Raw genomic sequence first — 144,179 nt, forward strand, 5'->3', positions numbered from 1 at the left:
CTCTGTGACGTCATGTAGCCGAGCAGGGAGGGCACTGAGCCCCCAGGATGGCTATATACCGAGCCTGGCACCAGGAGAGGGCAACGACCCCACAGGATGGACGTATACTGAGCCTGGCACCAGGGGAGGGCACCGACCCCGGTGGCCGTGTACACAGCCTGGCACCAGGGGAGGGCACCGCCCCACAGAATGGGCATATACCGAGCCTGGCAATCTGAGCGTCAATATCAGGGCAACTTATTCCCGGGACATTCATTCATCGTGGGCCACCCCAACATGTGAGAGGTCACCACCGCAGGTTGAGAGGATAAAAGAGCAGTGTGGGTCCTGGGACATCGTGTGCCACCCTGACCTGTGAGAGGACATATTCTCATCCATTCCATGTACTGCTTTCATCTGTTTAGTGCTACATGTAACGAGATTCGTGATCGGTATTGAAATGTATCCTGGAATGTAATGTAAACCTGTTATTATCTGCTCCATGTAATACCCTTATTTGCACAGTACTACATGTAACGTGATTTACGGATTGTACTAAACTGTACCTTGAAATGAAATGCACGCTAGTGCATCGTATGGAACTGCTGTCAGCATCCAAACGAATTGTATGGAATTGCTGACCGCAAGGTACTGAAATATTTTCCAATGTATTGTGAAAATTTTATATGAATAAAGTATATTTTTGAAGAAAAAAAAGCCATTGTGGGTCGGGAGGATAAAAGAGCATACCACTGCAGCTTCCAGAGTGAGCTGCTACAAGTGTGCGACGGCTTTGAGGTGGGCGACTGGATGACATCATCAAAACCCAGGTCACAGTTTGGAGCGTGGGCAGGAACATCGGCGGGGTCCAGGTACAGCCAAGGAGCGGGAAGGTCGGGGCGGATGAGCGGTGAAAGATCGTGGCGGAGAAATGGTGAGAGATCGTGGCGGAGGTGTGGCGAATGTTTTTGTGGCGGAGGAACGGTGAGAGATCGTGGCGGAGGTGCGGTGAATGAGGGTACGGGGCCCAGAAGAGCCGAGAGCCCAGGGGTAGCACGGGCCTGCCCACACTGCGATATGTGTGCGCACTAGGTCCTTGCATCAGAGCAGGTCTCCTGCCGTCCTGGTTAACCCTTGCCGCTGGATAAAGGCCGAACTCATGTTAAAACAATCCAGGCACAGGCATCTTCCACCTTCAATTGGAGTTCAGGACTGGAATATCGGCTCCTTCATTGAAACATTTGCGAACCCCTGTGGAAGCAAATCATCCTGGTTCCAGGGACCACCAATGATGATGATGATGAAGACCATTCTCGGGGAGATTGCAGGTATTCCTGGGATTCTGTAGATATTGTGGGAGGCAGATTAGTTTGGTGACAATCGCAGATCCGCCTCGGAATAGACAAAACAATCTGTGACTCTCCTGTGAAGCGCCTGGAGACCTTTTACTGCGGTAAAGGCGCTATATAAACACAAGTTGTTGTTGTTGTCCTGCCAATCCCACTTTTTCATCGGCAGTCCCTCGGAATCAAGGAAGACTTGCTTCCACTCCTAAAATATGAGTTCTTTAGTGGTTGAACAGTCCAATACGAGAGCCAGAGACCCTGTCACGGGTGGGACAGATATTTGTCGGAGGAAGGGGTGGGTGGCACTGATTTATCACACGCTCCTTCCGCTCCGCTGAGATTCGAAGAGCTCAACAACCTCCCGGATCCACTTCCTCCACTTAGGGCGGTCTTTGGCCAGGGACTCCCAGGTGTAAGTGGGGATGTCGCACTTTACCAGGGAGGCTTTGAGGGTGTCCTTGTAACATTTACTCTGCCCACCTTTGGCTCGATTGCCGTGATGGAGCTCCGCGTAGAGTGCTTGCTTTGGGAGTCCCGTGTCTGGCATGTGGACAATGTGGCCTGCCCAGCGGAGCTGGTCGAGTGTGGTCAGTGCTTCAATGCTGGGGATGTTGGCCTGGTCGAGGACGCTAACGTTGGTGCATCTGTCCTCCCAGGGGATTTGCAGGATCTTGCGGAGACATCGTTGGTGGTATTTCTCCAGCGACTTGAGCTGTCTGCTGTACATGGTCCATGTCTTTGAGCCATACAGGAGGGCGGCTATTACTACAGCCCTGTAGACCATGAGCTCGGTGGTAGGTTTGAGGGCCTGGTCTTCAAACACTCTTTTCCTCAGGCGGCCGAAGGCTGCACTGGCGCACTGGAGGCGGTGTTGGATCTGGTGGTCAATGCCTGCCCTTGTTGATAAGAGACTCCCGAGGTTTGGGGAATGGTCTCCGGTGTCCAGGGCCGCGCCGTGGACCTTGCTGACTGGGGGGCAGTGCTGTGCGGCGGGGACAGGCTGCTGGAGGACCTTTGTCTTACGGATGTTTAGTGTAAGGCCCGAGCTCTCGGCCGCCTCAGTAAATACGTCACAATGTCCTGGAGTGGAACACAGGGGCAAAGGTCACCGCCCGTTAAACATTCAAATATTTCAATCCAACCGCCAAGCTCCGAGCGCGAGCCTCGCTCAACCCAAATCATGGCCGCAAACCCCGCCTCCTGGCGGCGCTGATTGGCCAGGGGCGGCCCGGTGAGGAGATCCCGGGGGAAGCGGATTTGCCGGAGTGCCTGTCACTCAGAGTGAGGGAGGCGGGGCTGTGCCGGGGAAGCGGATTGGCCGGAGCACCTGTCACTCAGAACGAGGGAGGCGGGTTTCCGGGCCCGGAGCTCGGGCAGTGTGTTTGGGCAGGGTGCCAGTGACGCGGTGCTGGGCCCTTGTGTCGGTGAGTTGGAGCCGGTGGCCGCCTGGTTTTATACCCGGGGGCGTGGCGGATGAGGAGGAGGAGGACCGAGGGGCTGAGGAGAAGTGGGGGGTTGGGGGCTGAGGAGTGAGGAGAAGGGGTAATGGGGGGTGTTGCAGAAGTGGGTGACAGGGGGTGGGAGGATGAGGAGGGGTCACCGTGGCTCTCTTGTCAGCACCTAGAATCATCGACGCACACAGCACAGGAGGAGGCCATTCGGCCCATCGTGCCTGTGAAAGAGCTGTCCCATTAGTCTCACTCCCTGCTCTTACCCCAGAGCCCTGCGAATGTCTCCTATTCAATAATTTATCTAATTCCCTTTTGAAAGTTACTATTGAATCTGCTTCCACCGCCCTTTCAGGCAGGGCACTCCAGATCACCATAACTCGCTGTGTAAAAATGTATCCCCTCATTTACCCCCTGGATTTTTTTTTGCCATTTGCCAATTATCTTCAGATCTCGGAGTTTCAATCCCAGGAGAAAATGAAGACAATCCTACATTCTCCGAGGCAGAAGAAAACCTCTTTTGACGATTTTGAGTTTGAGTAGCAAGAGAACATCTTGGAAATGACGGTGAATTCTCAGTGGGCCGATATGGGCTGTGCCTGTACAGTTAGCTTGTTATGTATCCCATGCTGGCTAACAACTCTATCCCTGCGCATTTTCAGCAGCGTGGCTTGGCGTTTATTAAGCATTGTGATCAATGTGCTGGTGAGCTGCGATAGTTTTGTTTCCTTCTTCAACAAACTCTCTCTGTCTTCACAGGAACAGTCGAGTCAATCGCAGAACCTCATCGACTCTGAATTTTGTACATTGCGCAATATTTTGGATGAAAAGGAACCGAATTTGGTCAAAGAACTGAATGAGGAAAAGGATGATATTTTATTCAGAATGGAGACAAATCTGAGAGAAATCTGAGACAATTCATGATAAGCTTTCCTTGCTGTAGATAAAGAACCTTAACTTGGGGATAGAAAGTACAATTTTGAAGTTTGCAGATGAGTCAAAACTTGGCAACGTAGTGAATAGTGAGCAGGATAGAATCAGACTTCAGGAAGACAAAGACAGACTGGAGAAATGGGCAGACACATGGCAGGTACAGTTTAATGCGGATGAGTGTGTAGTGATGCACTTTGGGAAGAACAACATGGAGAGGCAGTATAATCTAAATGGTGCTATTTTGAGGGTTGTGCAAAAACAGAATGAACTGGGGTAAATGTTCACAAATCTTTGAAGGTGGCAGGGCAAGTTGATAAGACAGTCAAGAAAGCTTGTGGGATACTTGGCTTTGTAAACGGGGGCATTGAATTCAATACAAGGAAGTCATGCTGAACATTTACAAATCACTGGTTAGGCTGCAGCTGGAGTATTGTGTAGAATTCTGGGAACCAGACTTGAGGAAGGATGTCAAAGTCTTGGAGAGAGTAAGGAGGAGGTTTATTGGGATGAGAGTAGGAATGAGGGACTTCAGTAAAGTGGAGAGATAGCAGAAGCTGGGATTGTTCTCCTTGGAGCAGCAAAGGTCAAGGGGACACCTAATGGAGGTAATCAAAATTCTGAGGGGGTTTTGATTGAGCAAACGGGAGAAACTGTTTCTTCTGACAACCGGATCGGTAGCCCGAGGTCACAGATCTAAAATAATTGGCAAGAGAACTAGAGGGAAATGTGGAGATATGTTTTCAGATTTGGAACTTGAAAAGGCGGTAGAAGCAGATTCCATCGGGACGTTCAAAGGGCAATGGGACATGGAGCTGGAGAGAACTAATTTGCAGGGTTATGGGGAAAGGATTGGGTGTGGGAATAAATTGGACAGCTCTTTCACAGGATCAACAGCTTTAATCTCCTCGGTGTCTTTGACATCCAGGCCCACATCACATCCTTGCTGTCTACTCTGCTGTGCCTGAATACTCTTACAAAAATTATTCATTCACAGAGTTGTGGAAATCTGGAACTCTCTCCCTCAAAAGACTGAATGCGAGAATCAAACAATTCACCATTTTCCAGACTGAGATAGGTAGATTGTTGTTGGTTAAGGGCATCAATTGATATGGAGCAGAAGTGGGTAAATGCAGTTGAGGTACATATCAGCCATGATCTAACTGGTGGAACAGGCTCCTCCTGTCCCTGTGCACCATCCTCTGCAGTCAGCCATGTTTATAATATTCCCACAACACTGGAGTTCCCGAGTGCTGCAGTAACCTCGTGTTTTGGAATTGCTTATTCTGAATGCATTCAGCATTCACGTCTATATAGCTTACTGTAGATGTTCCATTTTTTAGCCCCTAGTTTACCCTTGTTAATGTTGCCTGGTTCTTGTATATCACCCACCTGCTGTCTAGATTCCACTCTGTAATCAATGTCATGTGGATCACCTTTCCTCCTGGCCTTCTCCCTCCTCCAATGTAAATGCTTCTTGCAGCTACTTCAACGTTCCTGACCAGTTCCATGGTTTTTATTTGGTCATCTCTCCCATTTTTTGTCACAAGAACAGCGCCATTTACGCTTCAACGTCCCAGTATTATTTTCACAGCAGATTTACATAATTTGCGATTTTCTTTGCAAACATCTTTGTCACCAAAAACTGGAAGTATAACACAGGGAATTGCCTTGATTTTCTCGGCCATCCTTGCATGGGAGGGTTCAGAGCCCTTACAGGATTTCATACATTGTCATTTAGTCCCCCCTGCTCCTCCAGTACCTTTTGTCATGTATCTTCAATGTGCACAGACCTATCTCTGGGTAACCAACTCATCATCATTACCACACTCATCACCACCCACCTCCCTACAGCCAGAATCTCCCTGCACATTAACAGACTGCAGGAAGATATCCGTGAATGGTCACGTGGGCAGAACAGTGGCAAATAGAATTCAATCCGCAGAATTGTGAGGTCATGCATTTGGGGAGGGCTAACAAGGCAAGGGAATACACATTAAATGGTGGGACATTGTGCAGTGTACAGGAGCTGACACTGAGAGGCAAGGGCTCTACAGTACCAGGCGGGAGTGAATCGTTCCCCTTTATCCGCTGTGTGCAGGAGCTGACACTGAGACATGCACGAACTTTACAGAAGCAGCCGGGAGTGAATTGTTCCTTTACCCGCTGTGTACAGGAGCTGGCACTGAGACACACGCGGGCTCTACAGTACCAGAGGGGAGTGAATCGTTCCCCTTTACCCACTGTCTACTGTACATGTACAGGAGCTGGCACTGAGAGGCACACGAGCCATACAGTACCAGGCGGGAGTGAATCATTCCCCTTTACCCGCTGTGTACACAAGCTGAAACTGAGACACAAACGGGCTTCACAGAAGCAGCCGGGAGTGAATCATTCCCCTTTACCCGCTGTGTACTGTACATGTACAGGAGCTGGTACTGAGACACACATGGACTTTACAGTAGCAGACGGGATTTATGAGGATGTTGCCTGGACTGGAGAATTTTAGCTTTGAGGAAAGACTGGATAGGCTGAGATTGTTTATTCTTTGGCAAAGAGGAGGCTGAGGAGAGAGCTGAGTGAATAGGAAGGACCTATTTCCCTTAGCAGTGGGGTCAACAAGCAGGGGGCATAGATTTAAAGTAATTGGTAGGAGGTTTAGCGGGTATTTGAGGGGAAATGTTTTCACCCAGAGGGTGGTTGGGGTATGGAACTCACTTACCGAAAGGTTGGTAGAGGCAGAAAACCTCACCACTACTAAAACGTACTTGAATGTGCACTTGAAGTGCCATAACCTACAGGGCTAGGACCGAGAGCTGGAAAGTGGGATTAGGCCGGATAACTCTTCGTCGGCCGGCATGGACACAATGGGCCGAAATGGCCTCCTACCCTGCTGTAAATTTCTATGATTCTATGAACTGCATCTTTGTCCTAACTATGTTCTCTAGCTTCTGAACTACTTGTTCCTCCATTACTTGGTCTTCTGCATTCGGAGTTAGTGCTTGATCGAATTAAATGGTGGAACAGTCTCGAGGTGCTGAATGACCTACTCCTGTTCCTATGTTCCTATATCTGCACATTGTTGCAAGAACATAAGAACATAAGAATTAGGAACAGGAGTAGGCCGTCTAGCCCCTCGAGCTTGCTCCGCCATTCAACAAGATCATGGCTGATCTGGCCGTGGACTCAGCTCCACTTACCCACCCGCTCCCCATAACCCTTAATTCCTTTATTGGTTAAAAATTTATCTATCTGTGATTTGAATACATTAAATGAGCTAGCCTCAACTGCTTCCTTGGGCAGAGAATTCCACAGATTCACAACCCTCTGGGAGAAGAAATTCCTTCTCAACTCGGTTTTAAATTGGCTCCCCCATATTTTGAGGCTGTGCCCCCTAGTTCTAGTCTCCCCGATCAGAGGAAACAACCTCTCTGCCTCTATCTTGTCTATCCCTTTCATTATTTTAAATGTTTCGATAAGATCACCCCTCATCCTTCTGAACTCCAACGAGAAAAGACGCAGTCTAGTCAATCTATCATCATAAGGTAACCCCCTCATCTCCGGAGTCAGCCTAGTGAATCGTCTCTGTACCCCCTCCAAAGCTAGTATATCCTTCCTTAAGAAAGGTGACTTTCTCAGTGTCTTTACAAGCATTCTTCCTGCCGTCAGTACATCCTCTATTATCTTATGTGCTCAGTTTCCAACAGCAGTTATTTCTGTTTCTTGCTGCCCCTGTACCTGTTTGCAAAAATCCCTGTCCCAGCTCCCCAGTGACTCGCCCTCATTATTGAGTACCAGCCCATGCACTTCACTAAACTGACTCAATTTGTCCAATACTATCCACTGGTCTTTGCTTATTAGCTTTCCAACCGTTTCCTTCCATTAGTTCCCATCTGCTCCTCTCAAAGGCCCAAACATAGAAACATAAAAAATAGGTGCAGGAGTCGGTCATTCGGCCCTTCGAACCTGCACCGCCATTCAATGAGTTCATGGCTGAACATGCAACTTCAGTAACCCATTTCTGTTTTCTCGCCATACCCCTTGATTCCCCCTAGGAGTAAGGACTACATCTAACTCCTTTTTGAATATATTTAGTGAATTGGCCTCAACAACTTTCTGTGGTAGAGAATTCCACAGGTTCACCACTCTCTGGGTGAAAAAGTTTCTCCTCATTTCGGTCCTAAATGGCTTACCCCTTATCCTTAGACTGTCACCCCTGGTTCTGGACTTCCCCAACATTGGGAACATTCTTCCTGCATCTAACCTGTCTAAACCCGTCAGAATTTTAAACGTTTCTATGAGATCCCCTCTCATTCTTCTGAACTCCAGTGAATACAAGCCCAGTTGATCCAGTCTTTCTTGATATGTCACTCCCGCCATCACGGGAATCAGTCTGGTGAACCTTCGCTGCACTCCTTCAATAGCAAGAATGTCCTTCCTCAAATTAGGAGACCAAAACTGTATACAATACTCCAGGTGTGGCCTCAACAAGGCCCTGTACAACTGTAGTAATAGCTCCCTGCCCCTGTACTCAAATCCCCTCGCTATGAAGGCCAACATGCCATTTGCTTTCTTAACTGCCTGCTGTACCTGCATGCCAACCTTCAATGACTGATGTACCATGACACCCAGGTCTCGTTGCACCTCCCCTTTTCCTAATCTGTCACCATTCAGATAATAGTCTGTCTCTCTGTTTTTACAACCAAAGTGGACAACCTCACATTTATCCACATTATACTTCATCTGCCATGCATTTTCCGACTCACCTAACCTATCCAAGTCACTCTGCAGCCTCATAGCATCCTCCTCGCAGCTCACACTGCCACCCAACTTAGTGTCATCTGTAAATTTGGAGATACTACATTTAATCCCCTCGTCTAAATCATTAATGTACAATGTAAACAGCTGGGGCCCCAGCACAGAACCTTGCGTTACCTCACTAGTCACTGCCTGCCATTCTGAAAAGTACCCATTTACTCCTACTCTTTGCTTCCTGTCTGCCAACCAGTTCTCAATCCACGTCAGCACACTACCCGCAATCCCATGTGCTTTAACTTTGCACATTAATCTCTTGTGTGGGACCTTGTCAAAAGCCTTCTGAAAGTCCAAATACACCACATCAACTGGTTCTCCCTTATCCACTCTACTGGAAACATCCTCAAAAAATTCCAGAAGATTTATCAAGCATGATTTCCCTTTCACAAATACATGCTGACTTGGACCTATCATGTCACCTCTTTCCAAATGCGCTGCTATGACATCCTTAATAATTGATTCCATCATTTTACCCACTAACGATGTCAGGCTGACCGGTCTATAATTCCCTGTTTTCTCTCTCCCTCCTTTTTTAAAAAGTGAGGTTACATTGGCTACCCTCCACTCCATAGGAACTGATCCAGAGTCTGTGGAATGTTGGAAAATGACTATCAATGCATCCGCGATTTCCAAGGCCACCTCCTTAAGTACTCTGGGATGCAGACCATCAGGCCCTGGGGATTTTTCGGCCTTCAATCCCATCAATTTCCCCAACACAATTTCCCGACTAATAAGGATTTCCCTCAGTTCCTCCTTCTTACTAGACCCTCTGACCCCTTTTATATCCGGAAGGTTGTTTGTGTCCTCCTTAGTGAATACCGAACCAAAGTACTTGTTCAATTGGTCTGCCATTTATTTGTTCCCAGTTGTGACTTCCCCTCATTCTGACTGCAGGGGACCTACGTTTGTCTTTACTAACCTTTTTCTCTTTACATATCTGTAGAAGCTTTTGCAGTCCATTTTAATGTTCCCTGCAAGCTTCCTCTCGTACTCTATTTTCCCTGCCCTAATCAAACGCTTTTTCCTCCTCTGCTGAGTTCTAAATTTCTCCCAGTCCCCTGGTTCGCTGCTATTTCTGGCCAATTTGTATGCCACTTCCTTGGCTTTAATACCATCCCTGATTTCCCTTGATAGCCACGGTTGAGCCACCTTCCCTTTTTTATTTTTCTGCTAGACAGGGATGTACAATTGTTGTAGTTCATCCATGCGGTCTGTAAATGTCTGCCATTGCCCATCCACTGTCAACCCCTTAAGTATCATTCACCAATCTATCCTAGCCAATTCACGCCTCATACCTTCAAAGTTACCCTTCTTTAAGTTCTGGACCATGGTCTCTGAATTAACTGTTTCCTTCTCCATCCTAATGTAGAATTCCACCATATTATGGTCACTCTTCCCCAAGGGCCTCGCACAACGAGATTGTTAATTAATCCTCTCTCATTACACAACACCCAGTCTAAGATGGCCTCCCCCCTAGTTGGTTCCTTGACATATTGGTCGAGAAAACCATGCGTTATGCACTCCAGGAAATCCTCCTCCACCGCATTGTTTCCAGTTTGGTTAGCCCAATCTATATGCATATTAAAGTCACCCATGATAACTGCTGCACCTTTATTGCATGCACCCCTAATTTCCTGTTTGATGCCCTCCCCAACATCACCACTACTGTTTGGAGGTCTGGACACAACTTCCACTAGCGTTTTCTGCCCCTTGGTATTCCGTAGCTCCACACATACTGATTCCACATCATCCAAGCTAATGTCCTTTCATACAATTGCATTAATTTCCTCATTAACCAGCAATGCCACCCCGTCTCCTTTTCCTTTCTGTCCATCTTTCCTAAATGTTGAATATCCTTGGATGTTGAGTTCCCAGCCTTGGTCACCCTGGAGCCATGTCTCCGTGATGCTAACCACGTAGTATCCGTTATCTGCTTTCTGCACAGTTTATTCGTCCACCTTATTCCGAATACTCCTCGCATTGAGACACAGAGCTTTCAGGCTTGCCTTTTTATTACACTTTGACCCTTTAGAATTTTGCTGTAAAGTGGTCCTTTTTGTTTTTTGCCTTGGGTTTCTCTGCCCTCCACTTTTACTCATCTCCTTTCTGTCTTTTGCTTCTGTCTCCATTTTGTTTCCCTCTGTCTCCCTGCATTGGTTCCCATCCCCCTGCCATATTAGTTTAACTCATCTCCAACAGCACTAGCAAACACTCCCCCTAGGACATTGGTTCCGGTCCTGCCCAGGTGCAGACCGTCCGTTTTGTACTGGTCCCACCTCCCCCAGAACTGGTTCCAATGCCCCAGGAATTTGAATCCCTCCATGCTGCACCACTGCTCAAGCCACGTATTCATCTGAGCTATCCTGTGATTCCGACTCTGACTAGCACATGGCACTGGTAGCAATCCCGAGATTACTACTTTTGAGGTCCTACTTTTTAATTTAGCTCCTAGCTCCTTAAATTCGTCTCATAGTACCTCATCCCGTTTTTTACCTGTATCGTTGGTACCAATGTGCACCACGACAACTGGCTGTTCACCCTCCCTTTTCAGAATGTCCTGCACCCGCTCCAAGACATCCTTGACCCTTGCACCAGGGAGGCAACATACCATCCTGGAGTCTCGGTTGTGGCCGCAGAAACGCCTATCTATTCCCCTTACAATTGAATCCCCTATCACTATCGCTCTCCCACTCTTTTTCCTGCCCTCCTGTACATCAGAGCCAGCCATGGTGCCTTGAACTTGGCTGCTGCTGCCTTCCCCTGGTAAGTCATCGCCCACAACAGTACTCAAAGTGGTGTATCTGTTTTGCAGGGGGATGACCGCAGGGGACCCCTGCACTACCTTCCTTGCACTGCTCTTCCTGTTGGTCTTCCATTCCCTATCTGGCTGTGGACCCTTCACCTGCGGTAAGACCAACTCGCTACACGTGCTACTCACGTCATTCTCAGCATCACGGATGCTCCAGAGTGAATTCACCCTCAGCTCCAATTCCGCAACGCGGTCCGTCAGGAGCTGGAGGTGGATACACTTCCCGCACACGTAGTTGTCAGGGACACTTCCAGTGTCCCTGAGTTCCTACATTATTAGTGAAGCGTACTATCAGCCAAACATAGCAGGAGGCAGCCTGTCTCTGGGAGCATTTAAGGGACCCACCCAGTATAGAGTGTGGAGACATGTAATGGATATTCTCAACCCTGGTATGGAGGGCTTTTCCTGGCTTCTCACTTAACCCGTAAAACCCTCAATAAGTGGGCACATCTTAAGAATACCAGACACGAGTAAAAGAATGTAAATATTATCCATACCCCTTCAAATAAGAAAATAGATGAAATGGCAGCATTTGATGTCTGATTCATGATTTATAATGCAACGATCTAATAATCACAACTATTTTAGAAGCAATCGGCCATTAGAATTCATTCATTAGTAAACAAAAGCAGTGATCTAAATCATTAACCTGTTACACTGGGTTCTCTCATGGTTTAAAACTGGAGAATTAATGCACCAGTATATTCACAACTGATTTGGTCAAATCACTTTCAATCACCTTCTGACTCCCCAAAGCCTTTCCCCCATCTCAAAGGCATAAGTCAGGAGTGTGATGGAATACTCTCCACTTTCCTGGATGAGTGTAGCTCCAACAAAGTTCAAGAAGCTCGACACCATCCAGGACAAAGCATCCCGCTTGATTGGCACCCCATCCACCACCTTCAACATTCACTCCCTCTACCACCGGCGTACCATGGCTGCAGTGTGTAGCATCTACACGTTGCACTGCAGCAACTCCCAAACCCGCGACCTCTACCACCCAGAGGGACAAGGGCAGCAGTTGCAGGGGAACACCCTCACCTACAAGTTCCCCTTCACGTTACACACCATCCTCACTTGGAAATATATCAGCTGTTCCTTCATCGCTGGGTCAAAATCCTGGAACTCCCTCCCTAGCATCCCTGTGGGAGCACCTTCACCACACGGACTGCAATGGTTCAAGAAGGTGCCTCACCACCCCCTTCTCGAGGGCAATTAGGGATGGTCAATAAATGCTGGCCTTGCACCACCATATCCCAGCAACGAATGAAAAAAATACAGAAGAGACTTTCAACATGAAATGTTCACACTTTCATGGACAAAGATGAAGGAACGGCCTTGAAGGGAGTGGAACACGAGGAAGGTTGAAAATATTTGTGAACAAAATGAAGTAAATCAGAAATATAATGGTTGCGATTTCAGGAATGTGTTTGTTTTTAGGAAAGAGATCTGTTTTATAAAAAGTATTTCTGAGCGGCCTCCAGCGAGTGTTTGAAGAGCAGCTGGTTCGGCCGCTCAACGTGCCCTCACTCCGCCCATTTGTACCTCAGAATTGCAGTCAGGGTCCTCTGTACATCACGGGACTCCGGTTTGATGAGGTTTCCCCCCCTGAAACAGGCAGGCGTTCCCGCTGCCCATCTCAGGACCCCACCCAGATCTGTGACCTGTCTCCATAAACCCGCCTTTGGCCCATATCCCACAATCCCTTTGGTTAACGAAAATCCATCAACCTCCGGTTTAAAATTAACAACTGAAGCTGCATCAATTGTGGTTTGCAGAAGAAAATTCCAAACTTCTCCCACCCTTTGTGTGTCGAAGTATTTTCTAACTTCACTCCTGAAAGGCCTGGCTATAATTTTTAGACGATGCCCCTAGTCCTCGACAACCCACGCAGCGGAAAGGCTTACTCTTGGTTCTTAATGTCTAGAAAACTTCGATCAAATCACGTCTTAAACTTTTAAATTCCAGGGATGGGTAAGGTGCAAATTTAAAATAAAAACGTTTAGTACATGACTCTGGGATGTCGTTAAGCCCCCAATTCACTTAAAAAAAATCAATGTCGCTTGTGTTGTGTAGTTTAATAACAGGCTTGCCAGAAGAGGTGTTGCACCAATTCATCTCAAACACCACCATGTAGTGTCACCTTCTGCCTGTGGAGCAACATTACAGGCAGGAAGATCACCGGATTCTTATGTTACACAGCTCATTCCACCCAGTAACTCCCCGTCTACAATTCACCATCGATTTGTTTCTTCTCTTTTCCCCCTCTGTGCATGCGCTGTCTCTCCCTCGCTCCCTCGCTCCCCAGCTCCCTCCCCACACCACCTGTGACTGAATCTTTCGTCATAGCTAAAATTCTCCAATCCAGGCAACATCCTTGTAAATCTCCTCTGCACCCTCTCTAGTGCAATCACATATTTCCTGTAATGTGGTGACCAGAACTGTACGCAGTACTCCAGCTGCAACCTAACTCATGTTTTATACAGTTCAAGCATAATCTCCCTGTTCTTGCATTCAATGCCTCGGTGAATGAAGGCAAGTCTTCCATATGCCTTCTTAACAACCTTATCTACCTGTCCTGATACCTTCGGGGATCTGTGGACATGTACTCCAAAGTCCCTCTGTTGGGTGTCTGTTGGCTCACAGACGTGGACCATGTACAGTCGACACCTCAAGTCGCTGGAGAAATACTACCAACGATGCCTCCGCAAGATCCTGCAAATCCACCATCATCAGTGTCTTCATCCAGGCAATCCCCAGCATTGAAGCACTGACCACACTTGATCAGCTCTGCTGGGCAGGCCGCATTGTCTGCATGCCAGACACAAGACTCTGAAAGCAAGCGCTCTACTCAGAACTCCTTCATGGCAAATGAGCCAAAGGTGGGCAGAGGAAACATTACAAGGACACCTTCAAAGCCTCCCTGATAAAGTGCAACATCCCCACTGACATCTGGGAGTCCCTGGCCAAAGACTGCCCTAAGTGGAGGAAGTGCATCCGGGAGGGCGCGGAGTGCCTCGAGTCTCATCGCCGAGTGCATGCAGAAGACAAGCGCAGGCAGCGGAAAGAACGTGCGACAAACCAGTCCCACCCTCCATTACCCTCAACAACTGTCTGGCCCACCTGCGACAGGCACTGTGGTTCTCATATTGGACTGTTCAGCCAACTCAGGACTCATTCTAAGAGTGGAAGCAAGTCTTGCTCGATTCCGAGGGACTGCCTATGATGATGATGATGATGATCCACAATGACTTGTGATGATCAGGAATGCACTGAATGACAGTGTGGAGCAAGCAGATTCCATAATAATTTTAAAAAGGGAATTGGAAATACACTTGAAAAGGAAATAAATTCAGGACTATGGGGAATGAGGAGTGGGACTAATTGGAAAACTCTTTCAAAGAGCTGCACAGACATGATGAGCCATTTGTGCTGTAGGATTCTATGATTGTAAGTAGTTGAACATTCCGATTTGTGTGTCAGATACTGGAACTATACATCGGTGCCACTCACACACACAGTGACTGTCACACCCACCGTACCAGACACACCCACACACTCAAATGGAACTGTAACTGGATTGCAATGTGAGTTCCGGCAGATATTAAACAATGGGGCAGCACAGAAATAATTATAAGCAAATTTCTATGATCACGGCAATTCATTCCCATGATTCTACAGACAGTGTGGGAGTGGGATCAATCCATGTTGATAGCAGAACCGCCCACGAATAGACAAAACAATGGGTTTAAATCAGTTTAGAAATGTTCAGCAAATGCTGCATTTATTTCAGTTATCGTCGGTTATTTTGTGACTGGAAAGTTTCACTGAACTGACCCGCAATATAATCCTCACCTTCAGAAATATCAGTCCGTCTTTTTGCTCCATCTGTTTCTGCAATGGTAAAAGCTCCTCCTGAATAGAATTTAAAGTCTCTTGAATTTCTCAAAGGTTTTTCTCCATTGTTTCTAGAATCTGCCCCTCTTGTTCCCTGAGATCTCGGATTAAACGTGGAAGAGCTAGGGGAGAGGTGTTTAAGAAGATGGTTGGCAGTGGAAAATAGAAGCTGGGGTTTATCTTTGTATTCTAGAATGACTCTGGGAGAGTTTTCCTGGAATTAACCACAACACAGACAGAGACAGGGTCCCTTTAAATGTCCAGCTCACCTGCTCAGCACCGCGCATGCTCAGGAGTCCCACAAACCGGCCTCTCCTGCGCCTGCGCACCTGGCTCGGTGTCATTTCAAACATTCGTCAGATTTGCCGAAGGGTCATCGACCTGAAACGTTAACTCTGTTTCTCTCTCCACAGACTGAGATTTCCAGCATCTGCAGTATTTTACTTTATTAGTGTCTTGGGAAAGGTCGGCCGTTGAGGCCGAATCACCGACAGAAAATGCGTTTTCTGAACCGATTTAACTCGAGGTGGGTGCGGGGAGAGGGAATATAGTAACATCCAAACCCGAGAGTCGGTCGAGAGCTCCCCGGACACCGAATGGAGCGGATTCAGCCGCCTGTCACCTGGTGTTGCGAGGGGGTGGAGTAAACTAGAGCACGTGACACCGGGGCCCGGCCTGACTGACGGGAGCACTGATCAATGGGAAGAGTCCGGCGGAGGTGGGAGGAGCGAACTGGCGGCGGGTCCTCCAATTAGTGGTGGTGCAACTAGGGGGCAGGGCTTGGTGTCCAGCTCAGCTGTGCTGGGGACGATTGTGTGGCGCTGGCCACGGGTGAGAGCAGCTGAGAGAGCACAGAGCTTGAATCTGGAAGAGGGACCACAGTGTGAGCACAGAGCTGGAAGCTGGGAGAGGGGCCACAGTGAGCACAGAGCTGGGGCTGGAATGTGGGAGAGGGGCCACAGTGAGCACAGAGCTGGAATCTGGGAATGGGGCCACAGTGAGCACAGAGCTGGGGCTGGAATCTGGGAGAGGGGCCACAGTGAGCACAGAGCTGGAATCTGGGAATGGGGCCACAGTGAGCACAGAGCTGGGGCTGGAATCTGGGAGAGGGGCCACAAGAGCAACCTTTCGAAGGGCCAGAGGGACAGCAGCTTCACCACACAAGCGTATTTAAATACAATTTCATGCTCATCACCTTCTCGAGTGCAATAAACGCCAGCGATGCCCGCATCCCATAAACAAATTTAAAAAAGCTATTCCACTTGTCTCACAAGCTTCTATTCCTTTTTTCCCTCGTGTGTTTTCCTCAGAGCTTTCCCTTACATGTATCCATTCCACTCAGGAGTTCACGCATAAACTCAGAAGAGCGCTCTCTGCTGAATTATTCTTGTCTGTGCAGTGGAAGTCCCGCCCCTCGAACCTCCCGATTGGTTGGAGGGCCCGCCGCCACCTCCGCCCTCCAAGCCCCGCCCGCTCTCTCCCTATTGGTGGGAGCTCACGTCAGTCACGGCCGTGGAGTTGATCACATGGCCTAGTCTGGTACCCTGCAGGAAACCCCGTGCTGCGGCCGTTCAGTCCGCTCCACTCAGTGCCGGGGGGCGCTCGGACTCTGCAGTTTGTATTTTATTTATTTCCCCGCCCACGCTTCACTCCGTTATTTATTTAAAAAACCCTCATAAAACTAACTTTCCGCCGGTGATCCGGGCCCTCGGGTGATGTTTGTGCCGAGCATGCGCGGTACGGGCCGGGCGCTTGTGTGTGTGGTTTGTCGGGGGTGCAGGGGGCGCTTGCGCGGTGTCAGCCACAACTCAGCGCGGGGGCCGGAGCACTTTCTGCAGCGCGGGGATTTGTGGGTATCGTAGCCACCATTACTGTTCGTCATTTCAACCAACCTGGGCAGCAGCTGGGCCTGAAAATCAGTTTCACTACCCCAGTGCTGGGAAAGGGCGATAAGAGACAACATTTTTAAAGTTTCTGTTGATGGGTTGTTTGGGCATTTCCACCCGCCCCCCCCCCCCCCCCCCCACCGAAAAAAATTTTATCTTTTTTTTGAATAAAAATAGAGTAACTTTTGAGAAAGCAACATTATATTGAGTGGGAGGATAGAAACAGTCAAGAAAGCCCTCTGGTTTCTTGAGCATCTCTTTGTCCCAACTCACTATTCACCAACTGAGAGGATATCGACATGATTCAGTTGGTGGGTCCCACAGGCTAGCTTTGGTTCAAATATAGGAATATGTGTTGGTCTTTTCCTCTTTCCTCCCCTACTGTGTGTGTGCGAGCCAGCCGTGGCTCAGTGGGTAGCACTCTCACACCTGAGTCAGAAGGTTGTGGGTTGAAGTCACACTCCAGAGACTTGAACACAAAATCTAGGCTGACACTCCAGTGCAGTGCTGAGGGAGTGCTGCTGTGTCGGAGATGCTGTCTTTTGGATGAGACGTTAAACCGAGGTCCTTTCTGCTCTCTTAGGTGGACGTAAAAGATTCCATGACACAATTTTGAAGATGAGCAGGGGAGTTATCCCTGGTTCCCTCGCCAATATTCATCGCTCAATCAACATAATTAAAACAGATTATCTGGTCATTGTTATATTGTAGATATTGGCTGCCGCATTTCCCACTTTACATCAGTGACTGCACTTGAAAATTGGGTGCAAGCACTTTGGAACGTCCAGTATCGTGAAAGGTGCTATATAAATGCAAGTTTTTTCTGTCTCAATCGATTTTTAAAAAGGCCATTAATGGCCCTTTAGAATTATAGAATCGTTACAGCACAGAAGAAGGTCATTTAGCTCATCAAGCCCATGCCGACTCTCAGCTCAGCCCATTCCCCTGTCCTTTCCCCATAGCCCATATCTTTCCCACTATCTGGTGGTCTATAGAATACACCAAGTAGTGTAATGGATGAGGTAAAAAGAATGAGGAGAGGACATATAAACTAAATGGTGCAATCCTGAAAAGGGTGCACAAAGAGAGAGATCTGTGGGTATATGTGCATAAATTGCTGATAATGGCAAGGCAGGTTGAGAAAGCAATTAAAAAGGCTTACAGGATCCTGAACATGAGTGTGGAAATTATGATGAACCTGTATAAAACACTGGTTCGGCCCCCAACTGGAGTTTTGTGTCCAATTCTGGGCACCACACTTTAGGAAGGCTATGACGGCCTTAGAGAAGGTGCAGAAAAGATTTATGAGGATGATTCCAGGAATGAGGGCCTTCAGTTACGTGGATAGACTGGAGAATCTGGGATTGTTCTCATTGAAGCAGAGACGATGGAGAGGAGATTTGATCGAGGTTTTCAAAATCATGAGGGGTCTGGACATGCAGCTAGAGGGAAACTGTTCCCATTGGCAGAAGGGTTGAGAACCAGAAGACATATAGAGTAAGGTGATTAACAAAAGAACCAAAGGTGACCTAAAAAGAAACTTTTTTTATGCAGTGAGTGGTTCAGATCGGGAATGCAGAGCCTGAAAGGGTGGTGGAGGCAGACTCAATCTTATCTTTCAAAAGGGAGTTGGATAAATATCTGATGAAAAATAATTTGCAGTCGGGGAAGTGGGACTAATTGAGAGTCGGCATGGGCTCGACGGGCCGAACGGCTGCCTTTGTGCTGTAATCATTCTATGGTTCTAATTTGTTGTTTCTCTGCTGGTCACTGGGACCCTGAAACCCAAGAGATGTCAGGGAAGATGAGATTGGGCGATGAGGACAAAAGACATAGGAGCAGGAGTCGGCCATTTGGCCCCTCGAGTCTGCTCTGCCTTTCAATAAGATCATCCAGAGTCGATAGACTGTTGGAAAATGATCACCAATGCATCCACTATTTCTAGGGCCACTTCCTTAAGTACTCTGGGATGCAGAGTATCAGGCCATGGGGATTTATCGGCCTTCAATCCCATCAATTTCCCTAACACAATTTCCTGACCAATAAGGATTTCCTTCAGTTCCTCCTTCTCACTAGACCCTCGGTCCCCTAGTGTTTCCGGAAGGTTATATGTGTCTTTCGCGAAGACAGAACCAAAGTATTTGTTCAATTGGTCTGCCATTTCCTTGTTCCCCATTATAAGTTCATCTGAAGGCTCGCCAGACTGATTCCTGGGATGGGGGGATTTATCTATGAGGAGCGATTGAGTAGACTTGGCCTATATTCTTACAGGGCTTGATAGGGTAGATGCAGGGAGGATGTTTCCCCTGGCTGGGGAGTCTAGAACCAGGGGTCACAGTCTCAGAATAAAGGGTCAGCCATTTAGGACTGAGATGAGGAGAAATTTCTTCACTCAGAGGGTGGTGAATCTTTGGAATTCTCTACCCCAGAGAGCTTTGGAACCTCAGTTGTTGAGTATATTGAAGACAGAGATCAATAGATTTTTGGATATTAAGTGAATCAATGGATATGGCGATAGTGCAGGAAAGTAGAGTTGAGTTGGAAGATCAGCCAGTTCCTATGGACTGGAGGGTAGCTAATGTAAGACCACTTTTGAAAAAGGAGGGAGAGAGAAAACTGGGAATTATACAGTGGTTAGCCTACATCAGTAGTGGGAAAAATGTTGGAATCAATTATCAAAGATGAAATAGCAGCGCATTTGGAAAGCATTGACAGGATTGGTCCAAGTCAGCATGGATTTATGAAAGGGAACTCATGCTTGACAAATCTTCTGGAATTGTTTGAGGATGTAACTAGTAGAGTGGACAAGGGAGAACCAGTGGATGTGGTGTATTTGGACTTTCAAAAGGCTTTTGACAAGGTCCCACACAAGAGATTAGTGTGCAAAATTAAAGCACATGGTATTGGGGGTAATGTATTGACGTGGATTGAGAACTGGTTGGCAGACAGGAAGCAGAGAGTAGGAATAAACAGGTCCTTCTCAGAATGGCAGGCAGTGACTAGTGGGGTGCCACAGGGCTCAGTGCTGGGACCCCAGCTATTTACAATATACATCAATGATTTAGATGAAGGAATTGAGTGTAATATCTCCACGTTTGCAGGCGACACGAAGCTGGGTGGCCGTGTGAGTTGTGAGGATGATGCTACGAGGCTGCAGGGCAACTTGGACAGGTTAGGTGAGTGGGCAAATGCATGGCAGATGCAGTATAATGTGGATAAATGTGAGGTTATCCACTTTTGTGGCAAAAACATGAAGGCAGAATATTATCTGAATGGCAGCAGATTAGGAAAAGGGGAGGTACAACGAGACCTGGCTGTCATGGTACATCAGTCATTGAAAGTTGTCATGCAGGTACAGCAGGCGGTGAAGAATGCAAATGGCATGTTGGCCTTCATAGCTAGGGGATTTGAGTATAGGAGCAGGAAGGTCTTAATGCAGTTGTACAGGGCCTTGGTGAGGCCTCATCTGGAATATTGTGTTCAGCTTTGTTCTCCTAATCTGAGCAAGGACGTTCTTGCTATTGAGGGAGTGCAGCGAAGGTTCACCAGACTGAGTCCTGGGATGGCGGGACTGAAATATGAGGAGAGACTGGATCGACTGGGCATGCATTCACTGGAGTTTAGAAGAATGAGAGGGGATCTCACAGAAACATATAAAATTCTGACGGGACTGGACAGGTTAGATGCAGGAAGAATGTTCCCGATGTTGGGAAGTCCAGAACCAGGGGTCACAGTCTAAGGATAAGGGGTAATCCATTTAGGAACGAGATGAGGAGAAACTTCTTCACTCAGAGAGTTGTTAACCTCTGAAATTTTCTACTGCAGAGACTTGTTGATGCCAGTTCGTTAGATATATTCAAGAGGGATTTAGATATGACCCTGATGGCTAAAGGGATTAAGGGGTATGGAGAGAAAGCAGGAAAGGGGTACTGAGGTGAATGATCATCCATGATCTTATTGAATGGTGGTGCATTCCTATTTTCTATGTTTCTATGCTTCATTATATTCCGTCTATGGCAAGTGTATTCTTCCTTAGGTAAGGAGACCAAAACTGTACACAATTCTCCAGGTGCGGTCTTACCCAGGGCCCTATATAATTGCATTCGGATGGCTTTACTCTTGTACTCAAATCCTCTTGTATATAAATTGCTTTTCTAATTACTTGCTGTGCCTCCATGTTAGGTAGGTTTTAAAGAACACTTAAAAGGTGGAAAGTGAAGTTAAGTGGAGAGGTGAAACGATTTAGGGAGGGAATTCCAGAGCTTGGGACCAAGGCAGCCGAAGGCGCGATCGTCAATGGTGGAGCAATTAAAATCGGTGATGGTCAAAAGGCCAGAATAGGTGGAGTATTGAAATCTGGGGGATTATAGGGCAGGAGGAGATTCCAAAGCTTTGGAGGAGCAAGCCCATGGAGGGATTTGAAAACAAGGATGAGAAGTTTGAAATTGATGTGTTGCTTAACTGAGAGCCAATGTAGGTCAGAAAGCACAGGAGTGATGGGAGAACGGGACTTGGTGAGAGTTAGGACCACGGGCAACCGAGTTTTGAATGGCCTCAATTTTATAGAGGGTAGAACTAGGTAGGCCAGCCAGGAGTGCGTCGGAATAGTCAAGTCTAGAGCTGATGGATGAGGCTTTCGGCAGCAGATAAGTTGAGTTAGGGCAGAGACGGGCGATATTATGAAGGGTGGTATTAGTGATAGAATGGATATGAGACGGGAAGCACAATTTGTGATCAAATATCACACCAAGGTTGCTAACAGATTTGGTCAGCCTCAGACAGTTGCCAGCAAGATAGATCAAATCAGTGGAAAGGGACCGGAGGTTGTGGCATGAACCGAAGACAATGGCTTCAGTCTTCCCGATATTTAATTGGAGGAAATTTCTACCCATGCAGTGCTGGATGTTGGCCAAGCAGTCCGATAGTATATATAGTACATATTCACGTCGCAGAATGGATGGAAAGATTGCTACAAAACAGAAATCAGAGTGTAGAAGTATAAGGACATTTCTCAGACTGGTGGAAAGTGACAAGTGGTGTCCCACAGGGATCTATGCTGCTGGGACAAGTGCTGTTTACCATGGTTTAGACTCAGAACTTGGGAGTATGGTGTCAGAATTTGAAGATGACACCAAATTGGATGGTATTACTAATAGTGTGGGGGCTGCACCAAAATACAGGAAAACATAAACAGGCAGAGTGGCATAGAAATGGGGAATGAAATTCATTATTGTGAAATGTGAGCTGGTTCATTTTGTTAGAAGGAATAAGGAGACCACTTATTCCTTAGAAGGGAAGAAATTAAATAAACTAGAGATATAAAAAGACCTGGGAAAAAAGACAACAAATTAGCAATACAATTTGGACAGGCCATAAACAGTGCAAAGAAAATACTGGGGCTCATTTCTAGAACCGAATACAAATACAAAAGCATAATCTATGTCGGACCTTGGTTAGACACAGTTGGAGCACTATGGCAGTTTTGGGCTCCACACTGCAAAAGGATATTGACGCACTGGAGAAAATGCTGAAAAGATTTCCAAGAATGTTACCAGAATTGAGAGGATGTAACTCTCAGGGAAGATTGAGCGGGATGGGGCTTGGGCTTTCTCTGGAAAAGGGGAGACTAAGAAAAGACCAGAAAGATATGAAGGAGTTTGATAGGGTAGATGTGGATAAACTGTTTCCACTTATGGTTGAGTCAGAACAAGGAGATAGAAACATAAGATAGTCACTGACAGATCAAATAAAGAATTAGGAGCAATTTACTTACTCAGAGGGTGGTGAGAATGTGGAACTTGTTGCCACAAGAAGTGGTTGAAGCAGATAGCATTTAAGGGGAAGCTTGATGTATCCATGAGGGAGAAGGGAATCGAGGGATATGGGGACAGGATGGGATGAGATCATCAGAGTGAGAAGAGGTTCGTATGGAGTATAAACACTGGCACAGACCAGTTGGGCCGAATGGCCTGAATTTATGCTGTAAATTCTATATCTGTATGGCAGGGGTGGTTTAATACTCGGGCCTACGAGGTCCTGGGGTGAATGAATGCTCAGAACTATGGGGTGGCTGAATGCTCAGAACTATGTGGCCCTTGCCCATGGGGTGGTTTAATGCTTGGGCTGATTGGCCCTCCCCAGACTGGCTCACCAATTGGGGTTCTCAATGGCGGAATCTTTACCTATAGTCCCCGCACGGCAGAAAGTGCCCTATCAATGACAACAGGAGCCCAGTGCGCAGGCCCAGGACCGGACTGTGCTCTGAGCATGTGCAGTGCCAGTGGTGGAGATGGTCTCGGGCGGAAGAGACGGTTTCCCGAGGTGGTAGGAGCTTGTTGGTGCAGGGGAGGAATTGGACCCCTGGGTGGGCTGAGCAGCTTCATAAACTCTTGGTAAACATAGAAAACATAGAAACATAGAAAATAGGTGCAGGAGTAGGCCATTCGGCCCTTCTAGCCTGCACCGCCATTCAATGAGTTCATGGCTGAACATGCAACTTCAGTACCCCATTCCTGCTTTCTCACCATACCCCTTGATTCCCCTAGTAGTAAGGACTTCATCTAACTCCTTTTTGAATATATTAATGAATTGGCCTCAACAACTTTCTGTGGTAGAGAATTCCATAGGTTCACCACTCTCTGGGTGAAGAAATTCCTCCTCATCTCGGTCCTAAATGGCTTCCCCCTTATCCTTAGACTGTGTCCCCTGGTTCTGGACTTCCCCAACATTGGGAACATTCTTCCTGCATCTAACCTGTCTAACCCCGTCAGAATTTTAAACGTTTCTATGAGGTCCCCTCTCATTCTTCTGAACTCCAGTGAATACAAGCCCAGTTGATCCAGTCTTTCTTGATAGGTCAGTCCCGCCATCCCGGGAATCAGTCTGGTGAACCTTCGCTGCACTCCCTCAATAGCAAGAATGTCCTTCCTCAGGTTAGGAGACCAAAACTGTACACAATACTCCAGGTGTGGCCTCACCAAGGCCCTGTACAATTGTAGCAACACCTCCCTGCATTGTACTCAAATCCCCTCGCTATGAAGGCCAACATGCCATTTGCTTTCTTAACCGCCTGCTGTACCTGCATGCCAACCTTCAATGACTGATGTACCATGACACCCAGGTCTCTTTGCACCTGCCCTTTTCCTAATCTGTCACCATTCAGATAATAGTCTGTCTCTCTGTTTTTACCACCAAAGTGGATAACCTCACATTTATCCACATTATACTTCATCTGCCATGCATTTGCCCACTCACCTAACCTATCCAAGTCGCTCTGCAGCCTCATAGAATCCTCCTTGCAGCTCACACTGCCACCCAACTTAGTGTCATCCGCAAATTTGGAGATACTACATTTAATCCCCTCGTCTAAATCATTAATGTACAGTGTAAACAGCTGGAGCCCCAGCACAGAACCTTGCGGTACCCCACTTGTCACTGCCTGCCATTCTGAAAAGTCCCCATTTACTCCTACTCTTTGCTTCCTGTCTGACAACCAGTTCTCAATCCATGTCAGCACACTACCCCCAATCCCATGTGCTTTAACTTTGCACATTAATCTCTTGTGTGGGACATTGTCGAAAGCCTTCTGAAAGTCCAAATATACCACATCAACTGGTTCTCCCTTGTCCACCCTACTGGAAACATCCTCAAAAAATTTCAGAAGATTTGTCAAGCATGATTTCCCTTTCACAAATCCATGCTGACTTGGACCTATCATATTACCTCTTTTCAAATGCACTGCTATGACATCCTTAATAATTGATTCCATCATTTTACCCACTACCGATGTCAGGCTGACCGGTCTATAATTCCCTGTTTTCCCTCTCCCTCCTTTTTTAAAAAGTGGGGTTACATTGGCTACCCTCCACTCCATAGGAACTGATCCAGAATCAATGGTATGTTGGAAAATGACTGTCAATGCATCCACTATTTCCAAGGCCACCTCCTTAAGTACTCTGGGATGCAGTCCATCAGGCCCTGGGGATTTATCGGCCTTCAATCCCATCAATTTCCCCAACACAATTTCCCGACTAATAAGGATTTCCCTCAGTTCCTCCTCCTTACTAGACGCTCCGACCCCTTTTATATCCGGAAGGTTGTTTGTGTCCTCCTCAGTGAATACCGAACCAAAGTACTTGTTCAATTGGTCCGCCATTTCTTTGTTCCCCGTTATGACTTCCCCTGATTCTGACTGCAGGGGACCTACGTTTGTCTTTACTAACCTTTTTCTCTTTACATATCAATAGAAGCTTTTGCAGTCCATTTTAATGTTCCCTGCAAGCTTCTTCTCGTACTCCATTTTCCCTGCCCTAATCAAACCCTTTGTCCTCCTCTGCTGAGTTCTAAATTTCTCCCAGTCCCCGGGTTCTCTGCTATTTCTGGCCAATTTGTATGCCACTTCCTTGGCTTTAATGCTATCCCTGATTTCCCTTGATAGCCACGGTTGAGCCACCTTCCCTTTTTTATTTTTACGACAGACAGGAATGTACAATTGTTGTAGTTCATCCATGCGGTCTCTAAATGTCTGCCATTGCCCATCCACAGTCAACCCCTTCAGTATCATTCGCCAATCTATCCTAGCCAATTCACGCCTCATACCTTCAAAGTTACCCTTCTTTAAGTTCTGGACTATGGTCTCTGAATTAACTGTTTCATTCTCCATCCTAATGCAGAATTCCACCATATTATGGTCACTCTTCCCCAAGGGGCCTCGCACAACGAGATTGCTAATTAATCCTCTCTCATTACACAACACCCAGTCTAAGATGGCCTCCCCCCTAGTTGGTTCCTCGACATATTGGTCTAAAAAACCATCCCTTATGCACTCCAGGAAATCCTCCTCTACCGTATTGCTTCCAGTTTGGTTAACCCAATCTATGTGCATATTAAAGTCACCCATTATAACTGCTGCACCTTTATTGCACGCACCCCTAATTTCATGTTTGATGCCCTCCCCAACATCACTACTACTGTTTGGAGGTCTGTACACAACTCCCACTAACATTTTTTGTCCTTTGGCCTCAGGTCCTGAATAAAAGCCCACAGGCACGAATAAGAGTCCACTGGTCCCGGATTTGCAATGTAGTGATAGGCCCCGTCGCCCGGTGTAACTGGCCGCCATCTTGGACAGGGAGGGATTAGGGCTCCTGTGTGGCCATCTTGCTAGTGACTGTCAATGCATCCACTATTTCCAAGGCCACCTCCTTAAGTACTCTGGGATGCAGTCCATCAGGCCCTGGGGATTTATCGGCCTTCAATCCCATCAATTTCCCCAACACAATTTCCTGACTAATAAGGATTTCCCTCAGTTCCTCCTCCTTACTAGACCCTCCGACCCCTTTTATATCCGGAAGGTTGTTTGTGTCCTCCTCAGTGAATACCGAACCAAAGTACTTGTTCAATTGGTCCGCCATTTCTTTGTTCCCCGTTATGACTTCCCCTGATTCTGACTGCAGGGGACCTACATTTGTCTTTACTAACCTTTTTCTCTTTACATATCTATAGAAACTTTTGCAATCCGTCTTAATGTTCCCTGCAAGCTTCTTCTCGTACTCCATTTTCCCTGCCCTAATCAAACCCTTTGTACTCCTCTGCTGAGTTCTAAATTTCTCCCAGTCCCCGGGTTCTCTGCTATTTCTGGCCAATTTGTATGCCACTTCCTTGGCTTTAATGCTATCCCTGATTTCCCTTGATAGCCACGGTTGAGCCACCTTCCCTTTTTTATTTTTACGACAGACAGGAATGTACAATTGTTGTAGTTCATCCATGCGGTCTCTAAATGTCTGCCATTGCCCATCCACAGTCAACCCCTTCAGTATCATTCGCCAATCTATCCTAGCCAATTCACGCCTCATACCTTCAAAGTTACCCTTCTTTAAGTTCTGGACTATGGTCTCTGAATTAACTGTTTCATTCTCCATCCTAATGCAGAATTCCACCATATTATGGTCACTCTTCCCCAAGGGGCCTCGCACAACGAGATTGCTAATTAATCCTCTCTCATTACACAACACCCAGTCTAAGATGGCCTCCCCCCTAGTTGGTTCCTCGACATATTGGTCTAAAAAACCATCCCTTATGCACTCCAGGAAATCCTCCTCTACCGTATTGCTTCCAGTTTGGTTAACCCAATCTATGTGCATATTAAAGTCACCCATTATAACTGCTGCACCTTTATTGCACGCACCCCTAATTTCATGTTTGATGCCCTCCCCAACATCACTACTACTGTTTGGAGGTCTGTACACAACTCCCACTAACGTTTTTTGTCCTTTGGCCTCAGGTCCTGAATAAAAGCCCACAGGCACGAATAAGAGCCCACTGGTCCCGGATTTGCAATGCAGTGATAGGCCCCGTCGCCCGGTGTAACTGGCCGCCATCTTGGACAGGGAGGGATTAGGGCTCCTGTGTGGCCATCTTGCTAGTGACTTTCTCTGCGGAGACAGACCCAGGCTATAGTGCATGTGCGGCCATCTTGGTACAGGAGCAGAGAGTGGGCAGGGCTTCAGGGTCCCAGTGACCAGGAGAGAAAATCATTGCCTCATTGATTTTATTCTCACTCTGCACGCAGCGGGTGTGGAACTGAACCCAACCAGAGCAAAGGGAGGGAGAAAACGGGATGGAGGAATGAAATGATGGAGATGTTACGATTGGGTTTGGATTTCAGCACGAGCAGGGAGGGAGAGTGAGTGGGACAGGGATTTACAGCTTTGGGGGAACAAGAGAGGAAAGAATATTCCATAGAAACTAGGATTGTCTGTCAATTTCTATCCTGTGCTGACCTTTGTAAACTCCTTTTACAGGGTATTAGAAGGGCAGGATTTGCAGACGGGAAACGTGAACCAAACATCACATCAAGATCTGGCAGTCACTCGATTCATCAGGACCTGAATATCTGCAGCCTTTCAAAGCAGGAGAAATGTTTATCTGTTCTGTCTGTGGGAATAGATTTCAAACATCATTGTGATTGGAAAAGCACCGAGACACACACACCCGAGTGACAGTGTTCCAGTGCAATGACTGTGTAAAGAGCTTTAATCAGTTACACAGCCTGAAAAACATCGCACCATTCACAGTGGGGAGAAACTGTACACGTGCTCTGTGTGTGGTCGAGACTTCAACCGATCGTCCAACCTCCATAGACACAAGGACACCCGCACCATGGAGAAACCATGGTAATGTGGAGACTGTGGGAAGGGATTCAATTACCCGTCTGAGCTGGAAACTCATCGACGCAGTCACACCGGGGAGAGGCCGTTCATCTGCCCCGTGTGTGGGAATGGATTCACTCGGTCATCCGCCCTGCTGACACACCAGCGAGTTCACACTGGGGCGAGGCCGTTCACCTGCCCCATGTGTGGGAAGGGATTCACTCAGTCATCCGCTCTGCTGACACACCAGCGAGTTCACATTGGGGAGAGGCCATTCACCTGCTCAGTTTGTGGGAAGGGATTCACTCAGTCACCCAACCTGCTGGTACACCAGCGAGTGCACAAGTGACTGCAGGGTTTGGATTCCGCTGTTATTGCTGCTGTTATTCACATCCTAATGAATTGTTCATTCTGTTAGTTGGCGTTTGTTTCTGCTGATGTTAATAACCCTTCAACTAGGCTGGAGTTTAGTATTTTGATACTTCAAATAACAGTGTTGATATTTGATGTCTCTAAGATAAGAGGAGACTAATTGATGTCCTGTTTCTGATCGGGGCGCAGGAGCAGTGAGAGATCGGGGCCCAGGAATGAGGTTTTGGGGCCCGGAGAGGCGAGGGCCCAGGGGCAGCACGGGCCAGCCCACACTGCGATCCATGGATAGTAGGAGCATGCGTGCGCACTAGGTCCGTGCAGCAGAGCTTGGTCTCCAGTCATCTTGGTTAACCCTTGCCACTGGATCAACACCTAGCTCTGTCAAGCCCGTGTGGTGGCTGGTGTGCAACGGCCACCCCACGTTAAAAGAATCCATGCACAGGCATCTTCCACCCTTCAGTATGTAGTTCAGGACCTCGAATGTCAGGTCCCTCATTGAAACACCTGAGAACATCCCTTTTAGGTGTGGAAGTGGGACATCCTCGATACGAGGGACGGCCTAATACTATACGACCATTTTTGAGCCTTTTCTCCTTTCTGACTCTAGATTAGTTCAGTTCTCATACCTTCAGTTATTCAGGGACAAATCCCAGCTCCCCATACCTTCCAGAATACCTCTCCTAGCCTTGGTATCCAGGGAAGGTATCAGTAACACGCCCGGGATCACTAAACACAAAACCCAGTCTGTTAATCACTTTCAGCTACTGGACTTAGTGTGTGCCCCACAGCATCTCTCTCACCTTCGATGTGTGATTGGAGCATCACGCCTGCAAACCTGGGTTCAATTTAAATTTAAATCCACTCCGTGTATTTAAAAAAAATACATACAAGTATACAGATCACATCAAATAATTGGCAACGGCAATAAGATGAAGCTGTAGCCACACCAAGGCCCAATAAACCAGCTCTGTATTCACAGGAGAAAGTCTGTTATCTAACTCCTCGAGTGACAGAGAAAGATTGGGACTCTAAGAACATCTAGAATCTGTTGTAAATATGTTTCAAATCCTCACTGGGACAACCTGTCTATTTCTTTTCAATTGAAGTGAATGGAAGATGAGGAGATGTTGGAGAGTAGGGGTGGGAGAGGAATTGGGGTGGGTTGGAGAGTAGGGGTGAAGGGGGTTGGAGAGAGTAGGGGTGAAGGAGGAGTTAGGGTGAGGGGGGTTGGAGAGTTGGGGTGGGAGAGGAGTTAGAGTGGGGGGGGGGTTGGAGAGTTGGGGTGAAGGTGGATGGAGAGGAGTTGTAATGGAGGAAATGCAGCAGCCAATTTGTGCACAGCCAGATCCCACAAACAGCAATGTAATGATGACAAGATAATCCATTCTCAGTGATGTTAGTTGAGGGATACACATTGTGCAGGACACCGTGGAGAACTCCACCTGTTCTTCCTCAGAATCGTGGCCATGGGATCTTTTATGTCCAACTTATGGACTCGAGGGGACATCGATTAAATGTCTAATCTGAAAGACGGCACCTCTGATGTGCAGCACTCCATCTGTACTGGCACCTGGAGTTTCGGCCTAGATTATGTGCTCGGGTCTCTGGATTGGGAATTGAACCCTTGACCTCTGACTCAGGGCGAGAGTGCTACCACTGAGCTAAGGCTGACATGTTCCCAATGCACTAGACCGTGCCTGTGTTATTACACTAACCCCACCCATTCATACTGCAGTGGGCCTTGACTCTGTTATTAGACATTCGGCAAAGCATTTGTTACAACAACAAAACAACCAGAACTTACATTAATACAGCGCCTTTAACTCAGTGAAACATCTCACGGCGCTTAACAAGATCGATATCAATAAAAAAACATTTTTGACACAGCCACAGAGAAAGATATCAGGACAGATTCGCAAAAGGTTGATCGAAGAGGTATATTTTAAAAAGAACCTTGAAAGAGGAGGTGGAGGTTTCGGGGAATTCCCAAACTTGGAGCCTCGGCAGCTGAAGGCACGGCCACCAATGGTGGAGCGATTAAAATCGGGGATGCTCAAGAGGACAGATTTGGAGGAGTGCAGGGAACTCGGAGGGTTGTGGGACTGGAGGAGATTACAGAGATAGGGAGGGGTGAGGCCATGGAGAGTTTTGAAACCAAGGATTAGAATTTTTTAATTGAGGCGTTGCTTAACTGGGAGCCAATGTAGGTCAGTGAGCACAGGGGTGATGGGTGAATAAGATTATAGCAATAGGCCCTGACTTGCACACTATTAGATGAGACCCAATCTTTGTTTTGTTGCACTAGATACTGGCTGTGTGACCATCACACTAGATCCAGCATTGTGTTCAGTATAACACTCGAGTCTGCCTCTGTTATTATTGGATCAAACACTGTCTTTGTTAATCTCACAGTGGGCCATGCATTTGCTGTTATTACTCTGGACCCTGTCTCCACTCTTATTGTATGGGCCCCTGTCTCTGGAATTGTTACACTAGACCCGGCCTCTGCTATGATTGGAAAATAACCTGTCCCTGTTATTCCAGTTCTAGTGCACGCCTCTATTATAACCATAGATCTTGTCTCTGTTGTATTCAATAGAGTATGTTTCTGGTATTGTTTAAGTAGACCCGGCTTCTGTTAGTGTGACACTATCACCTCTTTCAGTTATTATTGCAAAAAAACTTTAAATTATTAAAGACTTGTTTCTAGTGTAAAACTAGGCCTTGTTTTAGTTATTAATGCAATACACCCTGTCTCTGTTTATATTACACTAGACCTGTCTCTGTTTATATTACACTGGGCCCTGTCTCTGTTTATATTACATCAGACCCTATCTCTGTTTATATTACACTAGACCCTGTCTCTGTTTATATTACACTAGACCCTGTCCCTGTTTATATTACACTAGACCCTGTCTCTGTTTATATTACACTGGGCCCTGTCTCTGTTTATATTACATTAGACCCTGTCTCTGTTTATATTACACTAGACCCTGCCTCTGTTTATATTACACTAGACCATGTCTCTGTTTCTATTACACGAGACCATGTCTCTGTTTATATTACATGAGACCCTGTCTCAGTTTATTGAACCTCGACCATGTTTTAGTTACTGCGGCACTAAACAACATCCACAAATATTGGAAGTGGTTGGGGAGGAAACAGTGAAAGTAACAGTTGCAACTGTTTCATTCCTTCCCAAACGAAGGACATAACCAGTGAGAGAATGAGAGATTTATTAACCTCACAGCAGTATAGATACAGCTTCACTTTTACCATCACTGGCACCAATCATCACACACTGGGGGTAAATCTCAGGAGCTTCTGTGTGATGGTGAGGTGATGACTGGACAATAAAGCTCAGAGACTGGTGAGGAGCTGCTCATTATCCTCGGTGTGATTTAATCCCCTTTCCCACTGAATACTGTGGACAGACATGGTCTCCTTGGTAACAGAATGGTCAGTGTGACATCACTTTCTAAACAAGAGCACACAAGACATTGGGTTATCAGTAAATGTTGAAGGTATTAAACACTCTGCAATTATATTTTACATAAAAGGAAATAAAATGCTGGAAAATAATTGGTGAAGATAATAATTTATCTCTGTGGAATTGACTAGCAAACATTACGAATGATGTGTTTTGCTTACACATACACAACACACAAATATAGCAAAGACCGTGTGTGTACTCTTTTCAGGTGTTCTGCTACACCCGGTGTTATTAATTTCTGTGGACTTTAGGACCCTGCGACAGCCCATCCGGCGGCACTTGCTGAGTCAGGATATAAAGAGACCGCGCCCTGTTCCTCCTCCCACTGCCTGGGGGAATGGGCAGATATTTAAAGGTCAAGAGACTCCCCTTTCTCTGCCTATTTATAGTTAAAGGGACAGTCCAATTTATCTTGCGGTGTTGGAGGACTTCACTAACAGAGCTCCCATTAACAGTCGCTCCCTTCTGTACTGTGCAGTGATTGTAAAGCTGTCTATTTCAGTGACTTGAGCCTTTCTAAAATGTCTCACTGTTTTTGATGATCCATTTAACTTGCTGCAGAATTTGGAAAGATTTCAGAATTGTGCAGTGTGACGAAGGTTTCGGTTGAAGGTGGAGTCAAATTTGTTTCAAAATATTCTGTTCTAACCCTCCCCGAACCCCCCAAATTTTAGAACACTGCAATACTGACTGAGAAGCTCCCAAGTTCGATCCGTGATCTGGGCTGTTAGTTGATCTCAGCCAAGGCAGCAGTTCAGGGATTATAATTGTCCTCAATACCACTGGGCTAAATATGAGTAAAAATCAGCCAGTGCCCCTGCTCTTCATACCGATCCATTAACCTCAACTGTGAAGTGTGTGGATGTCATTTGAGGACAGGATTTGAGGCTGTGATGCCTACCACAGTGGAAATCCTGCTGGCACTCAATGATTCGACTGTCAGTGAGGCACGAGAGGTTAACTAATGTGTGTGGAATTGCACCTCCCCGCACACACCCCCCCACACCCCCCCCCCCCACACACACACACAACACACACATCCCACACACATACACACTCCCCACATACCCCCCTCCACACCCCCCCCACACACACAACACCCCCATCCCCCACACACGCAACCCCCACACACACGCATACACCCCCCCCACACACACGAAGCCCACACACACACACAGCCACACACACCCCCCTCCACACACACCCCACACACACATAGATGCACCCCCCACATGCAAACCCCCCCCCACACACACATAGATGCACCCCCCACATGCAAACCCCCCCACACACACATAGATGCACCCCCCACATGCAACCCCCCCCACACACACACCCACAGACACACACCCTCCCCCACACACACACACCACCCCACACACACACCCCCACACACACACCCCCACACAAACACCCACACGCACACCTTCACACATATGCATACATACGCACACCCATACCCCCCACACACACACCCCACACACACAGATGCACACCCGCCCACACACACCCACAGCACCCACACCCCCCCCACACACACCCCCAACACACACACCCCCCGCACACACACATCCCACACACACAGAGATGGAACCCCCACATGCAACCCCCCTCCCCACACACCCACAAACACACACACATACACACACACACACCCACACAGACACACACAACCCCCCCATGTACACCCACACACATCCACACATACACACACCCCACACACACCTTCACACACATGCATACACACACACACACCCATACACCCCGCCCCACACACACTCACAGCCCCACCCCCCGCACACGCACACCCCACACACCCCCCTCCACACACACTCCCCCATACACACCCAACACACACACACAGATGCACCCCCACATGCAACCCCCCCACACACACACACCCACAAAGACACACACACAGACAACCCGCCCCACATACACCCACACACACACAAACCCCCCACACAACCCCCCCGCACACCCACACAAATACCCACCCCCCCCACGCACACCCCCCCACACACATCTTCACAGACATGCATACGCACACACAGCCCCACACTCCCACACACACAGATGCACTCCCCACATGCAACCCCCCACCCACACACACCCACATAGGCACATCCACACAGACACACAGACACACACACACACACCCACCATTATAGGACAAGATTTCAGGCTGTATTGCCTATCACAGTGAAAATCCTGCTGGTACTCACTGAGTCGACTGACGGTGAAGCACTAGAGGTTAACTAATGTCTGTGGAATTGTACCCAGCCAGATTCAACACTTTCTGCAGATAAAAAATCTCAGACACTGAAATAACTGTTGGTTTTAGACAGTGAAGTTTGAGGGAGAGTGTCTAGAATAAGGAATTTCTAGCTTAGGAGGGACAGGAGGGGGACAGAATGTTCTATCGAATCTAGAATTGTCTGTTCTGAATTTCTATCCTGTACTTAAAGTAACGATGTTTGTAACCACCATTTATTTTCAGGGTATTAGAAGGAGAGGATCTGCAGCAGGGAAACTCAATCCAAACATCGCATCAAGATTTGACAGATACCCGGATTATCATCAGCCTTTGTAAAAACACCAATCACAGCGGGGAGAAACAGGACACATGTTGTGTATATGAACACACCTTCAACCAATCGTTCAGCCTGTGAGACTCGTGCACCCACCTGACTCAACACTGTAAATGTGGGGACAGTGGGAATGGATGCTGTTGTACATGGAAAGTGATTCATCTCACCAACTGACATTCGAGGAGTTAGATAACAGACTTTCTCCTGTGAATATAGAGCTGGTTTATTGGGCTGTGATGTGTTTACTTATTCACCTTGCTAACTCTAAATCTTTGCCGATTATTTGATGTGATTGGTTTACATGTACGTATTTTTAAAAATATGTTTGCTGAGTGGATTAAAATTTAAATTGAAACCAGGTTTGCAGGCGTGATGCTCCATTCACACATCGAAGGTGAGAGAGATGCTGTGGGGCACACGCTAAGTCCAGTATCTGAATGTGATTAACAGACTGGGTTTTATGTTTAGTGATCCCGGGCATGTTACCGACACCTTCCCTGGATACCAAGGTGAGGAGAGGCACTCTGGAAGATATGGGAAACTGGGACTTGTCCCTGAGAGTAACCGAAGGTCTGAGAACTGAAATAATCCAGAGTTAGAAAAGAGAAAAGGCCAAAAATGGAACAGTCAGTAACAGGACATCAATTAGTCTCCACTTATTTTGGAGGCATCAAATATCGACACACTATATCAAATATTAAACTCCAGCCCAGTTATAGAGGTTATTAACATCAGCAGAAACAAACACCAACTGACAGAAAAAACACGATTCAGTCAGGATGCGATTAATAGCAGCAATAAGAATAGAGTCCAACCCCTGCAGTCACTTGTGAACTCGCTGCTGTCTCAGCAGGTCGGATGACTTGGTGAATCCCTTTTCACACTCAGAGCAGGTGAACAGCCTCTCCCCAGTGTGACTGTGACAATGCATTTCCAGTTTACAAGGTTGGGATCAGTTCTGCACCCGCTGTGCGCAGAGTGACAATAAAATCAATAAGCTGTTAATTTTCTTTGCTGGATAATTGGCCTTTTGTGCTGGCCCAATAGGGTGAACCCGTGCTGGCCCAATAGGGTGAACCCGTGCTGGCCCAATAGGGAGAGCCCGGACTGGCCCAATAGGGTGAGCCCGGGCTGGCCCAATAGGGTGAGCCCGGGTTGGCCCAATAGGGTGAGCCCGGCCTGGCCCAATAGGGTGAGCTCAGACTAGCCCAATAGGGTGAACCCAGGTTGGTCCAATAGGGTGAGCCCGGGCTGGCCCAATAGGGTGAGCTGGGTTGGTCCAATAGGGTGAGCCTGTGCTGGCCCAATAGGGTGAGCTGGGCTGGCCCAATAGGGTGAGCTGGGCTGGCCCAATAGGGTGAGCCCGGGTTGGCCAAATAGGGTGAGCCCGGCCTGGCCCAATAGGGTGAGCTGGGCTGGCCCAGGGTCACAAGACAAAAATTAGCACAACAAGGCTCCCTTTCAGGGGCCACTGACCTGGGCACAAATATGTGTCCAATCAAACTGACAGACATCCTGAAGCCCCGCCCACCCATTGTCCCTGCCGAGTCGAAGCTCCGAGTAGAGCGCTTGCTTTGGGAGTCTCCTATTGGGCAAATGGACAGCTGAATTTGTAGAGTACACTCCATAATCCCTCACGTTTAACAGTGTCAAAGGCCTTGGTCAGGTCAAAGAAGGTTGAACCAACCCCACAGTCACTGACACCAGTCTCCTCCCATGTGATATAAATCGACACTTGTCACTGACACCAAGTGGATTGGGAAAATATGTTCAAGGGTAAGACTGTAGAAACACAATGGCAAACATTTAAGGAGATATTACATAACTCTCAGCAAAGATTTATTCAAATGAGAAATAAAGATGCTAAGAAAAGGATGAACCATCCCTGGCTAACTAAGGAAGTAAAGGATGGTATCAAATTGAAAAAAGGCATACCATATTGCGAAGGACAGTGGAAGGCCAGAGGATTGGGAAATTTTTAGAAACCAGCAAAGGACGACTAAAAAATGATAAAAACAGAGAAGATAGCAGATGGAGCAAACTAACAAGAAATATAAAAACAGACAGTAAGAGCTTCTACAGGAATATAAAATGGAAACGAGTAGCTAAAGTAAACATTGGTCCCTTAGAAGATGAGACTGGAGAATTAATAATGGGAAACACGGAAATGGCAGAGACTTTGAACAAATATTTTGTATCGGTCTTCACGGTAGAGGATACCAAAAACATCCCAACAGTTGATAATCAAGGAGCTAATGCGGGGGAGGGGGGGGTAACTTAAAACAGTCACTGTCACTAGAGATTAAGTACTAATCAAACTAATGGGACTAAAGGTGGACAAGTCTCCTGGACATGATGACATGCATCCTAGGGTCTTTAAAGAAGTGGTTGCAGAGATAGTGGATGCATCGGTTGTAATCTACCAAAATTCCCTGAATTCTGGAGAGATCCCAGCGGACTGGAAAACTGCAAGTGTAACATCCCTAATTAAGAAACGAGGGAGACAGAAAGCAGGAAACTATAGACCAGTTAATCTACCATCTGTCATTCGGAAAATACTGGAGTCCATCATTAAGGAAGTAATAGCAGGACATTTAGCAAATTATATTGCAGTCAAGCAGAGTCAGCATGGTTTCATGAAAGGGAAATCATGTTTGACAAATTTCCTGGAATTATTTGAGGATGTAACAAGCAAAGTGGATAAAGGAGAACCAGTTGATGTTATATATTTGGATTTCCAGAAAGCATTCCATATGGTGCCACACAAAAGGTTACTTCACAAACTCAGAGTTCACAGGGTTGGGGGTAATATATCAGCATGGATAGATGATTGGCAAACTAACAGAAAACTAACAGAGAGTCAGGATAAATGGATCATTTTCAGCTTGGCAAACTGTAACTAGAGGGGTGCCGCAGGGATCAGTGCTGGGGACTCAACTATTTACAACTAATATAAATAACTTGGCTGAAGGGACTGAGTGTAACATAGTCAAATTTGTTGATGATACAAAGATAGGTTGTGAGAAGGACGCAAAGAATCTACAAGGTGACATAGATAGGCTCAGTGAGTGGGCAAAAATCTGGCAGATGGACTATAATGTGGTAAAATGTCAGGTTATCCCTTTTGGTTGGAAAAATAAAAAAGCAAATAATTATTTAAATGGGGACAATTACAAAATGCTGTAGTACAGAGGGATCTGGAGGTTCTTGTACATGAAACTCAAAAAGTTTGCATGCAGGTACAGCAAGTAATCAGGAAGGCAAATGGAATGCTGGCCTTTATTGCAAGGGGGATGGAGTATAAAAGTAGGGAAGTCCTGCTACAACTGTACAGGGCGTTGGTAAGACCACACCTGGAGTACTGCGCACAGTTTTGGTCTGGATTTGTCTCCATTCCCGTGCCAAGGGGATTGCTACACCAGACGGGAGGAGCAACATTTAGGGACATTGATTCCCCACTAATTCCCATTCCCCTTCTTGTGGATAATGGAGGGACCACTGTGTGTAATGTGCAAGTCAGTAAGAATTGTCAGCAAGATCTTTTTAATTGGAGATTTTATTCAGTGGAAACTTTGACACAATTGTAGATTTTGTACCAAAGATCAATTTAGAATTAAAGTAAAAGTTCATAATTTAATTGCAAACTAAATTTCTGTTGAGAGTTGCTGAATTAAGGGGAAAGATAACACACAGCATTTCTTAAATGGACACTGCAGTCCCGAGAACACAATCAGCAATATATCCAGAATATTAAAGTCCAGCCCAGTTATAGGGTTATTAACATCGGCAGAAACAAACCCCAAATGTCAGAATGAACATGGTTCAGTCGGGATGTGATTAACAGCAGTAATAACAGCAGATGCCAACCCCTGCAGTCATTTGTGAACTCGCTGGTGTGTCAGCAGGTGGGATGACCGAGTGAATCGCTTCCCACACTCAGAGCAGGTGAACGGCCTCTCCCCAGTGTGAACTCGCTGGTGTGTCAGCAGGGTGGATGACTGAGTGAATCCCTTCCCACACTCAGAGCAGGTGAATGGCCTCTCCCCAGTGTGAACTCGCTGGTGTTTCAGTAGGTTGGATTGCTCAGTGAATCGCTTCCCACACTGAGAGCAGGTGAACGGTCTCTCCCCAGTGTGAACACGTTGGTGTTTCAGCAGGTTGAATGATGCAGTGAATCCCTTCCCACACTCAGAGCAGGTGAATGGCCTCTCCCCGGTGTGAACTCGCCGGTGTGTCAGCAGGTTGGATGATGCAGTGAATCCCTTCCCACACTCAGAGCAGGTGAAAGGCCTCTCCCCAGTGTGACAGCGTCGATGCATTTCCAGCTCAGATGGTGATCTGAATACCTTCCCACAGACATCACATTTCCACGGTTTCTCCGTGGTGCAGGTATCCTTGTGACTATCCATGGTTCGACAATCAGTTGAAGCCTCGCCCACTCACACAACACGTTTACAGTTTCTCTGTGCTTTGAATGGTGCGATGTTTTTTCAGGCTGTGTAACTGGTTAGAGCTCTTTCCACAGTCAGTGCACTGGAACACTCACTCGGGTGTGTGTGTCTCGGTACCTTTCCAGTCAGGATGATAATTGAAATCTTTTCCCACAGACAGAACAGTCAAACATTTCTCCTTCCACTTTCAAAGACCGATGATATTCAGCTCCTGATGAATCAACTGCCCCTGTCAGATCTTGATGCGATGTTTGGTTTGTGTTTCCTGTCTGAAAATCTCACCACCTAATACGCTGTAAAAGGAGATAACAAAACTCATCACTGTCAGTACAAGACAGAAATTCAGAATAGACACATCTAGTTTCCATGGAAAATGTTTTCCTCTCTCGTTTTTACAAAGCTGTAAATCCCTGTCCCACACATTGTCCCTCCTGCTGTGCTGAAATCCAAACCATCGCAAATTTCTAGACAGTTTCTCCTCCACACCCAGTTTTCACCACCAATTCAGGCTGGGTTCAGTTCTACACTCACTGGTTCCCATCCCTCTCCTCCCCAGAATGTACTGATACTGGCTGGGTTCAGGTCTACACTCACTGGTACACTTCCTTCTCCAAAAGAAGTGGACTCTGGCTGAGTTCAGTTCTACACTCACTGGTTCCCCTCCACTGAGTGTGCTGATTCTGGCTGGGGTCAGTTCTACACTCACTGGTTCCCCTCTCCTCTCCTGAAGGTGCTGACTCTGGCTGGGTTCAGTTCTACACTCACTGGTTCCCCTCCCTCTCCTCCCCCGAAGGTGCTGACTCTGGCTGGGTTCTGTTCCACAGACATTGACATCACTCACTTTGTTCCTGCACCAAGATGGCTGCGCATGCGCCTTGCTACTCACTAAACCAAGATGCCAGAGCGCAGAACCGGCCTTCCTGTACAAACATGGCCGCCGTTAGCCTGGGCCTGTGACCGGGAGAAAGCCCCGAAACTACAACCGGCGATATTCTGGTTCTTATTCCGGGTTTGCGGCGGGCACCGGTTGTTTATGAAGTCGCCCCGGCTCCCCGCTGGTCCATTACTCCGCTCCGTCCCGCTGAAAAACACAACTCTGAGGCGCCTGTCCAAAACGTGTCTCCTCCGCCATTACAGGCACCGCGCATGCTCCAAACCCAGCCAGGACCAGCGCCTGCGCACTGAGCTCCTGTAGTCCAGGTGAGACACATTCTCCCCGCAGAGAATGCTGGGTAAAGATATCGCCATTCAAAGCCCATGTTATTGAATGGAACATGATTTATTGAGATTGCATTGGTCACTGAACCATGTTCATTCTGGCAGTAAGACTTTGTTTCTGATGCTCTCAATAACCCCTATATGTGGGCTGGAGATTAATATCCGGTATAAATATTGAATAAATCAGATTTGTTTCAAACACAGTGTGTCGAATATTTGATTTCTCTATAATCAGAGGAGACTAGTTGATGTTCTGTTACCCACTGTTCCATTTTAGGGCTTTTTCTTACTCTAACTTATATCACTTCTCACCTAGTTCGCCTTCTATCATATCAAACCTCAAAGTTGTTCCGTTTGAGTACATGACTTGTGGTTGTAGTAGACTTAACTGCAGTGTTTCACTTTAAACTCAGCTGCAATCCTTTGAACAACCTCTTTATTGAACTATCTTGCATAAGATTTGAAATCCGTTATTTCTGTATCAGTTAACCCGTTTTTGGAACCAATTTAATTTAAAGAACTCATCCGCACATTTTGCATTTGATAGCCTGTGAAATATTCTAATATTTGTAATTGTCATTGTCACAATCTCCGTTCCCTAGCCATTGACTCCATCCTCTCCCCAGCTTCTGTCTGATGCTGAACCAGACTGTTCGCAACCTTGGTGTTATACTTGACCTTGAAATAAGTTTGTGACCATATATCTGTAGCATAACTAAGATTGCTTATGTCCACCTCTAACACATCGCCCGTCTACACTATTGCCTTAGCTCATCCACTGCTGAAGCCCTCATCCATGCCTTTGTTACCTCTGGAATGACTATTCCAAAGTACTCCTCCCACATTCAACCCTACATAAACTAGTGTTGATCCAAAACTCGGCTGCCCATGCCCTAACTCGCAACAAGTCAAGCTCACCCGTCACCCCTGTTCTTGCTGAGCTGCATTGCCTTCTGGTTAAGCAGTCAGTGGGCGTGGTCTAGTCAGTGGTTGGGGATTGCTCTGTATCTGACCCGTGCTGTACGTGCCCTGGGAGTATTTGAGGCAGGGTAGAGGGAGCTTTATTCTGTATCTAACCCATGCTGTATGTGCCCTAGGATAATGTAGTCTGCGGTTTACTCTATCAACCCTGGTAGTGTTTGGGACAGGATGGAGTGAGATTTACTCTGTATCTAAGCCGTGCAGTACCGGTAGCCATGAAATCAGTGGTAGAGAAAATGCTAGAATCGATTATTAAGCACGTGGTAACAGGGCACTTCGGAAGTAATAACAGGACTGGGCAGAATCAACACGGATTTATGAAGGGGAAATTATACTTGACAAATCTGTTAGTGTTTTTTGAGCTTGTTGTTGGTGTTTCGGACAGTGGGGTAACGCCCCTTTGGAATTTTGCATTCCTTACTGCCACTTTTGATCGGCTCACGTTTTCTGGAGTTTACTACTCAGCCTTTCTTGCCCTTGTTCCTTCATTTATCCTCTTTAGTTATTTTCATTATTTTGAATTATTTTGATTAAGAGTATGATCCTTTAGGTTCTAGTTTCTTTTTTGGTAAATTGGATTCTCTGATGCCATCTGTTTATTGTGTCTGGACCACTGTGCTTTGTGTGTCGTCCTGGACACTGATGCAATGCTCTGTATATAGATTAAATCTAGGGTGGGGTTAATATGGGTAATATACATTCTGTTCTAGCTTTCTCGTTTTAGTTGTTTGGGTATTCTCCTGTCCATTACTTGCTGTATCAGAGTTGCTGTGGCTTTGTGTGTCATTCTGGACACTGACGCCTTGTTCTAATTTTATTCTGGATACTGGTGTACCATTCTATTTCTAGGGTTAGGGCCTTTGTTGTTTGGCACAGTGGGGTAATGTTCCTTTGGAACTTTTATGGAAGTGTTTTATTAATAATTAAATTGATGGTAAATTGAAATTAACCAAGAGATTACATTGATGAAGATTGGATTGTATTAATATACAGTCCCTCTTTGGGGGGTGTTGGTTTAGGAAGGGTTATTTTTGAGGGGAGGGGGTTGGGTTTGTCAGTTAAAATTAGTTATTGAGTGGAATGTTAGTTCCTTACTATGTATTCAATTGATATTTGTGGAGTTAGGGAACTTATTAATTATAAGTAAGCCAATTGTATTTTTTGGATTTATTAATAATATTATTACCAGTGTTTTAAGTTAGGGATATTAATTGGGGAATTATTGTTATATTTAAGCTGTTCAAAGATCCTGTGGAACCTGCCTATTGGAAACGGAGGCTTGTTGCTGCTGTTGGGCAGAATGCTGATTGGTCACAGCATGGAGCCGCGTGTCCCTGAGTCTGTGTCTTCCCATTTTATTCATTTAAACATTTGTGAATTTGTGGATTAAGTTTCGGTTACATGGGTGGGGAGGGCGGGAGGGATTTGGTGGGTGTGCTAACGTTTTTTGGTTGTGGAGAGTAGGTCCGTTGTTTATTTATTTGGAGCGAACAGTGGCTGAGGAAAAGAGTGTTCGAAGATCAGACCCTCAAATCTGCCACCAAACTCATGGTCTACAGGGTTGTAGTAATACCCACCCTCCTGTATGGCTCAGAGACATGGACCATGTACAGTAGACACCTCAAATCGCTGGAGAAATACCACCAAAGATGTCTCCGCAAGAACCTACAAATCCCCTGGGAGGACAGATGCACCAACATTAGCGTTGTCGACCAGGCCAACATTCACAACATTGAAGCACTGACCACACTCGATCGGCTCCACTGGGCAGGCCGCATAGTTCGCATGCCAGACACAAGACTCCCAAGGCAAGCACTCTATTCGGAACTCCTTCACGGCAAACGAGCCAAAGGTGGGCAGAGGAAACATTACAAGAACACCCTCAAGGTTTCCTTGATAAAATGCAACATCCCCTCTGACATCTGGGAGTCCCTGCCCAAAGAACGCCCCAAGTGGAGCAAGTGCATCCTGGAGAGCGCTGAGCACCTCGAGTCTCATCACTGAGAGCAAGCAGAAATCAATCGCAGGCAGTGGAAAGAGCGTGTGGCAAACCAGTCCCACCCACCCTTTCCCTCAACGACTCTCTGTCCCACCTGTGAGAGAGTCTGTGGTTCTCGTACTGGACTGTTCAGTCACCTGAGAAATCACTTTTAGAGTGGAATAAGTCTTCCTCGATTCTGAGGGACTGCCGATGATGATGATGATGACCTCCGTTTGTTTTGCTGGGATCTCCGATTTAATATTTTTGAAAAACAATTATTTTTGTTTTTCTGCAATTGTATCTTGCTGCAAGGTCTCGGTTAGGTTGTGTGTGTGGGGAAGGGTCATGGTTAGGTTGTGTGTGGGCGGTTCTCGGTTAGGTTGTGTGTGGGGGGTACGCGGTTAGGTTGTGAGGGGGGGGGTCTCGGTTAGGTTGTGTGTGGGGGGGTCTCGGTTAGGTTGAGTGTGGGGGAGTCTCGGTTAGGTTGTGTGTGGGGGAGTCTCGGTTAGGTTGTGTGTGGGGGGGTCTCGGTTAGGTTGTGTGTGGGGGAGTCTCGGTTAGGTTGTGAGGGGGGTCACAGTCAGGTTGTGTGATGAGGTCTCGGTTAGGTTGAGTAGAGGGTGGTCTCTGTTATGTTATGTGGGAGGGTCTCGGTTCGGTTGTGTGTATGAGGGTAGGTCTTGGTTAGTTTGTATGTGGGGGGGACAAGTTAGGTTGTGTGTGTGGGGGGGGTCTTGGTTAGATTGTGTGTGTGGGAGGGTCACGGTTACGTTGTGTGTATGGGGGGGTCACGGTTAGGTTGTGTGTGTGGGAGGGTCACGGTTACGTTGTGTGTATGGGGGGGTCACGGTTAGGTTGTGTGTATGAGGATATGTCTTGGTTAGTTTCTATGGGGGGGGACACAGGTGTGTGTGGGGGGGGTCTTGGTTAGGTTGTGTGTGTGGGGAGGGGTCTTGGTTAGGTTGTGTGTGTGGGGAGGGGTCTTGGTTAGATTGTGTGTGTGCGGGGAGGTCTCGGTTAGGTTGTGTGTGTGGGGTGGGTGGGGGGGGAGTCTCGTTTAGGTTGTGTGGAGGGGGTCTTGGTTAGGTTGTGTGGGGAGATCGCGATTACGCTGTGTGGGTGGGGGGGATCTTAGTTAGGTTGTGTGGGGGGGACTCACGGTTAGATTGTGTGTGGCGGTGTCTCGGTTAGGTTGTGCGTGGGAGGGGTTTCGATTTGGTTGTTTGTGTGGGGGGGACTCACGGTTAGATTGTGTGGGGGGGGGGCGGTTATCGGTTAGATTGAGTGTGGGGGGTGGTCACGGTTAGGTTGTGTTGGGAGGTCTCAGTTAGATTGTGTGTGTGGGGGGGGCGGGGGGTCAGGGTTAGGTGGTGTGGGTTGTGGTCTCTAATTTTTGTGGCTTTTAGGGATTGAGTAATCAGGTCAATTCGTTGTTGGTTATTTTTGGGCCTAGAGATGATTAAAAGCCTCGGATTGGATTTAAGCTGCGGCCAAGGGGGCGGGTTGGAGCAGAGGTCTTGTTGTTCCCGGGGAAGGGATTGGTCTCTGGATTTTGAAGGTGCTTGATTTTAAGTCGCTATTACCTTCTTTCAGGAAGATTGATTTATGTACTTTGATGTGCTGATTTTTATTTTTAAAATTTTAAATGTTAGTAGTTTTTTGTTATTTTTTTATTTATTTTAACTGTCTGTTTTTGGGTGAGGGTTGTTTTAATGAGTCATTCAGTTGCAGGATGGGGAAGGGGGGGTTATGTCCTTTTATGGTCTTAGCGGGTCGATCAGGGTCCTTGCCGAGTTGGAGGATCATGTGGGGGGAGGAGGAGGGAGAATTTAGGAAACACTCTTTCCTTTGATTGTTTTTTTAATTTATTTTCTTAAATCCTGTGTGTGTCATCATCAAAGTGAATTCTCAGTTGACTGAATAGTCGAGGATCTGCAAGATCCTACAAATCCTCTGGGAGGACAGACACATCAATGTTAGTGTCCTCGACCAGGCCAACATCCCCAGCATTGAAGCACTGACCACACTCGATCAGCTCCGCTGGGCAGGCCACATTGTCCGCATGCCCGACACGAGACTCCCAAAGCAAGCGCTCTACTCGGAAGTCCTTCACGGCAAACAAGCTAAAGGTGGGCAGGGGAAACATTACAAGGACACCCTCAAAGCCTCCCTGATAAAGTGCAACATCCCCACCGACACCTGGGAGTCCCTGGCCAAAGACCGCTCTAAGTGGAGGAAGTGCATCCGGGAGGGCACTGAGCACCTCGAGTCTCATCGCTGAGAGCGTGCAGACAGCGGAAAGAACGTGCGGCAAACCTGTCCCACCGACCCTTTCACTCAATGACTATCTCTCCCACCTGTGACAGGGACTGTGGTTCTCGTAATGGACTGTTCAGCCACCTAAGGACTCATTTTACGAGTGGAAGAAAGTCTTCCTCAATTCCAAGGGACTGCCTATGATGAACAGTCCAATAAGAGAATTACAGTCTCTGTCACAGGTGGGACTGGTTTTCCGCACGCTCCTTCTGCTGCCTGCGCTTGATTTCTGCATGCTCTCGGCAATGAGACTCTAGGTGTGTGTGCACGTAGTGGTTCGATGGCAATAGTGTTCTGTTGGGTAGGGTTGTGGGGGAGTGCGGGGAGGTGGGAGCAGAGAAAGCACTTATCCTACTAGTTCTAAATAGCAGTACAATTAGAGCTGGTACGGAGAACATTTTTTGTTAAGAACGAAGAGAAATGAGAGATCAGCTTTTTTAAAAAGAAAAAAACCAGCACCGTTGTTTGGGAGTGTGGAGAGAGTGAGGAAGAAGTCTCCCAAGGGCCGGGGGAGAAAAGTAAGGTGGGGTTTTTCGGGGGGGGCGCAGATTTATACTCACTTCATGATCCATCATCTTGGTGGTTGATTGTAGTTGATAGGCCTAATGTTTCACCCTTACTGAGGTTTCATCAGAGACCAGGAAAAGCAAATGGGTCAGGGGGGAGAGTTCAAGGGTCAGAGGGTATCAGATTGATAACCTTACAGTGAGAGGTTATGGAGGGTTTAGAGCTCCCTACCTTCCACCAGGTCAGTCGGAACGAGAAGGGCTGGGAAAGAAACTATTTAAACCTCCCCCCTCTCAGTGATGAGCTGTTAATTGTGTGCTTTGTCTGGTGTTATGGTTTGTGTTTATACTCCTGGTGTGTTGTCTGTGTGCTCAGTGGTCCTCCCTGTTTGTTAGGTACAAATGTGGAGCTCTGCTCCCTTTTTGTTCGTGTTTGTGTGTAATGTGATGACTCACCTGGTTGAATGTCTGTGGTTTGGGGTTTTTTGTGGGGGTCTAATGTTTTGATTTACTGACAGTTTGTTCATTTATTTTAAATTTTTTATCCCATTCTCCCCTTACTTCCTGTAAATTTTTGTTTTTTGATTTTAATAAATAATTTTTTTTTTAAATTAAAATGTTTTGTTTTGTACTTTTTTTTTTTAGTTTTGCTATAGTTTGGAGGATAGTTCTGCAATGTTTTTGTTATTACTGTCTTCGTTCAATCCAGTGTTTTGTTTTATTCCCGGTTTGGTTCCCTACGTCGTCTGTTGTCCCTGATTGTTGTACACCCTTCTGTTTCCTGGTCTGCCCAGGGGAGGGCGGTTTAGGCCTCTGTTTTACACACAGTTCTGTTTAGTTCCTGTTTCCTTGAGGAGGAGGAGGGAAGGGCTGGGAGTTGATTAAGGGGCATTTAGAGTTAGGTCTTGGGGTTAGGGTCTGCATTAATATGTTTTAGGTTAGGGTTCAGTCTTGGGGTCTATGGCCTGGGGTAGGATTGGGTTTGGGAGCTGTGGTGTGGGCTGTTCAGGTTTCGGTTTCTGGGGTTTAGGATCTAGAGTTAGGGTTGGGGTCTGAACTGTTATGTTTTATGTTGGGGTTAGATTTTAGTGGGGTTAGGGTCTTGGGTTAGGGTTTGGTTTTGGGGCTGGGGTTCTGTGTTTACAAGTTTTAGGTTTAGGTTTATGTGGGTTGGGGTTTGGAGTTAGGGTTAGGTTTTGGGGCTGGGCTAGATTTAAAGGTTACAAGGTTTAGGTTTATGAGAGTTAGGGTCTGGAGTTCGGTTTAGTTATTTTCGTTGTTTTAAATTATTCTAATTAAGAGTATGTTTTTTTCTATTCTGGTTTCTTCTTTTTGGTAAATTGGATTCTCTGTTAAGGTTTGGGATTAGTTTTAGTGTTTATTGTTAGTCTGGGAACTAGGATTGGGTTTAGGGGTTATGGCTAAGGCCTGGGAGTTTGGCTATTCTGTCATCTGGGCTTGGGTATATGGGGCACATGATCAAAAACTCCAGGGAATGCCAAAAAGGGCCCATAGCCAACTATGAAGAGGAATTTAAGTGCCTTCATTGTCAATACACAGGTTAGTAATTGGGGCAGGTAGATGTGAAATGAAATTTAATGCAGAGAAATGTGCTGCGATAGATTTTGGGAGGAAGAAAAAGGGAGGAAATGTACATTAAATGGTAAAACTTTCAATGGAGTAAAGGAGCAGAGAGATTTAGGGTTGTAAGATTCTAGCTAATTCCTTGTCTTGTTAAGGATCGAGAGTCTAGTGTTAGAACACAAGAAATAGGAGCAGGAGTAGGCCATCTGGCCCCTCGAGTCCGCTCTGCCATTCAATAAGATCATGGCTGATCTGATCCTGGCCTCAACTCCACTTCCCTGCCCGCTCCCCATAATCCTTCACTCCCTTATCTTTCAAAACTCTGTCTATCTCCACCTTAAATATATTCAATGATTATCAGCAACTTTAATATCTTAAGAACTATAATTTGACCAGATTCTCTGTGTTCTACCACATCAGAGTAAAGATACAAGCCCCGCGTGTCCACAGTAACTGACACCAGGTCAGCCCGCTGATGCCCTTAGCTTGATCTCCGGTGTCTCCAGTCCCGACTGCCCTCTTACATCAGTCTCCCCTCACTTTTATACCCTGCACTGATCCACCTCTGGCACCGGACTCTTCTTTGGCTTCGCTGTTGGGTTTGGGCAGGAAGCGACAAAAGACCGCTGGAACTTCTCTAATCTGTGATTTACAAGGACATTTTCCCTGGTTCCCAGCAGTTACTTTTCTTCACTAATTTTGTCATTATCCTTAAACTCCCCTGCACGATGTTAGTTGTTATTTTTTATAGTTTCACAATTATAGGTATAAACATCACACATTATAATCTAATCTATTGCGTTCCGCAGTCTGGTTTAAGCTTACATTGTGGTTACTAACAGACAAACCCTGTTCTTTCCCCTGATCTGATTACAGATTCCAACAGTGGGTTCAGTGAATGGAAAGTCTTATCAGTGTTGCCATGGCAACCTGTCTGCAGTGAATCGATTGTTTGAGTTTCTAACTCAGACTAAACTTCTCTCTCCCATGATGCACATTATATCAGCCAGTTTATGTCTGTGTTTTAGCCATGCTATGTTAATATGTTTAAAATCTACAAGGGTTTCAGTTGGACAAATCTTTAAAAGTCAGAGGACAAGTTGATAAAGTGGTTAAACAGCATATGGGATCCTAGGTTTTATAAATAGGGGTGTGGAGTACAAAAGGGCAGAGGTCATGTAAACCTGCACAAATCATTGGTTAGGCTGCAGTTCGAATATTGTGTCAGGTTTTGGGGATCTTACACCAGGAAGGATGTCGAGGCCATGGAGAGGGTGCAGAGAGATTCACTGAGATGATACCAGGGAAGAAAGGCTTTAGTTATCAGGGGAGATTGGAGAAACTGGGGCTCTTTTCATTCGAACAAAGGGGAATTGGAGATCTGAAGGAGCGGTTCAAAATTTGATCAGGTAAATGAGGATAAACTATTTCCACCAGTCGATGAGTCAGTAATTCGAGGGCATCAAATTCAAATCATCACCAAAAGGCTCAGACCCAGGGAGGAACTATTGAACACACTGTACAACAATGTTCGGGAAACTCACTGTCCCTCTGGATCTGTGTCCGGGGAGGAACTGATGGTTTTCTCTTATCTTTGGGTTAAATTTTGTTCTCATCGAGGTGATGGATGTCACTGCCATGAAATAGTGTATTCTGAGCACCAAGTGTCTGCCTGAAACACTCTCCAGTCAGGTACAACACGGGTTAGATACAGAGTAAAGCTCCCTGTACACTGTCCCATCAAATACTACCAGGGCAGGTACAGCATAGGATTGCTGCACTGTCAGTGTTGCCATCTTTCAGATGAGTTGTTCAACCAAGGCCCCATCAGCTCTCAACCAATATCATTCAAACAGATTATCTGGCCATTGCTGTTCATGGCAGCTTGCTGTGTGCAAATCATCTGCTGCATTTCCTATACTACAACAGTGAATGCACTTCAAATGTACTTTGGAGTTGTTAGCGCGAATGTACCTTCCAAGAATCACTCGTCACTCCGGGTCGGTCCATACATCACAACGGTTTATTACGCCGGCGGGGAGATGAAGCAACTGGTGGGTCCAGGTATCTCTCTCTGCCGAACAAAGGGTTTCATGGATTTTTATATGTTTTACAACAGTTTACTACAGTTACATCAGCCAATTTTGGCCCGACACTATCCAATCATATTCATTATAGATTACATATAGATTCAAATCGACCAATAGAAGTGGTCTCTAAACATTAGGTGACTGCGTGATTGCCTCATGTGTTGCTAAGGGTAACAGACCAATAGAAGTAGTCTCTAACCATTATGTGACTGCTAGTCTCTAACCATTATGTGACTGCGTGATTGTCTCATATGTTACTAAGGATTATTCATGGTCTTGTGACATGGTCTGGGCACCCCCCCCAACCCTTATCTTACTGTCCTTGGGTGCTGTCTTTGGGCAGTCTCCTTATCTTAGTCCTGTTACAGAGTCGTATTGTTCTAACATGGACCGGGACGTCTCATCTGTGGCCTATTAGCCCGTTGATTAGGGACATCTGCAGAGCTCATGTGTATCCCTGTGTGAGAAAACAGCCGTTATCAGTAACTAAGAATGCAGCCTCTTTATGCTGGCTGAAATCCCTTGGGGCTTTACTAAACCACAAGTAGCCATCTTTATACATTTTACACACGCATTTAATACTACAATTACATCTTTCGTTCTAACATCTATGCTACAAGTGCCTTTGCCCGAGGGGAGAATCTTTCTCTATAACAGTGTTGTTGTACTTCATTGGCTCTAAAGCACTTTGGGACATCCTGAGGTCATGTGAAGTGCTACATAAGGACAGGTCTTTGTTAAATGAAGGAGAAAAGTTCCAAAAAAGGAACAGTTGGAAACAGGACAACAATTATTCTCTTATATTGGAGAAATCAAGGAATGGACACACTGTGTGTTGGAACCAAAGCTGATTTATTTGTCAGATATCCAGAAAATTAAACTCCAGCCCAGTTACAGGGGAAACACAGCCCGATTGTCAGAATGAACACGGTTCAGTCCCAATGTGATTCACAGCAGATTACAAACCCTGCAGTCACTTGTGAACTCGCTGGTGTTTCAGCAGGTCGGATGATGTAGTGAATCCCTTCCCACAGTCAGAGCAGGTGAATGGCCTCTCCCCAGTGTGAACTCGCTGGTGTGTCAGCAGGGCGGATGAATCACTGAATCCCTTCCCACACACGGAGCAGGTGAACGGTCTCTCCCCGGTGTGGATACGTTGGTGCATCATCAAACTATTTCTGCTTTTAAAGCTCTGCTCACAGTCAGAACATTTAAAAGACCTCTTATTGGTGTGAATAAGGAGGTGCATAGTGAGCTGTGATGACACAGAGAATCCCTTCCCACACACGGAACAGGTGAACGGTCTCTCCCCTGTGTGAACTCGTTGATGTATCAGCAGCTCAGTTTTGGTTTTAAAGCTCTTCTCACAGTCAGAATATTTAAAAGTTTATGGCGTCCCAGGGGCCTGGAACTTTTAAAGCATTTCCCGCAGTCCGAACATTTAAAAGGTCTCTCCCCAGTGTGAACTCGCTGGTGTGTCTTCAGGTGGGATGAATTAATGAATCCCTTCCCACAATCAGAGCAGGTGAATGGCCTCTCTCCAGTGTGACTGCATCGATGAATTTCCAGCTCAGGCAGGTAACTGAATCCCTTCCCACAGTCCCCACATTCCCATGGTTTCTCCATTGTGTGGATGTCCTTGTGTCTCTCCAGGTTGAACGATCAATTGAAGCCTCGTCCACACACAGAACACGTGTACGGTTTCTCCCCACTGTGAATGGTGCGATGTTTTTTGAGGCTGTGTAACTGGTTAAAGCTCTTTCCACAGTCAGTGCACTGTAACACTCTCACTCGGGTGTGTGTGTCTCGATGCTTTTCCAGTCACACTGATGTTTGAAATCTATTCCCACAGACAGAACAGACAAACATTTCTCCATCCACATTCAAAGGCCGATGATATTTAGGTTCTGATGCATCGAGTGACTCTGTCAGATCTTGACGTGATGTTTGGTTCCAATTCCCCGTCTGTGAATCCTCCCCTTCTAACACCCTGTAAAAGGAGTTTACAAAACTCACTACTGTAAGGGCAGGATAGAAATTCAGAACAGACAATTCTAGTTTCTATGGAACATTCTTTCCTCTCTTGTTCCCCCAAAGCTGTAAATCCCCATCCCACACTCTCTCCCTCCTCCCGGAGCTGAAACCCAAACCCATCGCACCACCTCCATCATTTCTTTCTTCTCGCTGTTTTTTTCCTTCCCCGAAGGTGCTGACTCTGGCTGGATTCAGTTCTACACTCACTGCTTCCCCTCCCTCCCCTCCCCTGAAGGTGCTGACTCTGGCTGGGTTCACGTCGACACTGTATTCTTTGGGCATTCTGAACACCGAGTGTGTGTCTGAAACATGTTCTGGTCAGGTACAGAGTAAAGCTCCCTCTACACTGTCCCATCAAACATACCCAGACCAGGTACAGCACAGGTTAGATACAGAGTAAAGCTCCCTCTATACTGTCCCATCAAACAAGTAGAAAGTGAATTTGAAGTCAGAGGAAACAAGCAAGACAAAAGGGTAAAATAAATTGAAAAGCTCTTTGTCTAAATGCACGTAGTATTCGTAACAAAATAGATGAGTTGATGGCACAAATAGATCTGATAGCCATTACAGAGTCATGGTTGCAAGGTGACCAGGACTGGGAACAAAATATTCAGGGGTATTTGACAATTCGGGAGGACAGACAGAAAGGAAAAGGAGTTCTGGTTGCACTGTTAATAAAGGATGGGATCAGTGAGTTAGTGAGAAACGATATTGGCTCAGAGGATCAAGAGGTTGAATCAGTTTGGGTGGTGATAAGGAATAATAAAGGGAAAAAGTCACTGGTGGACGTAGTCTATAGGCCCCTAACAGTAGCTACACGATTGGATGGAGTATCAATCAAGAAATAATGGAGACTTGTAAAAAAGGAACGGCAATAATCATGGGTGATTTTAACCTTCATATGTTTTGGTCTCTGTATTTAAGGAAGGATATACTTGCTTTGGAGGCTGTTCAAAGAAGGTTCACCAGGTTGATTCCAGAGATTAGGGGGTTGACTTATGAGGATAGGTTGAGTAGGTTGGGCCTCAACTCACTGGAGTTCAGAAGAATGAGAGGTGATCTTATTGAAACTTATAAGATAATGAGGGGGCTCGACAAGGTAGATGCAGAGAGGATACTTCCATTCATTAGGGGAAACTAAAACTAGGAGACGTAGACTAAGAATAAGGGGCTGCCCTTTTAAAACTGAGATGAGGAGAAATTTCTTCTCTCAGAGGGTTATAAATCCATGGAATTCTCTGCCTCAGAGAGCTGTGGCAGCTGGGTCATTGAATATATTAAAGGCGGAAATAGACAGATTTTTGAGCGATAAGGGAATAAAGGGTTATGGGGAGCAGGCAGGGAAGTGGAGCTGAGTCCATGATCAGATCAGCCAAGATATTGAATGGCGGAGCAGGCTCAAAGGACCAAATGGCCTACTCCTGCTTCTATTTCTTATGTTCTAAATGACTTCCAGGGCAGGTACAGCACGGGTTAGATACGGAGTAAAGCTCCTTCTACACTGTCCCATCAAACACTCCCAGGGCTGGTACAGCACGGGTTAGATACAGAGTAAAGCTCCTTCTACACTGTCCCATCAAACGTTAAACCCAGCCCATAATGAGCAGGGCTCAGGGAAGTTGGTTGCTAAGCACTGCAGTGATGTCATAAAGCAGGGCCATTCAGCCAAGCTGGTCCTCACCTTGTCCCTTTAAAGGTGGAGAGCTGGGACATCCTGTCTCAACACACATCCCCCTGTTCATACCGAGAATCCCTGGGGAAGGCCCAAGGCACAGCGTGTGGAACATAACCAAGGGGGAAAGAGGAGGAGAGAAGGGGAGGTAAATCAAGGAGTCGGGACTGAGGGCCACCAAGCTTCAGTTTTAGAGCCTGTAGACTTCAGGAGGGGAAGAGTGAGTGCTGTAGTTTCAGGATCCAGGGAGAGAGCAAGGCACAAGGCACATTGCACAAATTCCTACTATTTTATCCTTCTCTCCTCTCCTACCCTGAAGGTGCTGACTCTGGCTGGGTTCAGTTCTACACTCACTGGTTCCCCTCCCTCTCCTCCCCTGAAGGTGCTGACTCTGACTGGGTTCAGTTCTACACTCACTGGTTCCCCTCCCTCTACTCCCCTGAAGGTGCTGACTCTGGCTGGGTTCAGTTCTACACTCACCAGTTTCTCTCCAATATGTGACCCATGTGCCCAATCTCCATGTATGAACATCGACAGTGAGTGTCGACAGGCTATTCCACTGTCCTCACCTGAGGCCTCACATAGGCATTTTCCAGCAGGGTCACTGGACCCTCCTCCCAATGGCTCAGTGGGTAAAGGTAACGTTCAGTGTGACTGAGTCATAGGAACAGGAGGGGCCCAGGTTTAATCCTGTCTGCATATCCTCCCCTTCTAATCCCCTGTAAAAGCTGTGTACAAAAGTCATCACTGTAAGTAGGAACATAGGAACAGGAATAGACCATTCAGCCCCTTGAGCCTGTCCTGCCATTCAATGAGATTGTGGCTGATCAGTATTTTAACTCTGTCTACCTGCCTTGGTTCCATCGCCATTAATACTGTTGCCTAAGGAGAATCTATCAATCTCAGTTTTAGAATTTTCAATTGGCCCCCAGCCTCCGTTTTATGGGGAACAGAGTTCCAGATTTTCACTAGACTTTAAGAGCATAAGAAATAGGAGCAGGAGTAGGTTAAACAGTCCCTCGAGCCTGCTGCATCATTCAATAAGATCATGGCTGATCTTCTACCTCAGCTCCACTTTCCCGCACTATCCCCGTATCCCTTGATTTCTTTAGTGTCCAAACATCTATCGATCTCAGCCCTGAATACACTCAATGACTGAGCATCCACAGCTCTTTGGGGCAGAGACTTCTAAAGACTCACAACCCTTTGAGTGAAGACATTTCTCCTCATCTCAGTCCTAAATGGCCGTCCGTTATCCTGAGACTGTGATCCCTAGTTCTAGACTCTCCAATCAACAGAAACAGCCAATCAGCATTTGTGTGAGGAAGTGCTTCCTGACCTCACCCTGAACGGCCTGGCTCTGATTTTAAGGTTGTGACCCCTTGTTGTGGACTCCTCCACCAGAGGAAATCATTTCTCTCCATCCACCCTATCAACTCCTTTAATCTTAAACACCTCAATTAGATCACCCTTTAATCTTCTATATTTCTCATAATTTACAACCGTCATCACTGTACGAACAGGATCATAGAACCACAGAAGTTTACAGAATTGAATGAAGCCATTCCAGCCCATCGTGTCCGTGCCGGCCGACAAAGAGCTATCAAGCCATATCCCACTTTTCAGCTCTTGGTCCATGGCCTTGTAGGTCACGGCACTTCAAATGCATATCCAAGTTCGTTTTAAATGCAACGAGGGTTTCTGCCTCTACCATCCTTTCAGGCAGTGGGTTCCAGACCCCCACCACCCTCTAAACCTGCTACCACTTTAAATCTACGCCCTCTGGTTGTTGACCCTCTGCTAAGGGGAATAGGTCCTTCCTATCCACTCCAACTAGGCCCCTCATAATTTTATACACCTCAATTAAGTCTCCCCTCAGCCTCCTCTGTTCCAAAGAAAACAACCCCAGCCTATCCAATCTTTCCTCATAGCTAAAATTCTCCAGTTCAGGCAACATCCTCGTAAATCTCCTCTGTACCCTCTCCAGTGCAATCACATCTTTCCTGTAATGTGGTGACCAGAACTGCACGCAGTACTCCAGCTGTGGCCAAACTAGTGTTTTATACAGTTCAAGCATAACCTTCCTGCTCTTGTATTCTATGCCGCGGCTAATAAAGGCAAGTATTCCGTATGCCTTCTTAACCACCTTATCTACCTGTCCTGCTACCTTGAGGGATTTGTGGACATGCCCTCCAAGGTCCCTTTGTTACTCTACACTTCTCAGTGTCCTACCATTTAATGTGTATTACCTTGCCTTGTTCGCCCTCCCCAAATGTATTACCTCACACTTCTCCAGTTTGAATTCCATTTGTCACTGTTCAGCCCACCTGATCAGTTCATTCATACCTTCCTGCAGCCGACAGCTTTCTTCTTCATTATCAACCACACAGCCGATTTTAGCATCATCTGCAGGGTTCTTAATCATATCCCCTACATTTAAGTCTAAATCATTGATATATACCACAAAAAGCAAGGAACCTAGTACTGAGCCCTGTGGAACCCCACTGAATACAGCCTTCCCGTTATAAAAACACCCATCGACCATTACCCTTTGCTTCCTGCCACTGAGTCAATTTTGGATCCAACTTGCCACTTTGTCCTGGATCCCATGGGCTTTTACTTTCGTGACCAGTCTGCCATGTGGGACCATCAAATGCCTTGCTAAAATCCATATGCACTACAACAAACGCACTACCCTCATCAACCCTCTTTGTTACCGCCACAAAAAATTCAATGAAGTGAGTCAGACCCGACCTTCCCTGAACAAATCCATGCTGACTGTCCTTGATTAATCCATGTTTTTCTAAATGAAGATGCATCCTGTCCCTTAATGCCAGGGTATACAGAGACCCAGCTAAGAGAGCCCTATACAGCCAGCGCCTCACAGCCAATCTGGCGTGCCTTGATGACCCTGACATGCTGAATGCCCACAGCGCTTGGTCTGTCCTCCAGGTCTCTATAACCAGTGCCTGTGAAGAGACACTTGGTCACTCAACTAGAAAACATCAGGACTGGTTTGATGAAAATGATCAGGAGATCGAAGAACTAATAGATTGCAAGCACAAAGCATTTCTGAGCCTCAAGCAACAAATAACTCGGGAGCTGCAAAACAACATTACAGATGGCTCAAGGCTCAGGTCCAACAAAAAACTCAGGACCTAAAGAACAGGTGGTGGATGGAGAAAGCACAGGAGATACAACAACTGGCCGATAGTCACGGTATGCGAGGATTCTTCACGGCAGTCAAGGCCACCTATGGTCCAAACTCCCAAGGCCCTACCCCACTCCTGGCCAAGAACGGGGAAACACTCATCAAGGACACCGAGGCTGTCAGGGCCCGATGGAAGGAGCACTTTGAAGATCTCCTCAATCAAGACTCTGCCCCTTGACTTGAGTATTCTCGACTCCATCCCGCAGCATGCGACCCGCCACCAACTCGGGGAAACTCCAACGTCGCACGAGGTAGGCAAAGCCATAAAACAGCTCAAGAACAACAAGGCTACGGGTGCGGATGGAATCCCTGCTGAGGCGCTAAAGTATGGCGGAGAGGCACTGTTGGCGCGGATACATGACCTCATTTCTCTCATCTGGAGGGAGAGCATGCTGGGAGATCTCAGAGATGCAGTGATTGTGACCATTCTTTTTTTTTTAAAAAGGGGACAAATCCGACTGGGGCAACTACAGGGGAATCTCCCTGCTATCAGCCACTGGGAAAGTTGTTGCTAGAGTTCTCCTCAATCTACTTCTCCCTGTGGCCGAGGAGCACCTCCCGGAATGACAATGTGGATTTCGTTCCCTACGGGGCACAACGGACATGATCTTTGCAGGAAAAATGCAGGGAGCAGCACCAGCCCTTATACATGGCCTTTCTCGATCTTACAAAGGCCTTTGACACTGTTAACCGTGAGGGTCGATGGAGCGTCCTCCCCCCCTTTCGGATGCCCCCAAAAGTTTGTCAACATCCTTCGCCTGCTTCACGATGACATGCAGGCCGTGATCCTTATCAACGAATCCATTACAGACCCAATTCATGTCCGGACCGGGGTCAAACAAGGCTGCGTTATCGCTCCACACTCTTCTCAATCTTCCTCGCTGCCATGCTCCACCTCACAATCAACAAGCTCCCTGCTGGAGTGGGACTAAACTACAGAACCAGTGGGAAGCTGTTTAACTTACACCACCTCCAGGCCAGGTCAAAGATCACCCCAACCTCTGTTGTGGCACTGCTGTATGTGGACAATGCCTGCGTCTGGGCACATTCTGAAGCTGAACTCCAGGATATAGTCAATGTATTCACTGAGGCATATGAAAGCATGGGCCTTGCATTTAACATCCGTAAGACAAAGGTCCTCCACCAGCCTGTCCCCGCTGCACAGCACTGCCCTCCAATCATCAAGATGCACGGCCCTCGACAGCGTGGACCATTTCCCATATCTCGGGAGCCTCTTATCAATAAAGGCAGACATTGATGCGGAGATTCAACACCGCCTCCAGTGCGCCAGTGCAGCCTTTGGCCGTCTGAGGAAAAGAGTGTTTGAAGACCAGGCCCTCAAACCTACCACCAAGCTCATGGTCTACAGGGCTGTAGTAATACCCGCCCTCCTGTATGGCTCATAGACATGGACCATGTACAGTAGACACCTCAAGTCGCTGGAGAAATACCACCAACGATGTCTCCGCAAGATCCTGCAAATTCCCTGGGAGGACAGGAGCTCTTCGAGTCTCAACGCAAAGAGCGTGAAGAGGTCAAGCGGAAGGAGCGCGCGGCAAACCAGCCCCACCCACCACTTCCCTCTGTGGGGTCTGTGGCTCTCATATCGGACTGTTCAGCCATCAAATAACTCACTTTGGGAGTGGAAGCAAGTCTTCCTCGATTCCGAGGGACTGCCTTTGGGGATTATTCCTGGTCTATCTTTGTCCTTTTCCATAACTACCCTAAATCCAACTGAATTATGATCACTACCACCAAAATGCTCTCCCACTGATACCCCTTCCACCTGCCCAGCTTCATTCCCTAAAACAAAGTCCAGAACCAACCCCTCTCTTGTTGGACTTGTTACATACTGGCTAAAAAGTTCTCCTGAATGCATTTTAGAAATTCCGCACTCTCTATACCATTCACACTAATTCTATCCCAGTTAATATTAGGGCAGTTGAAATCCCTATTACTGCCCTATTGTTTTTGCACCTGTCAGAAATGTGTCTACATATTTGCTCTTCTGTCTCCCTCTGACTGTTCGGGGGTCTATAATACATCCCCAGCAGTGTGATTGCCCCTTTTTTGTTCTTCAGTTCTCCCATGTGGCCTCAGTTGATGATCCTTCTGACATATCATCCCTCCTCTCAGCTTTAATTGTTTCTTTAATCAATACTGCGACCACCCCCTTCCATTTTTACCCCCTCTCTATCCTGACTGAAAACCCTGTAACCAGGAATGTTGAGCTGCCATACTTGCCCTTTCAGCCATGTCTCAGTACTAGTTATAATATTATACTCCCCCGTGTCGATCTGTGCTCTCAGCTCATCTGCCTTATACCCATAACTCCTTGCATTGAAGTATATACCTTTAAGCACTGCCAAACTGCCTTGTTGTCTATTTTATAGCCCTCGTTTCCTCTGTATTCCAAATTCACTTTATACTTTTTTGATTTTCAATTTCAGCTTTGCTTCGCTCCCTTCTGAATCCATTCTCAGGTTCCCATCCTCCTGCCAAATAATTTAAACCCTCCTCAACCACACTACCAAACCCCACCATGAGGATATTGGTTCTGGCTATGTTGCCAATCACCTTAAATCCGTGTCCTCTGGTTACCGGCCCTTCTGACACTGAAAATTGGTTCTCCTTATTAAGAAGGTTGGTGGGCTGGAGGAGGTGACAGAGATAGGGAGGGACGAGGCCTTGCAGAGATTTGAACAAGAGGAGGAGAATTTTTAAAGGCTGAAGCCACCAGCCATCTCCCCCAGTGCAGAATGTGACTCACTATTAACAGGAAGGATTTTTGTTTAACAACTAAAGTTGCATAATGAGGGGATATCAATCTCTGTCCCTTTAACTAACAGTGACATGAGGGAAATGAATGACGTGTAAACACCTGGTCCACTTGGCACTGAAGTGTCTGAATCTCGATTTAACTTTTAAAAGATAAATTATTTAACAAGGGTTTTCACTGACTCACCTGACAGGCCGACTCAGGATCCACCCCTCAAGCTCCATGATTGGTTGCAGAACATGCTGCTCCCTGGGCCCTCCGGCCTCTGAGCTCTCTTCCTGTTGGTTCCCAGGGAAATCAATCACCACTCGCCAACATTCCGCTGCCAGTTGAAGTTGAGGGGCTCAGAGGAAGAAATGAAATGAGGCTGTGAATCTGAGTTAAGAAATAAAATTAGAGAAGCATGATTAAATTTATAAAGAAAACTATTTAAAGTCAAATCAAATAAATTGTTGCAGTTAATATATTCCTTTTGGGCCAAGTGGGAAACAAGTGATGTGTGGGCTGTGCAGAGTGTCTGTGCCCGGTTACACAGAGTGTCTTTGACTCTCCGCTCCAAATGCACATGTTTCAGCTCACATCCAACTGACTGGATAAACCTCGCCCGTCTAAACCCCATCACACAAATATCAGCATTTGATGTTTAGTTATGCTAAACTGGTTAGGCCTCAGCTGGCGCATTGTGTTAAATTGTGGGCACCACACTTTCAGAAGGATGTCTGCACCTTAGAGAGAATGCAGATGCGATTTACTAGAACAGTATGAAGGATGAAGGACTTCAGTTATGTGGCGATACCGGAGAAGCTGCGGTTATTCTCCTTGGAGCAGAAAAGGTTAAGAGGAGATTTGATAGAGTGTTCAAAATCATGAATGGTTTTAATAGACTAAAAAAGGAGAAACAGTTTCCAGAGGCAGAAAGGTCAGTAACCTGAGGACACAGAGTTCAGGTGATTGGCAAAAGGAGCAGAGGCGACATGAGGAAACATTGTATAAGCAGCGAGTTGTTGCGATCTGGAATGCACAGCCTGACAGGGTGGTGGAAGCAGATTCAATAGTAACTTTCAAAAGTGAATTGGATAAATACTCAGTTACTGAATGTCCTGGTTCCTGCAACAAGGTGGCCGCGCATGCGCCATGAAGCGCCCACCATGGCGGCCGGTGACCCCGCTGATCCGGGCCTGTCCCCGCGGGCGGGCGGGACAACCCCGGGCTCAGCCTCTGGCCTGTTATTGGGCCCTGGGCCCTACACCAGGTGTTTATGTCACTCACAAGCCCCACTCGCGGCTCCAATTCCTGCCCCGCGCTGACAACCCACCGTCTCGTGTCCCACATCATCCGGGCTCCACCAACAGTCGCCGCCGCCACCCGCGCATGCTCAGTGCGAGAGATCCGGGCTCAGCCCCGCCCACTGGGGGGGGGAAATGGTGGCCGCAACGCCCGCCCCTCGCACACTCCGATTGGTTGGAGGACAACCGCCCGCTCGGTCCTCCAGCCCCGCCCCTGCTCTTCCTATTGGCCCGAAGCCGCCGTCAATCACCCGGGCAGCGTGAGCTGAGCATGCGCAGTGGGGCGGCTGTGTCTGAGGCAGCGGCTGAGAGATGGGCGGAGGGAGGGAGCGGGTTAATAAACCCCGGGGGGCCGCGGGCTTCACACACACCGAGTGCAGGCCCAGGCCCCGCCGTCCCGCCCGAGAGACAACACTCCGCATTATCCGCCTCACACACACCCGCTGTGGGGCTCCGGCCTTTCACTGGGCGGGGGGCAGCTGCGGGGCTTTCTCCCGGTGACAGGCCCCCGGCAACGGCCGCCATCTTGGTCGGCTGAGGGGGCAGCAGGGCGCATGCGCGGCCTTTCCCTGGGCCAGGACCCAGGAGGAGAGAATGTTGTGAATTTCTATCCTGGACTCAGTGAGGGCTTTTGTAAACTGCTGTTCCAGGCTGTGAGAGAAGGGGGCAGCATTTACAGGCCGCAGACTCACACCCAACACAACTTACCTTTAAACCGTCACAGGAGAAATGGTGACTGGTCAGCGAGCGTGGGTAAAGGAGAATCATTTAACAGTAATAGGACAGGAACAGACTGGTGAACAGACATAGACTGGTGAAATGGGCAGACACATGGTAGATATAATCGTGGGCCGCCCCGACCTGTGTGAGAACACCACCGCAGGTCGGGACTATAAATAGAGCTGGAGCACCGGGCCCTCGAACATCGTGGCGGAGTTGCAGCGAATGAGGGTATGGGCCCAGAAGAGCTGAGTGACCAGGGGCAGCAGGGACCTGCCCACACTGCGATATGTGTGTGCACTGGTTCCGTGCAGCAGAGCATGTCTCCAGTCATCCTGGTTAATCGTTGCCACGGATAAAGACCTTGCTCTGTCAAGCTTGTGTGGTGGCTGATGTGCAACGGTCCCCACACGTTAAAAAAATTCACGCACAGGCATCCTGCAACCCCTCAACTGGAGTTCAGGACTGGAACATCGGGTCTTTTATTGAAACATCTGTGAACTCTCATGGAAGCAAGTCATCCTCGCTTGAGGGCCTGCCAAGATGATGATAATTTAATGCAGAGAATGTAAAGTGATGCATTTTGGAAGGAAGTAAAAGGGTAGGCATTTTAAACTAAATGGTACAATTTAAAGGGGATGCAGAAACATGTGTATGTACACAAATCTGGGAGGGTGACAGGATCAGCTGATCAATCTGTTAAAGCATATGGAGCCTTGGCTTTATGAACAGCAGTATAGAGTACAAAACCAAGTAAGTTATGCAATGAGGAACTTAACACAATCACTAAGGAGATAGTACTCAGTAAGATAATGGGACTAAAAGTGGATAAATCCCCTGGACCTGATTGTTTGCATCCGAGAGTCTTAAGAGAAGTAGCGGCAGGGATTGTGGATGCATTGGTTGTAATTTACCAAAACTCCCTGGATTCTGGGAAGGTCACAGCAGATTGGAAAACTGTAAACAAGGAGGCAGACAAAAAGCAAGAAACCATAGACCAGTTAGCCTAACATCTGTGGTTGGGAAAATGTTGGAGTCCAATATTAAAGCAGTAGCAGGATAGTTAGAAAAGTATAATTCGGTCAGGCAGAGTCAGCATGGATTTATGAAGGGGAAGTCATGTTTGACAAATTTGCTGGAATTCTTTCAGGATGTAACAAACAGGGTGAATAAAGAGAAACTAGTGGATGTGGTGTATTTGGACTTCCAGAAGGCATTTGACAAGGTGCCACATAAAAGGTTACTGCACAAGATAAAAGCTCACAGGGTTGGGGGTAATATATTAGCATGGATAGAGGATTGGCTAACTAACAGAAAATGGAGAGTTGGGATAAGTGGTTCATTCTCTGGTTGGCAAACAATAACTAACTAATGGAGTGCTGCAGGGATCAGTGCTGGGACCCCAACTATTTACAATCTATATTAACGACTTGGAAGAAGGGACTGAGTGTAACGTAGCCAAGTTTGCTGATGATACAAAGATGGGAGGAAAAGCAATGTGTGAGGAGTACAAAAAAACCTGCAAAAGGACATAGACAGGCTAAGTGAGTGGGAAAAATTTAGGCAGATGGAGCATAATGTTGGAAAGTTTGAGGTGATGCACTTTGGCAGAAAAAAAATCAAAGAACAAGTTATTATTTAAATGGAGAAAATTGCAAAAGGGTGCAGAAAAGACTAAGGAGAATGATTATAGGGATGAGGGACTTCAGTTATGTGGATAGAATGGAAAAGCTGGGGTTCTCCTTGGAGCAGAGAAAATTGAGAGGAGATTTGATAGAGCTGTTCAAAATCATGAGGGGTCTGCACAGAGTAGGTAGAGAGAAACTGTTTCCATTGGCCGAAGGGTGAAGAACCAGAGGACACAGAGTTAGGGTGATTGGCAAAGGAACGAAAGGCAGCGTATGAAAACACTTTTTTATGCAGCGAGTGGTTAGGATGTGGAATGCACGGCCGGAACGGGTGGTGGAGGCAGACTCAATTGTGGTGTTGAGAAAGGAGTGGGATCAGGGTGTGAAGGGGAGACAATTGTGGTGTTGAGAAAGGAGTGGGATCAGGGTGTGAAGGAGAGACAATTGTGGTGTTGAGAAGGGAGTGGGATCAGGGTGTGAAGGAGAGACAATTGCGGTGTTGAGAAGGGAGTGGGATCAGGGTGTGAAGGAGAGACAATTGCGGTGTTGAGAAGGGAGTGGGATCAGGGTGTGAAGGGGAGACAATTGTGGTGTTGAGAAGGAGTGGGATCAGGGTGTGAAGGAGAGACAATTGTGGTGTTGAGAAGGGAGTGGGATCAGGGTGTGAAGGAGAGACAATTGTGGTGTTGAGAAGGGAGTGGGATCAGGGTGTGAAGGAGAGACAATTGCGGGGACTGGGACTCCCTGAGATGCTCTGGCAGGGAGCCGGCACGGGCCGAGGGACCTCCCTCTGTGATGTCACCAGTCTCGGATTCTGTGCCTGAGGCCTCAACTGACGGAAGTCCCGCCCCTTGGGCCCCTCGATTGGTTGGAAGACCCGCCGCCTCCTCAGTCCTCCAAGCCCCGCCCACTCCACCTCTATTGGTCTAAGCTCACGTCAGTCACTGCCGTGACGTGGATCACGTGACCCAGTCCCGCTCCCTGCAGGAGACCCCGTGCTGCAGCCGCTCAATCCGCTCCGCTCGGTGCCCGGGCCGCTCCGGTTTGTATTTTATTTTTATTTACCTCTCCGCCCGCGCTTCACTCCGCTATTTATATAAAAAAACCCCTCATAAAACTCACTTTCCGCGGGTGATCCGGGCTCTCAGGCGAGGTGTGCGCTGAGCATCCGCGGTGGGGGCCGCGTGGCTGTGGGCGGGGCCAGGGGGCGCATGCGCAGTGCCCGCCACAACTCAGCGCGGAGAGCTTTCTGGGGCGCGGGGGCTTGTGGGTTTTTGCAGCCGCCATTACTATTGGTGCAACCTGTGCAGCAGCTGGGATCTGGAAATCAGCTTCACTGCCGCTGGGCTGGGAAAGGACGATTTGAGACAAAATTTTTAAGTTTGTGATGCTGTGTCGTTTGGGAATTTCCAGCCCCAAAATTAATATTTTTTATTAATAGAGTAACTTTTGAGAATTATATTGGGTGGGAGGACAAAGTGCCAAGGGTGGATGTAGACATGATTCAGTTGGTGGGTCCCACAGGTGAGCTTTGGTTCAAATATGGGAATGTGTTTTTTTCCACTCTCCCCTCCTGTGTGTGTGTGTAAGTCACCCATGGCTCAGTGGGTAGCACTCTCGCCTCTGAGTCAGAAGGTAGTGGTTTGAAGTCTCACTCGAGAGACTTGAACACAAAATCTAGGCTGACACTGCAGCGCAGTGCTGAGGGAGTGCCACTCTGTCGGAGGTGCCGTCCTTTAGATGAGATGTTAAACTGAAGTCGGGTCTGCTCTCAGGTGGATGTAAAAGATCCTGTGTCACAATTTTGAAGAAGAGTAGGGGAGTTATCACCGATGTTCTGGGGCCAATATTTATCTCTCAATAGACATCATTAAAACACATCATCTGGTCATTATCACATTTGCACTTCAAAATTGGGTGTAAATGCTTTGGACCGTCCAGTGGTCGGGAAAGGCGTTATATAAATGCAGGTCTATCTTTCTTTATTGATGTTCAAAGAGGCCATTAATGGTCCTATAGAATCGTAACAACACAGAAGGCGGCCATTTGGCCCGTCGAGCCCATGCCGAATCTGAGCTAGTCTTACTCCCTTGCCCTTTCCACGTAGCCCTGCAAACATCACCCATCACTCCTGTGCTCGCTGACCTATATTGGCTCCCAGTTAAGCAACACCTCGATTTCAAAATTCTCATCCTTGTTTTCAAATTCCTCCATGGGCTCGGCCCTCCCTATCTCTAATCTCCTCCAGCCCTATAATCCCCCTACAGCTTCCTATTCTGGCCTTTTGATCATTGCAATTTTAATTGCTCCACTATTGTCAGTCGTGCCTTCAGCTGCCTCAGTCCTAAGCTCTACAATTATCTCCCTAAATCGCTCCTCCTCTCCACTTCACTTTCCTCCTTTTAAAAGGCTCCTTAAAACCTACCTATCATGCATGTACAGCAGGCAATTGGAAAAGCAAATGGTATGATGGCCTTTAATACAAAAAGATTTGAGTATCAGAGTAAAGACGTACAAATGCAATTATATAGGGCCCTGGTGAGACCGCATCTGGAGTATTGTGTACAGTTTTGGTCTCCTTACATAAGGAAGGATATACTTGCCATAGAGGGAGTGCAACAAAGGTTCACCAGATGGATTCCTGGGATGGGGGGATTGTCCTTTGAGGAGAGATTGAGTAGACTAGGCCTACACTCTCAAGAGTTTAGAAGAATGAGAGGTGATCTCCTTGAAACATGCAAAATTCTCATAGGGCTTGACAGGGTAGATGCAGGGAGGATGTTTCCCTTGGCTGGGGCATCTACAACCAGGGGCCACAGTCTCAGAATAAGAGATCGGCCATTTAGGACTGAGAAGAGGCGAAATTTCTTCACTCAGAGGGTGGTGATTCTTTGGAATTCTCCACTCCAGAGGGCTGTGGAGGGTCAGTCTTTGTATATATTCAAGACCGAGATGGATAGATTTTTGGATATTAAGGGATATGGGGATTGGATGTGAAAGTGGAGTTGAAGTAGAAGATCAGCCATGATCTCATTGAATGGCGTAGCTGGCTCGAGGGGCCGAATAGCCTTCCTGCCCCTATTTATTATGTTCTCCTCACCCAATCATTTGGTCATCTGCCCCAACATCTCCTGAGCTTCAGGGTCCCGGTGATCAGCAGAGAAAGAACAACTACTTAGAATCATAGGCCCCAAGTTTCGTCCCGTGGCGAAAACGGCGCACCTCCGAGCTGGCCGCCTGTTTTTTGCGCTGAAAACTGCGCTTAAAAAAAAGTCCGATATTCAAGGAGCTCAATGTCTGCTTGGCGCGGCGCGCTCTTCGCAGCAAGGGGCGGAGCCTAACACTCGCGCTGATTTTCTAAGTAGGAGGGGCAGGTACAATTTAAATTAGCCTTCGTGGTGCCGGCAACCCTGCGCATGTGCGCATGCGCAGTCTCAAACAAACATTGGCACTCGGCCATTTTTAAAAGGACTGCAGAAAAAGTGAAGATTTGTTTCTTGGACCCACTGACGCCGCCCCATAAGCGTGGCCGAACGGCCTAAAGAATCTTAATCGGCTGCGTGTGTCCTGTGTTCTTTCTTCGGCTCCCGGCCAGCCACTGATGCCGCTGCTATCTCATGGCCGAATGGCCTCATGTCCGTCCTTCCGCTCCTAATTCTTCGGCTGCCTTCGAGCCACTGACGCCGCCCCATAAGCGTGGCTGAATGGCCTAAAGAATCTTAAATCAGCTGTGTGTGTCCTGTGTTCATTCTTCGGCTCCCGGCCAGCCACTGACACCGCTGCAATCCCATGGCCGAATGGCCTCAAGTCCGTCCGGGTGCTGCATCTTCGCGGGGAATGAAGGCCTGCCTCAAGCACCGCAGCTCAGCTCAAAGGCTGCTTCCCGCCTACCGCTGCCGTCGAGACACCCCAGCCTGTCTCCAACATGAAAGGCCTGCCTGAAGCACAGCAGCTCGAATGCTGCTGCTGTTTCACACAGGTAGGAAGATTTATTTAATATTTTCTTTGCTTATACATTTTTATTCAGGTTTGATTTATTTGTATAATATTTGTATAAGTATAACTAAGGATTGATTGTAGAATTTAATGACTTCCCTTCCCCCACCCCCCACCTCGTTCCCTACGCCTAATTTGTAACCTATGCCTGATTTTATAAAGTGTAGACAAGGTTTTTTCGAGCGTACAAAAATCTTCACTTACTCCATTCTAAGTTAGTTTGGAGTAAGTTTTCACTGACGAAACTTTGAAAACAGGCATAAGTGGCTGGACACGTCCCGTTTTTGAAAAAGAAATTCTGTTCCAAAGTGAAACTGTTCGAACTGACTAGAAATCAGGAGCAAATCATGTCGAAACTTGGGGCCATAGAATGGTTACAGCATAAAAGGCGGCCATTCAGTCCGTCGAGCCCATGTGGGCTTTCAGCTAGTCCCTCTCCCCCGCCTGCAAACTATTCCCCTTCAGATACTTATCCAACTCTCTTTTGAAAGATAAGATTGAATCTGCCTCCACCACCCTTTCAGGCCATGCATTCCAGATCTTAACCACTCACCGTGTAAAAAAAAGTTTCTTCTTATGTTGCCTTTGGTTCTTTTGCCATCACCTTAACTCTGTGTCCTCTGATTCTCCACCTTTCTACCAATGGGAACAGTTCTCTCTATCTGCTCTGTCCAGATCCCTCATGATTTTGAACACCTCTATCAAACTTCCTCTCAATCGTCGCCGCTCCAATGAGAACAACCCCAGCTTCTCCAGTCTATCCATGTAACTGAAGTCCCCCATCCATGGAATCATTCTCGTAAATCTTTTCTGCATCCTCTCTAAGGCCTTCACATCCTTCCTACAGTGCGGTGCCCAGAATTGGACACAATACTCCAGTTGGGGCTGAACCAGTGTTTTATACAGGTTCATCATAATTTCCACACTTTTGTACTCTACCTCTATTTATGAAGCTCAGGATCCTGTAAGCCTTTTTAACTGCTTTCTCCAGCTGCCCTGCCACCTTCAATGATTTTTTGCATACATACCCCGAGGTCTCTCTGTTCATGCACCCCCTTTAGGATTGTACCATTTAGTTTATATTTCCTCTCACATTTTGGTAGAAAGAATATCACTTCACACTTTTCTGGGTTAAATTTCCTCTGCCACGTGTCCGTCCATTTTACCAGCCCGTCTGTCTTCCTGAAGTTTATCACTCTCCTTGTCACTGTTCACTATACTTCCAAGTTTTGTGTCATGTACAAATTTTGAAATTGTGCCCCAAGTCATTAATATATATCAAGAAAAACAGTGATCCTAGAACCGAACCCTGGCGAACACCACTGTATACCTTCCCCCAGTCCAAAAAACAACCGTTCACCACTACTCTGTTTCCTGTCCCTTAGCCTATTTTGTATCTATGCTGTCACTGTCCCTTTTATCCCATGGGCTTCAACTTTGCTGGCAAGCCTTTTATGTGGCACTTTGTTGAACGCCTTTTGGAAATCCATGTACACCACGTCAACTGCATTACCCTCATCAACCCTCTCGGTTACCTCATCAAAAAACTCGATTAAGTTGGTTAATCATGATTTGCCTTTAATAAATCCATGCTGGCTTTCCTTAATTAATCCACACCTATCCAAGTGACTGTTAATTTTGTCTCTGATCACTGTTTCTAAAAGCTTCCCCACTACTGACGTTAAACTGACTGGCCTGTAGTTGCTGGGTTTAATTTTACACCTTTTTTGAACAATGGTGTAATATTTACAATTCTCCAGTCCTCTAGCACCACTCCTGTATCTATGGAGGTTTGGATTATTATGGCCTGTACTTTTGCGATTTCTGCCCTCAATTCCCTCAGCATCCAAGGATGCATCACATCTGCACCTGGTGATTGATCTACTTTCAGTACAGCCAGCCTTTTTAATACCTCTTCTTTATTAATTTCTATCCATTCAAGGGTCTCCACAACTTCCTCCTTCACTATGTCTATGGCAGCATCCTCTTCCTTGGTGAAGACAGATACAAGGTACTCATTTAGTACCTCAGCCATACTCTCTGCCTCCATGCATAGGTCTCCTTTTTGGTTTTTAATCAGCCCCACCCTTTTACTATTTATATGCCTGTATCAGAACATAAGAAATAGGAGCAGGAGTAGGCCCAACACCCCCTCAAGCCTGCTCCGCCATTCAATAAGATCATGGCTGATGATTCCACGAGACTCCAAAAATCTATCTATCTCAGCTTTGAATATATTCAGAGACTCAGCATCCACAGTCCTTTGGGACCACAAATTCCATAAGATTCACACCCCTCTTAGTGAAGGAATCCCTCCTCATCTCTGTCTTAAATGGCCTTCCCCTTATCCTGAGTCTGTACCCCCTAGTACTAGACACTCCAGCCAGGGGAAACAACCTCTCAGCATCTACTCTGTCATTCCCCTTCAGAATTTTGTATGTTTCAATCAGATCACCTCTCATTCTTCTAAACTCAAGACTTTTGGATTACCTTTGATGTTGGCTGCCATTCTATTCTCATGCCCTCTTTGCCCCTCTCATTTTCTTCTTCACTTCTCCTCTGATCTTTCTATATATATATCCTGATTCTCAGATGTATTAGCAACCGCACATCTGTTATACACACTCTTTTTCTGCTTGATCATATTCTCAAAGTGTTTCGTCATCCGGGGAGCCTTGACTTTGGTTGTCCTACCAGTGGGAATGTACTCAACTTGTACCTGAACTATTTATTCTTTAAAGGCAGACCACTGATCCATTACAGGTTTAAACTAGCTTGGCAGGGGGATGGGAACCTGAAAATAGATTCAGTAGGTAGAGGAGTAAAGCTGGAATTAGAAAGCAAATATAAAGAAAGTGAGTTTGAAGGAGAGAGGAAACAAGTAGGAAAAAAGGGTAAAAAAACAAACTTAGGCACTTTGTCTGAATGCATGTAGCATTTGTAACAAAATAGATGAGTTGATGGCACAAATTGAGACAAATGGGTATGATCTGATATAGAGACGTGGTTGCAAGGTGACCAGGACTGGGAATTAAATATTCAGGGGTACTTGACAATCCGGAAGGACAGACAGAAAGGAAAAGGAGGTGAGGTAGCTCTATGGATAAAGGATGGAATCACTGCAATAGTAAGAAATTATATTGGCTCAAATGATAAGGGTGTTGAGACAGTTTGGGTGGAGATAAGGAATAATAAGGGGAAAAAGTCACTGGTGGGCATAGTCTATAGGCCCCCGAACAGTAACAACGCTATTGGTCGCAGCATAAACCAGGAAATAGTGGGGGCTTGTAAAAAGGGAACAGCAATAATCATAGGTGATATTAACCTCTATATTGATTGGACAAATCAAATTGGTCAGGGCAGCCTTGAGGAGTTCATGGAGTGCATAAGCAACAGGTTCCTTGAGCAGTATATAACAGAACCAACCAGGGGCAGACTATCTTAGATCTGATCCTGGTGTAATGAGACAGGATTAATAAACAATCTCCTAGTAAAGGATCCCCTCGGAATGAGTGATTATAGCATGACTGAATTTCAAATTCAAATGGAGGGTGAGAAAGTTGGATCTCTAATCAGCGTACTAAGCTTAAATAAAGGAGACTATGAAGGTATGAGGGCAGAATTGGGTAAAGTGGACTGGGAAAATAGATTGAAGTGTAGGACAGTTGATGAACAGTGGTGTACATTTAAGGAGATATTTCACAACTCTCAAGAAAAATATATTCCAGTGAGGAGGAAAGGGTGTAAGAGAAAAGATAGCCATCTGTGGCTAACTAAAGAAATAAAGGACGGTAACTAAAAACAAGGGCATACAAAGTGACCAAAACTAGTGGGAGGACAGAAGACTGGGAAGCTTTTAAAAGCCAGCAAAGAATGACAAAAAAAATTATTAAGAAAGGGAAGATAGACTATGAAAGTAAACTAGCACAAAATATAAAAACAGATAGCAAGAGTTTCTATTGGTATATAAAAAGGAAAAGAGTGGCTAAAGTAAATGTTGGTCCCTTAGAGGATGAGACCGGGGAATTAGTAATGGAGAACATGGAGATGGCAGAAACCCTGAACAAATATTTTATATCAGTCTTTACAGTAGAGGAAATTAACAATATTCCAACAGTGGATAGTCAAGGGGCTATACCGGGGCAGGAACTTAACACAATCACAATCATTAAGGAGGTGGTACTCCGTAAGATAATGGGACTAAAGGGAGATAAATCCCCTGGACCTGATGGCTTGCATCCTAGGGTATTAAGCGAAGTAGTGGCAGGGATTGTGGATGAATTGGTTGCAATTTACCAAAATTTCCTGGATTCTGGGGCAGTCCCAGCAGATTGGAAAACTGCAAATGTAACGTCCCTATTTAAAAAAAGGAGGCAGACAAAAAGCAGGAAACTATAGACCAGTTAGCCTAACATCTGTGGTTGGGAAAATGTTGGAGTCCATTATTAAAGAAGCAGTAGCAGGACATTTGGAAAAGCAAAATTCAGTCAGGCAGAGTCGGCATGGATTTATGAAGGGGAAGTCATGTTTGAAAAATTTGCTGGAATTCTTCGAGGATGTAACAAACAATGTGGATAAAGGGAACCAGTGGATATGGTGTATTTGAACTTCCAGAAGGCATTTGACAAGGTGCCACAGAAACAGTTACTGCACAAAATAAAAGTTCACGGGGTTGGGGTAATATATTAGCATGGATAGAGTATTGGCTAACCAACAGAAAACAGAGAATTGGGATAAATGGTTCATTCTCGGGTTGGCAATCAGTAACTAGTGGGGTGCCGCAGGGATCAGTGCTGGAAACCCAACTATTTACAATCTATATTAATGACTTAGAAAAAGGGACCGAGTGTAACGTAGCCAAGTTTGCTGATGATACAACGATGGGAGGAAAAGCAACGTGTGAGGGGGACACAAAAAATCTGCAAAATGACATAGACAGGCTAAGTGAGTGGGCAAAAATTTGGCAGATGGAGCATAATGTTGGAAAGTGTGAGGTCATGCACTTTGGCAGAAAAAAAAATCAAAGAGCAAGTTATTATTTAAATGGAGAAAGATTGCAAAGTGCTGAAGTACAGCGGACCTGGGGGTACTTGTGCATGAAACACAAAAGGTTAGTATGCAGGTACAGCAAGTGATCAGGAAGGCCAATGGAATCTTGGCCTTTATTGCAAAGTGGATGGAGTATAAAAGCAGGGAAGTCTTGCCACAGTCGTACAGGGTATTGGTGAGGCCACACCTGGAATACTGCATGAAGTTTTGGTTTCCATATTTACGAAAGGATATACTTGCTTTGGAGGCAGTTCAGAGAAGGTTCACTAGGTTGATTCTGGAGATGAGGGGTTTGACTTATGAGGAAAGGTTGAGTAGGTTAGGCCTCTACTCATTGGAATTCAGAGGAATGAGAGATGATCTTATCGAAACGTATAAGATTATGAGGGGGCTTGACAAAGTGGATGCAGAGAGGATGTTTCCACTGATATGGGAGACTAGAACTCGAGGGCATAATATTAGTTTTAAATGGGTGGCCCCTTATTCTAAGATGAGGAGGAATTTCTTCTCTTAGAGGGTTGTAAATCTGTGGAATTCACTGCCTCAGAGAGATGTGGAAGCTGGGACATTGAATAAATTGAAGACAGAGATAGACAGTTTCTTAACCGATAAGGGAATAAGGGGTTATGGGGAGAGGGCAGGGAAGTGGACCTGAATCCATGATCGGATCAGCCATGATGGGGGTAATGTACTGACGTGGATAGAGAACTGGTTGGCAGACAGGAAGCAGAGAGTCAGGATTAATGGGTCCTTTTCAGAATGGTAGGCAGTGATTAGTGGAGTGCCGCAGGGCTCAGTGCTGGGACCCCAGCTCTTTACAATATATATTAATGATTTGGATAATGGAATTGAGTGTAATATCTCCAAGTTTGTAGATGACACTAAACTTGGTGGCGGTGTGAGCTGTGAGGAGGACACGAAGAGGCTGCAGGGTGACTTGGACAGGTTAGGCGAGTGGGCAAATACATGGCAGATGCAATATAATGTGAGGTTATCCACTTTGGGAGCAAAAACACGAAGGCAGAATATTATCTGAATGGCGACAGATTAGGAAAAGAGGAGGTGTAACGAGACCTGGGTGTCATGGTTCATCAGTCATTGAAAGTTGGCATGCAGGTACAGCAGGCGGTGAAGAAGGCAAATGATATGTTGACCTTCATAGCAAGGGGATTTGAGTATAGGAGCAAGGAAGTCTTGCTGCAATTGTACAGGGCCTTGGTGAGGCCCCACCTGGAATATTGTGTTCAGTTTTGGTCTCCTAATCTGAGGAAGGACGTTCTGGCTATTGAGGGGGTGCAGCAAAGGTTCACCAGACTGATTCCAGGGATGGCTGGACTGACATAGGAGGAGAGACTGGATCAACTGGGCCTTTATTCACTGGAGTTTAGAAGGATGAGAGGGGATCTCATAGAAATATATAAGATTCTGACTGGACTGGACAGGCTAGCTGCGGGAAGTATGTTCCCGATGTTGGGGAAGTCCAGAACCAGGGGAACACAGTCTTAGGATAAGGGGCAGGCCGTTTAGGACTGAGATGAGGAGAAACTTCTTCACTCAGAGAGTTGTTAACCTGTGGAATTCCCTGCTGCAGAGAGTTGTTGATGCCAGTTCATTGGATATATTCAAGAGGGAGTTAGATATGGCCCTTACGGTTAAGGGGATCAAGGGGTATGGAGAGAAAGCAGGAAAGGGGTACTGAGGTGAATGATCAGCCATGATCTTATTGAATGGTGGCGTAGGCTTTAAGGGCTGAATGGCCTACTCCTGCATCTATTTTCTATGTTTCTATGATCTTATTACATGGCGGAGCAGGCTCGAGGGGCCGTACGGCCTACTCCTGCGTCTATTTTTTATGTTCTTATGTCCATGTTCCGACTGTGGGAAGAGCTTTAAAAGTCCCAGGGAGCTGAAGGTGCACCAGCGAGCTCACACTGGGGAGAGGCCGCTCACCTGCTCCGTGTGTGGGAAGGGATTCACTCAGCTATCCACCCTCCTGTCACACCAGCTTGTTCACACTATCGAGAGACCGTTGAAATGTTCTGACTGTGGGAAGTGCTTTAAAAGCTCTGAGAGCGTTAAGAGACACCAGCGTGTTCACACTGATCATAGCATCCTGCAGCACATGAAGCTTCGGCCCTTCATGTCTGTGCTGCCATTTTAAAAGAGCTGTCCAATTTAGTCCCCCACCCCAGCTTTATTCCCATAACCCTGTAATCTAGTCCTCTTCAAGCACACGTCCAATTGCTGTTTGGAAGTTCCTATGGAACCTGAATCCATTATCCTTTCAGATGGTGCATTCCAGACCTTAACCACCCTCTGTGTGAAAACAATTCCTCTCTAGTTATTGTGGCAATTATTTTAAATCTGTGACCTTTGGTTACCGACCCTTTTGCCAGAGGCAACAGTTTCTCCCGACTTGCTCTATCATAACCCCTCATAATCTTTAATATCTCTATTAGGTCTCCTCTTAACCTTCTCTGCTCTAAGGGGAACAATCCCAGCTTCTCCAGTCTCTCCACATAACTGAATTCCCCCATCCCTGGTAACATCCTGGTAAACCTCCTCTGTACCCTCTCCAAGGCTGTGTCATCCTACCTAAAGTGTGGTGCCCTGAACTGTACACAAGGCTCCAGCTGAGGCTAAAACCCTGCAGCTATACAGAGCCCTGGTTAGACCACACCTGGAGCACTGTGAGCAGTTCTGGGCACCACACCTTGGGAAAAATAGATTGGTCTTGGAGGGAGCGCAGTGTAGGTTTACCAGAATGATAGCCGGACCCCAAGCGTTAAGTTACAAGATTACACAAATTAGGGTTTTGTTCCTTAGAAGTTGGAAGGTTAAGGGGTGAGCTGATCGAAGTGTTCAGGATATTAAGGGGAACAGATAGGGTAGATAGAGAGAAACTATTTCTGCAGGTTGTGGAGTCTAGGATGAGGGGGAGGGGGTTAGTCTAAAAATTAGAGCCAGTCCTTTCAGGAGTGAAATTAATAAAGACTTCTACACACAAAGGGTGGTAGAAGTTTGGAAAACTCTTCTGCAAATGGCAATTGTTGCTAGATCAATTGTTAAACCTGAGATTGATGGCTTTTTTTAACCAAAGGCATTAAGGGATATGGGCCAAAGATGGGTGTGTAGAGTTAGGTCACAGATCAGCCCTGATCTCATTGAATGGCAGAACAGGCTCGAGGGGCTGAATGGCCAACTGCTGTCCTATGATCCTAACTAGTGATTTGCAAAGGTTTAGTGTAACTTCCTTGCTTTTGTATTCAATGGCCCTATTTGTACAGCTAAGTATCCCATACACTTTCTGAACCACCTTACCAACTTGCTGTTGCACTTTCAATGATTTGTGAATGTGCAACCCCGGGTCCCTCTGTCTTGCACCCCCTCCAAATATGGCCAGTTAGATTATACTGCCTCGCCATGTTGTTTCTCCAAAAGTGCATCACTTCACACTTATCCGCATTTCATTGCATCTGCTATGTGTCTGACCATTTCACCGGTCTGTCTATGTCCTCCTGACGCCTGCTACTATCATGCTCACTATTTACAATGTTGCCAAATTTTGTATCATCCGTAAACTTTGAAATTGTACACCCATACACAAGTCTAGGTCATTTATATATAACAAGGAAAGCAATAGTGCTAATACCAACCCCTGGGGAACCCCACTGCATACTTCCCTCCAGTCAGAAACACATCCATTCAGCACTACTCTCTGCCTCCTATCCCTTAACCAATGATATACTCAATTTACCATCATCCCTTTCATTCCCTGTGCTTCTATTTTCCGATTAACTCACTTATGTGGTACTTTATCAAATGCCTTTTGAAAGTCCATATACACAACAACATCTGCACCACCTTTGTTAACCCTCTGTTACTTCATCAAAAAACTCAATCAGGTTAGTCAGACTTTAACAAATCCAGAATGGGGGCCCCTTATTAACCCATGCTTCTCCAAGTGAGAATTCATTTTGTCCTTGACAATGGTCTCTAGTCATTCACCCACCACTGACGTTAGAGTGATTGGCCTGTAGTTACCAGGTTTAGCCCTCTCCCCTTTTATAAACAGGGGTGTAATATTTCCAATCCTCCAGTTCTCTGGCACCACTCCCATATATCCACTCCCATCTTTCCTCCTTATGCTTGGTTTGTACCCGGTGTCAAATGTTGTTTATAATGCTCTGATGAAACACGTTGGGTCGTTTTACTATGTTAAAAACACTGTATAAATACATTTATTGTCTGAAAGTAACAATAAATCCCGGAGAGGGGAAAAAGTACTATTTTTAATCTCAAATATTAAATTCCACAGAAGCACGGGGTTTGTCTGCTTTTATTCATGAATTTAAAAAGTCTACATTAAAATCTGAGCCAGTGGGTTGTAAGCCCCAGAGCCTTGTGTCCAATAAGGGCAATAAAGGCCCACAGCCTCCCCTGGCCCCAGGCCCTGAACAATGGACTGCACAAAGTCCCTCCCCTCGGGCTCCCCGATTGGTTGGAGGACCCGCCGCCGGCTCGCTCCTCCAGCCCCGCCCCGCTCGCTCTGTATTGGCCGGAAGCTCCTCCAGCACTGCCCCTTGCTCCCCATTGGTCGGAAGCTCCTCCTGCCCCGCTCGCTCCATTGGTTGGAAGCTCCCGTCAATCTTCTCCGGAAGGCCCCGTGCCGACTCCGCACCACAGGATCAGAGCGCGTAGGCGGAGCACCGAGTGTGGGGGAGGGGTGGTTGCTGTTCTCTGGGCCTGCGCGGTTATTACCGATAGCGACCGAGAGGGGCCACTGTGCCGGACTCGGCTGTCAATCACCCATCAGGCAGCGCGGTTGCTGGTGAGACCTGTGACATCATAGAATCAGAGCCATTGACAGCACAGAAGGAGGCCATTCGGCCCATCGTGTCCCTGCCGGCCGACACAGAGCTATCCGGCCGATTCCCACTTTCCAGCTCTTGGGCCGTAGCCTTCTGGGTACAGCACTTCAGGTGAACATTCAAGTACTTTATAAATGTGGTGAGGGTTTCTGCCTCTACCACTCTTTCAGGCAGTGAGTTCCAGACCCCCACCACCCTCTGGGTGAAAACATTTCTCATCAAATCTCCTCTAAACCATTGACCAATTACTTTAAATCTATGCCCCCCAGTTAATGACCCCTCTATTAAGGGAATTAGCTCCTTCCTATCCACTCTATCTAGGTCCCCCATAATTTATACTCCTCAATTAGGTCTCCCCTCAGCCTTCTCCAATCCAAAGAAAACAAACCTAGCCTATCCAATCTTTTCTCATCGCCAAAATTCTCCAGTTCAGGCAACATCCTCGTGAATCTCCTCTGTATCCTCTCGAGTGCAATCACATCTTTCCTGTAATGTGGTGACCAGAACTGCACGCAGTACTCTAGCTGTGGCCTAACTAGTGTTTTGTACAGTTGAAGCATAACCCTGCTCTTGTAGTCTATGCCTTGGCTAACAAAGGCAAGTATCCCAAATGCCTTCTGAACCACCTTATCTACCTGGCCTGCTATTTTCAGGGATCTGTAGACATGCATTTCAAGGTCCCTCTGTTCCTCTACACTTCTCAGTGTCCTACCATTTATTGTATATTGCATTGTCTTGTTAGCCCTTCCCAAATGCATTGCCTCACACTTCTCTGGATTGAATTCCATTTGCCACTGTTCTGCCCACCTGACCAGTCCATTGATATCTTCCTGCAGTCTACAGCTTTTTTCTTCATTTTCAACCACACGACCAATTTTTGTATCATCTGCAAACTTCTTAGTCATATCCCCTACATTCAAGTTCAAATCATTGATCTATACCACAAAAAGCAAGGGACCTAGTACTGAGCACTGCGGAACGCCATTGTATACAGCCTTCAAGTCACAAAAACACCCATCGACCATTACTCTTTGCTTCCTGACTCTGAGCCAATTTTGGATCTAACTTGCCACTTTGCCTTGGATCCCATGGGCTTTTACCTTTGTCTACCATGTGGGACCTTATCAGAAGCTTTGCTAAAATCCATATCGACTACATAACATGCACTACCCTCATCGACCCTCCTTGTTACCTCGATGGTAGAGCTATCCAGTTAGTTCCACCCCCCTGATCTTTCCCAATATCTTCCCTTCAGTATTTATACAATTCACTTTTGAAAGTTACTATTGAATCTGCTTCCACCATCATTTCATGCAGTGCATTCCAGATTGCAACAACTCGCTCATAAAATGTTTTTCCTCATGTCGCCTCTGCTTCTTTTGTCAATCACCTTATTCTGTCTCCTCAGGTTACCAACCCTTCTGCCTCTGGAAAGTGTTTCTCTTTATTTAGTCTATTAAAACTGTTCATGATTTTGAACACCTCGATGAAATCTTCTCTTAAACTTTTCTAAGGATAAGGGGTAAGCCATTTAGGACCGAGATGAGGAGAAACTCCTTCACCCAGAGAGTGGTGAATCTGTGGAATTCTCTACCACAGAAAGTTGTTGAGGTCAATTCACTAAATATATTCAAAAAGGAGTTAGATGTAGTCCTTACTACTAGGGGGATCAAGGGGTATGGCGAGAAAGCAGGAATGGGGTACTGAAGTTGCATGTTCAGCCATGAACTCATTGAATGGCGGTGCAGGCTCGAAGGGCCGAATGGCCTACTCCTGCACCTATTTTCTATGTTTCTATGTTTCTGCTCCAAGGAGAATAACCGCAGCTTCTCCAGTATCTCCACATAACTGAGGCCCTTCATCCTTGGTACCATTCTAGTAAATCTCTTCTGCACCTTCTCTAAGGTGTAGACATCCTTCCGAAAGTGTGGTGCCCACAATTGAACACAATGCACCAGCTGAGGCCTAACCAGTGTTTATAAAGGTTTAGCATCACTAAACATCAAATGCTGATATTTGTGTGATGTGGTTTAGATGGGCGAGGTTTATCCTGTCAGTTGGATGTGAGCTGAAACATGTGCACTTGGAGCGGAGAGCCAGGGACATGCTGTGTAACCGGGCACAGACACTCTGCACAGCCCACACATCACTTGTTTCCCACTTGGCCCAAAAGGAATATATTAATTGCAACAATTCAGTTGAATTGATTTTAAGTAGTTTTGTTTATAAATTTAATCATGCTTCTCTAATTTTATTTCTTAACTCAGATTCACAGCCTCATTTTATTTCTTCCTCTGAGCCCCTCAACTTCATCTGGCAGCGTAATGTTGCTGAGTGGTGATTGATTGATTGCCCTGGGAACCAACAGGAAGAGAGCTCAGAGGCTGGAGGGCCCAGGGAGCAGCATGTTCTGCAACCAATCGCGGGGCTTGGGGGATGGATCCTGAGTCGGCCAGTCAGGTGAGTCAGTGGGAACCGCTGTTAAACAATTGATCTTTTAAAAGTTATATGAGATTTCTTTTGTCAACCAAACAGTTTACCATTTGTCAGTATTTTGTTTCTCTAGAGTTTCTATTATGAGTTTCAGACACTTCAGTGTTAAGTGGACCATTTAAAGGTCATTCAATTTCCTCTTTCCATGTCACTGTATGAAACGGACAGAGATTGATTACCTAAGAAAATAAGAAATAGGAGCAGGAGTAGGTCATTTGGCCCCTCGAGCCTGCTCTGCCATTTAATAAGATCATGGCTGATCCGATCATGGACTCAGTTCCACTTCCCTGCCCGCTCCCATAACCCTTTACTCCCTTACCGCTCAAAAGTCTGTCTATCTCCGCCTTAAATATATTCAATGACCCAGCCTCCACAGCTCTCTGGGGCAGAGAATTCCATAGATTTACAACCCTCTGAGAGTAGAAATTCCTCCTCATCTCAGTTTTAAATGGGCAGCCCCATATTCTGAGACTATGTCCCCGAGATTTAGTTTCCCCTATGAGTGGAAATATCCTCTCTGCATTCTCCTTGTCAAGCCCCCTCATTAACTTATATGTTTCGATAAGGTCCCCTCTCATTCTTCTGAACTCCAATGTGTATAGGTCCAACCTACGCAACCTATCTTCATAAGTCAACCCTCTTATCTCCAGAATCAACCTCGTGAACCTTCTCTGAATAGCCTCCAATGCAAGTATATCCTTCCTTAAATACGGAGACCAAAACTGTACGCAGTACTCCAGGTGTGGCCTTACCAACACCCTGTACAGTTGCAGCAGCACTTCTCTGCTTTTATACTCTCTCCCCCTTGCAATAAAGGCCAACATTCCATTTGCCTTCCTGATCACTTGCTGTAACTGAATACTAACTTTTTGTGTTTCATGCACAAGGACCCCCAGGTCCCTCTGTACTGCAACACGTTGCAGTTTTTCTTAATTTAAATTATAATTTGCTTTTCTATTTTTTCTGCCAAAGTGGATAACCTCACATTTTCCCATATTATACTCCACCTGCCAAATTTTTTCCCACTCACTTAGCCTCTCTATGTCCCTTTGCAGATTTTTTTGTCCACCTCACAATTTGCTTTCCCACCCATCTTTGTATCATCAGCATACTCAGCTACATTACACTCGGTCCCTCCATCCAAGTCATTGATAGAGATTGTAAATAGTTGAGACCTCAGCATCGATCCCTGCGGCACCCAATAGTCACTCTTTGCCAACCGGAAAATGACCTGTGAACTTTTATCTTGTGCAATAACCTTTTATGTAGCACCTTAACGAATGCCTTCTAGAAATTGAAATACACCACATCCACTGGTTCCCTCTTATCCACTCTGCTCATTACATCCTCAAAGAACTCCAGCAAATTTGTGAAACATGATTTCCCTTTCATAATACCACGCTGACTGAATTATGCTTTTCCAAACATCCTGCTACTGCTTCCTTAATAATGGATTCCAGCATTTTCCCAACGACAGATGTTAGGCTAACTGGTCTATACTTTCCTGCTTTCTGTCTGCCTTTTTTAAATAGGGGCGTTACATTTGCCGTTTTCCAGTCCGCTGGGACTTCCCCAGAATTCAGGGAATTTTAGTAGATTACAACCAATGCATCCACTATCTCTGCAGCCACTTCTTTTAAGACCCTAGGATGTAAGCCATCAGGTCCAGGGGACTTGTCCATCTTTAGTCCCATTATTTTACCGAGTACTACTCCTTTAGTGATAGTATTAAGTTCCTTCCTACCTATAGCCCCTTGATTATAGAAACATAGAACATAGGTGTGGGAGTAGGCCGTTCGGCCCTTCGAGCCTGCACCATCATTCAATAAGATCATGGCTGATCATCACCTCAGTACCCCTTTCCTGCTTTCTCTCCGTATCCCGTGATCCATTTAGCCATAAGGGCCATATCTAACTCCCTCTTGAATATATCCAACGAACTAGCATCAATAACTCTCTGCGGTAGAGAATTCCACAGGTTAACAACTCTCTGAGTGAAGACGTTTCTCCTCATCTCGGTCCTAAATGGCTGACCCCTTATCCTTAGACTGTGTCTTCCTGGTTCTGGACTTCCCCAACATCGGGAACATTCTTCCTGCATCTAACCTGTCCAGCCCGTCAGTATTTTATAAGTTTCTATGACATCCCCTCTCATTCTATAAACGCCAGTGAATACAGGCCCAGTCGATCCAGTGTCTCCTCATATTTCAGTCTTGCAATCCCAGGAATCAGTCTGGTGAACCTTCGTTGCACTCCCTCAATAGCAAGAACGTCCTTCCTCAGATTAGGAGACCAAAACTGAACACAATGTTCCAGGTGAGGCCTCACCAAGGCCCTGTACAACTGCAGTCAGACCTTCCTGCTCCTATACTCTCATCCCCTAGCTATGAAGGCTAACATGCCATTTGCCTTCTTCACCACCTGCTGCACCTGCTTGCCAGCTTTCAATGACTGATGTACCATGACACCCATGTCTCGTTGCACCTCCCCTTTTCCTAATCTCTCGCCATTCAGATAATATTCTGCCTTCGTGTTTTTGCCATCAAAGTGGATAACCTCACATTCATCCACATTATACTGCATTTGCCCATTCACCTAATCTGTCCAAGTCATCCTGCAGCCTCTTGGCATCCTCCTCGTAGCTCACACCGCCACCCAGCTTAGTGTAATCTGCAAACTTGGAGATATTGCACTAAATTCCTTCATCTAAATCATTGATGTGTATTGTAAATAGCTGGGATCCCAGCACTGAGCCCTGCGGTACCCCACTAGTCACTGCCTGCCATTCTGAAAAGGTCCCGTTTATCCCGACTCTCTGCTTCCTGTCTGCCAACCAGTTCTCTATCCACGTCAATACATTACCCCCAATACCATGTGCTTTAATTTTTCACATCAATCTCTTGTGTGGGACCTTGACAAAAGCCTTTTGAAAGTCCAAATACACCACATCCACTGGTTCTCCCCTGTCCACTCTCTCAGTTATATCCTCAAAAAATTCTAGAAGATTTGTCAAGCATGATTTCCCTTTCATAAATCCATGCTGACATGGACTGATCCTGTCACTGCTTTCCAAATGAGCTGCTATTTCATCTTTAATAATTGATTCCAACATTTTCCCCACCACTGATGTCAGCCTAACCGGTCTATAATTCCCCTTTTTCTCTCTCCCTCCTTTCTTAAAAAGTGGTGTTACATTAGCTACCTTCCAGTCCATAGGAACTGATCCAGAGTCGATAGACTGTTGGAAAATGATCTCCAATGCATCCACTATTTCTAGGACCACTTCCTTAAGTATCCACTATGTTTTTAGTGTCTTCTACCGTGAAGACCGATACAAAATATTTGTTCAATGTCTCTGTCATTTCCCTGTTCCCCATTATTAATTATTAATTCCCCCATTATACATGTGTCATAGTTAAAGTAATATCCTTCCTGTTAGTGAGTCATATTCTGCACTGGGGGAGACGGCTTCAGCCTTTAACATTCTCATCCTCTTGTTCTAATCCCTCCAAGGCCTCACCCCTCCCTATCTCTGTAAACTCCTCCAGCCCACCAACACTCTTAATAAGGAGACACAGTTTTCAGTGTCAGCAGGATCAGTAACCAGAGACTCAGAATTAAAATGATTGGCAAATGAACCAGATTGTACATGAAGGGAAAAATGAAGCAGCGAGATGTTATGACCTGGAGCACACTGCCTGAAAGGGTGGTGGAAGCAGATTCACTCGTAACTTTCAAAAGAGATCAGTACTTGAGTTGGAAAAAAATACCGGGTTATGGGGCAAGAGCAGGGGAGTGGAACTAATTCTACAGCTTCGGAGGAAATAATGTTCCAGAGAAACTCGAACTGTCTGATCAGAATATCTATGCTGTGATTACTTTTTAAATTATGAAGCCAGATTGCAAGACTAGGCTTGTATTCCCCAGAATATAGAAGAATAAGGGGGATCTAATTGAGGTGTTTAAGATGATTAAAGGTGTTGATGGGGTAGATAGAGAGAAGTGATTTCCTCTGGTGAAGGGGACAGAACGTTTAAGAAAATGAAAGCTCGGGGATGAAAGTTCACACAAATGCTGAGAGGTTGTTTCCCCGGCTGGAGAGTCTCAGGGTCATAGTCACAGAATAAGGGCTCGGACATTTTGGACTGAGATGAGAAGAAACTTCTTCACTCAGAGGGTTGTGGATCTTTGGGATTCTCTGCCCCAGAGGGCTGTGCATGTTCAGTCTGTGAGTATATTCAGGGCTGAGATAGATGTATGGACACTTAAGGAATTAAGGGATACGGGGATAGGCGGGAAAGTGAAGTTGAAGCACAAAATCAGCCTTGATCTTATTGAATGGCAGAACAGGCTCAAGGGGCTGAATGGCCTTCTCATGCTCCTATGTTCCTATTTGCAGTGATGACTTTTGTAAACTCCTTTTCCAGGGGATTAGAAGGTGAAGATATGCAGAAGGGATTAAACCTGGGTCCCTCCTGTTAATATGACTCAGTCACATCGGTCAGTGTCTTTACCCACTGAGCCATTGGGAGGAGGGTTCTGTGACCCTGCTGGAGAATGCATGTGTGAGGCCTCAAGGGAGGGCAGTGGAATAGCCTGTCGACACTCAACTGTTGAGGTTCACTCATGGAGATTGGGCACATGGGTCACATATTGGAGAGAAACTGGTGAGTGTAGAACTGAACCCAGCCAGAGTCAGCACCTTCAGGGGGAGGAGAGGGAGGGGAACCAGTGAGTGTGGAACTGAACCCAGCCAGAGTCAGCACCTTCAGGGGGAGGAGAGGGAGGGGAACCAGTGAGTGTAGAACTGAACCCAGCCAGAGTCAGCACCCTCAGGGAGAGGAGAGGAAGGGGAACCAGTGAGTGTAGAACTGAACCCAACCAGAGTCAGCACCCTCAGGGAGAAGAGAAGGAGGGGAACCAGTGAGTGTAGAACTGAACCCAGCCAGAGTCAGCACCCTCGGGGGTGGAGAGGAGAGCAGGGAAAAATAGTAGGAATTAATGCAAAGTACCTTGTGCCTTGTTCTCACCCTGGTATCATAAATCAATTGAACTCAGTCTTCCCCTCCTGAAGTCTATAGGCTCTAAAACTTTAGCTTGGTGTCACTCAGTCCCTACTCCTTGACTTACCTCCCCTTCTCTCCTCCTCTTTCCCCCTTGTGTTCCACTCTGGGCCTTGGGCCTTCCCCGGGGATTCTCAGTATGAACAGGGGGATGGATGTGTGTTGAGACAGGATGTCCCAGCTCTCCACCTTTAAAGGGACAAGGAGAGGACCAGCTGGGCTGAATGGCCCTGCTTTATGACATCACTGCAGTGCCCAGCAACCACCTTCCCTGAGCCCTGCTCATTATGGGCTGGGTTGAGCTCAGTGCTGTTACAGGAAGGGAAACAGGAGCAGGGTTCGGCCCGCGTGGAGCCCAGGATTAATGGGGAGAGGTACAGGATCAAATTATACCTTACTGAGTGAGAAATGTCAGTGTCCCAGACACTCCCTGTCCCTCAGTACCTGTGTCGGGAAGCAATTGATGGGTTTCAATTTAGGTGAATCTTTGTGCTCATCGAGGTGATGGAGGTCAGTGCCGGGCAACAGGATATTTGATAAGAACAGAAGAATTCGGAGCAGGAGTAGGCCATACGGCCAATCGAGCCTGCTACGCCATTCAACAGGATCATGGCTTATCTTAAAAGTTTTTATCAGTCAGAGAACCTCTTGTCAACCTCTGGGATTCCTGGGGCAGGGACTAGAGCTAATTTACATACAGAATATAGCTCCATAGACACTTCCCTGGGAGTGTTTGATGGGGACAGTGTAACGGGAACTTTACTGTGTATCTAACCTGTGCTGTTCCTGCCCTGGGAGTGTTTGATGGGACAGTGTAGAGAGAGCTTTTCTCTGTATCTAACCCGTGCTGTACCTGCCCTGGGAGTGTTTGATGGGACAGTGTAGAGGGAGCTTTACTCTGTATCTAACCCGTACTGTACCTACCCTGGGAGTGTTTGATGGGACAGTGTAGAAGGAGCTTTACTCTGTATCTAACCCGTGCTGTACCTACCCTGGGAGTGTTTGATGGGACAGTGTAGAGGGATCTTTACTCTGTATCTAACCTGTGCTGTACCAGCCCTGGGAGTGTTTGATGGGACATTGTAGAGGGAGCTTTACTCTGTATCTAACCCGTGCTGCACCTGACTGCAGAATGCTTCAGGCAGACACTTGGTGCTCAGAATACCCCATTCCACGGCACTGACATCCATCACTTCCATGAGAACAACATTTAACTGTAATTAAAAGATATGAGAAACCCATCAGTTCCTCCCCTGGACACACATCCAGAGGGACAGTGAGTGCCCCGAACATTGTTGTACAGTGTGCTCGACAGTTCTTCCCTGGATCTGAACGTTTTGGTGATGATTTGAATTTGATGCCCTCGAGTTACTGACTCACCGACTGGTGGAAATAGTTTATCCTATTTATCTGATCAACTTTGAACAGCTCCCTCAGATCTCCAATTCCCCTTTGTTCTAATGAAAAGAGCCCCAGTTTGTCCAATCTCCCCTGATAACTAAAGCCTCTCTTCCCTGGTATCATCTCAGTGAATCTCTCTGCACCCTCTCCATGACCTCGACATCCTTCCTGGTGTAAGATCCCCAAAACCTGACACAATATTCGAACTGCAGCCTAACCAATGATTTGTGCAGGTTTACCCTTTTGTACTCCACACCCATATTTATAAAACCTAGGATCCCATGTGCTTTTTAACCACTTTATCAACTTAAAGATTTGTGTATCTGAACTCCTTGTAGGTTTTAGAGTTATTAACATATCATGGCTAAAATATGTTGACATCAAATAGCTGATTAATGTGTATTGTGGGAAATAGAGGTTTAGTCTGAGTTAGAAACTCAAACAGGCCTTCACTGTCGACAGGTTGCTATGACAACACTGATAAGACATTCCATTTACTGAATCAACTGGTTGTAATCTGATCGGGGAAAGGACAGGGTTTTTCTGTTATTAACTGCAATATAAACTTAAACCAGAGTGAGTAATAGAATAGATGAGATTATAATGTGTGATGTTTATACCTATAACTGTGAAACAATCTGAAATAAAGTAATGAACAGCAAGCAGGGGAGTTTAGGGATAAAGAGAAAATTACTGAGAAAAGTAATTGCTGGGAACCAGGGAAAGTGACCTTGTAAATCACACATTAGAGAAATTCCAGCTGTCTTTTCCTCACTTCCTGCCCAAACCCAGCAGAGAAAACAAAGAAGAGTCCGGTGCCAGAGGTGGATCAGTGCAGGGTATAAAAATGAGGGGAGACTGATGTAAGGGGGCAGTCGGGACTGGAGACACCGGAGATCAAGCTCAGGGCACCCGAGGTTCCATCCAGCGGGCTGACCTGGTGTCAGTTACTGTGGACACGCGGGACTTGTATCTTTACTCTGATTGATGGATCAATATCAGGTACGGTAGAGGACGGAGAATCTGCTCATCTTGTATTTCTTAGTAAGATATTAAAGTTCCTGACACTGGACTCTTGAACCTGCTAATTAATAAGGCAAGACATTAGCTAGAATCTTACAACCCTAAATCTCTCTACTCTGCTACTCTTTTTAAAGTTTTACCATTTAATGTACATTTTCTCCCAAAATCTATCATCACATTTCTCTGTATTAAATTTCATTTGCCATTTACCTGCCCCATTTACTAACCTGTGTGTTCACACTGAAGTCACTTACAGCCCCTTCACAGTTGGCCATGGTCCATCTTTTGGCATCATCTGGAGATTTTGATCTTGACCCGATGGACTACATCCTAGGGTTTTGAAGGAGGTGGCCATTGAGGTAATGGATGCATTGGCTGTCGTCATCCAAAATTCCATAGATTCCAGAAAGGTTCCCGCATATTGGAAGGAAGCTAATGTAAACCCGCTATTTAAGAAAGGAGGGAGAGAGAAAATGGGGAACTTACAGACCAGTTAGCCTGACATCAGTCGGAGGGAAAATGCTAGAATCTAATATTAAGGATGTGGTAACAGAGCAATTAGAAAATAGTAATAGGATTGGGCAGAGTCGACATGGATTTATGAAAGGGAAATCATGTTTGACAAATCTGTTAGAGGTTTTTGAGATTGTAACTAATAGAATAGATAAGGGGGAACCAGTGGATATGGTGTATTTGGATTTTCAGAAAGCATTCGATAAGGTGCCACACAAGAGGTTATTAAACACAATTAGGGCTCATGGGATTGGGGGTAATATACTAGCTTGGATTTAGGATTGGTTAACGGGCAGAAAACAAATAAACGGTAATTTTCGGCTTGGCAGGCTGTTACCAGTGGGGTGCTGCAGGGATTGGTGCTTGGGCCCCAGCTATTCAGTATTGAATGGGGGGATTGTCCAATAAGGAGAGATTGAGTACACTAGGCCTATATTCTCTAGAGTTCAGAAGAATGAGATGTGATCTCATTGAAACATATAAAATTCTTACAGGGCTTGACAGGGTAGATGCAGGGAGGATGTTTTCCCTGACTGGGGAGTCGAGAACCAGGACTCACAGACTCAGAATAAGGGGTCGGCCATTTAGGACTGAATTGAGGGGAAACTTCTTCACTCAGAGGATGGTGAATCTTTGGAATTTTTTACCCCAAAGGGATATGAAGACTCAGTCTTTGAGTATAATCAAGACAGAGATCAATAGATTTTTGGATATTAAGGGAATCGAGGGATATGGGGACAGTGCAGGAAAGTGGAGTTGAGGTAGAAGATCAGCCATGATCTTATTGAATGGCGGAGCAGGCTCGAGAGGCCAAGTCACGTACACTTGCTCCTAATTCTTATATCCTTCTGTTCTTAGACCCTAGCCCAGATCGTTTCTCTATATTGAGAAGAGCAATGGTCCCAACACTGACCCCGGGGGACACCACTGTTTACATCCCTCCAGTCTGAAGAACATCCATTAACCACTACTCTCTGTTTTATGCCCTTAACCCAACTTCCTCTTCACGCTGCCCCACTCACTCCCTTTAATACCGTGAGCCTTAATTTTGATGAACAAACCTCCTGTCCGGCATCTTATCAAACACCTTTTGACAATCCATCTACACAACATCCGCTGCATTTCCTGTCTCACTACACTGTTATTTCCTGAAATAATCCCTGCTGTCTGTCCTGAATCAATCCATTTCACTACCAAATGTTGCAGAGTTTGCTCCAACCCACAGGGTTTCATCTGTTTAAAGCCACAACAGATAGGCCCACAAAGTGGCACCACGGCAAACTCCAGGGACAGGGAGGAAGTGAGTCAGGGAGCGTCTGTAAATGAGAGAGAAATAGAAACTGGTGAGGGAGTGTCAATGAATGAAGGAGAAATCCAGACAGGTCAGGGAATGTCTCTAAATGAAGGAGAAATGGAGACTGGTCAGGGAGTGTCTGTAAATGAAGGAATAATGGTGACTGGTCAGGATGAGGCTTCAGCAGCGGATGAGCTGAGGTAAGGGTTGAGGTGGGTGATGCTACGGAGGTGGAAATAGTGGGTCTTCGTTATGCTGTGGATATGAGGTCGAAAGCTCATTTCAGGGTCAAATATGACACCAAGGTTGCGGACAGTGTGGTTCAGCCATAGACAGAAGTTGGGGAGAGGGATGGAGTCAGTGGCTAGGGAACGGAGTTTGTGGCAGGGACCGAAAACAATGGCTTCGATCTTCCCAATATTCAATTGGAGAAAATTTCTGCTCATCCAGAACTGGATGTCGGACAAGCAGACTGACAATTTAGAGACCGTGGAGGGGTTGAGAGACGTGGGAGTGAGGTAGAGCTGGGTGCCGTCAGCCTACATGTGGAAACTGATGCTGTGTTTTCAGATGATGTCGCCAAGGGGCAACATGTAGATGAGAAATAGGAGGGGGCCAAGGACAGATACTTGGGGGACACCAGAGATAACAATGGGGATAACAACAGTGGGAAGAGAAGCCATTGCAGGAGATTCTCTGGCTACGATTAGATAGATAAGAATGGAACCAGGCGAGTGCAGTCCCACCCAGCTGGACGATGGTGGAGAGGTGGTGGGGAAGGTTCGAGTGGTCAACCGTGTCAAAGGCTGCAGACAAGTCAAGAAGGACAAGGAGGGCTAGTCTGCCTTTGTCACAGTCACAAAGGACGTGGTTTGTGACTTTGATGAGAGCCGTCTCGGTACTGTGGCAGGCGCGGAAACCCGATTGGAGGGATTCAAACATGGAATTGTGGGAAAGGTGGGCACGGATCTGGGAGGTGACAACACGTTCAAGGACTTTGGAGAGGAAACATAGCAGCATAGAAACATCGAAATTTACAGTGCAGAAGGAGGCCATTTCGGCCCATCGTGTCCGCGCCGGCCGACAAAGAGCCACACGGCCCTCGGTCAGCAGCCCTAAAGGTTACATACAAACCCATGAACAATGACGGAAAGGCAAAGAGCACCCAGCCCAACCAGTCCACCCCACACCACTGCAACACCCCTTATACTAATAACATCTACACCCCACCCCAACCGGAGCCATGTGATCTCCTGGGAGAGGCAAAAACCAGATAGAAACCCAGGCCAATTTAGGGAGAAAAAATCTGGGAAAATTCCTCGCCGACTCATCCAGGCGATCGACACTAGTCCAGGAGATCGCCCTGGCCGTATTCTATTCCCTGCAGTACTTACCATTATATCTGTGCTGACCAACAAAAAGTGATCTAGTCTAATCCCAATTACCAGCTCTAGGTCCGTACCCTGCAGGTTACAGCACTTTAAGTGCCCATCCAACCATCTCTTAAAAGTGGTGAGGGTTTCTGTATCCACCACTCTTCCAGGCAGCGAGTTCCAGATCCCCACAATCCTCTGCGTAAAGAAGCCTCCCCTCAAATCCCCTCTAAACCTTCCACTAACCACCTTAAAACTATGCCCCCTCAGAATAGCCCCCTCCACCAATGGAAATAGACCCTTACTATCCACTATGTGCAGGCCCTCAATATTTTGTGCATCTCGATGAGGTCTCCTTTCAACCTCCTCTGTTCCAATGAGAACAAACCCAGCCTATCCAATCTGTCCTCATAACTAAGATTCTCCAATCCAGGCAGCATCCTAGTAAATCTCCTCAGCACCCTCTCTAGTGCAATCACGTCCTTCCTATAATACGGCAACCAGAACTGCACGCAGTACTCTAGCTGTGGCCTAACTAAAGTATTATTCAATTTAAGCATAACCTCCCTGCTCTCATATTCTATGCCTTGGTCAATAAAGGCATACATTCCGTATGCCTTCTTAACCACCTTATCCACCTGGCCTGCTACTTTCAGCGATCTGTAGACAAGCATTCCAAGGTCCCTTTGTTCATCTACACTATTTAGTGGCCTACCGCTTAATGTGTATATCATTTTCTTATTAGCCCTCCCAAAGTGCATCACCTCACACTTTTCTGAATTAAATTTATTTTGCCACTGCTCTGCCCACCTGACGAGTAGATTAATATCCTCCTGCAGCCCATGACTTTCCTCTTCATTATCAACCACACAGCCAATTTTAGTGTCGCCTGCAAACAAGGGGAGGTTGGAGATGGGGCAGTAGTTTGCAAGGATCGTGATGGGGGGGGGGGGGGGGGGGGCGGAAATTGAGGGTTAGTTTTTTGAGAAGAGCAGTGATGATGACAGATTTGAGGGAGGGGGGACAGTACCTGAGGAGAGAGAACAGTCAACAATTTCAGCTAAATGGAGACTGGTCAGGGAGCATCTGTAAATGGTGACTGGTCAGGGATCGAATGGAAATGAGGGAGAAATGGTGACTGGTCAGGGAGCGTGTGGAAATGGTGACTGGTCAGGGAGCGTGTGGAAAGGTGACTGGTCAGGGAGCGTGTGGAAATGGTGACTGGTCAGGGAGCGTGTGGAAATGGTGACCGGTCAGGGAGCGTGTGGAAATGGTGACTGGTCAGGGAGCGTGTGGAAATGGTGACTGGTCAGGGAGCGTGTGGAAATGGTGACTGGTCAGGGAGCGTGTGGAAATGGTGACTGGTCAGGGAGCGTGTGGAAATGGAGACTGGTCAGGGAGCGTGTGGAAATGGTGACTGGTCAGGGAGCGTGTGGAAATGGTGACTGGTCAGGGAGCGTGTGGAAATGGTGACTGGTCAGGGAGCGTGTGAAAATGGTGACTGGTCAGGGAGCGTGTGGAAATGGTGGGAATTGGTGACTGGTGAAATGTGGAAAGTGGAACTCGCTGTCACAAGGAGTGGTTGAAGCAGATAGCATTAAAGAGGAGGCTTGATGCATTCATGAGGGAGGAGGGAATAGAGGGATATGGGGGCAGGGTGGGATGATATCATTAGAGTGAGAAGAGATGGTATTGAGTATAAACATTGACGCAGACCCGCTGGTCTGAATGGCCTGTTTCTATGCCTGTACAGCAGGGGTGGTTTAATACTTGGGCCTCTGGGACCCTGGGGTGGATTCATGCACAGAACTATGTGGCCAACGGGCTCTCCCCAGAGGAGGATCAATGCTCGTGCCTACGGGGCCCTCCTCCAGGGATGGATTGATACTGCTGATGGCCCACAGCACCTTTTGGGTCTCCAGTTTTGATGCTAGGTCTGTTCAGTCTATCACACTTAGCTCAATGGATCATAGAATCATAGACATTTACGGCATGGAAGGCGGCCATTTCGGCCCATCGTGTCCGTGCTGGCTGACAAACAGCTATCCAACCTAATCCCACTTTCCAGCTCTTGGTCCGTAGCCCTGCAGGTTACAGCACTTCAAGTGCACATCCAAGCACCCCTTAAATAATCATGGGTGATTTTAACCTTCATATTGATTGGACAAAGCAAATTGGTCAGGGTAGCCTTGAGGAGGAGTTCATAGAGTGTATCCCGGATAGTTTCCTTCAATAGTACATTGCAGAACCAATCAGGGAGCAGGGTATCTTAGAGCTAGTACTGTGTAATGAGGCAGGATTAATAAATTATAAGAACATAAGAACATAAGAAATAGGAACAGGAGTAGGCCATGCAGCCCCTCAAGCCTGCTCCGCCATTCAATAAGATCATGGCTGATCTGATCATAGACTCAGCTCCACGTCCCTGCCCGCTCCCCAGAACCCCTTATTCCCTTATTGTTTAAGAATCTGTCTATTCCTGCCTTAAATTTATTCAATGTCCCAGCTTCCACAGCTCTCTGAGGCAGCAAATTCCACAGATTTACAACCCTCAGAGAAGAAATTTCTCATCTCTGTTTTAAATGAGCGGCCCCTTATTCTAAGATTATGCTCCCTAGTTCTAGTCTCCCACATCAGTGGAAACACCCTCTCTGCCTCCACCTTGCCAAGCCCCCTCATAATCTTATATGTTTCTATAAGATCACCTCTCATTCTTCTGAGGCCCAACCTACTCAACCTTTCCTCAAAAGTCAACCCCCTCAATCCTGGAATCGACCTCGTGAATCTTCTCTGAACTGCCTCCAAAGCAAGTATATCTTTTTGCAAATATGGAAACCAAAGCTGTACGCAATATTCCAGGTCTGGCCTCACCAATATCTTATATAGCTGTAGCAAGACTTCCCTGCTTTTATACTCCATCCACTTTACAATAAAGGCCAAGATACTATTGGCCTTCCTGATCACTTGCTGTACCTGCATACTATCCTTGTGTTTCATGCACAAGTACCCCCAGGTCCCGCTGTACTGCAGCACGTTGCAATTTTTCTCCATTTAAATAATAACTTGCTCTTTGATTTTTTTCTGCCAAAGTGCATGACCTCACAATTTCCAACATTATACACCATCTGCCAAACTTTTGCCCACTCACTTAGCCTCTCTATGTCCTTTTACAGATTTTGTGTGTCCTCCCATCTTTGTATCATCAGCAAACTTGGCTACGTTAGTCCCTTCTTCCAAGTCAATATAGATTGTAAATAGTTGAGGTCCCAGCACATCCCTGCGGCACCCCACGAGTTACTGGTTGCCAATCAGAGAATGAACCATTTATCCCAACTCTCTGTTTTCTGTTAGTTAGCCAATCCTCTATCCATGCTAATATATTATCCACAACCCCATGAACTTTTATCGTGTGTCGTAACCTTGTCAAATGCCTTCTGGAAGCCCAAATACACCACATCCACTGGTTCCCCTTTATCCACCCTGTTTGTTACATCCTCGAAGAACTCCAGCAAATTTGTCAAACATGAATTTCCCTTCATAAATCCATGCTGACTCTGCCTGACCAAATTTTGCTTTTCCAAATGTCCTGCTACTGGTTCTTTAATAATGGACTTCAACATTTTCCTAACCACAGATGTTAGGCTAATTGGTCTATAGTTGCCTGCTTTTTGTCTGCCTCCTTTTTTAAATAGGGGCCTATTTAAATTACAACCAATGCATCCACAATCCCTGCCGCTACTTCTCTTAAGACCCTAGGGTGCAAGCCATCAGGTCCAGGGGATTTATCTGCCTTTAATCCCATTATCTTATCTCATAGTAAAAGATCCTCTCGGAATGAGTGACCATAATATGGTTGAATTTCAAATTCAGTTGGAGGATGAGAAAGTTGGATCTCAAACCAGTGTCCTAAGCTTAGATAAAGGAGAATACAAAGGTATGAAGGCAGAGTTGGCTAAAGTGGACTGGCAAAATAGACTAAGTAATGGTTGATGAACAGTGGCAGACATTTAAAGAGATATTTCATAACTCGCAACAAAAATATATCCCAATGAGAAGGAAAGACTGTAAGAGAAGGGATAACCATCCGTGGCTAACTATGGAAATAAGGGATGGTATCAAATCTAAAACAAAGGCATACAATATGGCCTAGTGGGAGGCCAGAGGATTGGGAAATTTTTAAAAGCCAACATTGAACGACTAAAAAAAAGATTGAGAGGGAAGATAGATTATGAAAGTAAACTAGTATGAAATATAAAAACAGACAGCAAGAGTTTCTACAGGTACATAAAAAGGAAAAGAGTGGCTAAAAAAATGTTGGTCCCCTGGAGAATGAGACTGGGGAATTAATAATGGAGAACAGAGAAATGGCAGAGACGTTGAACAAATATTTTATATCGGTCTTCTTTGTAGATGACATGAAGAATATCCAATAGTGGATAATCAAGGGGCTATAGGTAGGGAGGAACTTAATACAATCACTTTCACTAATGAAGTAATACTGGGTAAAATAATGGGACTAAAGGTGCATAAATCCCCTGGACCTGATGGCTTGCATCCTTAGGAGAAGTAGCGGCAGAAATAGTGGATGCATTGGTTGTAATTTACCAAAATTCCCTGGATTCTGGGAGGGCCCAGCAGATTGGAAAACTGCAATTGTAATGCCCCTATTTAAAGAAGGAGGCAGACAAAAAGCAGGAAACTATGGACCAGTTAGCCTAACATCTGTCATTGGGAAAATGCTGGAATCCATTATTAAGGAAACAGTAGTGGGACATTTGGAAAGGCATGATTCAATCAAGCAGAGTCAGCATGGTTTTATGAAAGGGAAATCATGTTTGACAAATTTGCTGGAGTTCTTTGAGGATGTAACAAGAAGGGTGGCTAAGAGGGAACCAGTGGATGTGATGTATTTGGATTTCCAGAAAGCATTCGATAAGGTGCCACATAAGAGGTTTCTGCATTGTTGGGAGTTGTCTTTTGGCCTCCAAACAGTAGTGGTAGTGTAGGGGCTGGCATCAAAAAGGAAATTAGAGATGCATGTAACAAGGGTACTACAGTAATCGTATGTGACTTTAATCTACATATAGACAGGCCAAACCAAATTATTAATAATACTATAAAAGATGAATTCCTGGAGTGTGTACAAGATGTTTTTTAGACCAATATGTTGAGGAGCCTACTAGGGAACAGGCTATCCTAGATTGGGTATTGTGTGATGAGAAGGGGTTAATTAACAGTCTTCTTGTGCTGGGACTTTTAGGGAAGAGTGACCTTAACATGATTAAATTCTTTATTAAGATGGAAAGTGAAGTAGTCTAATCCGAAACTACGGTCCTAAATCTAAACAAAGGAAACTACGAAAGTATGAGGAGTGAATTGGCTATGATAGATTGGGAAGATTCATTAAAAGGCATGGTGGTGGATAGGCAATGGCTAACATTTAAGGAAACATAGAAATTAGGTGCAGGAGTAAGCCATTCAGCCTTTCGAGCCTGCACCGCTATTCAATAAGATCAGGGCTGATCATTCACCTCAGTACCCCTTTCCTGCTTTCTCTCCATACCCCTTGATCCCTTTGACTGTAAGGGCCATATCTCACTCCCTTTTGAATATATCAAACGAACTGGCCTCAACAACTTTCTGTGGTAGAGAATTCCACAGGTTCACCACTCTCTGAGTGAAGAAGTTTCTCCTCATCTCGGTCCTAAATGGCTTACCCCTTATTCTTGGACAGTGACCCTGGTTCTGGAACTCCGCAGCAATGGGAACATTCTTCCTGCCTCTAACCTGTCCAATCCCGTCAGAATTTTATATGTTTCTATGAGATCCCCCCTCATTCTTCTAAACTCCAGTGGATACAAGCCCAGTTGATCCAATCTCTCCTCATATGGGAATCAATCTGCTGAACCTTCGCTGTACTCCCTCAATAACAAGAACATCCTTCCTCAGATTAGGAGACTAAAACTGAACACAATATTCCAGGTGTGGCCTCACTAAGACCCTGTACAACTGCAGTAAGACCTCCCTGCTCCTACACTCAAATCCTCTAGCTATGAAGGCCAACATGCCATTTGCCTTCTTCGCCGCCTGCTGTACCTGCATGCCAAACTTCGATGACTGATGTACCATGACACCCAGGTCTCATTGCACCTCCCCTTTTCCTAATCTGTCACCATTCAGATAATATTCTGCCTTCCTGTTTTTGCCACCAAAGTGGATAACCTCACATTTATCCACATTATACTGCATCTGCCATGCATTTGCCCACTCACCTAACCGGTCCAAGTCACCCTGCAGCCTCTTAGCATTCTCCTCACAGCTCACACCACTACCCAGCTTAGTGTCATCTGCAAACTTGGAGATATTACACTCAATTCCTTCATCCAAATCATTGATGTATATTGTAAATAGCTGGGGTCCCAGCACTGAGCCCTGCGGCACCCCACTGGTCACTGCCTGCCATTCTGAAAAGGAATGAATGAATTGCAACAGTTATACATTCCTTTCTGGCATAAAAACACAAAAGGAATAGTGGCCCAACCATGGCTAACAAAATAAATTAAGGATAGTATTAGATTCAAAGAGGAGTCATACAAAGTTGCCAGAAAATGTAGCAAGCCTGAGGATTGGGAGCGGTTTAGAATTCAGCAAAAAAGGACTAAGACATTGATTAAGAGGGGAAAAATAGAGTATGAGAGTCAACTTGTAAGTAACATAAAAAACGACTGCAAAAGTTTCTACAAATGTGTAAAAAAAAAAGTGAAGACAAATGCAGGTCCTTTACAGACAGAAACGGGAGAATTTATAATGGGGAACAAAGAAATGGCAGAACAATTAAATAAATACTTCGGTTCTGTCTTCACGGAAGAGGACAAAAATAGCATCCCAGAAATTCTAGGGAACCAAAGATCTAGTGAGCAAGAGGAATTAAAGGAAATGATTATTAGTAAGAAAATAGTGCTGGAGAAACTAATGGGACTGAAGGCCGATAAATCCCCAAGGCCTGATGATCTGCATCCAGGGTACTAAAAGAGGTAGCCATGGAAACAGTGGATGCATTGGTTGTCATCTTCCAAAATTCTATAGATAATGGAACAGTTCCTGCAGATTGGAGGGTGGCAAATGTAACCCCACTATTTAAAAAAGGAGGGAGAGAGAAAACAGGAACTACAGACCAGTTAGCCTAACATCAGTAGTAGGGAAAATGCTGGAGTCTATTATAAAGGATGCGATAACGGTACACTTAGATATCAACGGGATTAGACAAAGTCAACATGGATTTACGAAATTAAAATCATTTTTGACAAACCTACTGGAGTTTTTTGAGGATGTAACTGATAGAATTGAAAAGGGAGAACAAGTGGATGTAGTGCATTTAGATTTTCAGAAGGCCTTTGATAAAGCCCCACATAAGAGGTCAGTGTGCAAAATTAAAGCACATAGATAGGATTGGGGCAATGTACTGGCATGGATTGAAAATTAGTTAACTGACAGGAAACAGAGAGTAGGAATAAACGGGTCTTTTTCAGGGTGGCGGGCAGTGACTAGTGGGGTACCACAGGAATCAGTGCTTGGGCCCCAACTATTCACAATATTTATAAATAATTTGGATGAGGGAACCAAATGTAATATTTCCAAGTTTGCTGACGACACAAACTAGGTGGGATTGTGAGTTGTGAGGAAGATGCAAAGACGCTGCAAGGCGATTTAGATAGGTTGAGTGAGTGGGCAAACACATGGCAGATGCAGTATAATGTGGATAAATGTGAAGTTATCCACTTTGGTAGGTAAAACATAAGGACAAAGTATTATTTAAATGGTGATAGCTTGGAAAGTGTCGATGTACAGAGGGACCTGGGTGTCTTTGTACACCAGTCATTGAAAGCAAGCATGCAGGTGTAGCAAGCAGTTAGGAAGGCAAATGGTAGGTTGGCCTTCATTGCAAGAGGATTTGAGTACAGGATCAAGGATGTCTTTTTAATTAAAAAAAAATAGGTGCTGGAGTAGGCCATTCGGCCCTTCGAGTTTGCACCACCATTCAATAAGGTCATGGCTGATCATTCCCTCAGTACCCCATTCCTGCTTTCTCTCCATACCCCTTGATCCCCTCAGCCGTAAGGGCCATATCTAACTCCCTCTTGAATATATCCAATGAACTGGCATCAACAACTCTCTGCGGCAGGGAATTCCACAGGTGAACAACTCTCTGAGTGAAGAAGTTTCTCCTCATCTCAGTCCGAAATGGCCTACCCCTTATCCTAAGACTGTGTCCCCTAGTTCTGGACTTCCCCAACATCGGGAACAATCTACCCGTATCTAACCTGTCCAGTCCCGTCAGAATCTTATACGTTTCTATGAGATCCCCTCTCATCCTTCTAAACTCCAGTGAATAAAGGCCCAGTTGATCCAGTCTCTCCTCATATGACAGTCCAGCCATTCCTGGAATTAGTCTGGTGAACGTTCGCTGCACTCCCTCAATAGCAAGAACGTCTTTCCTCAGATTAGGAGACCAAAACTGAACACAATATTCCAGGTGAGGCCTCACTAAGGCCCTGTATAACTGCAATAAGAACCCCCTACTCCAATACTTAAATCCACTAGCTATGAAGGCCAACATACCATTTGCCGCCTTCACCGCCTGCTGTACCTGCATGCCAACCTTCAATGACTGATGTACCGTGACACCCAGGTCTTGTTGCTCCTCCCCTTTTCTTGATCTGCCGCCATTCAGATAATCTGCCTTCATGTTTTTGCCACCAAAATGGATAACATCACATTTATCGAAATTATACTGCATCTGCCATGCATTTGCCCACTCTGCTAACCTGTCCAAGTCATCTTTCAGCCTCTTAGCATCCCCCTCACAGCTCACACCGCCACCCAGTTTAGTGTCATCTGCAAAATGGAGATATTGCACTCAATGCCTTCATCCAAATCGTTACTGTATATTGTAAAGAGCTGGGGACCCAGCACTGAGCCCTGCGGCACTCCACTAGTCACTGCCTGCCATTCTGAAAAGAACCCGTTTATCCCGACTCTCTGCTTCCTGTCTGCCAACCAGTTCTCTATCCACGTTACTACATTACCCCCAATACCATGCGCTTTAATTTTGCACACCAATCTCTTGTGTGGGACCTTGTCAAAAGCCTTTTGAAAGTCCAAATACACCACACCCACTGTATCCCAGAGTACTTAAGGAGGTGGCCTTGGAAATAGCGGATGCATTGACAGTCATTTTCCAATATTCCATCGACTCTGGATCAGTTCCTATGGAGTGGAGGGTAGCCGATGTAACCCCACTTTGTAAAAAAGGAGGGAGAGAGAAAACGGAATTATAGACCGGTCAGCCTGACATCGGTAGTGGGTAAAATGATGGAATCAATTATTAAGGATGTCATAGCAGCGCATTTGGAAAGAGGTGACATGATGGGTCCAAGTCAGCATGGATTTGTGAAAGGGAAATCATGCTTGACAAATCTTCTGGAATTTTTTGAAGGTGTTTCTAGTAGAGTGGACAAGGGAGAACCAGTTGATGTGGTGTATTTGGACTTTGAGAAGGCTTTCGAAAAGGTCCCACACAAGAGACTAATGTGCAAAGTTAAAGCACATGGGATATGGGGTAGTGTGCTGACGTGGATTGAGAACTGGTTGGCAGACAGGAAGCAAAGAGTAGGAGTAAAGGGTACTTTTCAGAATGTCAGGCAGTGACTAGTGGGGTACCGCAAGGTTCTGTGCTGGGGCCCCAGCTGTTTACATTATACATTAATGATTTAGACGAGGGGATTAAATGTAGTATCTCCAAATTTGCGGATGACACTAAGTTGGGTGGCAGTGTGAGCTGCAAGGAGGATGCTATGAGGCTGCAGAGTGACTTGGATAGGTTAGGTGAGTGGGCATATGCATGGCAGATGAAGTATAATGTGGATAAATGTGAGGTTATCCACTTTGGTGGTAAAAACAGAGAGACAGACTATTATCTGAATGGTGACAGATTAGGAAAAGGGGAGGTGCAACGAGACCTGGGTGTCATGGTACATCAGTCATTGAAGGTTGGCATGCAGGTACAGCAGGCGGTTAAGAAAGCAAATGGCATGTTGGCCTTCATAGTGAGGGGATTTGAGTACAGGGGCAGGGAGGTGTTGCTACAGTTGTACAGGGCCTTGGTGAGGCCACACCTGGAGTATTGTGTACAGTTTTGGTCTTCTAACTTGAGGAAGGAATTCTTGCTATTGAGCGAGTGCAGCGAAGATTCACCAGACTGATTCCCGGGATGGCGGGACTGACATATCAAGAAAGACTGGATCAACTGGGCTTGTATTCACTGGAGTTCAGAAGAATGAGAGGGGATCTCATAGAAACGTTTAAAATTCTGACGGGTTTAGACAGGTTAGATGCAGGAAGAATGTTCCCAATGTTGGGGAAGTCCAGAACCAGGGGTCACAGTCTAAGGATAAGGGGCATGCCATTTAGGACCAAGATGAGGAGAAACTTCTTCACCCAGAGAGTGGTGAACCTGTGGAATTCTCTACCACAGAAAGTTGTTGAGGCCAATTCACTAAATATATTCAAAAAGGAGTTAGATGTAGTCCTTACTACTAGGGGGATCAAGGGGTATGGCGAGAAAGCAGGAATGGGGTACTGAAGTTGCATGTTTAGCCATGAACTCATTGAATGGCGGGGCAGGCAAGAAGGGCCAAATGGCCTACTCCTGCACCTATTTTCTATGTTTCTCCTTTGTCCACTCTGCTCGTTACATCCTCAAAAAATTCTAGAAGATTTGTCAAGCATGATTTCCCTTTCAGAAATCCATGCTGACTTGGTCCGATCCTGTCACTGCTTTCCAAATGCTCTGCTATTTCATATTTAATTATTGATTCCAACATTTTCCCTGATGTCAGGCTAACCGGTCTATAATTCCCTGTTTTCTCTCTCCTTTTTTAAAAAGTGGTGTTACATTAGCTACCCTCCAGTCCACAGGAACTGATGCAGAATCAATACAATGTTGGAAAATGATCACCAATGCATCCACTATTTCTAGTGCCACTTCCTTAAGTACTCTGGGATGCAACCTATCAGGCCCTGGGGATATATCGGCCTTCAATCTCGTCAATTTCCCTAACACTATTTCCTGACTAATAAGGATTCCCTTCAGTTCCCCCTTCTCGCTAGACCCTCGGAGCTCTAATATTTCTTGAAGGTTATTTGTGTCTTCTTTAGTGAAGACAGAATCAAAGTATTTGTTCAATTGGTCTGCCATTTCCTTGTTCCCCGTTATAAATTCACCTGATTCTGACTGCAAGGGACCTACATTTGTCTTCACGAACCTTTTTCTCTTCACATATCTATAGAAGCTTTTGCAGTCAGTTTTTATGTTCCCTGCAAACTTCCTCTCATACTCTATTTCCCCCCTCCTAATTAAACCCTTTGTCCTCCTCTGCTGAATTCTAAATTTCTCCCAGTCCTCAGGTTTGCTGTTTTTTCTGGCTGATTTATATGCCTCTTCCTTGGATTGAACGTTTTCCCTAATTTCCCTTGTTAGCCATGGTTGAGCCACATTCCCCGTTGTATTTTTACTCCAGACAGGGATGTACAATTGTTGAAGTTCATCCATGTGATCTATAAATGTCTGCCATTGCCTATCCACTGTCAATCCTTTAAGTATCATTTGCCAGTCTATCCTAGCCAATTCACGTGTCATACCATCGGAAGTTATCTTTCCTTAAGTTCAGGACCCTAGTTTCTGAATTAACTGTTTCACTCTCCATCTTAATAAAGAATACTACCATATTATGGTCACTCTTCCCCAGGGGACGTCACACAATAAGATTGCTAATTAGTCCTCTCTCATTACACAACACCCAGTCTAGGATGGCCAGTTGTCTAGTTGGTTCCTCGAATATTGGTCGAGAAAACCATTTCTAATACACTCCAGGAAATCCTTCTCCACCGTATTGAAATCAGTTTGGTTAGCCCAATCTATATGTAGATTAAAGTCGCCCATGATAACTGCTGTACCTTTATTGCATGCGTCCCTAATTTCCTGTTTGATGCCATCCCCAGCCTCACTACCACTGTTTGGTGGTCTGTACACAACTCCTGCTAACGTTTTCTGCCCTTTGGTATTCCGCAGCTCTACCCATACAGATTCCACATCATCCAAGCTAATGTCCTTCCTTACTATTGCGTTAATTTCCTCTTTAACCAGCAATGCTGCCCCACCTCCTTTTCCTTTCTGTCTATCCTTCCTGAATGTTGAATACCCCTGGATGTTGAGTTCCCAGCCTTGGTCACCCTGGAGCCATGTCTCCGTGATGCCAATTACATCATATCCGTTTACAGCGATCTGTGCAGTTTTTTTAACACTCTTTTTAACACTCTTTGTCCCTTTTAGAATTATGCTGTAACGTGGGCCTTTTTGATTTTTGCCTTTGGATTTCTCTGCCCTCCACTTTTACTTTTCTCCTTTCTATCTTTTGCTTCTGCCCCCATTTTACTTCCCTCTGTCTCCCTGCATAGATTCCCATCCTCCTGCCATATTAATTTAACCCCTCCCCAAAAGCACTAGCAAACACTCCCCCTAGGACATCAGTTCCGGTTCTGCCCAGGTGCAGACCATCCGTTTTGTACTGGTCCCATCTCCCCCAGAACCGGTTCCAATATCCCAGGAATTTGAATCCTTCCCTCTTGCACCATTCCTCAAGATATGTATTCATCTTAACTATCCTGTTATTTCTACTCTGACTAGCACGTGGCACTGGTAGCAATCCTGAGATTACTATCTTTGAGGTCCGACTTTTTAATTTAACTCCTAGCTCCTTAAATTCAGCTTGTAGGATCTCATCCCGTTTTTTACCTATGTCGTTGGTACCTATATGCACCATGTTAGGGTTAACTTCAAACCACCACTCGGAGTCGATTAGCCTTAAAGTAAATGCAGTTTTTATTAATAAAAGATACAAGCCGGCAGGAGAGTTATCCTTGAAGGAATGCTCAAAGAAAGTGCCACAGACATCTTATTTTATCCAGTTTCAGATTATAGTATTACGTAATTACGCAAGTTACAATTAATACGTGCTGATTGATTAACACATGATTGATTGGTCGGGTGCTTCCTCCAATCTGCCTTCTATATGCCTTAATTGGTAATTCCCGATACATGTTGTTATGATTCTTTTTATACAATTCAAATTCTGTTATCTGTGTCTGTGCTCGGCTCCTAAGGCCTTTGGTCTATGAATTGGAACATCTGCTCCTCTGTGGAAGGCATCCCACACATGCTTCCCACAGTTTGAAAATTAGGCTGTGGGATCCATTTTAAAAAACCTGTTCACCCCATTTTAAAACATCTCAATTATTATTATGAATTGTAATTACGATTTGTAATCTGCCCTTTCAGTCCCTCCTGTTGGTCCCTGATTATTTCTAAATAATCAGCTTAGCACATATATGTTCTGAGCTATCTGCTGGAAATGGTGATATCAAGTCCATATCCTTGGGATCGCTCGTAGTTCCATCTTTTGCGGAGTGTTTACATACTACCCCTGACCATTTCCCTGGGATATTGGCACACCACTTATATTTGTTTTTGTCCATACAGAGCATAAGCTCGGGGGCCTTAGTTGTTTCCCTAATGTGTTACAAAGTCATTCGCCTCCCTATCATGCCTACATTACATAGTTAACAAGGCTGTTTGCTGTTCGGCTAGAACCACGCGGTTGTATATCCCTCAGATCTTACACAGCAGATATAGTTGTATCACGATATATATCCCTACCACTACCATTATTACCACAATTGGATGCCACATCAATTTGAGGACCGCGTAGGCTTTAGGTGATCAGCCCTTAAAAAAATGTCTCACCATGAACAACAATTTTCCTTTCCCTGCCTTATCCTGTCTTGATTCGTGTGTCTCCCGCCTCGGTTTCGTTGATCAGGCGATAGGATTGGGACACTCCCGACTCATGATCAGGTATTTGTTCTGTCTTTGTGTTTGATAACAAAGGCTTTCTGCATTCTTGGTTACAGGCCTCGGCCAAAGTCTTCGCTCTTTGTCTCTTGTATTTGCCTGCACATTCTCCCCGGAGTATCAGCACCACTATTGCTGCACTAGGACTAACACATGGGATATAATTCTAATCCCTGTCTTGTAACTTTACTCGGGTATGCCTCACACTTGTTACATGACATCACCCTTTGCCCTTTACATGAGCGATAAGGGAGTAAAGGGTTTTGGGGGAGCCTGGGAAGTGGAGCTGAGTCTGTGATCAGACCAGCCAAGATCTTATTGAATGGGGAGCAGGCTCGGGGGGCCGGAGGGCCCACTCCTGCTCCGATTTCTCATGGTCTTATGTACCCAGCATACCGCGCGGGGGAGAATGTGCCGCAACAAGATTACAGGAGCTCAGTGCGCGTGCGCAGGCGCAGGTTCTGGTGGGTGGGCTTTGGAGCAGGCGCGGTGCGGGTAATGGCGGAGGCAGCACGTTTTAGACAGGCTCTTCAGAAGTGTCCTTTTCAGCGGGAAGGAGCGGAGTAATGGACCAGCGGGGATCCCGGGATGCTTCATAAACAACCGGTGCCCGCCGCAAGCCGGAAATAATAACCGGAATATCAGCGGTTGCAGCTTCGGGGCTTTCTCCCGGTCACAGGCCCTGGCTAACGGCGGCCATCTTTGTGTAGGATGTCAGGTTCAACGGTCCGCCATCAATATTGAGTGAGTAGCACAGCACATGCGCGGCCATCTTGGTGCAGGAACATTGTAAATTATGTCAGTGTCTGGAATTGAACCCAGCCAGAGTCAGCACCTTCAGGGGAGGGGAATCAGTGAGTGTAGAACTGAACCCAGCCAGAGTCAGCACTTTCAGGGGAGGAGAGGGAGGGGAACCAGTGAGTGAGGAACTGAACGCAGCCAGAATCGGTGGTGAAAACTGCGGGTGGAGGGGAAACTCTAGAACATAAGAAATAGGAGCAGGTGTAGGCCATTTGGCCCCTTGAGCCTGCTCCCCATTCAATAAGATCATGGCTGATCCGATCATGGACTCGGCTCCAATTCCCCGTCCGCTCCCCATAACCCTTTACTCCCTTATCGCTCAAAAATGTGCCTATCTTCACCTTAATTGTGTCACTCTCCATCTTAATAAAGAATTCTTCCATGTTATGGTCACTCATCCCCAAGGGGCCTCGCACAACAAGATTGCTAATTAGTCCTCTCTCATTACAGCTCACCCAGTCTAGGAAGGCCAGCCCTCTAGTTGGTTCCTCGACATATTGGTCTAGAAAACCATCCGTAAAAGACTCCAGGAAATCCTCCTCCACCGCATTGCTACCAGTTTGGTTAGCCCAATCAATATGTAGATTAAAATCGCCCATGATAACTGCTGTACCTTTATTGCACGCATCCCTAATTGCTTGTTTGATGCTGTCCCCAACCTCACTGCTACTGTTTGGTGTTCTTTACATAACTCCCACTAGCGTTTTCTGCCCTTTGGTATTCCGTAGCTCCATCCATGCTGATTCCACATCATCCAAGCTAATGTCCTTCCTTACTATTGCGTTAATTTTCTCTTGAACCAGCAACGCCACCCTACCTTCTTTTCCATTCTATCTATTCTTCCTGAATTTTGAATACCCCTGGATGTTGAGTTCCCAGCCTTGGTCACCCTGGAGCCATGTCTCCGTGATGCCAATTACATCATATCCGTTTACAGCGATCTGTGCAGTTAATTCGTGCACCTTATTCCGAATACTCCTCGCATTGAGGCACAGAGCCTTCATAGAAACATAGAAAATAGGTGCAGGAGCAGGCCATTCGACCCTTCGAGCCTGCACCACCATTCAATAAGATCATGGCTGATCATTCCCTCAGTACCCCTTTCCTGCTTTCTCTCCATACCCCTTGATCCCTTTAGTCATAAGGGCCAGATCTAACTCCCTCTTGAATACATCCAATGAACTCCGACACTCCCTCAGTACTGCCCCTCCGACAGTGCGGCACTCCCTCAGTACTGCCCCTCCAACAGTGCGGGGCTCCCTCAGTACTGCCCCTCCGACAGTGCGGGGCTCCCTCAGTACTGCCCCTCCGACACTGCGGCACTCCCTCAGTACTGCCCCTCCGACAGTCACTCCCTCAGTACTGCCCCTCCCACAGTGCGGCACTCCCTCAGTACTGCCCCTCCCACAGTGCGGCACTCCCTCAGTACTGCCCCTCCGACAGTGCGGGGCTCCCTCAGTACTGCCCCTCCGACAGTGCGGGGCTCCCTCAGTACTGCCCCTCCGACAGTGCGGCTCTCCCTCAGTACTGCCCCTCCGACAGTGCGGCACTCCCTCAGTACTGCCCCTCCGACAGTGTGGCACTCCCTCAGTAGTGTACGGTACTCGCCCCTCCCCCACTCACTTCAGGCTTGTCTTTTGAACACACTTTGCCCTTTAGAATTTTGCTGTAATTTGGCCCTACACTTTAACCATCCTACACTTCAATCTATTTTTCCAGTCCACTTTTGCCCAATCTGCCCTCATACCTATGTAGTCTCCATCATTTAAGCTTAGAACGCTAGTTTGAGATCCACATTTCTCGCTCTCCATCTCAATTTGAAATTCAACCATGCTATGATCACTCATTCCAAGGGACTCCTTTATTTGGAGATTGTTTATTAATCCTATCTCATTACACAGGACCAGATCTAAGTTAGCCAGCACTTAAGAGGAGGAGAGGGAGAGGAAACCAGTTATTGTCGAATTAAACCCAGCCAGTGTCAGCACCATCAGGGAAGGGAGAGGGAGGGGAACAAGTGAGTGTAGAACTGAACTCGCCAGATCAAGCTCATTCAGGAGAGGAGAGGGAGAGGAACCAGTGAGTGCAGAACTGAACCTAACCACAGTCAGCACCATCAGGGGAGGGGAGGAGAGGGAGGGGAATCAGTGAGTGTCGAACTGAACCCAGCCAGTGTCTGCACCATCAAGGAAGCAGAGGCTGGGGAACCAGTGAGTGTCGAACTGAGCCCAGCCAGAGTCAGCACCATCAGGGGAGGGGAGGGAGGGGAACCAGTGAGTGTAGAACTGAACCCAGACAGAGTCAGCATAAGAACATAAGAAATAATAGCAGGAGTAGGGCATACGGCCCCTCGAGTCTGCTCCACCATTTAATACGATCATGGTTGAGCCGATCATGGACTCAGATCCACTTCTCTGCCTGCTCACCCTAACCCCTTATTCCCTTATCGCTTAAGAAATTGTCTACCTCTGTCTTAAATTTATTCAATGACCCAGCTTCCACAGCTCTCTGAGGCAGCAAATTGCACAGATTTACAACCCTTTGAGGGAAGACATTCCTCCTCATCTCAGTTTTAAATGGGCGGCCCCTTATTCTAAGATTATGCCCTTTAGTTCTCGTCTCCCCTATCAGTGGAAACATCCTCTCTGCATCCACCTTGTCAAGCCCCCTCATAATCTTATACGTTTCAATAAGATCACCTCTCATTCGTCTGAATTCCAATGAGTAGAGGCCCAACCTTCTCAACCTTCCCTCATAAGTCAACCCCCTCATCTCCGGAATCAACCTTGTGAACCTTCTCTGAACTGCCTCCAAAGCAAGTATATCCTTTCTTCGATATAGAAACCAAAACTGCACGCAGTATTCCAGGTGTGGCCTCACCAATACCCCGTATAACTGTAGCAATACTTCAATGTTTTTATACTCCATCCCCTTTGCAATAAAGTTCAAGATTCCATTGGCCTTCCTGTTCACTTGCTGTACCTGCATACTAACCTTTTGTGTTTCATGCAGCAGGAGTCCCCAGGTCCCGGTGTACTGCAAATTTTTATCCATTTAAATAATAACATGCTCTTCGAATTTTTTTCGCCAAACTGCAGAACCTCACACTTTCCAACATTATACTCCATCTGCCGAATTTTTGCCCACTCACTTAGCCTGTCTATGTCGTTTTGCAGTTTTTTTTGTCCTCGCACATTGCATTTCCTCCCATCTTGGCTACATTACACTCGGTTCCTTCATCCAATTCCTTAATCTAGATTGTAAATAGTTGGGGGCCAAACACTGATTCCTGCAGCACCCCACTGGTTACTGATTGCCAACCCGAGAATTTATCTCGACTCTCTGTTTTCTTTTAGTTAACCAATCCTCTATCCATGCGAATATATTACCCCCAACCCCGTGAACTCTTATCTTGTGCGGTAACCTTTTATGTGGCACCTTGTCAAATACCTGCTGGAAGTCCAAATACACCACATCCACTGGTTTCCCTTCATTCACCCTGTTCCTCAAAGCCAGAGTCAGCACTTTTAGGGGAAGAGAGGGAGGAGAACCAGTGAGTGTAGAACTGAACCTAGCCAGAATTGGTGGTGAAAACTGGGAGTGGAGGAGAAACAGTCTAGAAATGTGCGATGGGTTTGGATTTCAGCACAGCAGGAGGGACAATGTGTGGGATAGGAATTTACAGCTTTGGAAGAACAAGAGAGGAAAGAATGTTCCATGGAAACTAGTTGTGTCTATCCTGAATTTCTGTCTTGTACTGACAGCGATGAGTTTTATTATCTCCTTTTACAGAATATTAGAAGGGGAGATTTTCAGAGAGGAAACACAAACCAAACATCACGTCAAGATCTGACGGAGTCAATTGATTCATCAGGACCTGAATATCATCGGCCTTTGAAAGTGGAAGGAGAAATGTTTGCCTGTTCTGCCTATTGGAAAAGATTTCAAACATCAGTGTGACTGGAAAAGCACCGAGACACACACACCCGAGTGAGTGTTCCAGTGCACTGCCTGCGGAAAGAGCTTTAACCAATTAAACAGCCTGAAAAATCATCGCACCATTCAAAGCGCGAAGAAACTGTAAACGTGTTGTGTGCGTGGGCGAGGCTTCAACCCATCGTCCAACCATGGAGAGTCACAAGGATACCCGCATCATGGAGAAACCGTGGAAATGTGGTGACTGTGGGAAGGTATTCAGATCACCGTCGATGCTGGAACTTCATCGACGCAGTCACACTGGGGAGAGGCCATTCACCTGCTCCGAGTGTGGGAAGGGATTCACTGGGTCATCCCAACTTGTAGCTCACCAGCGAGTTCACACTGGGGAGAGGCCATTCACCTGCTCCGAGTGTGGGAAGGGATTCACTGGGTCATCCCAACTTGTAGCTCACCGGCGAGTTCACACCGGGGAGAGACCGTTCACCTGCTCCGAGTGTGGGAAGAGATTTACTCAGTCATCCCACCTGCGGATACACCAGCGAGTTCACACTGGGGAGAGGCCGTTCACGTGCTCAGAGTGTGGGAAGGGATTCACTTGTTCATCCCAACTGCTGAAACACCAGCGAGTTCACACTGGGGAGAGGCCATTTACCTGCTCTGAGTGTGGGAAGGGATTCACTCGGTCATCTGAACTCCTGAAGCACCAGCGAGTTCACACTGGGGAGAGGCCGTTCACCTGCTCTGAGTGTGGGAAGCGATTCACTCGTTCATCCACCCTGCTGACACACCAGCGAGTTCACACTGGGGAGAGGCCATTCACCTGCTCTGAGTGTGGGAAGCGATTCACTCGGTCATCCACCCTGCTGAGACACCAGCGAGTTCACAAGTGACTGCAGGGTTTGGAATCTGCTGTTATTGCTGCTGTTAATCACATCCCGACTGAATCATGTTCATTCTGACAGTTGGGGTTTGTTTCTGCTGATGTTAATAACCCTATAACTGGGCTGGACTTTAATATTCTGGATATATTGCAGATTGTGTTCTCGGGGCTGCAGTGTCCATTTAAGAAACGCTGTGTGTTATCTTTCCCCTTAATTCAGCAACTCTCAACAGAAAGTTAGTTTGCAATAAAATTATGAACTTTTACTTTAATCCTAAATTGATTTTTGGTACAAAATCTGCAATAGTGTGTGAAAGTTTCTACTGAATAAAATGTCCAATTAGAAAGAGCTTGCTGATGATTCTTACTGACTTGCACATTGCACACAGTGGCCCCTCCATTATCCACCAGAAAGAAAGGGAATGGGAATTGATGGGGAATCCGTGTCCCTAAATGTTGCTCCTCCCGTCTGGTGTAGCAATCCCCTTGGCACGGGAATAGAGACAAGTCCAGACCAAAACTATGCGCAGTACTCCAGGTGTGGTCTTACCAATGCCCTGTACAGGTGTAGCAGGACTTCCCTACTTTCATACTCCATCCTCCTTGCAATAAAGGCCAGCATTCCATTTGCCTTCCTGATTACTTGCTTTACCTGCATGCTAACTTTTTGAGTTTCAGGTACAAGAACCCCCAGATCCATCTGTACAACAGCATTTTGCAATAGTCCTCATTTAAATAATAATTTTGTTTTTTCTTTTTCCTACCAAAGGGGATAACCTGACATTTTACCACATTATAGTCCAACTGCCAGATTTTTGCTCGCTCACAGAAACATAGAAAATAGGTGCAGGAGTAGGCCATTCGGCTCTTCGAGCCTGCACCACCATTCAATGCTTTCTCCCCATACCCCTTGATCCCTTTAGCTGTAAGGGCCACATCTAACCCCCTTTTGAATATATCTAACGAACTGGCCTCAACAACTTTCTGTGGTAGAGAATTCCACAGGTTCACAATTCTCTGAGTGAAGAAGTTTCTCCTCATCTCAGTCTTAATTGGCTTACCCCTTATCCTTAGACTGTGACTCCTGGTTCTGGACTTCCCGAACATTCTTCCTGCATCTAACCTGTCCAATCCCCTCAGAATTTTATATGTTTCCATGAGATCCCCTCTCATTCTTCTAAATTGCAGTGAATATAAGCCTAGTCGATCCAGTCTTTCTTCATATGTCAGTCCTGCCATCCCAGGAATCAGTCTGGTGAACCTTCGCTGCACTCCCTCAATAGCAAGAATGTCCATCCTCAGATTAGGAGACCAAAACTACACAATATTCAAGGTGTGGCCTCACCAAGGCCCTGTACAACTGCAGTAAGACCTCACTGCTATACTCAAATCCTCTCGCTATGAAGGCCAACATGCCATTTGCCTCCTTCACTGCCTGCTGTACTTGCATGCCAACTTTCAATGACTGATGTACCATGACACCCAGGTCTCGATGCACCTCCCCTTTTCCGAATCTGTTACTATTCAGATAATATTCTGCCTTCATGTTTTTGCCACCAAAGTGGATAACCTCACATTTATCTACATCATACTGCATCTGCCATGCATTTGCCCACTCATGCAACCTGTCCAAGCCACCCTGCAGCCTCTTAGCATCCTCCTCACAGCTCACACTGCCACCCAGCTTAGTGTCATCTGCAAACTTGGAGAGATTACATTCAATTCCTTCATCTAAATCATTGATGTATATTGTAAATAGCTGAGGTCCCAGCACTGAACGTTGCGGAACCCCACTAGTCACTACCTGCCATTCTGAAAAGGACCCATTTATGCCTACTCTTTGCTTCCTGTCTGCCAACCAGTTCTCTATCCACGTCAATACATTACCCCCAATACCATGTGCTTTAATTTTGCACACTAATCTCTTTTGTGGGACCTTGTCAAAAGCCTTTTGAAAGTCCAAATGCACCACAGCCACTGGTTCTCCCTTGTCCACTCTACTAGTTACATCCTCAAAAATTCAAGAAGATTTGTCAAGCATGATTTCCCTTTCATAAATCCATGCTGACTTGGACCGATCCTGTCACTGCTTTCCAAATGTGCTGCTGTTACATCTTTAATAATTGATTCCAACATTTTCCCCACTACTGATGTCAGGCTAACCGGTCTATAATTCCCTGTTTTCTCTCTCCCTTTTTTAAAAAAGTGGTATTACACTCGCTACCCTTAAATCCATAGGAACTGATCCAGAATCGATAGAATGATGGAAAATGACCACCAATGCATCCACTATTTCTAGGGCCATTTCCTTAAGTACTCTTGGATGCAGACTATCAGGCCTTGGGGATTTATCGGCCTTCAATCCCATAAATTTGTGTAACACAATTTCCTGACGAATAAGGATTTCCTTCAGTTCCCCCTTCTCGCTGGACCCTTGGGCCCCTAATATTTCTGAAAGGTTATTTGTGTCTTCCTTAGTGAAGACAGAACCAAAGTATTTGTTCAATTGGCCTGCCATTTCTTTGTTCCCCATTATGAATTCACCTGATTCTGACTGGAAGCAATTTATGTTTCTTTTCACTAATCTTTTTCTCTTCACACATCAATAGAAGCTTTTGCAGTCAGTTTTTATGTTTCCTGCAAGCTTCCTCTCAGATGTTGCCTGACCTGCTGAGATTTCCAACAGTTTGTTATTATTTCAGATTTCAACATCTGCAGTATTTTGCTTTTGTATTAATAAAGAAAGACTTGCATTGATATAGCGCCTTTCATGTCCACCAAACGTCTCAAATGCTTTACAGCCAATGAAGTACTTTTGGAGTGTAGTCACTGTTGTAATGTGGGAAACGCGGCAGCCAATTTGAACACAGCAAGCTCCCACAAACAGCAATGTGATAAATGACCGGATACCCTGTCCGTGTTATATCGGAAGATTGGGGTATGTTATGGCAGATCAGAGCCATAAAAGGAGCAGCATGTGGCCCACGGAGCAGCATAGAGGCATGCAGCTTCAGGGAGCAGCGCGAGCTGTGAAGGCAGCAAAGAGTGACGTACGTCATCAAGGTCCAGGTTGATGATTGGACCGTGGGTCAGTGCAGCAGCAGCAGCGAGGTCGGGGCGAAGGAGTGGCGAGGGACGTGATTGGGGCCCAGGAGAGGTGTGAGTTAGGGGCCCAGGGGCAGCACGGGCCAGCCCACACTGATATGTGTGCGCACTAGGTCCATGCAGCAGAGCTGGTCTCCATTCGTCCTGGTTAATCCTTGCCACTGGACCAAGACCTAGCTCTGTCAAGCCCGTGAGGTGGCTGGTGTGCAACGGCCACCACACGTTAAAAAAATCCATGCACAGGCATCTTCCTCCCTTCAGAATGTAGTTTGAGACATCCAGTATTTTGCCAATGACCGATGATTCCACATCATCCAAGCTAATGTCCTTACTATTGTGTTAATCTCCTCTTTAACCAGCAACACTACCCCACCTCCTTTTCCTTTCTGTCTATCCTTCCTGAATATTAAATACCCCTGGATGTTGAGTTACCAGCCTTGGTCACCCTGGAGTCATGTCTCCGTAATCCCAATTACATCATATCCGTTAACAGCTATCTGCACCTTATTATGAATGCTCCTCACATTGAGACACAATCTTCAGGCTTGTTTTTTTAACACTCTTTGTTCTTTTAGAATTTTGTTGTAATGTGGCCCTTTTTGATTTTTGCCTTTGATTTCTCTGCCCTCCACTTTTCCTTATCTCCTTTCTACCTTTTGCTTCTGCTCCCATTTTACTCTGTCTCCCTGCATAGATTCCCATCCCCCTGCTGTATTAGTTTAAACCCTCCCCAACAGCACTAGCAAACACTCCCCCTAGGATATCAGTTCCGGTCCTGCCCAGGTGCAGACCGGTTGTATTGGTCCCACCTTCCACAGAACTGGTTCCAATGTCCCAAGAATTTGAATCCCTACCTCTTGCACCATTCCTCAAGAAACTTATTCATCTTAACTATCCTGCTATTTCTACTCTGACTAGCACGTGGCACTGGTAACAATCCTGAGATTACTACCTTTGAGATCCTACTTTTTAATTTAACTCCTAGCTCCCTAAATTCAGCTTGTTGGACCTCATCCCATTTTTCACCGATAACGTTGGTACCTCATTATCCTATCCATATCCCTTTCTAGATTATTTGCATCTTCCTCACAACTTGGTTTCCCACCTATCTTTGTATCACCAGCAAATTTGACTGTGTTACACTTGGTCCCTTCATCCAAGTCATTAATATAAATTGTAAATAGTTGAGGTCCCAGCACTGATCCCTGCAGCACCCCACTAGTTACAGTTTGCCAACTGGAAAATGACCCATTTATACCGACTCTCTGTTTTCTGTTACTTAGCCAATCCTCTATCCATTCTGATATATTACCCCCAACCCCGTGAGCTCTTAGCTTGTGCAGTAACCTTTTGTGTGGCACCTTATCGAATGCTTTCTGGAAATGCAAATATACAACTTCAACTGGTATTCCTTTATGCACTCTGCTCATTTAATCGCCAAGCAACTCCAGCAAATTTATCAACCATGATTTCCCTTTCATAAAACCATGCTGACTCTGCTTGACTGCAACATGATTTTCTAAATGTCCTGCTACTAATTCCTTAATGATGCATTCCAGTATTTTCCCAATGACCGATGGTAGGCAAACTGGTCTATGGTTTCCTGCCCTCTGCCTCCCTCCTTACTTGAATAGGGGTGTTACATTTGCAGTTTTCCAGTCTGCTGGGACCTCTCCAGAATTCAAGTAATTTTGGTAGATTACAACCAGTACATCCACTATCTCTGCAGCCACTTCTTTTAAGACCTTAGGATGCATGCCATCAGGTCCGGGGGATTTGTCCACCTTTAGTCCCATTTGTTTGCTGAGTACTTTATCTCTAGTGATAGTGACTGTTTTAAGTCCCCCCTCACCCCACCCTCACCATCACAATAGCTCCTTGATTATGGGATGTTTTTACTGTCGTCTACTGTGAAGAACAATACAAAATATTTGTTCAAAATCTCTGCCATATCCGTGTTTCCTGTTATTAATTCTTTAGTCTCATCCTCTAAGGGACCAACGTTTACTTTAGCTACTCATTTCCTTTTTATATACCTGTAGATGCTCTTACTGTCTGTTTTTATATTTCTTGCTAGTTTGTTCTAATGCTATCTTTTCTGTCTTTATCATTTTATTGTCGTCCTTTGCTGCTTTCTAAAAAATTCCCAATCTTCTGGCCTTCCACTGTCTTTCACAACATTATATCAGACAGCAGGGGATTGGTGTCAGTGACTGTGGGGTTGGCTTATATCAGACAGGAGAGGATTGGTGTCAGTGACTGTGCGGTTGGTTTATATCAGACAGGAAGGGATTGGTGTCAGTGACTGTGCGGTTGGTTTATATCAGACAGGAAGGGATTGGTGTCAGTGACTGTGCGGTTGGTTTATATCAGACAGGAAGGGATTGGTGTCAGTGACTGTGAGGTTGGTTCAAATCAGACAGGAGGGGATTGGTGTCAGTGACTGTGCGGTTGGTTTATATCAGACAGGATAGGATTGGTGTCAGTGACTGTGGGGTTGGTTTTTTCAGACAGGAGGGGATTGGTGTCAGTGACTGTGAGGTTGGTTTATATCAGACAGGAGGGGATTGGTGTCAGTGACTGTGAGGTTGGTTTATATCAGACAGGAGAGGATTGGTGACATGGAATCATTGCAGTTTACAACACAGAATGAGGCCATTAGACCTATCATGTCTGTGCGGCCGAAAAAGAGCTATCCAGCCTAATCACACTTTCCAGCTCTTGGTCCGTAGCCCTGTAGGTTAACGCACTTTCGGTGCATATCCAAGTACTTTTGTAAATGCGATGAGGGTTTCTGCCTCTACTATTCTTTCAGGCAGTAAGTTCCAGACTCCCACCTCCCTCTGGAGGTGTCGAAATCTCGACCTCAGAAAAGAATGACTCCGACACTTACAGCTCCGATGGAAGTTTCCCTTTTAATTTACTTGCTCGCAAGGGGTAGGTTTCACTCAGTCAAGGGCTAAATGAAACCTCCGCAATGGTACGGCTTCACAAGATATTTATACAGTAAAACCCAAGTTCTGGCCTCTCCCTGTGTATTGCTCTGTCTCACAGTCAGTGAATACAGATAAAGAGTTAATTACTATATCCTGGTCCTGAAATGGTGTCAAGATATTTCCTTTTGTCAGGGTTATCAGAAAGCCAAACGGCCATTACTCCATGAGTCATAGGTAATGGGCTATCACCTGTCTTGTATTGTATCAGGATTATCCAATTTCCTGGTCAGTTTACCTGTTTGCTTCAAATGGATGAGGTAAAGGAAAGAGATAATGGCTAGAAGATAAGGGTGGGGTGACATGGAACTCCTGTAGTGTAGACAATAGGAGAGCACCATGGGGGGTTACTTGTCTCAGCATGACTTGTCTCCTAGCTGTCTGATAACCATCAGCCATCTAACAGCAGGTTTAGCTGTTCATAATAAGCTGGCTGCTAAAATGCAGAAAGTTCTGGAAGGGCCAGGACTCCATTTTAATCAAAAGGCACACAAATACCGTATGGTATCAGCTTAGATAAAAATACATTTCCACATTCCCCCATTTTGTCCTTCACAAGGACAACTCAATCCATTCTGATCTTGTACAGTCTCTCCATTTCCATTTCTTTTAGTTTCATTACTCTCTAGGCATATTATACCCTCAGGATTTCCTATTCTGGGAGTAATGCTTAGGAAGGGAGGCTGATGGTTATTATCATAATTGGGCTGGTACCATCCCTGGAAGGCTGTAAGATTATACCCTGCCGACCTCCATTCTGTTTGCTCCTTTGTTTCTGGCCCCTTAGTTAGTTTTGTCCTGTTTTGCACTGTCAACCATTCTACCATTTCTGATTCGTTAAAGGGGACAGATCTCAGGGGAATACCCCCCCTGGAGTGGACAGGTACATGGGAACATATCCAGCAACTCGACAAGTTTCTTTCTTGAGCATACCTATGACTCAGTGCCATAAATACGTTTACGTGCAATTCCCTTCGGTGGTGGGTCTGTACCCCTGGTGTAATCAATAATGCGAAGTAAAACCCTGTCAAGCCCAGCACCATCAGTCCCCATAGTCCATACAGTTCTTTATTCAGTCTTCCTTTTTCTGTTCCTCTGATTCCTTCGTCCCTTCCTCCTGGTCGGGTGCCCGTTTGCAATGGGATGCGTGGATCCATGTTGGTCTTTCCTTTACCTTGATTGCAGTATTGGTCGCCAGCAGGACCTGGTATGGTCCTTCGAATCTTGGCTGTAGACTGCTTTTCCTTTTAAAAATCTTGATGTAAACGAATTCCCCTGGCTCCAGGTTATGACACTTCCCTTCCGCTGGCTTGACTTGGGCTTCCTTTACCTGTGAATGAAAGCTGGAAATACATTTGGTTAGTGCAATACAATAATTCAACATATTTTCCTCCATTTTGTGGATGTCCATCTGTTTTGCAGTAAATGGTGCTGTAAAAGGTAGTCGTTGGGGACGTCCCATAACTATCTCATGTGGTGACAAGCCTGTTGTTCTGTTGGTTGCAGATCGCATTACCATCAAAGCTAAGGGCAGCAGTTCTGTCCATTTCAGTCCAGTGTCATTGCATAGTTTTGCCAGCTTATTTTTAAGCATTCCATTATATCTTTCAACAAGTCCAGCTGATTGTGGATGATAACTGCAATGAAAACGTTGATTAATCTGTAAAGCTTTACACATTTCTCTTATAACAGTTCCCGTGAAATGTGACCCGTTATCACTAGAAAGCTTAGCAGGAATTCCGACGCGCGGTACAATTTCTTTTAACAAACATTTAGCAACAGTAGTGGCATCGGCCTTTTTACATGGAAAGGCTTCAATCCATCTAGAGAACACATCTACAATAACTAATACATACTTGAATCCCATACACATAGGTAATTCAATAAAATCCATTTGTAAATATACAAAAGGCCCGACTGGATTTGGGTGGGAGGCAGATTCTACTTTTTCCGTCTTACCCGGATTCATTGTCTGACAGGTAACACAATTTTCACAGATTTGTTTTGCAATTGCCGAAATACCTGGTGCATACCAAGTTGCCAAAATATAATCTGCCAATCCCCCTTTGCCTGCATGTGTGAATGTATGAACACATCGGGCAATCCATGGAAGTAAGGATCTAGGGGCCACCACGCGGCCGTCATGGTGAACCCATATTCCTTCTGGATTTTTATAACATTGATCCTTCGTCCAGGTCACCACCTCCTCCGTACTGGCCTGTGTCTGAAAGGCCAGCACGTCATTAATAGTGGGTGGCGGGTCTGAGCAATTATTTTTCCTTAGTGGGAACAATGACACCTGCATCCCCCCTTTCGACAGAGCTGCTGACTTAGCTGCATTATCAGCTCTGGCATTCCCAAGTGCCACCTCATTCGACTGGCCTGTATGTGCTTGGCATTTGATAATGGCAAGTTTTAAGGGGCATTGAATGGCTCGCAGGAGATTTTCCACTTGTTCTGCATTTTTGATAGGGGTTCCTGAAGAAGTCAGGTACCCGCGAATCTTCCAAATTTGTCCATAGTCATGTGATACCCCAAAAGCATACCTGGAGTCAGTGTAGATATTAACTGTGTGTCCTTCAGCCAGAATACAGGCTCGAGTTAACGCAAACAATTCGGCTTGTTGGGCTGAAAAGGAGTCTGGAAGAGAGGCTGTTTCGACAACATTAAACTGAGTTACAATTGCATAAGCCGCTCTAGGTTGGCCCCTATCATTTCGTAAGGCTGATCCGTCAACATAGTACACTAGCTCAGGGTTACACATTGGTACATCTGTTAGATTGATACGTGGTTTAGTCACTAATTCGGTTACCATTTCACATGAATGGGGTTCGCCGTCGTCTTCCGTGGGGAGTAGAGTGGCTGGATTTAAGGTAGTACATCTTTTGATGACAAGGTTCGGATTTGATAACAGTTCGACCTCGTATTTGGTGGTTCTTGCGGAGGTTAGGTGTTGGGTGGCACATTTAGTAAGTAAAATCTCGACAGAGTGTGGGATATATAAAATGGTCTGATGATTTAGAGTTATTGTCTGAGCCTGTTGCATAGCATAATAAGCTGCTGCCAACGAAGGAAGACATCCTGGTAGTCCGCGTGCCACTGGGTCTAGTTGGGTACTGAAATACGCTACCGGTCGCTGCCTGTCCCCATGTAACTGAGTCAAAACAGATTGTGCAAAACCCGACTTGTGATGCACAAATAAGTTGAATAGCTTAGTGTAATCTGGTAATCCCAAGGCGGGTGCTGAAGTGAGGGACTGTTTAAGGTTCTGAAAAGCATTCCGGGATACCTCATTCCAAATCAACTTCTCTGGTAGTGCGGGCATGGACATGTCTAACAGTGGTCTAACAATCTCGGAATAACTCATAACCCATTGCCGGCAGTATCCTGTCATGCCGAGGAGGTGTTTCATTTCTCTCTTGGTTACTGGTAGTGGGGCAGAGCAGATTGCTTTTACTCGGTCTTGTGTCAATTGTCTCGTATCCCTGACCAATTCGTGCCCTAGATACCGAACCTTTTCTGAGACAAATTGTAACTTTGCCTTTGACACCTTGTGTCCTTTCGAGGCCAGAGCTTTTAATAACACAAGGGAGTCCGTTTCGCAGGCCAATTTGGAGGGTGAGGCGAGCAATAAGTCGTCAACATACTGCACAAGTGTAGAACCTGCTGGTAAAATTACATCTTCCAGATCCCTCTTTAGGCACTGTGAGAATATGGTAGGGCTCTCGGTAAATCCCTGCGGGAGTCTTGTCCACGTATATTGGCGTCCTTTATACGTGAAGGCAAACAGGAATTGAGACTCTGGGTGAATAGGTATTGAGAAAAATGCTGAACACAGATCAACTACTGTGTAATACGTTGATGATGCCGGAATACTGGCAAGTATAATTGCCGGGTTGGGTACCACTGGATAAGTTGGGAATACCGAATGATTCACGGCTCGTAGGTCTTGGACAAATCTCCATTTGTCACTATTGGGCTTCTGCACCGGAAAGATCGGTGTGTTACATGGACTTCTAGTTGGAACGATTACTCCCTGGGCCAGCAGGGACTTAATGACTGGCTCAATACCTTGTTCTGCGGCTGGGGACAAGGGGTATTGGGGCTTCTTGGGGAGCGGGGCGGTTGAATTGATTGCTACCTTATAGGGTTGTGCGGTAAGCATCCTCCCTACTTCATTAGCGTGTGTAGACCATAGTTGTTCTGGAACTTTAGCAAGAAGCTCTGCTGTGCTTTGTCGTACTGGGAAGCTAGTGGCTGAGAGCATCCTTTCTTCTAAGACAGCATTGAAGTATACTTTCCCATTCAACTTGACAGAATAGCCTCCCCCCTTTTCATGTTGCCCCAAAGTTCCATTACGTGTGTGCCATTCCTCTTGTACTGGGGATCCTTGCATTCTTTTAACCATCTGTCCTAAATCCTGGGGTTTATGTGTGCCTGCAACCGCAAGGGTGCAGTGTGGAACGCTCCCTTTAACCCTAAACAAGCTCTGACTGTGGGAGGATAATTCAACCCCTGCCGCTATCCCTTCGGGTCCGATAAAGATTTTTCCGATCATCAATTGATGTTTCTGGTGCTGTAGCGTCTGATCCCGTTTTGTCACAATATGCTGTGCAGTGTAATGTTTCGTACCACTTGCCCAAGGTTTGAGATTTGAGGTAGTCTGTGATTAACCTTGTTACACACCAATATGAACCAACCAAATAGGATAGGGTTTTGCTTAGTGTGGGGTCCAAATTTTCCCAGGCATACAATATGGGAGTTGTGGGTTGAAGTAGTGGATATGCGCCACATTTATCTATGGGGACTCGAACCTCCAGACCAGCTGGGGAACAGAGGATCGTGGCATTCATTTTACATAACAGGTCACGTCCACACAGATTCACTGGAACCTCTTTAGACAGTAGGAATGAATGACTATCTTCGTAATCCTCTATTTGTACATTGATAGGGTTGGAGAAAAACATTTGCTGTGCGTGTCCAGATAGTCCAATCACTGAGGTTTGATTAGTGGAAGTGGGAATTCCCCTCGTATCCTCCCTTGAAAGGACCAAATAGGTGGCACCAGTATCCACTAGGAATGGGACATCCTTTCCTTGTATTCGTATTTTTACTTCAGGTTCTCCTATGGCATTTAACGAAACGACAGGAAGCTGTTTGTTCGCAGCACTCGGGTCTGGGATTGGGCGTCATTGATCATTATACGGGCAATTTGGTGGTTGGCCGAATTGCTTTTGATTCTGTGATCCAAATGGATCTTGCACAGAGAAATTAGTCTGAGGTCTAGCATGTACCTGGACTTGGGTCGCATACGGGTTGGGTTCTGAAGGGGGAGGGTGTGCTCTATTACCTGCCTGTTGAGTCCAATCATGATTTGGTTGTTGCTGTTTTGCCCGGCAAGTTCTAGCCCAGTGTCCAATCTGTCCACAATTGTGACAGGTATAATATTGTTCCTGCCCTGCACCTCCTCTCCCTCTTCCCCTGTAATATCCTCCTCTGGCTCGCCCTCTTCCTCTACCCTGGGGTGGGGCGTAGGACGGTGTCACCGGGGTGGGTGTCATTGGAGCTGCTTGTCCTACAAACATGGTGACCTTGCTTTTAGATTCTCTATTTCGCTCTTGTATGTCCTTTAACATAGATACAACCTTGGATAGCGATTCCTGTCGCCATCCGAGACAAACTAGTTTAAAGGGATCTCTGAGTTCGGGCCGTAGCCCGTTTACCACGGCGCTGATCATAGGAGCCTCTACCTCCTCCATTTTCATGCCTGAACATTGGTTCATGATCTCTCGCACTCTTTCTACATAATCCTCAACATCCTCCTCCTTTCTTTGTGTAGTTTCCATAATTTTGGACCAACTCGTTTTCCTCGGGAACACCGAATGTAAGGCTTCCCAACATCTTCCCCAGAACCCCTCTCCTGGCTTCGTGCTGGGATCTGCATCCGGAGCCTCTCGATGGGATTTAAAATCTTTGAATTTTATCTCAAGTTCGGCAAATTTTGTGTCCTTTAACCATGCTTTCAGTAAGATTTGACCATCTAATATACTGGGTTCGTGGCACAAGATGATTACTTTTAACTGGTCTATGGCCTTTTCAATATTGGTTTTGGGGTCTGCCAATCCTTCCACAATTATTCTTAATTCACTTGGTGACCATGGTCGATAAATAGGGACCGGAGCCCCCCCCGAGAGTGGACTGGGAAAAAGTCTTACTGGGTATACTGATGATGATGGCTCCAGGGCACTGGGCTCTGGTCCACGGGTATGACTTCGTGTGCCCCCTGCAGGGCCGTCACGGTATTGATTCCCTTGTGACTGACTTATATTTCCTGCAGCCTCACCTGTATTGTTGGGAGCGGGTGTTACCCCGTTTCCCTGTACTCCGGCCCGAGGATCATCTCCTCCTTGGCCTGGAGCACCCCCCGGGGATGGAACATACGGCGGTGGTCGATGGCTGTAGGGAGTCCAATCCTCATCCCAGTCCTCATCCTCATCCTTATCCCAACCCTCCGGAGCCCTAGGTGAGTGTGCCTTTGTCTCTTTAGCAACCATAACGGATGGGTGTTTGTTATGTCGAGGGCGATTCACCTGCTCTACCCGTTCATCCCCCTGCTTTCTCCCTCTAGTACACTGCTTGCTAACTCTTAGGCTCTTCTCGTGTCGTTCCTCAGCTTCCCTTTTCCAATCTCCAAACGCTGACCAATTCACTTTTTTTTTTCCTCTTCTACCTGGGTCTCTGTCTATAAGGCATTCTTCTAGACAGGTTATTCTCTCTAAATTGAATGAACCATCGGGTGGAAATGGCCTGTTTTCACCCTTAGTCCATTTTACCCATTCTCTTAGGTGGTCAATTGAAGACTGACCACAATTCTGGAGCATAAAATGGGCTGGGGTCCCTTTTGGTGGTGGTTTACTTGCTCCAGCCCCCATTCTGGATGATTTAAGATTTTACCACAGTTTCTGATCTCACAATCCTTTCGGCCAACCGAGTTCTCTACGCCCACTTCTCCTGGCCGTTACGTGGCCTGAAAAGGCTCTTAATTCGGGCTCAGTCTGGGTGTGTGAGATATGTTGGCACGAACCAATCGTAGTTGATCAATCAGTTACTGTTTCTTTTCTTAATCAATCCTTGTGTTTTTTTTTCCCGAATCACAATTTTCCCTAGTGACTCTTCCCGTTTCTCTAATGGCAATGACTCACAAAGGTATTGCACACAACAGTAATACAAGGACAACAAACAATATTCCCGTGAGTACACAAATCATAACCTCTAAACAAATTCTCAGTCTGCGTTGTACGCCACTACAGACCGAGTCCTTAACTTATCCTAATAACAGCTGATAAAACTTAAGGTTCCGTACCCAAACTCTTTGATCGATTGCGCTCTTTTTTTTTTTAATAGTCTTATCACATAAGAACCCCTTCCGAATTAAAAACAATAAAAATCTTATCACATAAGAACCTTCGATCGATTATTAGCGCTTTCTTTTTTTCTTTTCTTTTAATAGTCTTATCACATAAGAACCCCTTCCGAATTAAAAACAATAAAAATCTTATCATATAAGAACCTGGAACCCTTTTCGATCGACTAGCGCTTCCTTACCTACTGAAACCTTCCCCGGGCTGTCTCGAGATTTTTTCCAGAACCTGTTCTCTTCTGCTGGCGAGCTGAGAAAGAAATGGTTATAAAAAAAATACCTTTAACTTTTAAATGCCGAGTCTTGTAGATGCAGTACCTCAGCTGTGGACAACAGATTACATCTGCGACTCAACAGTGAAGAAACCTCTTGTGAGCAAAGGCTCCCTTGTTTGGCCACCGAAGCCTTTCACTGGAGAGGCACTATGCCTGTATCCGTTTTACTCACAGAACAGAGAGTATGCATCTCGGTGGAACCTCCAATAACTGTCGAAATCTCGACCTCAGAAAAGAATGACTCCGACACTTACAGCTCCGATGGAAGTTTCCCTTTTAATTTACTTGCTCGCAAGGGGTAGGTTTCACTCAGTCAAGGGCTAAATGAAACCTCCGCAATGGTACAGCTTCACAAGATATTTATACAGTAAAACCCAAGTTCTGGCCTCTCCCTGTGTATTGCTCTGTCTCACAGTCAGTGAATACAGATAAAGAGTTAATTACTATATCCTGGTCCTGAAATGGTGTCAAGATATTTCCTTTTGTCAGGGTTATCAGAAAGCCAAACGGCCATTACTCCATGAGTCATAGGTAATGGGCTATCACCTGTCTTGTATTGTATCAGGATTGTTCCAATTTCCTGGTCAGTTTACCTGTTTGCTTCAAATGGATGAGGTAAAGGAAAGAGATAATGGCTAGAAGATAAGGGTGGGGTGACATGGAACTCCTGTAGTGTAGACAATAGGAGAGCACCATGGGGGGTTACTTGTCTCAGCATGACTTGTCTCCTAGCTGTCTGATAACCATCAGCCATCTAACAGCAGGTTTAGCTGTTCATAATAAGCTGGCTGCTAAAATGCAGAAAGTTCTGGAAGGGCCAGGACTCCATTTTAATCAAAAGGCACACAAATACCGTATGGTATCAGCTTAGATAAAAATACATTTCCACAGAGGTTATGCTCGAACTGTGTAAAACACAAGTTCGGACACAGCTGGAGTACTCACACAGTTCTGGTCATTACATCACCCTATTGGTCCAGCCCGGGCTCACCCTATTGTTCCAGCCCAGGCTCACCCTATTGGGCCAGCCTGGGCTCATCCTATTGGGCCAGCATGGCTCACCCTATTGGATCAGCATGGGCTCACCCTATTGGGCCAGCAGAGAAAATCAGCAGCTCATTTAGTTTATTCTCACTCTGCGCACAGCGGGTGCAGAACTGAACCCAACTTATAAGCTGGCAATGCATCATTACAGTCACACTGGGGAGAGGCTGTTCACCTGCTCTGAGCGTGGGAAGGGATTCACTCATTCATCCGACCTGCTGAAACACCAGCAAGCTCACAAGTGGCTGCAGGGGTTGGTTTCTACTGTTACTGCTGCTGTTAATCACATCCTAACTGAATCATGTTCATTCTGTCAGTTGGGGATTGTTTCTGCTGATGTTAATAACCCCTATAAACTGGGCTGGAGTTTAATATTTTGATATTTGAAATAACAAAGTGTGTCGATATTTGATGACTCCAAAATAAGAAGAGACTAATTGACATCCTGTTACTGACTGCTCCATTTTGTGCCGTATCTCCTCTCTAACTCTGGATTATTTCAGTTTTTATACCTTCGGTGACTCTCAGGGGCAAGTCCCAGTTTCCCATACCTTCCAGAGTTGATCTCCTAGCCTTGGTATCCAGGGAAGGTGTTGGTAACACGCCCAGGATCACTAAACATAAAACCCAGTCTGTTAATCACCTTCAGATACTGGACTTAGCGTGTGTCCCATAGCATCTCTCTCACCTTCGATGTGTGAATGGAGCATCACGCCTGCAAACCTGGTTTCAATTTGTATTTGAATCCACTCAGCAAACATATTTTTAAAAATATGTACATGTAAACCAATCACATCAAATAATTGGCAAAGATTTAGAGTCAACAAGATGAATAAGTAAACACATTACGGCCCAATAAACCAGCTCTATATTCACAGGAGAAAGTCTGTTATCTAATTCCTCAAATGTCTGTTGCTGAGATGAGCGACTGAATCACTTTCCATGTGCAACAGCATCCATTCCCACTGTCCCCACATTTACAGTGTTGAGTCAGGTGGGTACACGGGTCTCACAGGCTGAACGATTGGTTGAAGGTGCATCGACACACACAACATGTGTCCTGTTTCTCCCCGCTGTGATTGGTGTTTTTACAAAGGCTGATGATAAGGTGATCCTGATCAATCCGGGAATCTGTCAAATCTTGATGCAATGTTTGGTTTGAGTTTCCCAGCTGCAGATCATCCCCTTCTAATTCCCTGCAAATAAATGGTGCTTACAAACATTATTACTTTAAATACAGGATGGAAATTCAGAACAGACAATTCTAGATTCTACACAACATTCTGTCCCCTCCTGTCGCTCCTAAGCTGTAAATTCCTTATTCTAGGCACTCTCCCTCCATCCTCACTGTCTAAATTCAACATTCCTTTCATCGTCTGAGATTTATTATCTCCAGAAAATGCTGAATCTGCCTGTGTGCAATTCTACAGACATTAGTTAACCTCTAGTGCCTCACCGTCAGTCGACTCAATGAGTGCCAGCAGGATTTCCACTGTGGTAGGCATCACAGCTTCAAATCCTGTCCTCAAATGACACCCACACACTTCCCCAGTTGAGTTCACTGGATCGGTATGAACAGTAGGGACACTGGCTGATTTTTACTCATATTTAGCCCAGTGGTACTGAGGACAATTATAATCCCTGAACTGCTGCCTTGGCTGAGGTCAACTCACAGCCCAGATCATGAATCGAACTTGGGAACTTCCCAGTCAGTATTGCAGTGTTCTAAAATTTGGGGGGTTGGGGGAGGGTTAGAATAGAATATTTTGAAACAAATTTGACTCCACCTTTAACCAACACCTTTATCACACTGCACAATTCTGAAATCTTTCCAAATTATGCAAGTGGATCATCAAACACAGTGAGACATTTTAGAAAGGCTCAAGTCACTGAAATAGATAGCTTTACAATCTCTGCACAGTACAGAAAGGAGCGACTGTTGATGGGAGCTGTGTTAGTGAAGTCCTCCGACACCCCAAGATAAACTGGACTGTCCCTTTAACTATAATGAGGCAGAGAAAGGGGAGTCCCTGTCCCTTTAAATATCTGCCCCATTCCCCCAGGCAGTGGGAGGAGGAACAGCGCGCGGTCTCTTTATATCCTGATCCACCAAGCACCGCCGGATGAGCTAAAGATCATAGAATGATGATCACATCAGGTTACACCGAACAACTGAAATGAGCACACAAAGTCTATATATATATATATATATATATATATCAGATATATATATATATATATATCGCATTTTTTTTTCTATATATATATAGTGTTTGTGTATACAGAGCACATCATTTTTAATATTTGCTAGTCAATTCCAGAGATAAATTATCTTCACCAATTATTTTCCAGCATTTTATTTCCAATGTAATTGCAGAGTGTTTAATACCTTTACCATTTATTGATAACCCATTGTCTTGTGTGGTCTTGTTCAGAAAGTGATGTCACACTGACCATTCCGTTACCAAGGTGACCATGTCTGTCCACAGTGTTCAGTGGGAAAGGGGACTAAATCACACTGAGGATAATGAGCTGCCCACCACCGGTCTCCGAGCTTTATTGTCCAGTGATCACCTCACCATCACACAGAAGCTCCTGATATTTACCTCCAGTGTGGATCATTGGTCGAAGTGATGGTCAAAATGAAATTGGATGTGTGAAATATGGGTTGGGGTGAAGGAGGGTTTGGTGTGAGGGGGCTTGGGGTGAGGGGGGTTGCAGAGTAGGAGTGAGGGGGGTTGGGGTGAGGGGGGTTGGGGCGAGGGGTGAAGGAGAGGTTGGGGTGAGGGGGGTTGAAGTGAGGGGGGTTGGGGTGAGGCGGGTTGGGGTGAGGGGGTGAAGGAGGGGTTGGGGTGAGGGCGGTTGGGGTGAGGGGATGGAGGAGGGGTTGTGATGAGGGGGGTTGGGGTGAGGGGGTGAAGGAGGGGTTAGTGTGAGGGGGGTTGGGGTGAGTGGGTGGAGGAGAGGTTGGGGTGAGGGGGGTTCGGGTGAGGGGGTGAAGGAGGGTTTGGGGTGAGGGGGGTTGGGGTGAGGGGGTGGAGGAGGGGTTGGGGCGAGCAGTTGGAGAGTAGGGGTGGCTGGTGTGCAACCACATGTTAAAAAAATCCAGGCACAGGCATCTTCCACCCTTCAGGATGTAGTTCGGGATCCGGAATATTAGGTCCTTCATTGAAAAACCTGTGAACTCATCTCTTTTCGCATAGAAGCAAGTCATCCTCATTTCTAGGGACTGTCTATGATGATAATGATGATGATGATGATGGTGCAACGTTACCGAGAGGGTCCTTTAATTTGGAAATAACTTCAAGGTGTAAACGACCTTGATCTTTGCTGGAACAAAAAGAAGAACTCCAGTTATGTTCAACTTCTTATCTGCAGTAATGGATCTTGAATACCACAGCATGGTGACAAAATTGAATGTAAGACTTTTTGAAAAAAATGCCTGGAATGAATGATTTGGAATTATGTGTTATCTTCCACGACAGATTGCTCGAGAGGGAAGATAAAGAACTTGCAGCAAACACATTGCAGATATCTTTTGTATTGTTCAATCACAAAGGCTGGACATAGGTTTGTGTGAAAATAAAATTGACTATCTAAATAGATAGGAGTTGCTGCTCAAGCATTCGGGAATGGAAATGTAATCCATATAACCTAAGTTTGAGCTGTGGAGGGAAGAACTCTCACAGAGCGGTGCTATTTTTTGTTTTGTTTTTTTCTTGCAGAATCAAGTGAAAGCGAGGTCGCAGGATGAAATATCGCAGCCAGCAAGGTCCAGGTGAACGAGGGAAGGCGAGTGTGCATAGAATGCTGGGGAAACATCGTTGACCTACATTCTTCCTGGTTAAGCAACGCCTCGATTTCAAAATGTTCATGCTTGTTTTCAGATTGCTCCATGGCCTCGCCCCTCCCTATCTCTGTAATCTCCCCCAGCCCCACAACCGCTGAGATATCTGCTCTCCTCTAATTCTGCCTTTTTGAGCATCCCTGATGGTAATCGCTCAACCTTCTGTTGCCTTGACCCCAATCTCTAAAACCTCTCCGCCTCTCATTCCTCCTTTAATCTGCTCCTGAAAACCTATGTCTTTGACCAAGCTTTTGGTCACCTGTCCTGATATCTGTTTATGTGGCTTGGTGTCAAGTTTTTGTCTTATAATACTCTGTGAAAATCCTTTGGACGTTTTACACATTAAAGGCATTATATAAATACAAGTTTTTGTTTTTGTTTTTGCTGATTCCCTTGATTTGACCTCTCATGGTATTTCATGGAACACAGCACAGAAACAGGCAATTCGGCCCAACTGGTCCATGTCGGCGTTTAAACTCCACACGACCCTCCTCCCACTCTATCAACATATCCTCCTATTCCTCTACAGTGAGGAGTTCCACGGTCACTGGTTGCCTTCTGGTGCCCGTCCAAAGGGCCAATGTGTGAGGGTATGCAGTGATTGTTGGCAGCCTATTCAACCTTGGGGGCATCACAGTCCAAAACAACGCCCCCTTTGCAGACTTGGCCTTTGCTGCTGGGGTGAGTGGACAGTGATCAGTAGCAGGAGCCCAGGGCACTGAGGTTAACTGCAGTCTCCCCAACTGCAGCCCTGGATGGGATCCGCTGACAACCCCCACAGTGAGCAGCTGGAATGTGCAACCTCTCCTGCACTTGGGAGCAAGGGAGGTCAAGGGTCAGCACAGAATCAAATCAACCTTGACCCCCAGCCTCCCTCACTCAGGAGAACCAAGTTGCATTGTATCATGACGTCTGTACTCTTCATGACGTCAACACGTTCCAGCGCGCGTCACCCTCGGCCGCCCGCCCACTGTTCCCGCGGTCTCACTCCCCATTGGTCGGGAGCTCCCGTCAATCAGGCCGTGGGCCCGGATCACGTGCCGCTCGAGTGCGCGCGCCGCCCAACGGCCGGAGGCGGAGAGAAGGTTCCGGAGCAGGGAGGAGGAGGAAGGGGCGGCGGCGGCGCAGGGGCAGGGGAGCCCCGGAACCGGCGGGGAGGCTTTCTAAACACCTGGGGTAGGCCTCAGGCCCCCAACAACAACCTGCGGCTCCGGCGTTTGCCCCGAGCTCGAGTGGGTCAGACCCTTCGGGGAGGCGGGAGGAGATTGTGGGGGCGGCGGAGGGTGTGGACCCGCGGGTGGGCCGGGGAGCTTCACCTACACCCGCTGTAGGCCTCAGGCCCCAATCACAGCCCACAGGCTGAGCCCGGCTTTGTCCCCCCCGCGGTGACAGGCCCAGGGGCTGGCTCACTCTGGCTGCCTGCCTCTCCTCCACGGTCAGGGAAGGAGGGAGAGAGAAAACGGGCAACTCGGGGCCAGTTAGTCTGACATCAGTCCTTGGGGGGAAATGCTGCAATCCATTACTACACAAGTGTAACAGGGCACTGAGAAAATCAGGCTCTCAGTCTGCTCTCAACATGGTCTTGTGGGAGGGAAAGCGTCTTTAATACATTTATTAAGCTTTTTGAGGATGTCAGCAGCAGGGTGGATGAAGGGGAACCAGTGGCTGTAATGTTGCAGGATTTCCAAAACACATTTGATGTGCCACATAAAATGCTAATTGAGAGCTCACGGAGTTGGGGGTAATATATTAGCACGGATAGAGGATTGGTTAACGGACAGAGAGTCGGGATACACGGGACATGTTCCGGTTGGCGGGCTGTAACTAGTGGGGTACTGCAAGGATCGGTCAGCTTTGGTCTTAGCTTTGCTTTGGCCTCAGCTAATTACAATCTGTATTAAAGACTTGCATGAAGGGATCAAGTACAATGTATCCAAGTTTGCTGACGATACAAAGCCAGGTGGGAAAGTACGCTGTGAGGAGGACGCAAAGAGCCTGCAAAGGGATCATGGACCTGTCAAGTGAGTGGGCAATAAGGTGGCAGATGGAGGAGTATAATGTGGGGAAATGTGAGGTTATTTACTTTGGTAGGAAGAATAGAAAAACAGAATATTTTTTAAATGGTGAAAAACTAATAAATGTTAGTGTTCAGAGAGATTTAGGTGTCCTCGTACAGGAAACACAGAGTGCTGGCATGAAGGTACGGCAAGCAATCAGGAAGGCATGTGGGCCTTTATTGCCAGGGGTACAAGAGTAAGGAAGTCTTGCTACAATTGTACAAGGCCTTGGTGAGACCACACCTGCAGTACTGTGCACAGTTTTGGTCTCCTTATCTGAGGAAGGATATCCTTGCCTTAGAGAGAGTGCAATGAAGGTTCACCAGATTGATTCCCGGGATGGGGGGATTGTCCTATGAGGAGGGATTGAGCAGTATGGGCCTATACTCTCCGGAGTTTAGAAGAATAAGAGGGGATCTCATTGAAACATGTAAAATTCTGAGGGGGACTGACAGGGTAGATGCTAAGAGGTTGTTTCCCCTGACTGGAGAGTCTCCAAATAGGGCCCACAGTCTCAGAATAAGGGAGTCGGCCATATAAGACTGAGATGAGGAGGAATTTCTTCGCTCAGAGGGTTGTAAATCTTCGGAATTCTCCACCCCAAAGGGCTGTGGGTGTTGAGTATATTCAAGACTGAGATATATAGATTGTTGGACTCTGGGGGAATCAAGGGATATGGAGATCAGGCAGGAAAGTGGAGCTGAGGTTGAAGATCAGCCATGATCATAGTGAATGGTGGAACAGGCCTGAGGGACCGTATGGCTTATTCTTGCGCTTAATTCTTGTGGTCTTTTGTCTTGTCGGTGCCCGGATGGCCCTGGAGAGGGAACATGCGGTGTGCACTGGTTCCTTGATGCCTTCCGTGACCGGTGGCACCTCAGGGTACGGAGTATCTCATACACACTGGGAACAACATTCTGGTTTATTTGGGAAGGTGCCCTTTGCTTTTGTTGCTTATTTTGCCGCCTTTTAATTCGATTGGATCACATGTTTGTGGGAACAAGAGAGGAAAGAATATTCCATGGAAGCTGGAATTGTCTGTTTTGATTTTCGGCCCAGGACTTAGTGATGACTTTTGTGAACTCTTTTACAGGGTATTAGAAGGGGAGGATTTACAGACAGGAAACTCAAACCAAACCAAATCTGACGGAGTCACTCAATTCATCAGGACCTGAATATCATCGGTCTTTGAAAGTGGAAGAAGAAATGTTTGCCTGTTCTGCCTGTGGGAAAAGATTTCAAATATCAGTGTGACTGGAAAAGCACCGAGACACACACACCCGAATGAGATTGTTCCAGTGCACTGACTGTGGAAAGAGCTTTAACCAGTTACACAGCCTGAAAAAACATCGCACCATTCACAGTGGGGAGAAACCGTACGCATGTTCTGTGGGGACCAGGCTTCAACTGATCGTCCAACCTGGAGAGACACACGGACACCCCGCACCATGGAGAAACCGTGGAAATGTGGGGACTGTGGGAAGAGATTCAATTACCCATCCCTGTTGGAAACTCATCGCTACAGTCACACCGGGGAGAGGTCGTTCTGCTCAGAGTGTGGGAAGGGATTCACTCGCTCATCCACCCTTTCGGCACACCAGCGTCACTGACACCACATGGACTGGGAAAGTATGTTAAAGGGTAAGACTGTAGAAATGCAGTGGCAAACATTTAAGGAGATATTTCATAACTCTCAGCAAAGATTTATTCGTGAGAAATAAAGATGCTTCGAGAAGGCTGAACCATCCCTGGCTAACTAAGGAAGTAAAGGATGGCATCAAATTGAAAAAAAGGCGAACAATGTTGTGTAGGTCATTGGAAGGCCAGAGGTTTGGGAAATTGTTCGAAACCAGCAAAGGACGACTAAAAAAAATGATGACAGGGAAGATAGCAGTTGAGAGCAAACTAGAAAGAAATATCAGTAAGAGCTTCTACAGATATATAAAAAGGAACCAAGTAGCTAAAGTAAACATTGGTCCTTTAGAGGATGAGACTGGAGAATTAATATTGGGAAACACGGAAATGGTAGAGATTTTGAACAAATATTTTGTATTGGTCTTCACGGTAGAGGACACTAAAAACATCCCAACAGTTGATAATCAAGGAGCTATTGTGGTGGTGAGGGGAGGGGGGACTTAAAACAGTCACTATCACTAGGGATAAAGTACTCAGCAAACTAATGGGACTAAAGGTGGACAAGTCCCCTGGACCTGATGACATCCTAGGGTCTTAAAAGAAGTGGCTGCAGAGATAGTGGATGCATTGGTTGTAATCTACCAAAATTCCCTGAATTCTGGAAAGGTCCAGCGGACTGGAAAACCGCAAATGTTACATTCCTATTTAAGAGACGGAGACAGAAAGCAGGAAACTATAGACCAGTTCGCCTACCATGTCATTGGGAAAATACTGGAGCCCATCATTAAGGAAGTAGTAGCAGGACATTTAATAAATCATATTGCAGTCAAGCAGAGTCAGCATGGTTTTATGAAAGGGAAATCATGTTTGACAAAGTTGCTGGAGTTGTTTGAGGATGTAACGAGCAGAGTGGATAAAGGAGAACCCGTTCATGTCATACATTTGGATTTCCAGAAAGCATTCGATAAGGTGCCACACAAAAGGTTACTGCACAAGCTAAGAACTCACGGGGTTAGGGGTAATATATTAGCATGGATAGAGGATTGGTTAACTAACAGAAAACAGAGAGTTAGGATAAATGGGTCATTTTCAGGTTGGCAAACTGTAACTAGTGGTGTGCAGGGATCAGTGCAGGGGCTTCAACTATTTATAATTTATATTAATGACTTGGATGAAGGGACTTAGTGTAATGCAGCCAAATTTGCTGCTGATACAAAGATAGGTGGAAAGCAAGTTGTGAGGAGGACGCAAAGAATCTACAAAGGGATTTGGATAGGCTCAGTGAGTGGGGAAAAATCTGGCAGATGGACTATAATGTGGTAAAATGTCAGGTTATCCCCTTTGGTAGGAAAAATTAAAAAAATTATTATTTAAATGAGGACGATTACAAAATGCTGTAATACAAAGAGATCTGGGCGTTCTTATACATGAAATGCAAAAAGTTAGCATGCAAGTACAGCAAACAATCAGGAAGGCAAATGGAATGCTGGCCTTTATTGCAAGGGGGATGGAGTATAAAAGTAGGGAAGCCCTGCTTCACCTGTACAGGGCGTTGGTAAGACCACAGCTGGAGTACTGCGTGCACTTTTGGTCTGGACTTGTCTCTATTCCTGTGCTGAGGAGATTGCTACACCAGATGGGAGGGGCAACATTTGGGGACACTGATTCCCCACCAATTCCCATTCCCCTTCTTGTGGATAATGGAGGGGCCACTGTGTGTAATGTGCAAGTCAAGAATTGTCAGCCAGCTCTTTCTAATTGGAGATGTTCTTCAGTGGAAACTTTCATACTATTGTAGATTTTGTACCAAAGATCAACTTAGGATTAAAGTAAAAGTTCATAATTTTATTGCAAACTAAATTTCTGTTGAGAGTCGCTGAATTAAGGGGAAAGATAACATACAGCGTTTCTTAAATGGACACTGCAGCCCCAAGAACACAATCAGCAATATATCCAGAATATTAAAGTCCAGCCCAGTTGTAGGATTATTAACATCAGCAGAAACAAACCCCAACTGTCAGAATGAACGTGGTTCAGTCGGGATGTGATTAACAGCAGCAATAACAGCAGATTCCAACCCCTGCAGTCACTTGTGAACTCGCTGATGTGTCAGCAGGTCGGATTACCGAGTGAATCCCTTCCCACACTCCGAGCAGATGAACGGTCTCTCCCCAGTGTGAACTCTCTGGTGAGTTACAAGTTGGGAAGACCCAGTGAATCCCTTCGCCCACACAGGGAAGATGAACGGCCTCTCCCCAGTGTGACTGCGTCGATGAATTTCCAGCTCTCACGGTTTTCTGAATAACTTCCCACAGTCCCCACATTTCCATGGTGCGGGTATCCTTGTGACTCTCCATGGTTGGACAATCAGTTGTGAATGGTGCGATGATTTTTCAGGCTGTGTAACTGGATAAAGCACTTTCCACAGGCAGTGCACTGGAACACTCTCACTCGGGTGTGTGTGTCTCGGTGCCTTTCCAGTCACACTGATGTTTGAAATCTTTTCCCACAGACAGAACAGACAAACATTTCTCCTTCCACTTTCAGAGGCCGATGATATTCAGGTCCTGATGCATCGATTGACTCCGTCAGATCTTGACGTGATGTTTGGTTTGTGTTTCCTGTCTGAAAATATCCCCTTCTAACACGCTGTAAAAGGAGATAACAAAACTCATCACTGTCAGTACAAGACAGAAATTCAGAATAGACACATCTAGTTTCCATAGAACATTCTTTCCTCTCTTGCACTTCCAAACCTGTAAATCCCTGTCCCACACATTGTCCCTCCTGCTGTGCTGAAATCCAAATCAACACACATTTCTAGACTGTTTCTCCTCCACTCCCAGTTTTCACCACCAATTCTGTCTGGGTTCAGGTCTACACTCACTGGTTCCCCTCCCCCTCCTTCGCTGAAGGAACAGTGCAGATGGAGCTTTACTCTGTATCTTACCCTTGCTGTACCTGCCCTGGGAGTGTATGATGCGACAGTGTAGAGGGAGCTTTACTGTGTATCTGGCTCTTGCTGTATCAACATGGGAATGTTTGATGGGACAGTGTAGAGAGAGCTTTCCTCGATATCTAACCCTTGCTGTACCTGCCCTGGGGATTCTTGCTAGGACAATGTAGAGGGATCTTTGCTTTGTATTTAACACGAGCTGTCCCATCCCTGGGAGTTTTTGGATGGTACAGTGTAGAGGGAGATTTTCTCTATCTAACCCGTGCTGTACCTGCCCTGGGAGTGATTGATGGGAAGGTATAGAGTGAGATTTTCTCTATCTAACCCGTGCTGTACCTGCCCTGGGAGTGATTGATGGGAAGGTATAGAATGAGATTTTCTCTATCTAACCCGTGCTGTACCTGCCCTGGAAGTGTCTAATTAGTGAGTGTAGAACATAAGCACAAACGAATATAAGAAATAGGAGCAGCAGCAGGCCATACAGCCCCTCGAGCCTGCTCCGCCACCCAACACGATCATGGCTGATCCGATCATGGACTCGGGTCCAATTCCCTGCGCTCCCTATAACCCTTTATTCCCTTATCAGTTAATAAACTGTCTATCTCTGTCTTAAATTTATTCAATGTCCCGTCTTCCACAGCTCTCTGAGGCAGCGAATTCCACAGGTTTACAACGCTCAGAGAAGAAATTCCTCCTCATCTCAGTTTTAAATGGGCGGACCCTTATTCTAAGATTATGCCCCCTAGTTCTAGTCTCCCCTATCGGTGGAAACATTCTCTCTGCATCCACCTTGTCAAGCCCCCCCTCATAATTTTATGCGCTTCGATAAGATCACCTCTCATTCTTCTGAATTTCATTGAGAAGAGGCCCAAACTTCTCAACCTTTCCTCATAAGTCAGCCCCCTCATCTCCGGAATCAACCGAGTGAACCTTCTTGGAACTGCCTCCAAAGCAAATATATCCTTTCGTAAACATGGAAACCAAAACTGTACGCAGTATTCCAGGTGTGTCCTCACCAATGCCCTGTACAACTGCAGCAAGACTTCCCTGCTTTTATACTCCATTCCCTTTGCAATAAAGGCCAAGATTCCATTGGTCTTCCTGATCACTTGCTGTACCTGCATACCAACCTTTTGTGTTTCATGCACAAGTACCCCCAGGTACCACTGTACTGCAGCACTGTGCAATTTTTCTCCATTTAAATAATAACTTGTTCTTTGATTATTTTTCTGCCAAAGTGCATAACCTCACACTTTCCAACATTATACTCCATCTGCCACATTTTTGCCCACTCACTTAGCCTGTCTATGTCCTTTTGCAGGTTTTTTGTGTCCTCGCACATTGCTTTTCCTCCCATCTTTGTATCGTCAGCAAACTTGGCTCTGTTACGCTCGGTCCCTTCTTCCAAGTCATTAATATAGATTGTAAATAGTTGGGGTCCCAGCACTGATCCCTGCAGCACCCCACTAGTTAGTGATTGCCAACCCGAGAATGAACCATTTATCCCGACTCTCTGTTTTCTGTTAGTTAGCCAATTCTCTATCCATGCTAATCATCATCATAGGTAGTCCCTCGGAATCGAGGACGACTGGCTTCCGCTCTTAGAATGAGTCCTTAGGTGGTTGAACAGTCCAATACAAGAGCCACAGTCCCTGCCACGGGTGGGACAGACAGTCGTTGAGGGTAAGGGAGGGTGGGACAGGTTTGCCACACATTCTTTCCGCTGCCTGCGCTTGTTTTCTGCATCCTCTCGGCGATGAGACTTGAGGCGTTCAGCGCCCTCCCGGATGCACTTCCTCAACTTGGGGTGGTCTTTGGCCAGGGACTCCCAGGTGTCGGTGGGGATGTTGGACTTTATCAGGGAGGCTTTGAGGGTGTCCCTGTAACGTTTCCTCTGCCCACCTTTGGCTCGTTTGCCATGAAGGAGTTCCGAGTAGAGCGCTTGCTTTGGGAGTGTCATGTCTGGCATGCGGACAGTGTGGCCTGCCCAGTGGAGCTGATCAAGTTTGGTCAGTGCTTCAATGCTGGGGATGTTGGCCTGGTCGAGGACACTAATGTTGGTGCGCCTGTCCTCCCAGGGGATTTGTAGGATCTTGCAGAGGCATTGTTGGTGGTATTTCTCCAGTGATTTGAGGTGTCTACTGTAGATGGTCCATGTCTCTGAACCATACAGCAGACAAATACCCCAGCTATTTACAATATACATTAATGATTTGGATGAAGGAATTGAGTGTAATATCTCCAAATTTGCAGATGACACTAAACTGGCTGGCGGTGTGAGCTGTGAGGAGGGTGCTAAGAGGCTGCGGAGTGACTTGGACAGGTTAGGTGAATGGCCAAATGCATGGCAGATGCAGTATAATGTGGATAAATGTGAGGTTATCCACTTTGGGGGCAAAAACATGAAGACGGAATATTATCTGAATGTTGGTAGATTAGGAAAAGGGGAGGTGCAACGAGACCTGGGTGTCATGGTACATCAGTCATTGAAAGTTGGCATACAGGTACAGCACGTGGTGAAGAAGGCAAATGGTGTGTTGGTCTTCATAGCTCGGGATTTTGAGAATATGAGCAGGGAGGTCTTACTGCAGTTGTACAGGGCCTTGGTGAGGCCTCACCTGGAATATTGTTTTCAGTTTTGGTCTGCGAATCTGAGGAAGGATGTTCTTGCTGTTGAGGGAGTGCAGCGAAGGTTCACCAGACTGATTCCCGGGATGGCTGGACTGACATATGAGGAGAGACTGGATCGACTAGGCCTTTATTCACTGGAGTTTAGAAGGATGCGAGGGGATCTCATAGAAACATATAAAATTCTGACGAGACTGGACAGGTTAGATGCAGGAAGAATGTTCCCGATGTTGGGGAAGTCCAGAACCAGGGGACATAGTCTGAGGATAAGGGGTAGGCCATTTAGGACTGAGATGAGGAGAAACTTCTTCACTGAGAGTTGTTAACCTGTGGAATTGCCTACCGCAGAGAGTTGTTGATGTTAGTTCCTTAGATATATTCAAGAGGGAGTTAGATATGGCCCTTACGGCTAAAGGGATCAAGTGGTATGGAGAGAAAGCAGGAAATGGGTACTGAGGTGAATGACCAGCCATGGTCTACTCCTGCACCTATTTTCTACATTTGTATGTTTCTATGTATCTATCCCATGCTGTACCTGCCCTGGAAGTGTCTGATGGGAGAGTGTAGAGAGAGCTTAGCTCTGTATCCAACCCTTGCTGTACCTACCCTGGAAGTATCTAATGGACTATGCGTTCCAGATTGCAACAACTCGCTGCTTATACAATGTTTCCTCATATCGCCTCTGCCCCTTTTGCCAATTATCTGAACTCTGTGTCCTCAGGTTACTGACGCTTCTGCCACAGGAAAGTGTTTCTCCTTATTTAGTCTATTAAAACTGTTCATGATTTTGAACACTCTATCAAATCTCCTCTTAACCTTTTCTGTTCCAAGGAGAATAACCGCCAGTATCTCCACATAACTGAGATCCCTCATCCTTGGTACCATTCGAATAAATCTCTTCTGCACCCTCTCTAAGGTGTAGACATCCTTCTGAAAGTGTGGTGCCACAATTGAACACAATGCGCCAGCTGAGGCCGAACCAGTGTTTTATAAAGGTTTAACATAACTAAACATCAAATGCTGATATTTATGTGCTGGGGTTTAGACGGCGAGGTTTATCCAGTCAGTTGGATGTGAGCTGAAACATTTACACTTGGAGCGGAGAGCCAGGGACACGCTGTGTAACCGGGCACAGACACACTGCACAGCCCACACATCACTTGTTTCCCACTTGGCCCAAAAGGAATATATTAATTGCAACAATTCATTTGATTTGACTTTAAATAGTTTTGTTTATAAATGTAATCGTGCTTCTCTAATTTTATTTCTTAACTCAGATTCACAGCCTCATTTCATTTCTTCCTCTGAGCCCCTCAACTTCAACTGGCAGCGGAATGTTGGCGAGTGGTGATTGATTGCCCTGGGAACCAACAGGAAGAGAGTTCAGAGGCGGGATGGTCAAGGGAGCAGCGTGTTCTGCAACCAATCACAGGGCTTGAGGGGTGGATTCTGAGTCGGCCTGTCAGGTGAGTCTGTGTGAACCTCTGTTAAACAATTTATCTTTTAAAAGTTAAATCAAGATTCAGTCACTTCAGTGCCAAGTGGACCAGGTGTTTACACGTCATTCATTTCCCTCATGTCACTGTTAGTTAAAGGGACAGAGATTGATCTCTCATTATGCATCTTTAGTACTTAAACAAAAATCCTTCCTGTTACAAAAATCCTTCCTGTTACTAGTGAGTCACATTCTGCACTGGGGGAGATGGCTGGTGGCTTCAGCCTTTAAAATACTCCTCCTCTTGTTCAAATCCCTGCAAGGCCTCGCCTCTCCCTATCTCTGTAACCTCCTCCAGCCCACAAACCCTCTTAATAAGGAGAACCAATTTTCAGTGCCAGAAGGGCCGGTAACCAGAGGACACGGACTTGAGGTGTTTGGCAACATAGCCGGAACCAATATCCTCATGGTGGGGTTTGGTAGTGTGGTTGAGGAGTGTTTAAATTATTTGGCAGGAGGATGGGAACCTGAGAATGGATTCAGAATGGAGAGAAGCAAAGCTGAAATTGGAAATCAAAAAAGTATAAAGTGAATTTGGAATACAGAGGAAACAAGGGCTATAAAATAGACGACAAAGCAGTTTGGCAGTGCTTAATGGTATATTCTTCAATGCAAGGAGTCATGGGAATAAGGCAGATGAGCTGAGAGCACAGATAGACACGAGGGAGTATAATATAACTATTACTGAGACATGGCTGAAAGGGCAAGTATGGCAGCTCAACATTCCTGGTTACAGGGTTTTCAGACGGGATAGAGACGGGGATAAAAATGGAGGGGGGGTGGTCGCAGTATTGATTAAAGAAACAATTACAGCTGTGAGGAGGGATGATATGTCAGAAGGATCATCAACTGAGGCCACATGGGAGAACTGAAGAACAAAAAAGGGGCAGTCACACTGCTGAGGATGTATTATAGACCCCCAAACAGTCAGAGGGAGCCAGAAGAGCAAATATGTCGGCACATTTCTGACAGGTGCAAAAACAATAGGGCAGTAATAGTTGGGGATTTCAACTGCCCTAATATTAACTGGAATAGAATTAGTGTGAATGGTATAGAGGGTGCGGAATTTCTAAAATGGATTCAGGAGAACTTTTTAGCCAGTATGTAACAAGTCCAACAAGAGAGGGGGTGGTTCTGGACTTTGTTTTAGGGAATGAAGCTGGGTAGGTGGAAGAGGTATCAGTGGGAAAACATTTTCGTGGTAGTGATCATAATTCAATTGGATTTAGGGTAGTTATGGAAAAGGACAAAGATAGACCAGGAATCATCCTCATAGGCAGTCCCTCGGAATCGAGGAAGACTTGCTTCCATTCCCAAAGTGAGTTCTTTGATGGCTGAACAGTCCGATATGAGAGCCACAGACCCTGTTACAGGTGGGACAGCCATTCGTCGAGGGAAGGGGTGGGTGGGGCTGGTTTGCCGCGCGCTCCTTCCGCTGCCTGCGCTTAACCTCTTCACGCTCTGCATTGAGACTCGAAGAGCTCAATGCCCTCCCGGATGCACTTTCTCCACGGGCGGTCTTCGGCCAGGGTCTCCCAGGTGTCAGTGGTGATGTCGCACTTTACCAGTGAGGCTTTGAGGGTGTCCTTATAACGTTTCCGCTGCCCACCTTTGGCTCGTTTACCATGAAGGAGCACCGCATAAAGCATTTGCTTCGGGAGTCTCATATCTGGTATACGAATTATGTGGCCTGCCCAGCGAAGTTAATCGAGTGTGGTCAGTGCTTCAATATTGGGGATGTTAGCCTGGATGAGGACACTGATGTTGGTGCGTCTGTCCTCCCAGGGGATTTGCAGGATCTTGCGGAGACATCATAGGTGATAAAGCTCCAGCGACTTGAGGTGCCTTCTATACATCGTCCATGCCTTAGACCCATACAGGAGGGCGGGTATTACTACAGCCCTGTAGACCATGAGCTTGGTGGTAGATTTGAGGGCCTGGTCTTCAAACACACTTTTCCTCAGATGGCCGAAGGCTGCACTGGCGCACTGGAGGTGATGTTGAATCTCCAAATCAATGTCTGCCTTTGTTGATGAGAGGCTCCCGAGATATGGGAAATGGTCCACGTTGTCGAGGGCCATGCCATGAATCTTGATGATTGGAGGGAAGTGCTGTGTGGCGGGGACAGGCTGGTGGAGGACCTTTGTCTTACGGATGTTAAGTGTAAGGCCCGTGCTTTCATATGCCTCAGTGAATACATTTACTATATCCTGGAGTTCAGCCTCTGAATGTGCCCAGACGCAGGCATCGTCCACATACAGCAGCTCCACGACAGAGGTTGTGGTGATCTTGGACCTGGCCTGGAGGTGGCGTAGGTTAAACAGCTTCCCACTGGTTCTGTAGTTTAGTTCCTCTCCAGCGGGGAGCTTGTTGATTGTGAGGTGGAGCATGTCAACGAGGAAGATTGAGAAGAGGGTTGGAGCGATAACGCAGCCCTGTTTGACCCCGGTCCGGACGTAAATTGGGTCTGTAATGGATCCGTTGATAAGGATCACGGCCTGCAGGTCATCGTGAAGCAGGCGAAAGATATTGACAAACTTTTGGGGGCATCCGAAACGGAGGAGGACGCTCCATAGACCCTCATGGTTGACAGTGTCAAAGGCCTTTGTAAGATCGAGAAAGGCCATGTATAAGGGCTGGAGCTGCTCCCTGCATTTTTCCTGCAGCTGTCACGCTGCAAAGATCATGTCCGCTGTGCCCCATAGGGGACGAAATCCACATTGTCATTCCGGGAGGTGCTCCTCGGCCACAGGGAGAAGTAGATTGAGGAGATCTCTAGCAACAACTTTCCCAGTGGCTGATAGCAGGAGATTCCCCTGAAGTTGCCGCAGTCGGATTCGTCCCCTTTTTTAAAAAAAATGGTCACAATCACTGCATCTCTGATCTCCCAGCATGCTCTCCCTCCAGATGAGAGAAATGAGGTCATGTATCTGTGCCAACAGTGCCTCTCCGCCATACTTTAGCGCCTCAGCAGGGATTCCATCCGCACCCGTAGCCTTGTTGTTCTTGAGCTGTTTTATGGCTTTGCCTAGCTCGTGCGACGTTGGAGTTTCACTGAGTTGGTGGCGTGTCGCATGCTGCGGGATGGAGTCGAGAATACTCAAGTCAAAGGCAGAGTCTTGATTGAGGAGATCTTCAAAGTGCTCCTTCCATCGGGCCCTGACAGCCTCGGTGTCCTTGATGAGTGTTTCCCCGTTCTTGGCCAGGAGTGGGGTAGGGCCTTGGGAGTTTGGACCGTAGGTGGCCTTGACTGCCATGAAGAATCCTCGCATACCGTGACTATCAGTCAGTTGTTGTATCTCCTGTGCTTTCTCCATCCACCACCTGTTCGTTAGGTCCCGGGTTTTTTGTTGGACCTGAGACTTGCGCCAACTGTAATGTTGTTTTGCAGCTCCCGAGTTGGATTGTTGTTTGAGGCTCAGAAATGCTTTGCGCTTGCGATCTATTACTTCTTCGATCTCTTGATCATTTTCATCAAACCAGTTCTGATGTTTCCTGGTTGAGTGACCAAGTGTCTCTTCACAGCCACTGGTTACAGAGACCTGGAGGGCAGACCAAGCGCTGTGGGTATTCAGCCTCTCAGGGTCATCAAGGCACGCCAGATTGGCTGTGAGGCGCTGGCTGTATAGGGCTCTCTTAGCTGGGTCTCTATATACCCCAGCATTAAGGGACAGGATATATCTTCATTTAGAAAAACACGGATTAATAAAGAACAGCCAGCATGGATTTGTTCAGGGAAGGTCGGGTCTGACTAACTTCATAGAATTTTTTGAGGAGGTAACAAAGAGGGTTGATGAGGGTAGTGCGTTTGCTGTAGTGCATATGGATTTGATAAGCTCCATAAGGCATTTGATAAGCTCCAACATTGCAGACTGGTCATGAAAGTAAAAGCCCATGGGATCCAGGGCAAAGTGGCAAGTTGGATCCAAAATTGGCTGAGAGTCAGGAAGCAAAGGGTAATGGTCGATGGGTGTTTTTGTGACTGGAAGGCCATATTCAGTGGAGTTCCGCAGGGCTCAGTACTAGGTCCCTTGCTTTTTGTGGTATATATCAATGATTTAGACTTGAATGTAGGGGGTATGATTAAGAATTGCAGATGATCCTAAAATGGGCTGTGTGGTTGATAATGAAGAAGAAAGCTGTCGGCTGCAGGAAGGTACGAATGAACTGATGAGGTGGGCTGAACAGTGGCAAATGGAACTCAATCTGGAGAAGTGTGAGGTAATGCATTTGGGGAGGGTGAACAGGTAAGGGAATACACATTAAATGGTAGGACACTGAGAAGTGTAAAGGAACAAAGGGACCTTGGAGGGCATGTCCACAAATCCCTCAGGGGGTAGCAGGACAGGTAGATAAGGTGGTTAAGAAGGCATATCGAATACAAGAGCAGGAAGGTTATGCTTGAACTGTATAAAACACTAGTTAGGCCACAGCTGGAGTACTGCATGCAATTCTGGTCACCACATTACAGGAAAGATGTGATTGCACTGGAGAGGGTACAGAGGAGATTTATGAGGATGTTGCCTGGACTGGAGAATTTTAGCGATGAGGAAAGATTGGATAGGCTGGGGTTGTTTTCTTTGGAACAGAGGAGGCTGAGGGGAGACCTAATTGAGGTGTATAAAATTATGAGGGGCCTAGTTGGAGTGGATAGGAAAGACCTATTCCCCTTAGCAGAGGGTCAACAACCAGGGGGCGTAGATTTAAAGTGGTAGGAGGTTAAGAGGGTGGTGGAGGCAAAAACCCTCGGAGCATTGAAAACGAATTTGGATATGCACTTGAAGTGCCGTGACCTACAAGGCCACAGACCAAGAGCTGAAACGTGGGGTTTGGCTTGATCGTGTCTGTGCCGGCCGACAAAGAACTATGGGCTGAATGGCCTCCTT

The 144,179-nt window shown here is 46.2% G+C and overlaps 2 protein-coding genes and 1 long non-coding RNA gene across 21 annotated transcripts in view; 2 read left to right on the top strand and 1 right to left on the bottom strand.

The window, feature by feature from the left end:
- Positions 1 to 38,256: 38,256 nt before the first annotated feature.
- On the bottom strand, positions 38,257 to 64,370 carry LOC139249363 (zinc finger protein 664-like). 13 transcript variants are annotated; one of them, XM_070872356.1, is made up of 5 exons: positions 64,296 to 64,369; positions 59,726 to 59,914; positions 50,810 to 51,833; positions 49,728 to 49,827; positions 38,257 to 39,460 (listed from the first exon to the last, which is right to left on the bottom strand). In XM_070872356.1, exon 5 carries the CDS (start codon positions 39,123 to 39,125, stop codon positions 38,592 to 38,594), a length of 534 nt encoding a protein of 177 aa, XP_070728457.1. In that variant the 5' UTR covers positions 39,126 to 39,460; positions 49,728 to 49,827; positions 50,810 to 51,833; positions 59,726 to 59,914; positions 64,296 to 64,369; the 3' UTR covers positions 38,257 to 38,591. The 13 variants fall into 13 exon arrangements, 11 of the variants coding, with proteins under 11 accessions (XP_070728457.1, XP_070728460.1, XP_070728458.1 ...); XM_070872359.1 differs by lacking the exon at positions 64,296 to 64,369 and adding an exon at positions 61,266 to 61,353; XM_070872357.1 differs by lacking the exon at positions 64,296 to 64,369 and adding an exon at positions 60,855 to 60,916.
- Positions 64,127 to 110,171, top strand: LOC139249357 (zinc finger protein 3-like). Of its 6 annotated transcripts, none has more exons than XM_070872344.1 (3): positions 64,127 to 64,215; positions 79,357 to 79,549; positions 108,812 to 110,171. In XM_070872344.1, the coding sequence occupies exon 3, from the start codon at positions 109,147 to 109,149 to the stop codon at positions 109,846 to 109,848; it is 702 nt and encodes a 233-aa protein (XP_070728445.1). In that variant the 5' UTR covers positions 64,127 to 64,215; positions 79,357 to 79,549; positions 108,812 to 109,146; the 3' UTR covers positions 109,849 to 110,171. The 6 variants fall into 6 exon arrangements, with proteins under 6 accessions (XP_070728445.1, XP_070728448.1, XP_070728444.1 ...); XM_070872343.1 differs by lacking the exon at positions 64,127 to 64,215 and adding an exon at positions 66,531 to 67,152; XM_070872347.1 differs by lacking the exon at positions 79,357 to 79,549 and having other exon boundaries at positions 64,146 to 64,215.
- Positions 110,172 to 129,795: 19,624 nt separating this feature from the next.
- Positions 129,796 to 144,179, top strand: part of LOC139249372 (uncharacterized) — a 19,519-nt gene continuing 5,135 nt past the window's right edge. For both annotated transcript variants that reach the window (XR_011591153.1, XR_011591154.1), the window contains exons 1-3: positions 129,796 to 130,543; positions 131,673 to 132,220; positions 139,076 to 139,264. This is a non-coding gene — a long non-coding RNA (uncharacterized lncRNA). The remainder of the gene's footprint in view (positions 130,544 to 131,672; positions 132,221 to 139,075; positions 139,265 to 144,179) is intronic.

The sequence above is a fragment of the Pristiophorus japonicus genome, unplaced genomic scaffold (genome assembly GCF_044704955.1).
Source record: "Pristiophorus japonicus isolate sPriJap1 unplaced genomic scaffold, sPriJap1.hap1 HAP1_SCAFFOLD_308, whole genome shotgun sequence".
NCBI classification, from domain to species: domain Eukaryota; kingdom Metazoa; phylum Chordata; class Chondrichthyes; family Pristiophoridae; genus Pristiophorus; species Pristiophorus japonicus.

What these genes read in the sequence shown, in the direction of transcription:
- LOC139249363 (XM_070872364.1), bottom strand. Translation starts at nt 39,125, where the DNA reads ATGGATAGTCACAAGGATACCTGCACCACGGAGAAACCGTGGAAATGT.
- LOC139249357 (XM_070872344.1), top strand. Translation starts at nt 109,147, where the DNA reads ATGGAGAGTCACAAGGATACCCGCATCATGGAGAAACCGTGGAAATGT.